The sequence below is a fragment of the Polyodon spathula genome, chromosome 3 (genome assembly GCF_017654505.1).
Source record: "Polyodon spathula isolate WHYD16114869_AA chromosome 3, ASM1765450v1, whole genome shotgun sequence".
In the NCBI taxonomy this organism is placed as follows: Eukaryota; Metazoa; Chordata; class Actinopteri; order Acipenseriformes; family Polyodontidae; genus Polyodon; species Polyodon spathula.
The window spans coordinates 78,002,408-78,146,586 of NC_054536.1; the positions used below are offsets into that span (position 1 = coordinate 78,002,408).

General features: G+C 37.9%; 3 protein-coding genes across 4 annotated transcripts in view; 2 read left to right on the forward strand and 1 right to left on the reverse strand.

Annotated features, from left to right (window-relative positions):
• The first annotated feature begins 23,621 nt into the window (after positions 1–23,621).
• Positions 23,622–65,606, forward strand: LOC121313436 (regulator of G-protein signaling 20-like). 2 transcript variants are annotated; one of them, XM_041245964.1, is made up of 5 exons: positions 23,622–23,880; positions 49,211–49,449; positions 57,906–57,995; positions 64,375–64,609; positions 65,170–65,606. In XM_041245964.1, exons 2-5 carry the CDS (start codon positions 49,214–49,216, stop codon positions 65,356–65,358), a joined length of 750 nt encoding a protein of 249 aa, XP_041101898.1. In that variant the 5' UTR covers positions 23,622–23,880; positions 49,211–49,213; the 3' UTR covers positions 65,359–65,606. The 2 variants fall into 2 exon arrangements, with proteins under 2 accessions (XP_041101898.1, XP_041101899.1); XM_041245965.1 differs by lacking the exon at positions 23,622–23,880 and adding an exon at positions 25,598–25,676.
• Positions 65,607–75,473: 9,867 nt separating this feature from the next.
• On the reverse strand, positions 75,474–100,536 carry LOC121309424 (transcription elongation factor A protein 1-like). The gene is made up of 11 exons (XM_041242344.1): positions 99,768–100,536; positions 97,582–97,644; positions 96,235–96,340; positions 95,407–95,521; positions 90,150–90,466; positions 83,263–83,283; positions 81,609–81,665; positions 80,461–80,615; positions 79,235–79,381; positions 78,775–78,846; positions 75,474–75,901 (listed from the first exon to the last, which is right to left on the reverse strand). Exons 1-11 carry the CDS (start codon positions 99,840–99,842, stop codon positions 75,893–75,895), a joined length of 1,137 nt encoding a protein of 378 aa, XP_041098278.1. The 5' UTR covers positions 99,843–100,536; the 3' UTR covers positions 75,474–75,892.
• A 43,635-nt stretch (positions 100,537–144,171) lies between these two features.
• The window catches only part of sox32 (SRY-box transcription factor 32), a 1,808-nt gene continuing 1,800 nt past the window's right edge, over positions 144,172–144,179 (forward strand). The window contains exon 1 of the mRNA XM_041241218.1: positions 144,172–144,179. This exon is cut by the window's right edge and continues 586 nt beyond it. The gene's annotated coding sequence lies outside the window, so the exon portion shown is untranslated.

Consider the following 144,179-nt stretch of genomic DNA (forward strand, 5'->3'; position numbering starts at 1 on the left):
GTCACTCCACCCATGACAACATTACAGCCCATGCCTTAAGATTGTGTATGTATATGATAGCCCACACCAAATGGGTACACATCCTCTTTTTCAATTAGCAGCTCATACCGGACAATTTGCAGCTCTTTCTAAGGCAAGGGCAAACCATTATCTGTAGCTATGAACACCTCAGTAAATAGTGTGACGTGCTTTCCTTTTTTATTGTATTCTAATGTTAGGGTTTTTTTATTTATTCATTACTATTAAAGGGTGTGGGAGTCTGCTGCAAAAGAGACAGGTATTTCAGTTGACAACGCCGCCATAAACATCCAGGTTTTATTTGTTTTACAGAACAAAGGAAAAAACGGTGCAGTACCAGAAGCCACCACCAATGGCATCATTCAGGTGATTATTATTTATTTATTTAGCAGACACCTTTATCCAAGGCGTCTTATAGAGAATAGGGTGTGTGAACTATTCATCAGCTGCAGAGTCACTTACAAGAACATCTCACCCAAAAGATAGAGCACAAGGAGGTTAAATGACTTGCTCAGGGTCACACAGTGAGTCAGTGGCTGAGCTTGGGTTTGAACCGGGGACCTTGTGGTTATAAGCCCCTTTTCTTTAACCACAGGACCACACTGCCTTCAGTGAGACTGTGGCTTACACAAAATATTTTACCAAATATACAAAAAAAAAAACTCAAAACGAAGCAAAGCTAATTTAAAAAAGTGGCCTAATCTGGCTTTGTGCCACTCCCTGTGCAACACCTGTTCAGACAGCATCGGTAAACCTCACATCTCTCAACTATAATGGACTATGGGCCTCATTTATGAAAGGGCAGTAAACTTTATGGTGCGCTATATTTGCAATTATTGTGGACAATAATGATTTTTGTATTAACTGTTGCAATTTTATTCATTATCACGTGCGATACTTGACATATTATGGCACGCACCAAATTTATTCAAAATCAGGCTTCAACCACTGATAGACGCACTATTTAAACCTATTTTTCTGGCCTGAAAACTAGCCATGCGCAGTCTGATTTTTTTATTTTTTTTTACTGACTCGATTAATTTGGTTCATTCAGTTTAGTGAATCAATTCAACAGATTTGTTCGTTTGATTTACTGATTCACTAATGTGAAATAAATACAGCTTGCTGAATTACTTGGTTATGAAAATTTGTTTGAATGGAAAATTCTGTCAGCAAGGGCCATTTAAGTTAAGATTTGGTGGGCTGTCTATATACCCCCCTCCCTCGTTTTTATTTTTTTTTCACACATTGAAAGTATTGAGTAGGTTGTGTAAATCAAAGGAAAAAAGTCCCATTTAAATGCATCAAGATTTCAGGTTGTAACACAACAAACTGTAAAAACATTGAAGGGGGGTGAATACTTTCTATAGGCACTGTAGATATAGAGATATAGATAACATTTTCTAATTCCTAAAAACTGATTTCTTGTAGGAAATCAGTGTGCTGACTGACCCTTACTCACTAGTGCTTTTTACTGAATACAGTATAATTCATTATATTTTAATATGTTGCTAGAAGACAAGCATTTTTTGTTGTTTGTTATGTTTCAAAGAACCAATGTAAAAATGTTTTAAAGTTATAAAATTGAAAGGTAGAAGGCTAAAGAAAGCAGACAAATGTATATATTTATAGATTTTTATGTAAAAAACCAAAGAAATATGTCTTTGCTAAAATTCACAAAACAAAATTTAATGTACAGTCATCTTTTTCATACAAAAAAAATAGTTGAGAACAAATATGTAAATAGATACTGGTCTTGTTAAAATGCATTACCCTGAAATTTGACCTTTTAACTTTTTCTGGTCTCAAAATGCATATAAAAATGATCCAGTCTTAATTAATTGTTAGTAATTTAATTTACAACTTAAATATTAAACAGTGAGAAAACAAAAAAAATATGTTAATTATTTTGGCCAGATGTTGCTTATCAGGATACTCCCTTAACTTCAGCTAAAATAACTGTGAACATGATATGGAGAAGGGGCACTAAAGTAAAAGCACAGCGAGCACAGAGCTGTTCAAGTGACAGCAACAGCAGACCGTCAAACTACAGCAATGGCAGAGGACAATTTGAGAGTGCAAGAAAGGGAAGTTGGATTGTTCCTTTTTTTTTCTTTACAGAAGCAATGTATTTTTCTTGAACTGTTTTTACTGGAGTCCAGTGCAATTGTGAATGCAGTTCACAAAGAGAAATTAAAAGGTTTTCTTTATTTTGGGACTGGTCTAAGGTTTATCTTTTCACAAGTTTTAAACAGTAAAAAGTAAAAGTTTTTTTTTTTATTTATTTAAACTGTCTGTGTTTTTAACAGGATATTTTGTAGGTGACTTTTTAGAAGAAAGAGGATTCCAAGTATTTTTTGTTTGTTGTGGATTTTCACCTTGTGGTAATTTTGAGTCAAACTTTTTTTAATTCTATTTTTGTACGGTCTAAATTTTGCAAGTTGTTTTTTATTAGTTTTATTTTTTTGATTATTTGTGGATTATTATTATTATTGTTGTTATTATTATTATTATTATTATTATTATTATTATTATTATTATTATTATTATTATTATTATTATTGCACACTACTTGTAAAACCCCCTTTCTTCTTTAGCATTTTTTTTCTCACTGCTTAATTGCGATAGTAGTGCCCCCTGTAGGATCTTTTTGTAAGCATTTTAGTTAAATTGCCTTCCACTGCTCACATTGAGATCCCTTAGTATTCTACCTTAGATGACTAACTTCTTTAGCAATAAAGATAATTGTTTGGTAACCCTGTGTTGTCTGTCCTCTGTGTACAGTATGCCACTACTATCTGGGATTTCCAAATAACCTTGGGTATTTAGTTCATTTGAGTTCTCCAACCTCATTATAAATTGGAATGGTGTAAACAGCTACATCTTACCCTCATTTAATATTTATTGGGGGTGTTCCATAATTTGGCGCAATCAGCAGGACCCAGAATTTTTTGCAGTGGTGTAAGGTGTATTGTACGCAATGGAAGAGGCACAGGGTGCCTCATCCCCAATGATGATGTTCCACTATTTTATGGGTCCCAAAATTTAAAGGGAGGGGGGCATAGAAAGTGGATCAGGATTAACTGAATGGAGAGAGAAATTAAAATGTATGTTTACAATTCATAAGATCCCAGAAGTTAATCAAATAGATATGGTTTTGGGTAGTTTAGAGGGTGAAGCTAACAGGGAACAAAATAAGTATTTGACTAATTGAAAGGGTTGTATGGTGATAGAACCCCTGCTTCGACACTGCGCTCCCTGTTCTTTGGTTGCAGATAAGACCAAATAAACCGTTCATCAGTTTGTTCTCCGCCTATAAGAGCTAATGAAGAGGATGAAGTCCAAAGGTCCTAGGACCACTGGAGAAGATTATCTGTTGAGGAACCAGGTTGTGGATGGCTTGAAGGATGCAACATTACGCCAATTCCGGATGAAGTTGCTGAGATGGAGTTGACTGGAGGACAGAGACAACAGTGGGGAGAATTGCTTTCTAAGTATAGGGCTGTTTTCTCTCTGCATGAGGAGGACTATGGTTGTACTAACACGGTGAGACATCACATCCACACAGGTACTGCTCCACCAGTTTGAGAAATGTATCGTCAGATCCACCCCAACCTTTCTTCTGAAGTAAAGTCCTTGTTACAGGGAATGTTAAACTGATATTGTGAAGGAGAGCTGTAGCCCATGGGCTACTCCCATCGTAATTGTTAAAAAAGAAAAGATGGCACTCCTAGATTCTGTGTAGACTACAGGAAATAAAATGTAGTGACTTACAAGGATGCTTATCCATTGCCTAGGGTAGCAGAATCTTTGACCATTGACATTGGATCTTGCAAGTGGGTACTGGCAGATCGAAATGGTTCCACAAGATCGTGAAAAAATGGCTTTTATTACTCCTATGGGTTTGTTTGAATTTGAAAGGATGACATTCGGCCTATGTAATGCAACAGCCACTTTTCAACATTTAATGGAGCATTGCCTAGGGGAACAAAACACTGAATCTTTACTGATTTACCTGGACGATGTGGTGGTTTACTCACTCGATTTTGACTTGCACTTAAAGCATCTTCAGTTTGTTTTTCATAAATTTCAACAACATGGACTGAAATTGAAGGCATCGAAGTTCCATTTTCTACAAAGGCAAGTGCATTACTTGGGACATCTCAGAACAGGGAGTAGCCCCCTACATGAGCTAAAGTCAAAGCTGTGCAAGAATGGAAGTCACCAATATCTGTGACTGAACTTCGAGCCTTCCTGGGGTTTGTGGGCTATTACCGCAGGTTTATTAAAGATTTTGCTAAGATTGCAGCACCATTTCATCAGCTGCTCTATAGTGCCCCAAAGAAGAAGAAGATCCCATTTAACCCTGCAGTATAGACTAGGGAAGCCAATGCGTCCTTTCAGGTGCTAAAAGGAGCCTTGGTGAGTGATCCCATTTTGACTTTTGCTGACTGTCCATTTGTTTTATCTACAGATGCAAATAATCTAGGGTTAGGATATGTTTTTTTAATCACAGAAATGAGAAGGAAAGAGAGGGCAATCACCTATGCCAGTAGAAGCTTACAATCTACAGAGCGTAAGGATTCAAATTATAGATCTTTTAAATTGGAATTTTAGCCCTTAAATGGGCTGTAGAGAAGTTTCATGATTACTTGACTGGCACCCCATTTATGGTTTATACGGATAATAACCCTTTAGCTCATTTGCAGACTGCCAAACTGGATGGTGTGACTCAAAGGTGGGCTGCCCGTTTAGCAAACTACAACTTTGAGATCAAGTATTGTCCAGAGAGGCAGAACAACCATGCTGATACTCTGCCTAGAGTACCATTGCCAAAGATTGATTCAGTAGAGGACACTAATGATAGTGTGGAAGTGCCTTCCTTTACCTAAATCAGAAGTGAAGTAGTTTGAGCCTGTTGTGAAGCCTATCCCATTGTGAGCACCACACTCCTAACCATAGAGCCAAGCCACAGAGCCAAGGTTTTGGATAGGACAGGGAGTCAGGTCCTTCTTGCAAAGACTGTCGAACAGTGGGGTAAGGCACAGATGGAAGATCCTGTACTTAGTCATGATTTATTTTTTAGCACCTGCTGCCTTGGAATACTGTGAGGAGAAGACCTTAGAGGCTGTACACCAACAGACCTTTAGAATTGGTTGAAATAGACTATCTGTCCTTAGAATTAGATTTTGGTTATGACTGACCATTTTACCAAGTTTGTCTGGGCAGCTTCAACATATGATCAGACTGCTACTACTATAGCTCGTATACTATGGGAGCAAGTAATTCAGCCTTTTGGTTGTCCAGCTAGGCCCCATTCTGATCAAGGGGCCAATTTTGAAAGTACTGTTATTAAACAGCTGTGTAGGTTATATGTGGCAGAGAAAAGTTATATCACTCATAAGAACCAAAAGTCATCCCAGAATCTCATCAAGCAGCTTCTTGAAGGATCCCAGGGTGTCAGCTTCATTACTGGGGAGTTGATTACAGATTCTCTGTGTAAAAAAGTGCCTCCTATTTCTGTTCTGAATGCCCGTTTATCTAATCTCCACTTGTGACCCCTGGTCCTTGTGTCACGGGTAGTATGACAGCGATAACCAGTCTATTAAAGAACTTAAATATAAGTAGCCAAATATGCCACATTGGGTTTCAGAAGGGCAAGGACCTTTGTGGTTGAGAAATCTTTTAGTTATCCCTACACAGGTTCTTTGATCCCTGGGGTTCTGCACACACAACAACGGCAACAAGGTTAAAATTAAAACAAACTTTATTAATTCTCCACCGGGTTAGGTTCACTTTAAAAATACACACAAGGAAGTTCCCACTAAAACAAACAAAATACAAAGTCTAGAAATACTGCTTGGTGCTACACTCCCGTGGGTAAAAACACTTGATTAATGATCACAGCAAATCCAACAAAGGAGACAAAGTGCAATAATAATGCAGTTTGTAGTTAGTAGTCCAGAATCCTGGAAAGGAATGGAAAATATTGAAGAGTCAAGGGGGGGGGGGGGGGGGGGTGCTCGGAAGTTACGTCCTCCTAGAAAGAACGTTCTCTCCGAGTGGAGTCTAAACATGGTATTGGAGGTTCTCACTAAGGTCCCATTTGAGCCGATACATTCCATAGAATTGAAATATATCTATGAAAACAGCCTTTTTGTTAGCCAAAACCTCCACTTATAGGCGTACCAATGACCTTGTGGAGGGGGCCCTAGCATTCTGCACTGTACTGACGACTGTGTTTGAGAGCCCTAAGGTGTACAGACGGTCCCGTTTAGGGGCCAGACCCACAGTTGGAGTCTTCCCTGTTCTGGGTGCCAGAGAGTGCTTCTCGTCTGACTGAGGAGATCCATGCGCAGCGGGATCTCCCAGGGCTGACGTTGCAGCAGCTGGCAAAGGTTTGCAAACCAGATTCTCCTGGGTCATCTGGGGGCCACCAGGAGAACGTCGCCCCTTCTCTCTAACCTTTCTCTAGGAAGGCCAGGAGCAATGGTATTGGTGGGAATGCGTACAAGAGCATCCTGGGCAACTTGTGGGCTAGGGCATCGACGCCTAATGCATCATCGCAATGTGTGGAGGGAGAACCATAGGGGGCAGTGAGTCATCCCTCAGGCGCCATCTCTCAGAGATCGACTCAGGCCCTCCCGAACCATTCCCAAATGCGCTCTACCACCTGAGGATGAAGTCGCCATTCTGATGGGCTCGGACCCTCCCTCGAGAAGAGGTCCGCCGCCCAATTCACTACTGCAGAGAGATGAACATCCCAGAGGGATAACAGATTTCTCTTTGCCCAGGTCAATAGCCAGAAGGCTATGCAGTGCAACTTTGGGGACCTAAGCCCTCCCTGGTGGTTGACATATGCCACTACAGACATGTTGTCCGTGCGGACAAGGACATGTATCCTCTGGAGCACTGGAAGGAAGTGCTGGAGAGCGAGGTGAATTGCTTGCAGTTCCAGCACATATGTGCATGGATGCCCAGTGACACGACCAAGACCCGCAGACTCCTTTGCCTGCCCAGACCGTACCCCAACCTGAGTTGGATGCATCTGTCATCACCACCTCACAGCTGTGGATCACTCACATTCTTACGCCTTCTCGCAGGTGAGAGGCTTACCTCCACCAGTGCAGGGCTTCCCAGTATACACGAGATGAAGCCAAACGACGGTGTCTGTCGCGTTTGGGATGTAGCTGGAAGGCACTGAGCCACACTTAATCGGACACATGTGGAGTAACCCTAGCTGGATGGCTGATTAAGCTGCGGCCATCAGACCCAATAGTTTTTGGCACGACACCAGTGGTGCTGTGGATCCCTGTTGAAACAGGGTTAGACAGTTGTGAATGGCAACTGCTCTGTCATCTGACAGGTAGGCTTGCATTGTAAAGGAATGCAATCAGAGACCCAGATAAACCATACTTTGCACCAGTATTAATTGGCTTTTGGCCTCGTTGAGGGCGAGACCCAATCTTGCCAGATGCTCCATCACAATCACAGTTGTGCCACTGCTCCTTCCTGCGACTGGGCCTCTGTTATCCTGCATTGCCCATTAGGGCATGCAGGGTCCTTAGACAAACCTCCTACCGGAGGAGCTTGCACCTGGGCTGGTTTGGTGGAGTCCACCGGCAGGAATTGCGCTAGGCCCAGCAACCCAGCACCTTCCAAGGAGGCCAGCAGGGCTGCGTGTTTGGAGACTGACAAGCTGGGGCCCATCTCCTGGGTTATCTTGTAGACCTCTATCTCCTGCTGTGCAAAGGAGTCTCCGTCCCTGGAATTGTTCTTATCCATTTATCGTACTTACTACATGCTCTTAATGGAATTTACTCATAGCAAACATTTTTACATTACAAGTTTACTGCGCTTAGTCAAATTTGCTCTTAAATGTAATTATTTAATGTACTCTTTATTTTGCTCTTATTTATATTAGATCTTATTATACACTGATGTTACTGTACTTTATAACTACGCTTATCTGTAATGTGATATTGTGTAATGTGACATTTTGTAAGACGATATTGTGTAATGTGATATTTTGCAATGTAATACTTTGTATTGTGATATTTTGTAGCAACTGTAAGTCGCCCTGGATAAGAGTGTCTGCTAAGAAATAAGTAATAATAATAATAACTGGAGGTCTTGCACCAGAAACATTATTCTCAACAAACCATATATACTTAAATTTGATTCATAATTAAAATATCTTTACCTCTTTTCTTTTTCCTGTATTACAGTCACAACTGCTGCTTTTCAAGTTAGCAAAGCTTTCTACATCCTAGCTGGAGAACAAAGGACCTGGCTTCCAGCTCCTCTGTTAGCCATGTGGCCAGGCCTAATTGATAATCATTCATTCAATTAGTGCCTGGCCACATTCTGCAAATGATTTTGCAGGGATAGGTTTGGGCAGCTTAGTTTAGAGGCTCTCTGGGCAGATGTGGCATAGCTGAACTAAATTCTGTTGACATGGTCCAGTTGCATTTTAGCTAGATATTAGTCTGTTCAAAGGAGGTTGTCTATCTTTAGGTAAACCTATTAGTATATATATATATATAATATATATATATATATATATATATATATATATATATATATATATATATATATATATATATATATATATATATAATACTTATATTATCGGATTTTAAAATTACATGTACAGATTTTTGCGTTTAAGTGTCACTTCAGATCCCAGTCAATGGTCTGTTAAGAGTTCTTACTGATTGCTAAAACTATCACTACACATAATTGCGAAGCAGGTGAGACTCAAATCCTTATCTCTGAAACCATATATTAATATTATTTAGCATAATGTATTGAGAGTATAAGACTCTGGAGATATATGGGGACGTCTATCTGTCTGTACATGTATCTGTTCATACTACTCTGTTAATGCTGTTGTCATGTTCATCAACTTTTTTAACATACTGATGGATCTAATTTTGAATTTATAGACTTGACAGGGGATGAGTGTAATAATAATAATAATAATAATAATAATAATAATAATAATAATAATAATAATAAATAATCATGACACAAGGATCTATTTGAACACTTACTGAGTGCATGCCCATTGCATAATATGTATTTTTTGTACAAGGTTGTGCATTAAAAAATTACCTTGTTCATACATGGCTTTCTGTTTGAAGGCAGCAGCTTTCACTGGATAAAAATCACACTATTTCAATAAAAATATTTACAAAAATGACAGTGAAATTACTGTATTACTTGATTTCTCTGAAGTGTTTGCAACAACTGGGCCTTTTATTATCCAGATTTGTTAACTGTGTTATTTCACAGATATCTGGACATGTTCTTATCTTCCTCCTTGCCCATATCACTTGGCTGTTGACATTCTTTCCACTCAAGCTATACTTAACCTCACACCTGCTTCAAGCTGGATCCTTTAGTAGCAATGCTGTGATCTCCAGTATTCGATGTGGAGTTCCTCCTAGATCATATGGGTTGGAGCCAGTCCCTATAAGAACAGCTGAGCTTCTCAGTTGAGCAATTTGGAAATAAGCCCAAATCTGTCATTCTCTGCTTGTCAGTTTGGCAGGCAGATCTTCATTTGGCCTTCTGCAAGTCTGTCACTAGTTGTCATTGACTTCTGCTTAATCCAGTAAGCAGCATAGACAGTGACATAGGAAATATCAAATTCAATAACATTTTATGATGCAAGCCCAACACAACATATTCATTTTATTTCAAAAAAGAGTTAGTGACTGAAATCTTTCATACAGTCATTTTGCAATAAGTTAATTGTGACATGTAGAAATCTAATTGAACATCAATCCTATAAATCAAAATAAATAACCTATTGTTGTTTTCCTCTTGCAGATAATTGGTTATTTCTGGACACCACTTAAATAATTACAAATAACCTAGCAAAGAACACTCAGAATTTAACAAAATAATAATTTATCCTTTGTGGTTTTTGTCTGAAAATCTGTTATTTTATTGATATTAGTTACACTCCTAAATTTTACTAATAGAAAATGAATTTATACCTCTTCCAGTTAAGAAAACTTAAGGGCAAACATGGTGTGGCAGAGCAAAGCTCTGCCCTTTAAATTGGCAGGGATGGGGTTAACTTCCCCTACCTGCCTGGGTTTATTATGTTCAGGTGGCTGGGGTTGATTAGTTGATTAGGTTGATTAACGATCAATCAGCGCCCAGCCACCTGATATAAAAGGAGGCCTCTGCTTCTCATTTGGGGAGAGGGAGCTGAGGAAGCAGGTTGGGTTTTTTTGGTTGCTTGGAAAGTTTGAATCCAGTGAAGGCATTGCCCAGCCTGGAAATTGTTATTTTTGTAAGTTTTGCTTTTTGTCTTTCTTTGTGTTGAAATTGCTTTGTTTTGGCCCTTGTGCCCTTTCATTTTTGTGTTTATTTATAATAAAATAGTTATTTTTTTTGAACTGCAGTCTGTCTCTGGGCCTCTATCCACTCGCCAGCCTGCCACACATGGACACAAAACTGATCTTAACTGCTAAAAGATCTGGAATGAAAAAGTTAAGAAAAAAAAGATAAAAGAACAAAAATCTGTATTCCTGTAAAAAACTGAACGATAAATAAAATTCAACAATGCTATCATCTATGATAATTTTCACTTGTTCCTCCTGGAATAATTTAAAAGAACAGTTATATGATTTCAACTTCAATTAGACTCCAAGAACCCGGAGCTTGCAACTGCATGGCATACTTTTTAACTATGTAAAAATCTATTTTTAAGTTGTCTAGAAATAACACACAATATCCAATACTGGGTACACTTGATGCTGTCAATTTAGCTATGAAATATTAAATGCTGGAATATCCCTCAAAACATTAAGTCTTGTATCTTTATCAAGACTAAAAGGATTAACTTGTAGACCAAGCCATCTGTTGTGGAGAGCAGCACATAATGAATCCTTGATTTTAAAGTAAGATATAACTGAGTGTCAATGGCTAAACTAAACAATCTGTGTCATCCCATCTGTATTTCAAGCCTTCACGCAAAGACAACAGATGGAAACTTTTCTCAGATACAACTTTACTTAGAATCTTTCTGTTGGAATTAACTGGATGCTATTATAGAAAAGCATTCTTATCTATATAGTACATAATTAAACAAACAAAATTAAAAAAGTGCACAAAATAGATGATAAAGTGTGTACTAAGCTGTCGTGATGTGTTAAGACACAATGGATCAGTCACAGTTTCCCTAGAGTAGATAATCGTTTCGGCCAGCTGAGCCTGCTCAGGTGTAAGCTGTTTGATTTTATTTTATTATTGGTTGAAGTTTTCCAATATAGTGGACAAAATGTAAGAAAGTAAAGTGTTTTGTGCTCTATGGTCTATGATTTATAGATTTACAGAAGGCCAGTGTTGTTTTTGTGGGTTATTCTCTTAGTAAACGCTCCCATGTTCCCTCAGCTTCGAGCCTCGTGATACAATGAAGGTTACCAGGCAACAGAAAGCTTTGACAATGAAAATGAACCAAACAACAGAGAAGAGCTGCTTCTTTTCAAGGTAAGAGCAAGAAGACAGATGAATTCACATCTATCCATGTAAAATGCTAGTGTTTTGATGAATGGTTGCCCACTTCAGTGGTGTTATTAAGATTACTTTGGTTTATCGATGGAAATATCTAGAACATCTGGAACTTCTTACTCCTGACAGAAACTGCAAACTATAAATATGTCATCTTTTTGTACCATCTGTTTTCTCTACATTTATTATCCCATTATTGTAATTGCATTCCATAGAATTTTTTTTTCACCACAATTTGTATATATGACTGTGATAAGGTAGCAGTGTTTAAAACTTCCATACCTGTAATTGGCACAATGACTTTCTCATAACTCACTTCTTCTACTGTTGATATTTCTGTTTTCAGTTATATTCTCTTTACCCCCTTTTTTTTGCCCACCACACTTACTGTAGTTTCTTATGCACAGCATACAATGTAAGTATAATGGTCATTTGGTTGGGAGCTATTATGGCAAAAAGCAAAAAGCCTAAGTGAATTTAGGGAATTTATATGCTGAAAAACTATGGTAACCATTGTGGATCATTGTATTTTCCTATAAATCTCTTTTAGTTTACTCTTATAGTTTTAATGCTGCTGTGTCTTTTTTGTGGTTAATACTACAAACTTTCTACAAAATAAAGCTGTATTTAAAGATAGCAGCAGAAAGAGGGAGTAAGAGTGGAGTAAGAGGAAGTGCTGGAGAGAGTGGAGTAAGAGGGAGTGCTGAGAGAGTGGAGTAAGAGGGAGTACTGGAGAGAGTGGAGTAAGAGGGAATGTTGGAGAGAGTGGAGTAAGAGGAAGTGCTGGAGATACTGTGAGTAACAACAACTGGTGTGCTAAGAGACAAATACATAGCTTAGCTGTCCTGTGGCAGATTGGGAAGCAACTTTAAATTGTGTTGTTAGTATCTTTAAGTGAAGACAGGCTTTTTGTTTGTTTGTTTGTTTTGTGTTGTATATTTTGTGAAATAGTGTTGGAACTGCAAAAACAAAGTTTCCAGAGTGTTGTCTACATGCACCTACACTGTTGCACCCAGCCATGTTACCACATATAGTACTTTAAACCACCCCTTATTGTATGAGGAAATACAATAGTTCATAATTTTCAGCATTGGACATTTTGGAGTCCCAAAACTGAACAAGTAAGGAACAGTAAGCTATTTGGTTCCAGTCATTTCCTAAGCTATGTATCAAAGATCACAGTTTTTTTTTTTTTTTTTTTTTTTTTTTTAATGAAAAAGGAAAAGAGCAAAACTAGTCAGCTACATTAGTACATCTGTTAAACTGGTTTTGGAATATCTCATTATCGTAAACATAATTTGTGTTTTATTACAACATTTTTATAAATGGCAAGCAAACTTAATTGAATGTTGGCACGATGTATATGTCTCGCATATGGGCCGAGTTTTGGTTTAATTTCAAAACCAGCAATATGCATTGCTCTTTACCTAAATTAAAAGTTTAGTGACAGTCCCTTAGACCCAAGTTTGGCCTTTTGTGACTGCTGAATAAATGGTTTTTGAAGTGTTGGTAACATCCAGCTAATCAGGAGCATCCATCAATATTGTTGCTTTCACAGGTACACAATCAATTAACAAGGTAGCTGACCCCTATAAGAAATTAAATAATCTGTAAAAAGCTGTGCAAAGAAAGATAATGTTTAATGTTTTATAAAAGATGAACTGGTAGTTCTTGTGGACGATAGTGTATAAAAACACCAATCAGAACTGCAGTCAGAACTAGATTTAACCCCTTCACAGCCCTTGCCATAATGTTCTGTGTATGTGGTGTAGGTAAAGAACAAAACAGGAGCAGACATGGACAAATATTTAAATGTTAGTTAGTGTAGTTCGGGGGGCATGCAGCAGGGGGCTTCCAATTTTTGTCAGTTAGTACCTAGTCTATATTTAAGCCCTGATCACTTGTACATTCGCTGTCTAGTGTTTCATTTTCATAGCAAATGCTCAGACGCCGTCATTTCGTGCTTCACCACTAATCTACACTTCGTTGCCTTTCACTGGAGGTTAATTCTCTGTGCAGCGCCCCCAAGATATTATCAATTACTTTCATACCTGCTCCGATGATTCTTCTCATCATTCAACTTCTCTATTCCGATCGGCTACAGGAGCTCCAGCGTTAGTCTTTCCTGCTCCGTCCAGCTTCCAGCCCAGCAACAGCACCATCCAAACCGCAGCTTCATTACTCAACTTGTCCGCATCTTTATTAGACAGGCTGGCCCTCCACTAAAACTTTCAAAGCTCCTTCAACAAGGCATTGACATTCCCGTCAGCATTTGCCTTGCCATAGCTCCTCTATTTAAATCCACCACAAAGCTCTGTCAGCTGAATCTTCCTTTACTCCTCGCTTGTAATCAAGTGCCCCTCCCCTGCTCCCAGAGCCAGCACAATTTACCGTTCCTTCAGAAGATCCTGCCCTGGATTTCTATTAGCTACGTTCAACGTTTTAAAGACCTATCCAACCCATTTCATGCTCTATTTGAACCTGTGGCGGCTTGTGCTTTCGACTGGTCACAACATGCTCCAACGACACTGAAACTTTTCCACCAGCACCTCTCAGTCCATGGCTACCATGGCAACACCCTCATTGAGTGACTGTGGGGAGTGGTAAGTTGCCGTGGTGACCAGGCAGCTTCATCTGACACTGCAAGCTCTGTGCCTCAGTACTGCAATCTTCTGGCTTTCTGTTGCTGCGCTTTCAGAAACTGTAAGGGCTTGTTCAACTCGCCGAATTGTGACATCTAAATACTATGTTAACGTATTCATATACATGACTAACTGTCCTAAAACAATTAACGAATATATTCAAATCTAAAAGAATATGCAATTGTTCTACATTGACAAGGATTTCAATAATAGCCAAATATATTTTACCCCGGGTTCACGCTAGCCAATGGTTAATTCCAATCATAACCTCTAGATGGCAGTATAACAACACAAATTATATACAGTCTATAAGCTGGTTTGCTATCACTGTGAAGCTTGCACAGTTCAGTTTTCCTATACATTCATGTGAGGGATTCTCAGGCATTTCCCCTCCTCCTCAACCTTTTGCCTACCTATATCAACTGACATTCTTCAATTTCAACTCTTCCCTTCTTCAAGGACCTGGTCATGAAGCAACCTTACTCAGCTGCTTTTTGAGATGCTCAGAATCTACCATCACAGTAACGTCCAGCTTCCCTGCATCGGGCATCCATTCCTGCGACTTTTTCCTGTTCCCAGATTCATGTTTCCTCATTTCCACTCCTCCAATGTGACCAGATTCATCAAGGCACCTTATTCAACTTTCAAAGTCATTATTTCATCAACATGAGCCTCCAGTCAGTCACGGAACCATGTCCTACGATTATCAACGTTTCAGTCAATGTCCTCCTACCCCCAATAGACAATACTCTCAAACTGCTCCTGACCAATCAATAGGTTTTGCAGACGCCTCGGAGCAACACATTCTTCATCCTCTCGGGTTCTTCAGTGGTCTCAGATCTCTGCATTCTTCATCTCTTCCAAAAGCAGCCCCATCTCTGGCTCCATCTAAACCTGCCTTAACACTGAAAGAGCAATATATACCGCATTCAGTAGATCCCTACTCTCTGCAGCAGACCACCGCACTCTACCGATGGTAGTCCTCCGTTCACTATTACAGACCCTCTGCTGTTAATCGCTCCTTACTACAGCAGATCTCCGCTCCCTCTTCAGATCTGATCACTACTGCAACATGCAAAAGTTGCTCTAGTTTAGTGTTTAAATCCACAACTGCACTTCTCCAGAGCCTCCAATGCTCCAGCTTTTCTCCAATACACAGATCTTGGCAGTATTCCCACAATCAACGCTAACGCTAATCCCCATCTAATCAAAATACAGGGCACTTCCTCAGCAATCCTAGTCATATCTCCGCTCATCCTCTCAAATGTTACGTCATTAGCACTTGGTGAGAGACGTGGTATGAGACTGGAAATCTGTCTTGATTATGAGTTAAAGTTCCGCTATTAAGAGCAGAACTGGAGTTGCGAAACCCAAATCTCTGAATGTGAGTTCACCTTTTCCATTTCAAGCAGACATGATGGTAGCAAACCGCTAATCGATCCCGTATTAACTAACACATAGAATGGCGGCATCTCATCTGTCTGCCCTCGTTTCTAGAATATGGGGGGTAGGCACCAAGCATCCCCAGTAGACGGTTCATATGTTCGTTCAGTCCAGCTGCGACCTCAGCCCTCAGTTCCAGCTTTCCTTCTGCCTCTACTTTCGGTATCCAAGTTCAGTCAGCTGGTCCCATCTGCTTCCACAACCCTCATCCAGAATCCCTAGCTTCTCCAGATGCTATTTGACTGAATCCTACTCTCAGTAACCTCCTTCAATCTGCTCAGCATTACATGTCTGAAGCCCTCACCCTTTGTTCAAGAGCTCCTATTCTACAGCCTGCTCGGTGTCTTCAACCTTCTGCGCCCAGAATCGAATAATCATATTCCTTCAATCAAAACCTGATCTTGTCTCTCATCATCCATGCTAGGGATTCTCTCCATCTCCCTCCAGTCTCTCCATACCAGCAGTTCACCTGACCCTCCGTGGGATTCTTAAGAGCTTTCCCCCTGCCTCACCTTCATGTCTGTCTATATCAACGTACATTCTACGTACATTCCACTCTTTGGAAAAGCCATACTCCTCCTACAAGGATCTACCTATGGAGATCAGCTGCCTCTCGGCCGCCTTCGATGCTTACTCAATCACTTGGCTGCATACCTCCAAGACGGATCAATTTCAGTCCCCTATCCCCCTATTCAAGGTATCTCCCCAACAAGAACCTCCCCTCCCCCCTCAGACCCCCTGTTCATTGATTCCTCTAACTCCTATGATCACTCAACTCCACCCTTGCCTCTGAGCAGGCCTCCCTCCTCTCCACCCTCACCTCCGAACAGGCCTCCCTCCTCTCCACCCTCGACTCTGAGCAGGCCTCCCTCCTTTCCACCCTCACCTCCAGAGCAGGCCTCCCTCCTCGACTCCACCCTCACCTCTGAACAGGCCTCCCTCCTCGACTCAACCCTCGCCTCCGAGCAGACTTCCCTCTTCTCCACCCTTGCCTCCAGAGCAGGCCTCCCTCCTCAAGCCTGATCACGAATATGGAGGAGATGGTACTCCTCTGCAGTGGATTCCTACATTCCTTCTCCGATTTAGTTGCTGCTCCCTCTAAAATTGCTAGCATGCCCGGAGTGGGGGCTTCCTGTCTACCGGGTCCACTAGAGGTTTTTCCCTAATTAGCCTCAAGGGGTTTTTTCCCTCTCCACTGAGCAGCAGGTATACACAGTCACATCCTACTAAATTACTAACCATCTTCCTGTTTGTCCTGTTTGTCCTTCTGGTTTTTTGTTTGTTATGCGCTGGCATGTGCTGTCTTTTGTTCGTCTCACAGCGTGGGAGATTTCACGAGGAGCAGGGGGTCCATCCTTTGGGGGGCAAGTGAGTCTCACTTCCCTGACCTCAGGACTAGGCATTAGCCTCCCTTTACCTTCAGGGGGGTTCTCACCATGTGAGTCAGAGCGGAGCCCTGGCAACACTCTGTCCTTTTGCAGCTCCTGCGCTTATCTTACCTCACTCGAGGCTCTGTTCTATACTCTGCCTCAATTCGGGACGTGGCTACTCTGTGCTCCAGTCCCATACTAACCTCTATGCCTTGTCCTTATTTCAGGTCCCAGGCAGCATGAAGTCTCGACCAATTTGGGGTCTAACGAACGCCCCTTCACAGAAATCTCAGATGCTGGGTAACTCTCTCTCTCTATCTCCTTTCGTGTCCTGGTCACAAGTTTTATTGGTTACAAAATCAAAACAGGTTGGATAATATTATTTTGACATCTGTTTTCATTGTATGAGAGTTAAGTCAACATAAAAGCAGTGTAATATCCTATAAAGTCAAACAAGCAGCATAATCTAATGAAGCTGGAAATATTTTAATAGTATCCTTGTGATTAGGAGCAGAACAAGCACAATATCTACCACAGGCTATATTTACAAATTGAATTGGGCTCGTTGGAAGGGGGTTGCCTGTTAGTGAGGATCGAGGTAGGTAAGCATACTTTACCATTACTGCTCACTGAAGGAGGAGAACACACTGATATATCTACCCAGAACTATATTTTACAATTGAGTGTTTTATATGTGGATGATACAATACAAATACAGAGGGGAACTACAATGCAATTCTCTATGATGTGGATGATATGATGACATCAGTGTAACTCTTTTAAACGTTTTAAATCAAAGTTATAGAAATCGTTTAAATCAAAGTTATATGTAATATATATATTATATTACTATATATATATATATATATATATATATATATATATATATATATGTACTTATTTATCTGCAAGCGATTTAAATTTTACTGTATAGTTTCTGATGTATTACATACAAATTCTGAGTGTTGTTGTTAACTAACCTACAATGGCACCTTCCAAATGGTTGCTGTGTTTAATGAGGCACGGTGCTGGAACAGATTTGGCATTAAGCCCCCTTAAGAGCTGAATGTAACACAAGCTGGTTTCACTAGCAAATTGTTCAAGGTTGGCATCAATTCAGCATTAAGATACTGTATAAAAGGTCTTTGAACAATGTTGTGGTGACAAAATTAGATGGTTGTGGAACCAAAGAGAAAGTAAGAGATCTGAAGTGCAGTTTTTAAAATGAAAAGGAATGAAATACACAAAACACAGGACGGATGAAATGAAATGATGATGGCGCTGGCTGGCGCCGGTTTATTGTAAAATAAAAGGGTTTAACAAACAAAAGACAGGACACGGCACTTCGCGCCAAAATAAACAGACAAACAAAACGTACTACGGACAAAACACAGAGTGGACGAACGCTACACAAACAATTGAAATCTATATTTACACTTATCTAGCTCTCCTCTCTCTCCTGTTCTCCAGTCCCGAACACCCAACCGCGAGTATGTGACAACGTGCATCTATATATACTGTTGTGCTGGGATTCAACTTAATTATTCACTTGAATCCCAGCACGTGAATTAATAAAGTGCATTCCCCGTGCTCACATATTACTACATTTTAATTGCACGTGAAGTGCTGTGCAGTCCTCGTGCCTAAATACACATATACATTTTAAACACAACACAGACCCGTTTATATCCCGTGTACCAATGTCTATACACCAACTTAAACACACCACACGCAATACATAACAGATAATATACACAGGGGCGGGCACTTTGTCACAGTGCCCCATAAAGAATTTCCTTGAAAAAGAAGCACCTTATCACACTTCATTGTCAGCTTTGGTTCAACTTGCTTAAGGACAAAACTCAGTTTGTTGAATGTCAACATATGTCAGCATAATGTATGAAGAAGATTCACTATTTAATAGGCGCAAGTCGATATTGTACTGTTAGTTTGCCTCAGCCTCAAGCAATGTCTACTGTAATAGACACGGTCCAGGTTTCCACACAGCTTAGTAAATTGTTACTCTCAATTTCTGTGATGTAGCATGCACATACCATGCAAATTCCATGACTTTAAAGGGTGGGTACATTGGCTTCTCACGCTAAATCATCTTCTGACCAAAAACTTTTTACTTTTTATTTTTTTTTGGAAACATGTCCAGAAGCCGTAACTATGAGACTTAAAAATTCTACTTGTCATGTAACCTTCTGCATCTTTCTACAAAGGCAGTACCAATCTTTTATTGATCTGCTGGAAGTAGCCGTGTAGTTTGAAAAAGCTGTACAGTATCAGTAATCCCTCAAGTTGTAGACATAAGCATGACAAAATTAGATGCTCGGAAGTACTACCAAAATAAAGTGAGAAAAAGATGAGACCTCATTGAAAACTAAAGAATGGGCATGACCTTGCACTCTTGACTTCATTTATAGGAATACAAAATATTGCAAAATCTATTTTAATAAACAACAGGATCAGTTGACAGACATAGCGTCTGTGTTTCTATACATAACCAAAACCTTAACTGTTACATCAAATATCTTTGCTACAGGTAATTAGGTGGATTAACTACAGCTGGTTTAGGTCACAACAGTTTTTAACCTTCTTGAGTTTTAAAAAGTCACCAGGGTGTGCTAAAAAAGAAAATGATAAAAGCAAATCTCGAGAAGAGGAAAAAGAAGGTGTTAGTAAAGATAACTCTGATATTTCATACCCGTACAAAGTTGCGGCTTACAATCAACTTCAGAATAAAACAACTGTTACCATTTTCTTTATATCTTACTGACAAAACTAAAACAGCAATCTTTTTTATTTTAATGTGGAGCATAATGACCTTTACAAATGTAGACCGACAAAGTTAATTAATGGTAAAGTATATGACCATGCTATTAAATAAGAACTGCAAAATGTTCAAATAAAAAATAATCAAATATAGTGTGCGGTGTAGTAAGCAACATTTTAAAATGTTATCCAAGAATGAGATTGGAATGATGGAATTAATCTTATGGTCTCATGAATGAACTGAGACCAAGGCTTCCTCTTCCATGCTGTACTTGGCCCATGATATCATTGATATGAAGAGCAGCCTTTGCATCTTCCACAGCTTCCTTTATTGCCCACTTTCTTGCAGTTTTCAACACAGGTGCTGCCTCCCTCACACATTCATTGTGTGACTCTACCAATGTCATTTCAAGTCGAACCTTGGTGCACTTAAAACTCCTCGGTTAGAGCTGAGACTGGCAGCTGCAGTATTCCTTTACCATACAGTCCCATTCTGCTGAGGCAGCGTGGAACTCCTGACCATTTCTTGATGTATGAACTGATTAACGTTTCCAGCTTGTCTACTGTCGTCAAGGAAACCTCATACACAGTGAATGGCCACAGAAGTCTTGGCAGTAGACCAAATTGCCGGGTAAAGGACTGTTATCTAAGCTCTTCAACCCTGGCACTGCTTATTGTCTCACTTCTCCCACACAAACTGTGTCCTTAGGTCTCCATTGTATCATCTCTCCAGACTTTTCACAGGCTTCTCCGACACTGTTGGTATTTCCTCACTGTTAATGTAGAACCTCTTATCCACTACTTTACCTTTACGTATAGAGATGGTCCTTACTTAGTTGGCTTGAATTGCATTCATGTCCATTCAATGTTATTGATTAGTTTGCCCAATAATCGATTCATGCAGGCTACTGTTGTAGTCATGATTGTCATGTCATCCATGTATGTTCTAATTGGTGGCAGTTGCATTCCAGAAGCCAAACGTTCTCATCCCACTACTCCTGTGTTTTTAATTCACCAAACTAAACACAAGGAGGTACGTCTTGTGTCTTGTGGAGCAATGAAGATGTTTTTCCATCCTCTCCCCATTGTAGGCACATTGTTCCCTCTGTGTCTACTTGATGTCCCACACACACACCTCCTTGTGCTTAGTCCAGAGAGTTAAAAATTCAGGAGAAAAATAACACACAGCACATTCTCTTTCGTACCCAGAGCCCTGCCCTTGTAGTCAGCTGAACACCAATCCCTGAGAAGACAGGTCTTCCTAATAATGACTGACTAGAGTAGCAGGAACCTGTGCCCTCATGCTGTCTTCCTTCACCAAGATGGCTGCCTCCAAGTGTGATAGATATCATGGTCTAGTGGATCCTGGTAAGAGACCACCTTCAGCTGGCTCAGGAGATAGAATTACAGACCAAACCCTCATTTGCCCATCACACCTTTGCTCTCCTGGACGGATGAATGTCATTCTCTCTGTGCAGCTATTGTTGATATTGGTGGCTTGCTGTTGATTTTATTATGCCATTCTTCCAGTGCTAACACCAATCATTACAGCTCCTGGTTATGATGCCAAGTGAAGCGACCCTGTTCAGAGTCACCTTACTTCCTGTAAGAATGTGCTTGAGAGTAGCCGGTAATGAACACAAAGGGCATGCATGGTTTTCTCCGACCCCACACATTCAGGTTCTGTGGTGATGGAAGAACATCATATGTAGACCTGATTAAGACGCTGATCCTCCTCTGTTCTATTGTCTACATGTCTTGCCAGCCAATCCTATTCTGTTCCACATTCTCCCATCTCAATCATTTGCCCATGACCTTGACACATTCATCCTCTCCTCCAGACTTTGCACTTCAGCAACTACCAACTTTCTTCATTCAGCTGGAGCTGTTTTGTGCCACCTCGGGGGAGTTCAACTGAGACCAAGAGCTCATCCTCCCTGTTGTACTTGCCCCATCACTAATACCAAAGGCAGCAATTGCATCTTTCACTGTGTCCTTTGCAGCCCACTTTATCCCAGTTCTCAGTATGGGTGCTACATCCCTTACATGCTCATGTGATTGCATCAGTCATTTCCAGCTGATTCATAGCACACATGAATTCCTCAGATCTGATACTAACAGCTACAGTTTCCCTTTATCGCATCATGCTACCCTGTTAAGGCATCATGGAACTCGCAGCCATTTCTCCCAGTAGTGTGCAACAACAATAATAATAATAATAATAATAATAATAATAATAATAATAATAATAATAATAATAATAATCATCATCATCATCATCATCATCTTTATTTTTATATAGCACCCTTAATAGTGGACCACCATCATAAAGTACTTTACAAGATACGAGACTAGGGTGTGTGGCTATGCATCAGTTGCAGAGTCACAACAACGTTTCACACCAAAGACAGAGCACAGAGGTTAAGTAACTTGCTCAGGGTCACACAATGAGTCAGTGGCTGAGCTAGTCAAGTCTTCCATTCTCTCTACAGTTGACACTTAATACACTGGAAGTGGCCACAGCAGCCTTGGAAGAAGACAAGACTGAAAGCCCCAGACTCTAAGGTTGCCTGGTAGAGCACTGCTGTCAATCCTCTTCAGCCCTTCCACTGCCTACTGTCTCACCTCACCCACTCACTGACCTTTAAACCCTCCATCATTCCACCTCCCCAGACTCTTTACAGGCTTTTCTGACACTTTTGGAATGGTCTCACCATCAATATAGAACTCCTTATGTACTACTTTGCCTTTGATGATGGACGCTCTTTGAAAAAGCACACTACACTGCACGATAGCTGCAGCAACATTTAAAAAAAAAAAAAGAATTGTAGACTTACATTGCCACCTTGTGGCTTATTTATTTATTTATTTATTTATTTATATACTTATTTATTTATTACATATTTGATGCTGAATGCTACCTGCCATAAATTAATAGGCACTATGAGATTTTTATTTTTTTTTAATTTGAGGTCAGCGTGTATGTTATTTTTTTCATGTCTTATGATGATTATTCTTTTAAAAATATAAATCTTCTTAATTATACCTTCCTAAAATAACAATCCTCATCATGTTCAGAGGATGTAATATTTTTTAATTACAATTAAAAAATGTGCTGTGAAAAAAAAAGTGCTGTTTTTTTATAACTAGGATTTATTAATGTAATGTATTTATTTATTTATATATTTAGTTTTTTTTTTTTAATCAATTTTAGTTTTTCATCTGCTGTAAAATCTTTTTCTGGATATTGCTATAAAATTTTTAGCTGTTCCGATTGATATTTTTTTTTATTTGGGTAATTATCAATAGTTTGACTGTTCGTTGTTTAGTGACCGTTTTTTTCTGTTTAATAACCGTCTTGATGTTGTGACAAATAGAAAATATAATTGATATCTGATCTCTGACTTAGGTAGACATATACTGAATAATGTTATGTATGCAAAATGTTACCATATTAGTGTGTGCATTATAGTGCATCATCCCAAAATTCTTCTCCTATAAAAAAGACAAGGATTTTTTCTGTTCCAAAAAAGGTGTATTATATATATATATATATATATATATATATATATTATAATATATATATATTATAACATATATATATATATATATATAATATAATATATATATTTAAATTTGTATTTGTGACCATCGCAAAATGTAAAGACAAGTTCATCTGAACCTAAACTGTCGGTAACCTTTGGACAGGCCGCGAAACCTTGCCTCTAGGGTGATTTACATCGGTGGTGTTTTGTGAGCCACCACAAAAAACGGCATCCCGGATCTAGATCTAGCTCTGGTCTTGATGACTTCGTAAGCAACACACGGTCGAGCCCGAAGAACAACACGAGTACTGTGATTTATTTTGTATTTATGTTATTATCAGATTTAGTAATATTACTGTTTGGAGAGTGCATTGCTTTCAAGACAACAAGCCAGTGTTATACATCTTCGTATGAGCAAATTACGATGTTAGCAACAGTATAATCAAACAATAAAGCGACTGAAGCCTGACAAATCTACATATCACGGAAAACAGCAGTACCTGTGGAACACTATAGGATGTGAGGTCATAAAATTAACCCAAACATCTGAAGGGGGTAAGTATTATTATTATTATTATTATTATTATTATTATTATTATTATTATATGATGATGATGATCATCATCACACTGTTATTGTTGTTACAGGCTTTTAAGAAGTCTGATTATTTGATTTATTATAAAGCAAATAGCTGGACGATGATATAAATTTTAAAGGAACACTAAGTGGTAATCTATATGTTTAATGTAAATCAACACCATAAATATGCCGATCTCAGAGAATGCTCGATTCTACACATTTGCTTTATACATTAATTATGTTTCTGGATGTCTGGACTCGCGGTTTCTAGATGAAAAGAACAGAGAATCAAGAATCTGATTTTAGGGATTTCCATTAATTTCACAGGAATGAAGGAAGTTGAACCTGTAACCGTCATTGGCTTGCAAACGAAATTGGCATTATAAATAGCATTTATGGTTTTAGGTGAAAGGTTGTCAATACGATTTATCAATGATGCCTGTACAGTGCAGTCTTATATCTGTTGATTTAGATGAGACATTAGTATTGCTATAACACTTATCAAAATATTATAATCTAGCATTGAAATGTTCAAATTGCTATAAATAAAAGAGAGGTATAAGGGTATATTGCACTATACTTTTTGTTTGTTTGCATTACAAACAGTTGTAACATGTAACTATCGGAGTGTCAAAGTGTAAGATAAATTCTGGTTAGACTACAACAAAAGCCCTACAATTAGATACGGTCTATAGAATAATGCAAGTACTGTGATGTCTTTATTATTATTATTATTATTATTATTATTTATTATTATTATTATTATTATTACATTCCTATTCCCATTACACCGTTTCCAATTCGGAATTTAGAGTATATGACGTGAATGTTATTTATTTATCCGCTCAATTTTTGACAACGTAAATATATTATGTGCAATACCAACAGGTTTGAACTAAGCTCGCTGTTGACTGCACTGTAACTAAAGCCGGTCACTGCAATTCAGAGAGGAATTCATTCGGCATATGCCATTTATTTCCTTTTATTGTAAACAGTGTATGTCACAGTATGTCTTATTGTTTGTAAAGGAACTCTAGTGGGCATGCATTTCCTTTAACTTATGATAAAGTCTGCTAGTGTGTGTGTGTGTGTGTGTGTGTGTGTGTGTGTGTGTGTGTGTGTGAGTCTGGGTGGCTAGGTGGGGGGTGTGAAGTTGGTGAATAAACAGTAACATCAATTATATTACACCGGTTGGGTTTTGTTGAGTTTTAAGATTTGGCTAAACTATTCTGTATTTGTTCCTTTCTCAGTTATGTATGCACGAAATACCAGGTTGGAATAGAGAATTATTTATTAATGATCACTTCATTCGAGTGATTTGCAAATAAAACGTGATTTGTATGGGGTTTAATTAAGAAAGTTGAATATATCTTGAGAATTACTAAATGTGCTGTATTATGCGAATGTTCTCTACAGTGGCTATGGAATTCTGGTTCACCTGTCATTCCACTCAAGCTGTATTTAATGTAGAAGATATGCCTATACCCACATCAGCCCCTCGCTCCCATACTTCCTGAGTTCCTCATGTATTAACGTTCCCCCTGAAGAAAACACATCTGGAATAATAACTTGTTGCAATAAACACTCGAAAGAATGTGTATTACAAATATACAGACACAAATAAATGGAAGGAGGGATATTCTAGCAAAAATAAAAAAGGCAGACGCATGCGCATGGATGACAATCTGTCGGCCCTGGATGAAGAGACAAATGCAAACGGATGTGAGCAAGGAAAATAATTACCTTAATCTCCTAATATACATGGCGAAACTGTGAGTACCAGTGACCAGTAATGCATTTCTATAGAGATGCAATGGCAAGATATTAATGATGTGAGATGTCATCGTGTGATGTGGTAACTCGCAGAACAGGCTACAACTGAAATGCCTTTTGCCGTGCTCAGGACGATGGAGCTCTTCTCCATGGTTGCACTTTAATGGCATGATACTGATTGTTGATTGTATCGCATGCCTTCTATCAGTAGCTCAAATTTGCAATCGATGACTGTTTATGATTATCGTATAGTGTATTACATTGAGGAAATAAAATACGATAGTTGCACTGTCAATCTGCTAATTTGAGCTGCAGTTGGAGTATTTAAATATGTTCTGGTATTTCAGCGGTGCTTGCATACAAATATAGCATTGTATCTGTTTTTACTTTGTGTCAGTATGTATTGTTTATTATGTCTATTCAAAATTGAGTGAACGTGTTACATGTGCACCTGTTTTGGTTAATGAGAAATGCCTGTGCGTTTCCATGAACCCCGTCCCGTCCCGTCCCGTACGTTTGAAATCTGTATGTCTCTCTCTCTCTCTCTCTCTCTCTCTCTCTCTCTCTCTCTCTCTCTCTATATATATATATATATATATATATATATATATATATATATATATATATATATATATACACACACACACACACACACACACACACACACACACTTAAACACAACACATATGGACATATTGGAGCTGCAGTAGGAACAGATTTCCTTGACCATCGCGACTGGTAGCGACGACTATCAGTCATCAGTACCAATTGTATATCTATGAATAATATGCAGAGTTTCTCAAAGAACTGATCAAAAACTAGTTTTTGTGTGTGTTTTTTTTTTTTTTAAGAAAAAAATTCTTACTGCACTTATGACGTGTTTATGGTATATATATATATACAGCGAAATAAACTTTGTACAATACTTACCCTTTATTTTTTATGTAAGCTCATAAAATTTATTAAAACGATAACGTAATATTATTTTGCTGGACAAATAATAAGTGTACGTGTTTTAACTTAATCCAGCACACAATTAGGTCGTGTGTGTAATAAGCTGTGCATTATTATTATTATTATTATTATTATTATATTATTATTATTATTATTATTGATGTTCATTAGTGTCTAAAAAAAGCATATTATGTAGACATAAAATTTATATTAATGTAAAAGCTCAATGTTTTTGCTACTTATAGTTGAATGAAACCTGCTGCATAATGTCAAGTTAACATATTGAATTGCATATTGGTTTGTATTTAATTACATATCGCTTTGTAGTTTTCCGTCCACAAAAAAAAGGAAATCTTTGAAATGTCCAAATATGATTATGGCTTCTGATAGAATTCTGCGACATCATTTTGTAGTTTGATTACATGATGTCAAACAAAATATCTAAACTATGTTCACATATGTTTTTTTGTATTTGTTTGTATTATTATTATTATTATTATTATTATTATATTATTATTATTATTATTATTATTATTATTATTATTGTCTCAATCTTAAATTCTAGGGTGATCCAAAACTTTTGGCCATAGCTGCATGATTTTCTTGCTCATTCCCTCCCCCATAGAATGTTAAGTTGTAAGCACTGAGTTGTTTTAAAATCTCTAGATTTCCTGTGTTCATTATCCCAACTATACCGCCTATTCTCAGGAACGAATGGTTTTTATTTTGAATAAATGTGCAGTATTAAATTCGGCACTCCACGGAAATCAGTGACGCCTGGTCATTTTGCACATGTGCAGAGAGTCTCGGGCTCGGCTAGTTTTGTTAAAGCGGGTTCAAGACGACTCAGCTGCTGAGATGAGTGCGTAGCGGCTGCTGTGGTCAGCAGCTTCTGAAATGAACGCGTAGCGACTGTCAAAAGTTTTAATAATGCACCAGAAATACACAACGTAACTCAGAAAAACTAAGTTTAAAAAAATGCATATGGAAAGTTATCGAATTAAATAGATAAGACACCGAGGCAAAAGTGTGTGTGTGTGTGTGTGTGTGCTTGTAAATTTGCCATCACTCTTACAATGTTTGGAATTACTTATTTGTAAATCAGTGTTTTCCACTATAAAGCAGTTTCTACAAAGTTTTTATTAAATTGTATGGACCCCTTCCGTTTTGATGTTGAACCCCTGGTGTAAGGAACACTGGTCTCCATGGATGGGTGTTTATTATAGCTAGTAAAATATAGTGAAATGTTATTGTCTTTAGTGTTTCAGATTTTATATGGTTATTTTGTTATTGTTTCAAATACATAATTTCAGTATATACTATTACCATTTGCATATCATATCTCTGCCATGTTCCCCCTTCTTATTTGGTGTAAAATGAAAGTGCATTGGCTAGACATGCACCAAACAAAGACTTCTATAAAGATTTTCAGGAGTGCAGTTCAGGTGTTAGATAACACATTGGGCTACTATGGGCAGCTGGATGGTAGTGATTCAGTGGAGGAATACATGCCTATCCTTCAATGATTACTGCCTCCAATTCATTCAAGAAAGCTGAGGCAGTTTTCCACAATGTCCCACAGAGGTTCAGAAACAGGTTCTGATCAAGTGACTGGGTAGGCGAGGTTAGATTATGAAAGGTAGTCTCATTCTCTTTAAACCAGTCAGCAAATACTGCAGGAGCCTGTGTGTAATTATGCTTGCATAATGGAATGGACCTGGTCAGCCACTAATTCCATGTAATGTGCTATCACCCTGTCCTTCATAGCAAAATATTTCCCACACCATTGGAGAACCTTTAACAGTAAGAATGAAGCACTTGGGTGTATGCTTTATCTGCCATATGATAAATAAAGGGGAAAACTAGACTCACCTTCCCATACCACAGTCTACTCTTACTCCATGCTTTATTCTTATTGCACCATGAACATGCATGTTTTGTTTTAAAGAGGACTGCTGCCATGGTTTCTATCTGAACAATTGTAACAAGGTCCCATGTCTGTTGTTGCTCTCCCAATTTGTTTGTGACAAACAGTCATAATTCTGAACGCAGATGCATGTTTTGTAACTGAGAATGTAGATTCCCTTTTCTTGACTCGACTCCTTAGTGTCATTTATGCCACAGCATAAATAAGCTGCAGTTGATGGAACTGTGCATGTGTTCATTTTTCTGGGACTTGTTTGATGTGTAGATGGTGTTAAGGTCCCAGCGTCAAATGAATCGCATTAATGTCACATTTGGATCACTTCATGAAAAGGGAGCAATATGGCTTATTTTTTAAAAGTAGAATAGAAGTTAATTACAAAACTGTACCACTAAGCGGAGTTATGGTATATGCTGCAAGATAATCTACTTCCTAGGGACTGAGGAAAATAGACGCAGTGTTTCTGGAGTTTCACATGTAGCAGGGACACAAGAATCCATTTAAATCCTTATCCTTCTAAAATGATTTGAAGACCTTGCGTGAAATAGCATGACTGATTGGTGTTCAGGGTGAATCATTAGAGACAGAGGAGTGCAGGTTCACTTCCTGCCTGTGCAAAGACGCCGGTCAGAGGAAGCATTGCTTTGGCCTTGACGCTCCAGTGGGATAGGGAGGCAAATCCGAAAGGGACCCTACTGGCCAGGCACCCATGAGCTCAGATGGACACCTGCACGGCTGGCAATTGTCCTCCAGGAGCCAGTAGCTTGCCAACATCCGCTCTTGAGTTCCTAGGTGTAAAAGAAGCTGGCTCGGTCGTGGGATTGGAGGACACCCACTGAACCTCCAGTTCTCCTGAACTGTGTGGGGAATTGCTGCGGTGAGGGGAAAAAAATGATTGGACATTAAAAATAATTGGGCATACAATTAAATGCTGTCAGCCAATCAGCAGGATGAAGAGGGGACTTTTATAATAGCACAAAAGAGTAGCTTAGGCCAACCATTGATACTAGCCTAATAAAAGCTGACGTTTTTAATTCAAACACTCAGGTATTCACATTCATATTCACATTTAACACAGCAATGCTTTCTGTGTTCATAGAAGATTTGGATACTTTCTGCAGGAGGAAAAATAAAACATAAATACTGTGGTTCCTAATGTTGCCAGGGGGTAGACATCTGTAAATGAGTTACTGTAAAGTTGTTTCCATGTATGTTTAATTGGGTTCATATCTGTGCCCTGTAGAGGCCTTGCTTATTGATTCTGTTTCTTTTGTTATGTGCCCCTTCTACTTGTGTTAAAACACATCCAGGTGTAACAAAGGCATTATGTTGGTCTCTAGGAGGGAGATGTGTTCGGCTGCATTTAGCTTTCTGTTGATGCCGTACCTTAACTCAGGTAGGGCATTTAATGCAACAAGAACTGAGTGTCTCGGCTAATTTCTACCACACCCATGGACAAGATGTGTGTAAGTGCACACCAAGCTATTGTATGCTCAATGCACAAGATCAATGTCCCTTATAATTAGTGGCAATACACCTCATTAACTACTCACACTGCCAGCACCCAATTCTCTGCTGCAGGTACATTTAGAAACATTACATCTTTAAAGTGTCTCAATATTCCAGTGGTTTTATTGTCCTCTTAGATCCAGAAATCTTACACTAATTTATATCCTTCATTCCTACTGTAGCTTCATCTGTCAGTCTTTCTTCTAATTAATATACTGTGTTGAGTGGAGATACTTTGTATGACCTCATTAAAGGTCTGCAGTGTTGAAACATTTTCTAAGAAAGCTGACCTCAATGGTTTTCTGCTTTTCAGTTGCTTAAAAAAAAAAGAGTTATTTCCTTTTTTGTTTCTATAACTTGTAAAGCTGCTGTTGAGGCAAAGGGAACCAAGAGGATTACTTTGTCAGTCTTTTAAATGCTGTCCTAAATTCAACAAACCTTTTGTCATGTCTTTATTAACCTCTTCTTAAGCAGTGTGATTAGCAGACCCCTCCTATTAGGTGTGTTTGGTAGCTTTCTCCTTGATATGATCCTAAGAACTCTCTTACTCACATGTTTTGAGATCAAAAACGTAATAAGTGAATTCGTATCGAGGAGCAAGTGCAGCTCTGTATACATTCATTTACAGCTGGGTTGCTAAGCATTCTGTCTAAGTGCTGGAAATATTTTCCCTATTACAAAAATGTCCTGATGATAAAAAATGATGAATATAGCATTTCAATATGTGAAACAGGATTTATTCCTCAGCAGGACCGATGGTAGTGGTTTTTATGTTCCAATTACTGTGGATTCCACAAAAATGAAAAACCTGTGCTGGTTTTTGGGGTAAAATCAAGAGCATGTGTCATTCCTAAAAACAAGCACACCAGAGCAATTTTCCATATTTGCTGTAGCATAAGCTGTGATAGTGATGACTCTATTTACCTGCCCAGTTGACAGGATGTTAGGCAAATAATTCACTACCAATGTTGTACTTTGTTGTTGTATTATGAGCAGGTGACACACGGCATAGGTGTGGTCAAATTGGAGGCAGTTTATTGTCCACACATATACAGTTATGTTATTTACAAAAAAACGAAATACCATTCATATTAGGGATGCAAGATATAAAGAACCTGCATAAAAAGCAAACCAAAATTGAATTGTTTTGTACAATGAAAAGGCTTCTGCAGCCTCAGCAATTTTGGGAGCTCATCGCATATTTTGCTGCATGTAGATGATTCATATTAACATCCCTTAATAATTTTAATATGGTAACATACATTGGAAATGATAAGTGATTGCCTTCAAGGGCAATCACTCAAATAAGTGGAAAGCTGATGCTGGAAGTTTTTCAGTCTACCTAATATACAATTAAATAATGACTAAAAGAGCCAAATGCTAAATGTTACTTGAGGTCCCAAACCATTGAGAAACTGGAATAAGCAGCTATCTTTGTAAAGCTGCTTTAAATTTTAATTTACTGTGTATGTATTGAAATTAGTTTAGCTTGTCTGAAAATGCTGTTGCAGCATTTTATCGGCATGCTGGTTAAATGCAAACGCATGTAGCACATACGAAAACTTTGGTAGGATCTTCAATAGCTTAACTAATCTTCTCTGTTCAATAACGTTGCTGAAGAGGTTGATCATGGCGGATGAACGGCTAGGGTGGATATGTGATGGATTACTGTATTTTAAAATACTGCCAAACGTCTCAGACACTTCAAGCCATCCTCTTGATCACAGAATTATAATTTTGAAAATCACGAGCTGCAGTTCCACTCAGACATGATTTGCCTCTTACAAACGGCCACGGCGATAACAGAGCTACCAGGAAAATAATAAATGAAGCTGTTTAATGTCCCTCAATACAGTATTTTTTTCCCTGCATTCTGTGTAATAATGAAAAGTCTCGTTCCCTTAGCTGCACAAATGCAGTTTGGTTTTTCAGTTTTAAAGTTTCATTTCGGTTTTACTAAAAAAAAAAACATTGGACGACTACAAAAACAACTGGAAAAGTCGATTAAAAAAAACGAACAGATCGTAAGCGACTCGCATCCCTGTAACAGGGGTATTCTGTTAAAAGCGTGGGTATTTGCTGAGAAATGAGAGGCAAAAACAAAACAGTGGAAAAACAACTAATAAAGAAGAGGTGGCCAAGCTAGGGAGGTCCCACGCCAGGAATCTTTTCCCTCACACAAACTAAATACAGGTGGTGGGATTAAAATCCCCTAAATTAATCCCTGTGCTTGAAGGTAGTACTTACGATCCCGGTTCCACATACGGGGAATGTGTACTTGGTTCTCTACCACTGGTTAAGACACACAGCTGGAAGCCTTCAGCCAAACCATCTCAGGCTTGAAAAAGAACCAAGAAACTTTCTTTTCAGACGCTGGCCAGGATTAATTTATAATAAATTAGTCAATAAACACCTGGCCACATGATATGCATAAAGGTTAAATTAGGAAAGGAGGGAATTCTAACTTCCCAACCCTGCCATATTTAGCACATATTTCTAAAAAAAACAATTTTATTTGTAATCAAACAAAAACATTATTTACAGGGGCAAACCTCAGCCCTGCCACAATCCCTAATTCAAATTTGTATTGACGTCTTCTCTTTGTTAAACATAAATCAGAATTTTAAAGAATAGCTTGCAGCTTTATTTGTTATAAAGGTTTTTGAGGTAGAAGTACGGTGGTCCTGAAGAGCAAAACACAAATGCAAACCGAAAAACACAAATACAAATAATAATAAAAAAAAAACATCAATGCAAATAAAAAACACAAGTGCGAATTAAAAAACAGAACATGCAAAACCCACAAAAAAACAATAGCAGAAAACACAGAAGCAAAAGCTGGAAACACAAATACAAGAACAGAGAACACAAATACAAAGAGACCACAACACAGCGGAAGTCATTTCACAATGTAAATACATCACGATGGAGGCAACTCCCCCAGATACACCAGCTCAGTCTCCACCTGCAGCTGTTTATAAAGTACTAGCTGAGTCTTTAGTAAACTAGCTGGCCGTGGTATATTTCTGTCAGTTTTATAACTGATAATGTTTCGTACCATTGATACCACTGATGTTTTATCTACAAAAAAACAAGTAAAACTTAACATTTTAGTCTAACTAAAATAGTATTCTTTAACCACTATTACTATACACAAACTCAGTTATGGTAAACTGTTACGATACCAGTTGTAACAAGGACAGACATACACCACGGTTATAAGTTGGTTAACATTAGTAGTACACTACTCTTTCAAATAAACTTGTTATGACTTTGAATGTGAGGTTCTTAAGAACGGTATTGTCACTGTTTGCGCCCGGCACATCTCGCTGTGCAAATTAAGCACTGCTAAATTTCAGACATTTAAATGAAATGATTGCTTTGCAGGACAAATTAAATTTAAAGCACACCTATTGTAAAAAAAAAAAAAAGATATTTGGGTTTAAAACGTAAAAAAAGGCCTATAACAAAGATGGTTTAACAGGTGTTGTTATGACAATATAAGATGTAATACTAATAGTCTACTTGATGTATTTTGTAATACAGAATTATCACAAAATGCAAGAGACCAGGCTTGTACTTGCATAAAGTTGAGTTAATGAAAAAATAGCCATATATTTGTCTCGCTGCCAAACCTTTTTTTCCCCCTATAATACAGTATAGATAACATTACTACATGGAAAAACTACCAATTTCGTTAAAAACTAAAAAGTAATTTTAAGCAGTATTTCTAAGATCAATTAATGGATAACAACACTGTTAATATATAGTCTCTCTGTAAATTATATAATATATAATTTATAGTCTACTTGTTATTTAAAGTTTGCAACAACAATAACAACACTACTACGACTGTTACTACTAACAATAATAAAAATAACAAGCTTGTTTTTTTCCAGCACTCATGGTGTTAGTTCTGTCTTTTGGTATGATTATCAAAGCCACTGAGTTTAAAGTTGTCAGTGTTTTTGCTTTGCTGTAGAGAATGGCTCCTGCACGAATAATTTAATATGTTGCCTTGTTTTATTTTATTTTTTGGTGGCGGTGAAATTAAGATTTTCGCTGCCTCATCCACAATATTATCACCTTCTAAAGCGTTGATTTTTCCATTATTTAATTATCCAGGTTCTCGCTATACTTCCCATTTTAAAAGTAATCTATTCCTTGTGCTGAAAAAAAAACATTATCTCACAGCAAAATTAAAGGCTCTGCGCACTGAAAGTGTCTGTCTTGTCTATCTGCCACTGAACTGTGTGACGTATCCCTCTCCTACAGTTATGTTGCATTCATGATCTGACACATTCTCAAAACCAAACAAACATTATTTTGGAGTCTGTAGATGTTGTAGCACCTGTAACATTGGCAATACGTGATTTCACACTGCTTTTAATAAAGCAGGGTTGACCTGGGTTGCAAGAACACAATGCATATATCAATCCCCCGGAAGCAGCTTATTACGGACGCTTCCGTCCAAGCTTCTCTGGATTGAATCATCGGCCCAAATGTTGAGTAGAGCAAATGTTTCTTCATCCCTGCTGCAATCTGGCTCATGGTGTGTCTCAAGCAACAAAAAATACGGCTAAACAGAATAAACAGAAATGTTGCTTGCGGAAGTAAAACCTTCACGCAGACATGGCTGTTTGTCATGTCGCCAGCTTCCAAGCGGCCGTCATGCATTTTATCTCGCTCAGTCCGGGTCAGAGTGTATCGACCCACATCCTGAGCCAGAAACCGGGTCAGGACCCGGGTAGGAGTGCGAGTGTGAAGGGTCTTAAGTTACTAAAGACTCAACTTATGCTTTCAAAAGCTTCAACTTGTCCAAACTGTGCTGGGGTATTTTGTGGCCTCCATCATGATGTATTTCCGTTGTGAAATTACATCCATTATTTGTGAGCTTTTTGTATTTATGTTTTCTGTCTTTGTATTTGTAAAAGTAAATAATAAACTAACTCCCATCTGGAGCACTAAACTTAACGTTTCTTACTCAATGTGAAACTTGTTGCTGGTGCTGAGCAACAATCCTCTCAAGATGTGGCAGTATCTTCGTCAGGCACACACGCATGTCATGGTCAATGTTCATCTTGGCTCGGTATTTTGTTTTCATCAATGTCATGGCTGAAAATCCAGTTTCGCAGAAGTAGGTTGTACTGAATGGGACCAACACTTTCAGTGCTCCAGAAGAACCAGTGCTGTATTCATCGGAGCACTCACACTAAAATGTCTCCAGCGGCATTTCACTGAACTTGGTTCTGAGGGAGCTGTCTGATGAAATGCCAATGAGCTCTTCTAACAGCTTTGATGGTACTGAGGGTGGCAGTTTATCTTCAGTATTCTCACTGATGGGATTTGTAGCCCACAGGTGTGTAGTTGCTTGTTTTGTCGTGAGTTCAGGAAAGTATTACATTTGTTGAGTAGATCAGACAGATGCGCTGCCAGCTGCGGTTTGATTATGTCAACGTCAATGTTGCATTCCTGAGTGAAAGTATGTAAGACCTCAAACATATCACTAGTCCTCCCACAGACACAAGCTTTCCAAAGTTGTAGTTTCCTTTTGAATGCGTAAATTCTTTCACTCTGAACAATAAAATGAGTGCTCCCACCTTGCATAATTTTATTCAGCTTATTCATTTCACTGAATATGTCTGCGATATAACTCAGTTTTGCCAGCCACATGTCATCTTTCAGCACTTCGGCAAGTTCAGGTTTCTTATCAGCTAGTGTGTAACTCTTCCTTGAGATTAAATGTACGGGTAAGCATTCTGCCTCGAGATAGCCAATCACATCTGTATGCATGAGCAAGGAATGGTGCTCTGCGCCCACTTCCTCACAAAGTGCAGCAAAACACCTGGAGTTTGTTGCTTTTGATTTAATCAGATTAAAGTGTTATCGCTGTGTTCAGAACATCGTGAAGACCTGGTTCAATATCTTTCTCAGTAAGCGCCTCTCATGTAAAAAACAGTGTGTCCAAATAGCGCGACTTTTATTTTTTGCACAACACCAGAATGCTTTCCAGTCATTGCTGTGGCTCCAGCAGTGCAGACCCCACTGCAATTAGTCCAGCTGATTTCTGCTGAAGTCATAAAAGTTTGAAAATATCCTCTGATTTTGTTGTTGTGTTAAGCACCTTGCAAATCAAAAAGTCTTCCTCTATTCCCTTATTCCATGCATACCGAACATAGGCGAGTAAATGGGACATTTTAGAAATGTCTGTGGATTCATCGAGTTGTAAAGCAAAAATTATTGTCATGTAGCTGCTCAATGCACTGCAAAACTATGTCTTCTGACATAAAAGCGGTCCTTTGTTTCACAGCGTCATTTGGCATTGGTATTTTTGCCAGTTCCTTACCCTTCTGCTCTCCAAACATTTCCATTACAATTTCAATGGCACAATGCAATTTTTTTGCTTTAGAAATTTTCTGCACCACTATGTACGATGACACTGCAAGCTTTTTATCCGTGGTATCTGTGGATTTCATTATGGCTTCAGTATCAAGCAGTTCCTTAGCCTTTCACTCAAAATGAATGTTGCTTGTTTTTATGTATTTCATGCTTGGTAATAAAATGTCTCTGTAGTTTGGAGGGTTTCAAACATTCATTGCACAAATTACACACTGCGGTTGAGGTATATCTCCACTTCCAGTACAAATAAATCTGAAATTCAAGTATCTGTCTTCATATTTCCTTAATTTTGTAAGGTTAATAATGGCTTTACGTTTTTTACTCACACCACCACCTCCTCGCTGTTCTTCAGCCCCTGCGGTTGAACTTGTTGAAGTTCTGTATCATTATTCTGTGGGTTTTGATGCTGATTGTCAAATAAAAAATGTATCCATTATTTATTGTGTGTGTTTCCATCGATTTTTCCTCTGCTTTGTAATCTGTCATGCTCCCGCTGAAATAGCTTGATTTCACATTACATAACCCGAGAATGTGTTAATTTCTGCGTAGTGCATATGACACGCTGAATCTGATAGATTTCAGCGTGTCATAAGCATGCAGGGAAAATAACACATTCTCTGGTTTATTTTTTTGGAAGACCTCTTGAAACCTCCTCAAGGCCCCCTAGGGGGCTGTATACCCCCGGTTCAGAACCCCTGTTACACAGTACTAGTATTGTGTGTTTTTTTTTTAATTTTTTTATGTACCTTTCAATAAGTAACCTACAGTAAATAAATGAAAACGGGAACTGTGGCTGCTTTGAATAATGGCACATCAAGTCTTTCTGGAAGCCTACCCAGTAGAAATAAAACTGACCTTTTAAAACGTGCAAAGCTCCAAGCTGTAGTTTAGCACAATGGTATTCCACTACTGACACCTCCTTGCATATCAGTGTTTTTAGATGGCACCGTGCATTTAATTTAAGCTTGCATATTGCTGGATGAATCTTACTACGTGGTGTGCACATTAGTAAGCTTTGGTCACAATCGGTAAACTGTTATTTGCAGTGTTACGTTTGCTCTTGTTATGATGGATCAGTGGCTGGTTCGTGCAAAAGAAAAAAAAAAACAATAGCAGTGACATATATATGTACCTGTGTGTGAAGGGGAGGGGGCATAAGGTTCCAAAACCAAGAGGAAGGGGGTCGGGGACCACAAAGTTTGAGAACCACTGGTTTAGCATACCAGTTTGTCCTCCTGCACTTAGGCTCTACTCAATAAATGGAAAGTCTATTCTGTAGTTGGCAGCAGATCCTGATTACAAAGCCCAGAAACTGTGAGTGCTTGTGTTATTATAATTGGAACTGTTCCCTTGAGCCTCTCCCAGTGCAAGAATGGAGGATGCAGAGGAAACCCCGAACGCGTGAGCTGTGTGCATACAAGTCACACTATATTCAATATCTCTTCCCTTCATCATTGTGTCTTTCTTCGTGTAGCTGGTGTGCAGAGTTATATTTTGGTTTAAATATTTCTTTTTTTGGTTGAGTGTTAGATGCTTGAACAATTGAATTGATTGAAAGAAAGACAGTGATTTATGAATGCCTGGTACTTTGCTTGTATGACATTTTTAATACAATTTTTTAGGGAATAAAAACTTAGGTAATTACAGTTGATGTGCCCAGGCATGTACAGAGGGTCCTCTTAATTCCATAACAAGAGCAAGGTTAGAGCGAAATGTATTCTGAAATAGGATAGGGGTGTAAAATAAAATAAGAACGTTTGGTGTAGATTCGTGCAAGATTAAAACGTGTTCACAATTTAGAGTGTAACAAGCAACCTGGGTAATTCTGAGATGCATAAACACAGAATACAAACTATTAACCCCTTCAACTCCAGATGTAAAAATGAATTTGCATGCCAGGTACCAGATTTTGAAACAATTTTTAACTCTAAAATTGCTCTAAAATACTATTAGATAAAAAATTAAACAAATCAACAATTTATATATATCGCAAGAGACTCTCTCCACCTGGCCTTAGGCACAATTAAATCATACATTAGTGGGATGCAGTATCACTATCGTTTATTGGCAGTCTTTCCCCTATCTTGCTTTCTAGCCCAACAGTCCGTTTCATGCTGCCAGGAATCATCAAGCATAGCCCAAGTACAATTTAGCATCAGCAATTGCATTCGGTTCTCATCAGCCTCTACAGTTAGGCACCACATTCTCTTAAAACATTAGAAAGCAAATAAGATATCCGTTTTGTCCAACTGCATAGTTTAAACAATAATATTGAGGTGTTTTACCAAATGAATAATCGACGGTAAACATATCAATGTTAAAGTTCACGATCCAAACAGGTTTTATTATTGTAATCCTGGTCTGGCGACCACAAAGAATAATCCCAGGCGATACATAGCAATGTGTACTGCACTGTTTCAAAACAACGGGTTGCAGTCCTGAAATAATAAGTCACAGTTCGTAATTAATGAAACACAGTATAACACAGACAAAGACACGCATTCACAACTCCAGAGTGATTGTTACTGTGCTTGTGGTGAAAATTTATTTATGTACAATGGTGCAGAACCGACAAAACAAACAAACACTAGACACTCAGGGTAATATTTCGCTCGTCCTTTAGCGTTCTCTTAACCATAAACAAAGGAACAGATCACTTAGCCACGTTCCCTTTTGTACCTTCAGTCAAGCCCCCTTGGTTAGCGAGTGCAACTGTTTCTCCTCCAATCTGCGCTTGCCACATTGCTTTCCCTCTGGAGCGATGACTTAATATAACACAGTTGTGTCCCATTTCTAGACAGCTGACTCCAACTAGCCCTAGAAATGAATTGTCGGGCCATCCAGTCCAGGGCACTCTGTTCCCTTTACACTGCATCCTCACAGGTCGGGAGGGAGATTTATCACCAATAATCGTCATGTCTCTGTCACAGTACTATAAAACATTCTCAGCTAAAGCCACTGCCATCTCAGCAGCAAACAAACATCCTGTTGATCGTTCTTCCCCTGATTCAGTCCTCTTTAACCACATTTTCAGCAGTTTGCAAGCCAACATCTATGGACTCTGTGCATTCACAGCCCATTCTACTTCCCTCTGTTAAAAAAACTTGTGGCAGTATAACACCACAAGCTCTATATATTTTAGCGGGTCCTCTTTCACTGCAAAAGTCATGTATTTTCAAATCAGGATCAGTTTTACTTTGGAAGTTAATATTTCATTTGAAGCAAGCCATCTGTCAGATATGGAAACCATGTCCTACGATTATCAACATTTCAGTCAAGGTGCCCTCCTACCCCGCAATGAACAATACACTCATAGACTGCTCCTGATCAAATCAATAAGTTTTGCAGCAGCCTCAGAGGAACGCATTCTTCATCCTCTCAGGTTTTGCAGCGGCCTCAGATCTATGCATTCTTCATCTCTGCCTGAAGGCAGCCCCATCTTCGGCTCCATCTAAACCGCCATAACACTCAAATACCAAAATCCACCACATTCAGCAGATCTCTGTGCTCTACATCAGGCCACTGCACACTACCAATGGCAGTCCATAATTCACTAGTACAAATAACTGCTTCAGCCGATCTCTGCTTTCTACAGCTGGGCTACTGCCCACTGCTGACAGCACTCCATCGTTTTCTTCCTCAGATCTCTGCACTGTTCAACAGATCCCGTCCTCTACTCTTAATAGCTCCTCACTACAGCAGATCTCGGCTCCCTCAAAGTTGTTTTACTTTACAAACTGCCCTCCTCCAGAGCTTCCAATGCTCCAGCTTTCCTCCAATACTCGGATCGTGGCAGCCATTCCCGTTTGACTTCCTCAGCAATCTAGTCATATGTCCGCTCATCCTTTCAAATACTACAAACATTAATACACGGTGAGAGACGTGGTACGAGACTAGAAATCTGCCTTGATTATGAGTTAAGGAGTACCACTATTAGAAGAATGACTGGAGTTATGAAACCCAAATCTATGAATGTGAGTTCACCTTTTCCATTTCAAGCAGACATGATAGTAGCAAACCGCTGATCGATCCTGTATTAACTAGCACATAGGATGATCTCATCACTCTCGTCTCCGGAACTGGCCTTTCTTCCCAATTTTATACCCCCCATTAATTTAGGATCGGCGCAGCCACTTCCGCAGCCAAAGCCAACATCAACCTCCATTTAATCAAAAACGTGGGGCGCTGGTCCTCTGCTGCAGTCAATCATACATCCGTTCATCCCCTACCAACATACTAATAGTCCTTAAAAGACTAGCTAGCATGCCCGGAGTGGGGCTACCTGGCCACCACAGGTATTCCCCTTCTAGGAAGGGTTTTTTCCTCTCTACTGAGTGGTAGGCAATCACATAACCATACCACAATATTTTAACATCTCCAGTTTGTTTCGTATGTTGCTTCCTTTCCAGTCTTTTCCAGCTATTTATTTTATGGTATGCATTGGCGTGACTCTATTGTTTGTCTCACATTGAGGGTCTCTGCAGGGAGACCTCAGATCAGTCGTGCTACCTCGTCCCTTGTGCCCCGCTTTATGCTCTCAGTTCCTAAGTTCCAGACTAACCCATCTCTCTCTGTTGCAGGTTCCTTGCGGGATGCCTTCCTGCTCCCAGCTTCAGAGGCCTGTGTCTCACATCATGTGAGGGCAGCACCAGACCAGTCAGGGAACCTTTTCAGTCCTAACCTGTTGAACTATTCCTATCGCCCCGAGAGGCGCTCTGCTGAGCAGAGCCCTTTTATATGTTTTCAGCTCCTAAGGAACGTGACCTTCAAACATGCTCTGTCCTCGCGCAAAGGAGAGCTCATCAGTCGGAATCTCTATTCTATCATAATTTCAGGCCCGGGCCTCTCTAAGCCCGCACCTAATTCCGAGCTACGGACTCGTCACTCTATAGCATCACCGAGCCTCCCCCACTTAATACTGTCTTACTAACAGCTTATTTCTGCTTCCTCTGCTCTATCCTTACAGCCCCAGCGGACACCCTGTGAATTACATGTTACTACTGGTAGGGCTGTTCTTTGCAAAATGTGGCATTTAGTTGAGTTGGACTTAAGGTTGCTACCACCAGATGCAATGGTGCGGCACTAGAGCGATGCGAAATAAATGGACAGAATCCTAATTTTTGAGATTTGACTTGCTTCAACTAGGGCATTGAGTGGTCAGAGAACAGCTTCAATGCCATTGGTCCAGCAGGGTGAAGCAGTATCCAAAATTGAGACAATAATACTTGCCGTTGAAAAAATAACCAGACTTTTATAACAAAGGGCATCACAATTAGAAAGATACAGATTTAAAAAAACAATATGAGCGACCAGAATTAAAAAAACAATAAGAGCGACCACAATTATTCCGGGTTTAAAAGGCAAGTCATATGCAGACAGGCTAAAAGAATTGAATCTGTTCAGTCTTGAACAAAGAAGACTACGCGTCGACCTAATTCAAGCATTCCAAATTCTAAAAGGTATTGACAATGTCGACCCAAGGGACTTTTTCGACCTGAAAAAAGAAACACAAATGGAGATTAGACAAAGGGGCATTCAGAGCAGAAAATAGGAGGCACTTTTTTACACAGAGAATCGTGAGGGTCTGGAACCAACTCCCCAGTAATGTTGTTGCCACTAACAACCTTCAAGAAGCTGCTTGATGAGATTCTGGGATGAATAAGCTACTAACAACCAAATGAGCAAGATGGGCCGAATGGCCTCCTCTCGTTTGTAAACTTTCTTATGTTCTTATGTTCTGATATATGGGAGCCCATTTCGAAGGAAGTCGATAAGCCTGGTATTTATGATTTATTGCCATATATGTTGTAATACCGTCAGAGAAGACACTCATAATTTCTACTTCATGTTGACGACTATGTACCAGTCTTGATCATAGTTTTTTCAATAGCAATTTTGAACAGTTATTGTATAGATCTGGCAGTTCTCAAGCCTGGTGCATTGCCTCTGTGTCACTCCTGGTGTGTATGGTCATGTCGCTGCAAAAGTGTCTCATCGCCAGTTAAAAAAATTGATGTGTGGAGACCTTTATAGGGTGAAATTGTAAAATAAAGTCAGCTTAAAAATCGCAGCTGCTACTGATCACCTAAAACCTTTGTTATGACATGAATTTCATTTTCTGCAAGGCTATTTTACAGTATTAGGCTAATAGTTCATTATCACCTGGAAACATTTTCAAAATAAAACGTGTTTGGACATGTTTGTTCCAGAGATTCAAATTGTATTAATTTATTTTAATATGCAGACTTGATTACTTTTGGACTCTATGGTATATTGACTGAAAATGCTGCCTTTTCTCTAATGCTGCAGTTTCGCTTGTAAGTTTGCAGTGGTGTGGTACACTCAGAATATAATTCTGTTGCTCCTCTCTCAAGCAGGGCCTGCCAGTTGTTCTAAATGAAATGTGCATGGTTAGTTCATAGTGCCAGTATATATCGGCTTACTGTATCTGTCTTCAATGAACATGTAGCATACAGCCAAGTTAAGCGTGCAAATGTTCCTTCTATTAACATCAAGTGGCTTAAATTCATACAATCAGCCGTTTCTGGGTAGCAAAGCTTTAGAACTAATCTAGACATTTCTCTGCTTTCTAGAGTGAAAAACAATAGCCTTCAACACACTACCCACTGTGTGAAAGTGAATCTTTCTGGGTAATTAATATGAACTGGGTAGCCTCTGATCAAAGGTTGTAGCTGATTGCCACAAAACATTTAATGTAAACACAATCTTATTAGCATTTGCAGTATTATCACTGGTCTTGAAGCTGAATAATTTGTGTTTTAATAAAAAATGTGCATAATTTTGAAACACCACAATAGATGTTTAACCTGTTGCTTGTTTGTACCTCATCATTCCCTATAAGTGCCTCCTTCCCGTGGTCTACTAGAGTGGATTGGGACCATGACTGATGAAACAGACCAAGGAGCTGATTCTGCACAGCTTGCTAAAATGATAAATAGTTGGGTAAAAAAAAGATTTATACACTGTGGACTTGTGTTAGGGTTGTTAATGTTTACCCTCACAAAAACTATGAGAGCTAACACTGCCATTTCATCGTAGTCTGCATGGTACTGCAATGTTTAAAAAAGGACTGAACGGTGGTTGAAATGATTGAAAAGGACACCACTGTTCTATACTTGTATTTTTTAACATTTAATTGCACATTAAACAAGATGTAACGTACTATAACCAAAAGTATAGAAAACAGTATATTTACCGGTTGGAGGAGAAATTAGAGCTGTTGCTGGGAGACCTATGGAAAGAAAGAAAAAACAGAGTAATCTCGGTGAACATTGCAAAATGTCAATGTTCTTTTAATGAAAGGGTGTCCACTTTTATTAGAAGAATATTGCAGGACGGGTTGTGTTTAAAATACAAATTACAAAGCAAGTAAAAAAGGTACCTTTAAAATTTGGCCTTGATTTACTTATTTAAAGGCTTGTTTGAGCCGTGCCATACAGCTATGGCCAAAAGTTTTTCTTTTCCCTATTGAATTAACACATTTAGCTTTATGATGAAGTTGAATGAAACCTACTGAATAATGTTACGTTAAATTGAATTACATACCGCTTTGTAGTTTTCTATATACAAAAATGGAAACTGTGACATTTCGAAATCTAACATGAACTACTGTACTACTATTACAGGATGATAACTATTACATCATGATATATATCCTATATATATATATATAGATATATATATATATATATATATATATATATATATATATATATATATATATATATATATATATATATATATATATTATGTTCATATAGGTTTTTTTTTTGTTATTAATATTTATTTTTTAATTATGTTTCAGTCCTAACATTCTAGGTGATGCAACACCTGTGGCCATAGCTGTAAGTATGACATCCCAGTGGCATGGCATCACAATACACAGAAGTGTCCAGCAGTACTGGGGCTGGACTAGGTTCAAACCTTTGCTGAATGTCATTACACACTTTTTGTTTGCAATAAAATAAAATTACATGCTTCTGCTTTTACATTTCATACAGAGTTCAGAAAGAATCACATTTCAGTACAATCTCCTTTATAACCTTAATACAAAAACCCATCAAAATACTAAACTAAATACAATAATGTCTTTTAATAGTAGCAGTAGCAGAAGTAAATAATTACAGCTTTAATAGTTACAGGAGTCTCCAACCTTATTATTTCTATTTGTTTCAAAACAGTGCTGTTCTTTTTGTAGCTTAAACACATTTGTTATTGGGAGCATGCAAATGCAGGTTTTCTTGTATATGTTATTGTGGTTTTTTTGTGAAGCCATTTTGATTTACAGGTGCATTAAAATAATGAGGCGATGCCTTATACCTGATCTAAACAAAACAAACAAAATCTAAACAAAATAGCTACTGAGAACATCAGAGTTCTATGAATACATCGGGAATGGGAGGAAAAAAATAGATTATAATATACTTTTTTTTCCTATCTCATTTACATTGCCAGTTTATGGATGTCATTAACATATATCTAAGGGGATACAATTTAATCTGTTTTTATTCAGACATCTTGGGCTATATGTACTAATATTACTTACGTGTTTGTAAATATTGCAAATTCATAGCCTCCTTCCTTCGTAGAATTGTTGCATGCAATGTACTAAACAGCTCTTTTTCGTGAACAACTCGAGTAATATCACTGTACGTTTATGAACAGCATAAATTACTGCTCGTTATACAGGAGAGATCGGAATTTGGACCACATTATAAATAGATTCTCAACAGCAAAAATCAAGATTTAGAACAGGAAGAAGTAGTAGACAAATATAATGGGAGCGAGCTGTGGCTTCTGCCGACTCTGACCTTAATGCAACCATGTCACCGGCCAAAAAGAAAAGGAAAAACAAAGACGATATCTACCTGTTAGTTAGTGAAATACGCAAGTAAATACTATATATAGACACACACCTCGTTATATCACCCCTCACTATACTGCGGATTCGGATATATGGTGGTCAAGGTCCTGGAGTTGGCTCTCCATTTTTACTGTTAACTGCATATGCTTTAGCTGCATTATACATAGGTACTAGAATTACTCTTCGTTTTATATCGTACTGCACATCACAAACAAAAATATACAAATCAATTAAAAACAAATAATTAATATTGTACTATTATCATATACACACGTATTACACAATAACACAAAGCAAATTAAATATCTACATGAGGAAGCGTTTTTTATTTTAGCCAATGAGGTGTTCACTTCTGGCAACAATGCACTAGCAAAAGTCACAAGGCAGTGACGTCAGCACCTTAGCAACAAGCCTCCTATGTAGGGAATTGATTCTTTCAATGCGGCGAGTTTGTGCATTTAAGAATTAATTGGAGACTGAAGTTGATGAGAAGCAATATGCCTCCACTGTACGGAATAAAACGGTGGGCTGCTTTTTATATGAAAAAAGAGAAAAAACAGGTTGTGTAGAGGATTTATACTGGACCTTGACGTCCCCGATAAAACGAATACACATCAACACTTTGATTCTACTTGAAAATGTTCTTTATTTTCTAATGATTACATTCTAAAGTTGTTAAGGCAACAATAAATCCAGCAAGCTTCGTACTATGTTTAAACAGTTTCTTTTTTCTTTTATCACGTGATCTCTCGGATCCGAGCATCTTGGGTAGTGTAGTCCCTTTTTATATGCGCTAAAGTCCCCTTTTGTAACAGCCCTTTCATGAAGAACGTAAAAAAAACCACAGGGTAGTCTCAATATAATTTTTGAAGGCAAATGCAAAGAACAGGAATGAATGTGTTTGTCTAAAAAAGACATTGCTGCTCTAGAAAGAGTGCAAAGAAGAGCGACCAGAATTATTCTGGGTTTAAAAGGCATGTCCTATGCAGACAGGCTAAAAGAGTTCAATCTGTTCAGTCTTGAACAAAGAAGACTACGCAGCGATGTAATTCAAGCATTCAAAATTCTAAAAGATATTGACAATGTCGACCCAAGGGACTTTTTCGACCTGAAAAAAGAAACAAGGACCAGGGGTCACAAATGTAGATTAGACAAAGGGGCGTTCAGAACAGAAAATAGGAGGCACTTTTTTACACAGAGAATCGTGAGGGTCTGGAATCAACTCCCCGGTAATGTTGTTGAAGCTGACACCCTGGGATCCTTCAAGAAGCTGCTTGATGAGATTCTGGGATCAATAAGCTACTAACAACCAAACAAGCAAGATGGGCCGAATGGCCTCCTCTTGTTTGTAATCTTTCTTATGTTCTTATCTTCTTATGTCCGCAGAACAATTCTTCTGAGTTTCCACATCTGTTTTGGCATTTTGTCTTCACTGATCAGCAATAAATCCTCCACCTTCATTTGTGTTGTTTGCTCTGTCCGGGTGCTGTGGTGAGCTGACCTCAGTTCCAATAAGTATTCCTTTCACCATCTGTTCCAGAAGCTATTCATCAGTCTCCGTCGAAATTTCCACTTTTTAGTCATTTGTTCTTGTTTGACAGTGGTGTTGTCTGACTGTGAGGATGTCTGTGGTAGCAGTGATGTAATGCCTTGTCCTATGAGAAAGTATGCTGGCGTCAGTGGTTGTGGCTCTCCGCTATCGTTATGAACAAAGGTTAGCGTTCTGGAGTTTAGAACTGCTTCTATTTCAGTTAGTATTGTACTGAGTTCTTCAAACCCGAGCAATGTCTTTCCCAACATTTTCTTAAGGCTGTTTTTACGGATCTCACCAATCCCTCCCAAAATCCTCCCACCAAGCTGCCTTTTCCACAATGAACTTCCATGTAATTCTCTTTTCGGCAAATAATTTTCATTGTTTTCCACAGCTGTTTCAAATCCCGATTGGCTTTTTTAAAGGTTTTCGTATTGTCTGAATATATTATTTGACTTAACCCACTTCTAGCAATAAATCGCCTGAAGGTTAATAAGGTTTTAGTGGTCAAATTTGAAATTATTTCCAGATGTACAGCTCTGGTCACAGTGCATGTAAATAAAGCGATGTATGTATTCTTATTTTGTGGTTTCGCTACTACATACAATTGTCCTGTGAAATCTATTCCTGTCACTTCAAACGACAGTGCTTCAATTATTCAGTCTGGGTAAAGGTGCAGTTATCTGTTTTCCTGGTTTAGCTCTAAATCTTTGACATGTCAAACAGTTTTGTACAACACTCTTGGTTAACTTTCTCCCCCTTATAATACACTTTCTCTCACATGTGTCAGAGTGTCTTGGAGACCAGAGTGCATCACCTGTTCGTGCTGGAGTTGTATCTGCAATTCAGAAAATGTGTGTTTCGCTGGCAATATCCTGAGGTCAGACTTGCCCTTTATAGTCACCCCCCCCCCCCCCCCCCACAACTGTCCAAATTCATCCAGAAATGGGTTGAGGTCTTTAATTTTCAAGTGTTTTTTTTTTCTTTTTCTTTCCCAAAGCTTTGTTCTTGTGTTATTTTTAGCCAGTATCTTTCTGCTGTGAAAATCTCCTCCTTGGATAATTCTCCTTTTTTATTTTTGTTACGTGCCTTGTGTATAAATCACCTCACCCAGGCTGTTAGATATAGAACTGTGTTTAATTTGCTTTTGTTCCTCAATACCGAGTGATTTAGTGCTTGTTAGTTATCCACTTGTATAGAAACAAGCCCGCTGTCAACAACCTTTCCTTTGCTTTCGTGGTTATGTTGTAAGCAGCTTCTATACTGTCTGCTTCTGTTATGAAGTCATCTACATAAAAGGTTTCTCTAACGTTTGAACGACTTTAGAGTGAGTCTCTTCATACTGTTTCAAGTGGTGTCTGATCCTTACTGCTAACAGGAATGGACTTGATGCTCCAAATATAACTCATTCTCATTATGTGCAGATCTGCTTCTTTGTTTGGTTTGGGAACCTCATTCATTCAAAGAAATCTCACTGCATCTCTGTCTCTCTCTACAAGTGAAATTTGCAGAAATGTCTTCGTTATGTCCGCCATTAATGCAACTTTATGCCGTCAGAATTTAATTAGGATACTTAGCATATCCGGGTTTAAGTTGGGACTTGTCAGTAAGCAGTCATTTAGCGAAGGGCTTCTTTCTTCATGTGATGATGCGTCGAAGATTACCCTCAATGTATTGGTAGTTTTGTCTTTTCTGATAACTGCATGGTGTGGTAAATAGAACATTATGTTATGTGCGTTCTTGTTTGCATGGATTGTTGTTGCTATTTGTACTATGCCTTGTTCGACATATTCCTGGAAGACGTCATTATGTCAGTGGTGTAGCATTATGTATGTTCTGAATCTTTTCATCAGCTGATTGAATCACTTCTTTGCTGTTCTGTAATTAGATGGTAGCGCCGGCTGCCACTTGTGTATTTTACTGATTGTTCAAATGCTTGCAAGGCGTCATCATCTGCTTTTGATTCCGTGTCTCAGTCCATAGTGATTCCTAGGGATTCTAGTTCCCAGAATGAAGGTAATTGTTCTGAAATCAGTGTCTCTTGTTGTACGCTGATATGCATTATTCCAAAATTTGTAGCACTGGGCACAATGTTTAAAACGGACACTGGATAACACATTGCATAGTCCACAATGACAAATAGTGTCTATATACTGCTGCACTTTTCAATGACTACCCCAATATACTCGAACGGAGCTTCAACCAGTGGTAAGGGCACTGATGGAAATTCTTTGTCTATAGTAATGTTTCCACCTAATCTCCAATTCAGAATGAAAGATGAATACTATATGGCTCCTTCACATGGACTAACACTAGTTTTTTCTTTCCACAGCCCATGGGATCAGAACGGATGGAGATGCGTAAGCGGCAGATATCGGTGCAGCAGGAGACAGGGAGCACTGCACAAGCGCAGCAGGAGACAGGGAGCACTGCACAAGCGCAGCAGGAGACAGAGAGCACTGCACAAGCGCAGCAAGAGACACAGAGCACTACACAAGCGCAGCAAGAGACAGGGAGCCGAGGATCCAATGCCTGCTGCTTCTGCTGGTGCTGCTGCTGCAGCTGCTCGTGGTAAGTCTTTCAGACAGCACTCATCCCCTCATGATGGTCTGTCTGGATACACTAAAATTAATTACACCAAACATTTATTCCTAATCAAAGGCTGGTGAGGTTGGAATGGAATGTAGCACATTTCATTTTAATTAGCTTTCTTTGTGAGGTTGACAGCTAATAACTGTTTTATTCACACACAGCGAGGATGTGCTCTAACATCATATGTTTTGAGACAGGAGTGATAGTTAGACAAATGTAGCATGTGTTTTCTCTTTAAAAATGACATGCAACAAGTTAATTTTATGAAACCTAACTTGTATTTTTATGCAATTTTTCAGTAATGTTTTTTTTTTTTTTGGACAAGAATTAACCCTGTCCCTGCCAACAACCAACCAAAACACAACCAAAACACCACAATATTTACACTGTTTTTTTATTTTTATTTTGTGTGCAATTGTGTACTTTTATATTTTACACTGTATCAGGAATCAACTAAGCTTACACTGTTGTTGACAATATTGATGATTCCATAAACAATTTTCCATGTCTCTGAAAATAGCAGTAGACTAAATAAGGGTGCCGGTAGTTCTTCCCCAGATCACCCACTATTTTAGTAGTATTTGTTTATAATATATGACTCACTGAAGTTTGCAACACTTCCTTTCAATGGTGCGTGCAACACACCTGACAGTAAAACTGTCTCTATGTGGCATAAAACACAGCTGAAATGTTGGACTTCAGAAAGATCAGTACATCGTTTGAATAATTCCCCACTTACATGTTTTTATTGCATGATCAACACTTTGCAGGGCTTTAAAGTCTTTCTAACAACAGTTAGCTATCTGGAGTAGTCATACAGAACTTGCATGTGTCAAAGCTTAGTTTGTGGATGTAGATGTGGCTGCCTATTTAAGGTTTTGTGGTGCCATGAATGTGTTGTTTTTTTTTTTTTTTTTTTTTTGTGATATGCCTACCTATTCACAAGAGACAAGGATTCAATTGATTCAGGGTTTTTTTCAAATTCCCATCATGCATTTAAGAGCTCTGTAACAGTGGGTGAATGTGCACACTTTTTGCATAGTGTTGACACAACAAAGGTATCATCAGTAGAGAGTGTGTGGGTGTAGATGTATCCAACATAATGTAAATATGACATTTGCAAAGCTATCAAAAGGAAATGTCTTGCATTGACCTGAGCAGATAATAAACCTTGAGATACTGTAAATAGTATTATTTTGAAATAATTTAACAAAAAAAGATTGAATGATGTGCATCAACAAGAATCTCAATTTTTAAAGCCATACAAAATTGATGGACAAAGAAACAAAGGCATTCATTGACCAGCTTCTCAGCATCAAACATGAAAAGACAAGGCCTTTGGGCATGAGCCTCAAAAGTGAGCTAGATATCAAAGATTAGGCCCAGGTTTGTGACTTTAAAGCTAGCATGTTTTAGATTCCTAGAGCTTTTACCTATGGACTCAAAATAATGTTCCTTTTTTTTTTCAATGTTTTTTTTTACCCCGGGTTTCTCCCCAATTTGGAATGCCCAATTGTTATTTGTATCCCGGTTCACCGCTGCAACCCCCTGGCAACTCAGGAAACGGAGGCTGGAACACGCATCCTCCGAAAAGTGCTCCTCGCCAATCCATCATTTTTCGCACTGCGGATCGACAGCGAGGCCACCAGACCTATAGTGCCGGAGGACAACACAGATCTGATGGCTCCGCTGCAGAAGTGTCCTGTCCTTGGCTTTTCGAAAGATGCTTTGCTGGGACACTCCAGCCAACCAATCATCGATTCCCTGCAAACAAACTCAGCTGGCAGTGTGTCTCATGCAGAGTCTCATTCTTATTTCACGCGTAGCTCTGCCACAGATCCCTTATGCACTACTTATGTCTGTCTGTTTGTCTGTCCATCACAATCAATTTGCACAATCTTCACCTTACAGTTAGTCAGTCCTATACACCTCTTAGGTTGCATTTGGGTAAATCATGATAAACTGCTGATTTTAAGTTAAGTTTATGTGAAGAAGTCTGCCATTATGGGTATGCACTGGTTTGACCTGCTTTTTTTAAAGCTGTCTAATAGCTAACTGTTCAACGACGCAAATACTACACAGTTGATCAAGTGACTCTTCACATGGTTCAATCTTTTAATAATGTGTTTCCTTCTTCCAATATAAGTTTTGTATGCTATGCTTTAAACATTTTGTAAAATGAAATTGTTTATGCATAAGGCATTTAAAAAAACAAATCTATACAACATTTCGAGAGGACAAATCATAAGACAAATCTTCTCAGAAAAGTTCAAGAAGGGCATGTAGAGTTCCATCTTTACTAGACCGTTATAATCCTGTCTCAGACTACTTGTAATGTATTTAAACTTGGTTGCTTTATTGAGTGGCAGTAGCCCTCAACATCAGCAGTTTGCCTTTTTCCTAAAAGCTGTCTCTCCATTTTAAATCTGAAGAGTACATCGATATTTTAAGTGTAAGGTCATGTATCATTGTATCACGGAGCATTTCTAGCATTTGGAAAATAATAATGTATGACTTGTTTATGTATTCCATCTATTGTTGTATCATGTACATTGTGTTTAATCTAGTGACACACCATATAACATTGTGGCAAAATGGTTTGCAATGCGCAGTTGTAGAGGTGAAGCAGTGTTCATGACAATGGTAAACAACAAAGTGCTAGTGTAATGGTGGTTCATTTGTAATCCAAAGTCTGATGACAACAGTAAAGAAATGGAGGGCTGGCAATACACAACTATGTTTACTCGTGCACAGTGGTAAAGTGTTGTCCAGTTTTGTGCTGGCCTGTATCTACAGCTCCGGATCGCGTTAGCCATCTAATAAATAACAAACAGTACAATTAGATGATACAAACAAACAAAACACTCATGGTTATTTTACACTTGTCCTTCAGCAGTTCTCTCTTAACCATTACAAAGGAACAGATCACCTAGCCACTTCCCCTTTTGTATCGTTAGTCACACCCCTTGGTTAGCGAGTGCATCCGTTTCTCCTGCAATCTGCAGTTGCTATATTGCTTTCCCTCTGGAGCGATGACTTGGTGTACTGTAGTTCCGCCCCCTTTCTAGATGGCCAATTTCCACCTAACCCTTGGAATGAATTGTCTGACCATCCAATCCGGGGCAGTCTGTTTCGTTTACGCAGCAACCTCACAGGTCGGAAGGGAGATTTATAATCAAGATTCATTCTTTCTCTGTCACAAACATCACAAACTTTAATATGATAGGCCAAACTTCAAAACAGCGCAAGGCGCAACACAAATGCTAATACCATATACAACACTCTCAACAGGACACTGTAAAACAGCTGTGTTTGCTTTTGTCTGGTAAAAATGGCATCTTGGTGACCTTTATTTAAAAAGGCCAAGACTTGAAGTAACTGCTTTACCACATTTCAGCTTAACAAGGTTTTATTTTTTGGAACCGTAAGTGGCATACTGAGTCTTATTTTGAAAGAAAACCATGTTTTAAAAACCCATATTTCCATTTAATATACATTATATTCAGTTTTAAGTTCCCAAAAATATAGATTACAAGTTTAGATTTATCTTTGGTGTGCAGGAAAATATGTGTTGGACAAAAAAATAAAAATAAATCCACAGAGATTATAAAATACAAATTGACCAACAAAAACAATGAAAAGTTCAGAACTTATTTCCTTTCTTTTTCCATTATTATATTAATAGACTTGTTTGACATGCAGACTTGTGTAATCTTTAAGTGTAGGTGTTTGTCTCTTAAATGAATGGCCCATTTCAATTCCCATTTAAACTGGGGTAAAACTAACATTAATCAAAATCCTGCTGACTTTTTCAAATTACTGATTCAATAAACAAAGTGAATGTGAAACAGTATCTATGTAATTCTGATTAAGTGTTATCAGTCTGAATAAAACTCTGTTAATACTGTATGTATATTTGATTCCCCAAACACCCTTTCTCATAGTGATTTAAGTCAGTAGTCAGTAGTATAAAGGTATGTAGGTATTCACTGTAATACAAGAAAATCTCTTCCTGGCATGTTTTGTACTAGAATATTTCTTTCACATTGTTTAATAAGAAAAGGGATTGGAGTTCTGAAGTCTCAGAGCTCTCTAGACTCAGGCATGCCCTAGAAATGTTGGTAAGCACAACTGAACCGCACCAATGTCCTGACAACGACTCAGCGTCACCATGTCATAAAGTGTTTCAGCCAATCAGAGTGCTGAATTTTTGTTCTTTCCTGAATTTCTAAAAATGAATAAATACAGAGTGCTGTCATTGAGACAGTACAGCAAATACAGTGACAGCCAAATAGTCCATAACAACAATAAAAACTACAAATAAATGTAAGAAGTACAGACTTACACTAGGGGAAAAACTAGCTCACAAATCTTTTATGCTGGTTAAATTTCTATTCATTTTCCAATCACAGTCACTGCAACTAATCATCACTCAACCCCTAAGCATGGCGTATAAACACAAACTTTTTTTTTTTTTTGTTATATGTGACAAAACAGGCAGTTCAAAAAATAAAACATCAATAATAATAATAATAATAATAATAATAATAATAATAATAATAATAATAATAATAATAATAAAAGGAATAAACTCTTGTGGCAAGATAAATGCTGAGACCGAGGGTGGGGTATCCATGTTACCAGAAGCACGTGTTTGCACACTTTGGACTACTTTATTAATTAGTTTTTAGTTGCAGTCGTTTACAATAGCTTAACAAAGTAGCACCTATGGCCATTTCCCTTCCCTTGTTTTTTGTAATGCTTTTGTTTTGCCACTAAACTTTCTTTTGTTTTTGTGAAGTACGTTTGGTTACCATAGTAAACTTTCATATTTGTTTTGCGTTAAATACCTGTCTTTGCTTCCCAGTATACCATAATGTTGTTGAATTGCTGTTCTGGTATTTGATGCATTGTCCTCTCCATTTTCTTCCAGTTACGTTTTTACTGAAGGTTTTAGTAAATTTATATCACTCAACGTCTTTTCTTGTGGCAGCATTTCCTGATTTTCAACTAACATATCTCGGTTTCCTTCAATAACATTCTGAAATCTGGTCATCATTTTATATCACTAACAAAAGCAACACGGGAGGGAGGGCTGTATCTTGTAGAGCTCCAAAATTATGGAACGCTCTGCCTTCATTTGTCAGGGAAGCTGGGCCCATTACATTTTTTAAGTCACGACTAAAAACGTACATTTTTAAAAATGGCTTTCTGATCTTATTGGTTTGTATTGTAACTTTTAAATTGCTGCTTTTGTATTATTATCTGTATACTGTTATTTAAATGGTCTGACTGTAGCAGTTGTATGTGTGACATGCTATACAAATGTATTGTGGTTTGTATAGCATGTGATATTGTGGCAAAGTGCCCATCCCTGTGTATTTTTTGTGTTATATGTTGTGTGTTAATGTTGGTGTATAGTCATTGGTACACGGGATATAAACGGGTCTGTGTAACACGAGTGTTTAAAATGTATATTTATATTTAGGTACGAGGATTTCACAGCACTTCACGTGCAAGTAAAAAGTAATAATATGTGAGCACGGGGAATTGCACTTTATTAATTCACGTGCAGTTGTACCGCAACTCCAATTGAATGATTGAATAGCAGTCAAGTCTCGGTACAGCTGCATAAAAGCAGCATGTTTTCACATACTCGGGGTTGTGTGTTCAGGAGTGGAGAATGGGGGGGAGAGAGAGAAGCGTAATTATAAATATCAATTGTTTTGTGTAGCGTTCGTCCACCCTGTTTTGTCAGTGTCTAATCGTTTTGTTTGTCTATTTATTTTGGCCTCACGTGCCGTGTGCTGTTTTGTTACAAACCTTTTATTTTCTGTCTGTTTAATTATTAAACTGCGCATCAGTGCCTTCACCATTCCAAAACCTGTGTTCTGAGTCAGTTCCTGTTTCTGGTCTGTCAACGCCCACTGCGGCCGTCTTTGTGACACATATATATAATTGTTAAACTCAGTGAACATGTTAAAACTTCAATATAAAGCCATACAGAAAAATAAAATAAGGGATGCATTAATATGTTATAAAACAGTTTGTTTAATATCACAGGCACCTTTTTTTTATTGGTTGCCTCTGCCAATGGTTCTAATTGGATTTGTAGCTGGACTGGGGTGTTTATACTTTAACCTGTGTATAGATTAGAATTTTTCTTATTCTTACTGTGATTGTATGCAACTTATCTGGACCACTGCATGTGAGTCCACATCTATGAAGACGTAATTTAGCAAATCAATGGTACACACAGTACATAACGTGTGTATGGCTGCGAGAGCTAATGTCTAAAATGAAAGCAGTTTACAGCATCTAAAATGAATGGAATGAAGATTTCAGACTTGTGTTCTTTTGTTGCTCCAGCAAATGCCCAAACAAATAATAACATTTGTGACTTTACAAAGCATGGTTGTTGTAGGATTTCCAATAAAACCAGTGTCTTTTAAGTAGAAAAGCTTGCTCAACTCACCCCTCTCAAGTTCCTCATGACACATCCATGAATAAAGTTGCCAACTCCTGAAAAACAAAACAAAGCTGTTCAGAAATAAACATAATGCTGGTATTGAAGGAACATATTTCAAAACCACTGAAAACGATTTATTCCATAAACAATTTCAAAACTCACTAATCCATGGTACATTTTACCATGGCAACCAAGTGTTGGGGTTACGTAATCCCTAAATGATCTGTCCAGTGCTGAAATCTGTCGCCAAAAAAAAAAAAAAAAAACTGTGTTGCAGACAGTACACAAATAAAAAGGTTTTAAAGACAACTGTATATTCCATTTCTTTTTTACAGAGCCGTGTCCTCTATATTGCTTGATCAGTTGAACATCCACACTGATTGAATACCAAGGGCCTTATTGTGATTTGTTTTTCAGAGTTTCAGAGAAAGTGAAAGAACACAACATTCTAAGCAGTAATGTACATCTACCTTTTGGTTTTAATTCAGTTTTCTTAAAATTATTTAGTTCTGTAAACATCTTGATGAGGCTTTAAAATGAACTAGGAGATTAAAAGCCATGTACTCATGTGACAGAAATGTAATGAGTCCTGGTTGGAAATCTCCCTCCCGACCTGTGAGGGCGCTAAGTAGCGAAAGGGGAAGTCTTTGGACGGGTTGGCCTGACAGTTCATTTCCTGGGCGGGAAGTCAGTCAGCCTGGAAGAAGGCGAGACTCCGTTGCAGGAACGTATTGACCCAGAAGGTAAACGAGGTAGCAGCTGCATGCAATAGAGACAGCTGCTATCGCTTACCAAGGGGTCATGCGTGTTAGCATAAAGGGGCCAGGGAATCATAAATCTTTTCCTTCGTTTGATTTATCGAGAGACTGGAAGGACAGTGAGAGATACAGAGAGTTGTGTGTTAAGAGATATTCATGAGTGTTTTTTTGAACCACTAGACAGCTAACACAGATCTGGAGCTGTCGCCTTGGGCCAGCACAAAACGGTCACAAACTATAATAAAATTGTTATCGCCCACTGCGAGCACTACTGCACGCATCGGCACGGGTGATCATGGCAAGTATTATTGCGGGGCAGATAACTTGTCTTTATTATTTAGGGCTGCAATCCCTGTTTTCTGTACTCCGTGATTTACATATTGCTGTGTATTACCAGAGCTTATTATTTGGTCGCCAGACCAGGAATACAAAATAAAGCACCCTTTTTCCAAAACGGATTTCCTTCTGTGTGATTATTCCTGTGCTGCATCACCTAAGCACCTGTTCAGCAGCCACTTTGCCACAACTTGCAATAGGGGTGTTCACTAAAATCAACAAATAAACTAAATTAGCTGCCACTTATCATTTATGTTTCATTTGTGTTATCCGGCATTATCCTCACATTACGTTACCTGCATTGTATTGAATATTTGGTTGAGTTATGCTTTAAGAAGTGTGGAGCTCTGGTTGTTGTCTCTTTATAACAGCAGACCTAAATTTGGAACTAAGTTCAAGTTGCTCCTTCACTGTGGAACACATTCCTTCCTGATCTTCAATTGATTTCCACCCTGTAACGATCAAATAGCTTGACCAGTGAACTATTGGATACTGCATTATAGATTCTTGAATCTAACTCTATATGATTGCATTTGCATGTCTGCAGTTGTCATTTTGTGTAGCTACTTAACATGGGAAGTCACTGAAAATTAAGACTTTCTGTCTGCTTAACTATTCCTAATAAAATAAATAAATAGAAATACAAAGTAAATACATAAACTAACAGACCCTGAGCTCAGTCAATTTCCTGACATGAATAACTGTAAGATAAATCTGATTTACCAGCTTTCACCTAGACATTTTTTAAATCTTCAGCCTCCAGAGGCCTCAAGTAGTTATGGATTTCATATTTTAGCTCACTCACAAACACTGCACAGTTCTGTCTCCTGTTGTCTATACCTGGGTAAAATGATTTGTTTACTACCTTGCAGTCTTACTGTTAGGAATGAAGATGAAGGTGATAGGTCTGCACGAGCCTCCCATGACGTCAGGGCGGAAGGCACCCCAAGCTGCGAAGAAAGGTGTGTAACCATTTTGTTGTTTGGTTTGTTGGAGAGTGGGTTGCATTTCTACCTTTTGTATCATTATGCATATGTATTGAGAGGGCTTTTTCTAGTCCATTTCACTTGATTGTTATAGCAATTAGATGAAAAATGGTAAACTATGAGAAAACTGAAACAGTAAAACTGAAAAAATTCTGAAAAAATATATTTTGCCTTGCTTTGGGAAAGAATGTAGCCATGCAAAATGCAATGACCTTTTTCACAGGTTGTTGGTTCGACTGCTGGTCCTGTAAAAGACAAACTTTTTGGTGAACTAATGAAATGCAGCAGTACCTTGTATGTGTGTGTCAAGTAAAGTAGTCATGAAACAGCAACACCCATCTAGTTATTCATATTTAATGAGCAACTAAGCCCTCAGCTTCTGGGAATTTTTTTTATTCTGCCTGGAATAAGACAACAAGCAATGTGGTTTCCTTTCATGTACCAAATGTAATGTAAATGTAATAATTACCATAATGATGTTTACCTTCAACAGACCCAAAACCTGAATAGATATATCAAAGCTGCACGACAAGCCTGTGACGCAGTTATGGCCCGCCCCCGTTGACATAAAAGCACTCGGTCACAGACCTCAATGCCATTTTTCCTTTCAAGAACTGACCTGACAGCAGAGCTGTTTCGGATAAAAACTTGATATTTTTTGTGCTATATATTTCACATTTATTGTGTTTTACACAATTTATATGTGATATTAAAATAATCACTGTATTCGCATCACTAATTACGCGTATTTGTGCACCACAGCTCAGCAGCACTGTGCAGGACCAAGTTGTGGTTGCTTGCAATCTCTCCCACGGTATATTGATGCCGCTTTGGTGACAGCTTTAGCATCACCATTACAAAAGTTGTTAGTTCATTCTAACAAGCAGGCTTCCATCAGTCTCGTGTGAGTACTGACTGTGTTGTTTTGCCAGTGGCATCAACAGATGGGCATCCCTGAATGTTGCTACCCATTGTAACTGCAAACTGCTGGACCCATGCCGTACAGTACTAAGGTCACTGACCCGCTCCATCCCAACCCGGTACCGAACCGGTGTCGACCCGGTACCATGCCCCTAAGATCCCGATACCATACCGTACTGACCTGGTGCTAAAATCACCGTACTGATACTGAACCAATCTGGTACTGTACAGACCTGTTGCTAAAGTCATTGTCCCGGAACCGACCCGGTTTCTACCTGGTCCTACACTGCCTGCTACCAAACAATGGTCCTGCTCCCGGTCCGGTACCAAACCGGTCTTGTTCGGGTCTTGACCCACCCTATTGCTGTCTATAAGCAGATTGAGGCAGCACCTGTACATCTGTTACTGTACACTACATTGCTTACTTGCATCAAGCCTGGGTTTTATCACTGCGACACATACAAGGCCAGTGTGCCTGCTGAGGATAAGCATGGCAGATGTTCTTCCGGCCAGGGCCAGAGCATGCCAAGAAGGCAATGGCGAACCACAGATTTTGCAAGTTTTGGGCATCTTTCTTTAAATACACGCTTGAGAAACGTCTCTTCCACATCTCTAGAGCGCTTTGCGTCCCTTACTCCTGCAACAGTGCTCTTCCCCATCACTCTATTAGAGAGGTGGCTGCATCCTCACCTTATGGCTCTGTGCCAAGGGAGACCAGACGACACACCCGGGAAAGTACCCCACACAGGAAACTGTCTTCACGGTCTTTCTCATATTCCTCTGCTTCTCCTTCTCTTGAAATGTTTGTATGGTTTCTGAAGTACTTTAAAATGTTCCCCAGAGTGTTCTGAAAAAAAGACTCCATTTCCATGTTACTACTGTATAATGTATTTTTTTTTAGAATTTTTATAGGAAGAGAGTCAACTACAGACAAAAAATGCCTGGTCCTGGGGGAGCATTCCACTGAAAAGAGAGAAAAGCGAGATGCAAGCATTCTCTATTGCAAAAGCCTGCTTAATTTTTATAGAGGCCAGGACAAAAAACAATCTTGTCTTTTTGCCGAAGACAATCTTGGCATTTCATGTCAACCTGTCTGTGGAATTGGAGGCATTCCATCCACCTCCTTTCCAGTCTTTGTCCTGTGCGGCACCTGGCGTATTATGTTGGCAGGACAAAAAGTTGGAGGCAGTCTGAACAATTTTTTGTCTGCTAGGGCTTAAATCCCATGGTCAAGCCCTGTATAAAGCAGATGCTGTTGAAGTGGATAGCAGACACAGTCAGGACCGCCTATGAGCGAGCCAACTTGCCCCCTCCAGAAAAGCACACTGCCCATTCTACCAGGAGCGTGGCAACTTTGTATGAACGTTTGCAATGTAGCGGTGTGGGCTACTCCCCATATCTTCACTAGGTTCTACAGACTAAACATTGTTGATCCTCAAAACCCTACTTTGATACTAGCATGTTATGGGTGGCTTCCGAGTCAAACCTTACAACACAGACATATAGGTGAGTTTCTCCCTCAGTTTTTTAGCCCTAGCTACTTGTTACTGGGATTCCAAAAGGTAACGCACAAGACAGCCTTGGCTTGGCCTTGTAGCATTCCGGTCGTTCTGCAATATTGCCAATATGACGACTTCGGTACACTCACCCATACAATAATGGTTTCATGAAAGGGAATGTTAGTTTATTATCATAACCATGGTTCCCTGAAATAGAAATGTAACCATTACCTTTCAAGGTTGCTGTGTCCATGATTGCAGTAGGCTTGAAGGCAAAAATGATATTGAGGTATTTCAAAGGTAAACACCCATAAAATTGTAACTAGTAACAGTTACAGTGACAAATAATTACTTCTCTGGAAGAGCTTACATTTTACAGAGGTTTTTTTCTTCAGTTTAGTCAGGCTGTAGCTTGAAATATTCTTGAAGGTCCAACTATCAAAGACACTCCTCCTGTTGCCATTTTCTGGCAAGAAAATATGAAAAGTACACTCATGCAACATGTATTGTTTGATTAGTACTGCTGCACTTATATTCCACCTATCAGTCCACCCAAATACCAAATGGAGGACTGTGCACCTAAGTGGAAAGAAGTAGAGTAAGCTGTGAAAAAAAAGCAAGTGCATCATCATCTCCAGGGCCCAATGGAGTTCCATACAGAGTATACAAGAGTGCTTCTGGAGTTCTACAAATCCTGTGGAAATTGATGAAAGTGGCATGGGAAAAACAGGTTGTACCAAGAGCATGGTGCCAAGCAGCTGGAGTCTTTATACCAAAAGAAAAGGATTCTACAAGCATTGGTCAGTTTCGTCCTATTTCCCTATTAAACGTAGAAGGCAAGATTTTCTTCAGCATTATTGCTCAGAGATTATCAACCTACCTATTAAAAAACTGCTTCATTGACACTTCAGTACAAAAAGCAGGCATTCCAGGTTTGCCAGGATGCTTAGAACACATCAGCGTAATCTGGCAACAAATTCAATCAGCAAAAAAGGAGAGGAAGGAGCGCTATGTGACATTCCTGGATTTGGCTAATGCATATGGTTCAGTGCCACATGAACTTCTTTGGGCAGCATTTGATTTTTTCAGCGTACTGATGACAATAACAAATTTAATGAAAGCCTACTTTGGAGATTTGCAATTTAGTTTTTCAACTTCAGAATTTAGCACTACATGGCAATGCCTAGAAGTTGGAATTATGCCATTTCTCCACGGGCTTTTACCATGGCAATGGAAGTAATTATAAGGGCATCAAAATGGATAGTGGGAGGAGAGTGCTTGGCTTCTGGAATGCGACTACCACCAATTCGAGCAGACATGGATGACATGACTACAATGACTACAAAAGTAGTCTGCACTAATCTGTTATTGGGCAGATTAACCAATAACATTGAATGAGCACAAATGCAATTCAAGCCCACTAAATCAAGGAGCATCTCTATAATTAAAGGTAAAGTAGTATATAAAAGGTTCTACATTAATGGTGAGGCAATACCAACAGTGTCCAAGAAGCCAGTGAAGGTCTAGGGAGATGGTACGACGGGGATCTAAAGGACACAGTTCATGTGGGAGAAGTTAGACAACAAGCAATGGAAGGGTTGAAGAGTATAGATAGCAGTGCTTTACCAGGCAAACTGAAACTCTGGTGCTTTCAGTTTGGTCTACTTCCAAGACTGCTGTGGCCACTGACTGTACGAGGTTTCCTTGACAACAGTTGAGAAGCTGGAAGCTTTAATCAGTTCATATGTCAGGAAATGGTTGGGAGTTCCACGCTGCCTCAGCAGAGTGGGACTTTATGGTAAAGGAATACTGCAGCTACCAATCTCTGCTCTAACCGAGGAGTTTAAGTGCACCAAAGTCTGACTAGAAATGACATTAGTAGATTCACATGACAAATGCATAAGGAAGGCAGCACCTGTGTTGAGAACTGGAAGAAAATGGGCGGCAAAGAAAGCTGTGGAAGCTGAGGAAGATGCTAAGGCTGCCCTTAGAGATATTATAGGGCAAGTTCAGCATGGAAAAAGAGGTTTTGGTCTCAGTTCAGCTCATCCTACATGGCACAAGGCAACCCCGGCTCAACGGAGGAAGCTGGTAGTCAATGAGGTGCAAAAGGAGGAGGAGAGGATCAGGTGTGTAAAGACCATTTCCCAGGCCAAGCAGGGAGAATAGATGAGATGGGAGAGTGTGAAACAACCCAAGATCGGCTGGCAAGACCTATGGACAATGGAACAGTGCAGGATCAGTTTCCTCATCAGATCGGCATATGATGTTCTCCCATCACCACAGAACCTAAACCTCTGGGTGGGTGAGGATCCCTTGTGTCCTTTGTGTTCATCACCTGCAACATTAAGACACATTTTGACAGGATGTAAGGTGGGTCTTAGCCAAGGACGGTTTACTTGGCATCATGACTAGGTGCTGCGATGTTTGGCCTTAGCATTGGAAGACAAGCGTAACCTGCCCAATAAGTTGCCACCTGTTCCATCAAAGCATTACACACAAAAGACAATATTCCTCCATCCAAGAGAGCAACCAACAAGAAAAGGTGTTAAAACTAAGCCTCGCTCAGGACAACCACTAGCCTTCAACCAGACATTGTCTTGTGGTCTGGACCAGCATGCCTTGTTCATCTGGTAGAGTTAACAGTGCCATGGGAAGAAGCTGTGGATGAGGCGTATGAGGGGAAGAAACTTTGGTATGCTCAACTAGCTGCTGAAGTGGAACAGCGAGGATGGAGAGTCTGCGTTTACCCAGTGGAGGTGGGTTGTCGAGGATTTGTGGCACACTCTACAACCCGTTTCTCAGAGACGTCGGGTTCATTAGCCAAGCGTTGTGTTGGAACTTATCTGAAGCAGCAGAAAGGAGCAGCAACTGGCTGTGGTTGAGATGAAAAGATTCTGGATGGGGATCTCAAGCACAATAGAAAGAAAGCAACACTGAGTAAGTAAGCTGGGCTGAACTGAGTGGGGGATGGAGGGGGGTGGTGCTGGGACGCCAGAATCACTGTTGAGCCCTCTTGAGGTGTTGTGGGCTAGTCAACGAACACCAAGGATGGAAGGTGCCCACTTGAAGACCCCAGAGATGTACCCTACTTAGCTCAATCCAGACGACTGTCATGCTGATGCGCTGGAGAGACTACACTGGGTTGATCCCCGAAGTCAGCATTGCAGCTGTTGTGTGTGCTGATGCACTGGGGAGGCAAAATGAGCTGATCCCTACAGCTAGCATTACACTTCAGCAATCAACACCAGACAGAAGGATATCTACATCATCAGATGGAAAATAACGCAAATGGATGGAGATGCAGATGGATCACATTAGTTTACTGCAAAACTACGTCTTATCTTGGCGAGAGCCGAGTTCAAATCACCATGAAGTTCAACATCTACTCTCATGTAATGGAAATTATTATTATTATTATGCATGAACTATGAACTATGCATCACAACTGCTGCTACAGAGTCTCTTACAATAGGACTTCCATTTTATGTCTCATCTGAAGGATGGAGCACAAGGAGGTTAAGTGACTTGCTCACACACACTGAGTCAGTGGCTGAGCTGGGATTGAACCCAGAACCTCCTGGTAACAAGCCCCTTTCTTTAAGCAGTAGTCCTGTTTTTTTTTTTTTTTTTATGTAACTAAAAGTAATTATGGTATGTTATTTTTTCACATAAAATGTAATGTGATACCATATTTAGTTATCTGCCTGAAAAAGGATTCATTATAGTTACAAGTTACTGACAAGTTTAACCAGATTACAGTAATATTGTATGATACTGTACATCTAATGCACTACTCCCCAACACTGACAGTTTCTAAAACAGTGGCATTACCTTTAGATAGTGACCACAATTAGATAGTTTTCAAGCTTGCATAACAGATAAGCTATATCTTACTAAAGGAAATCATTCTTTTCCCCCTTGTCCTCTCAAAGCCCAAAGCCGACACTGGAGGAGGTGGGCTCCTGGGGGCAGTCCTTCGACAAGCTAATGAAAAGCCCAGCTGGACGAGATGCTTTCCGCGATTTTTTACGAACAGAGTTCAGCGAAGAGAACATGCTGTTTTGGCTAGCCTGTGAGGAACTTAAAAAGGAAACCAACAAAAGTGTCATAGAAGAAAAAGCACGGCTTATATATGAAGACTACATTTCAATCCTTTCACCTAAAGAGGTGAGTGTGTTGTAGTGAGCTATTCCACTTGTGATGATACAAATATAATGAAAAAATATTAGTCATCTACAAAAACAATGTATAAGAGCATATTTAATGCCAATAAATTCCAAAGTGCTTTACAAAAAATATGAATACATACATTTTTAGCCTAGTTTTAAAAAGAGAGAGAGATGTAGTACTTAGTAAACAAACAAGATGTAAGGAATTGCACACAGTAAGTGCCATATTGCCCTGTTTTCCATTGTGCTTTTAGACATGACTTATTTAATTTAGTAAGGTCAAAAAATGATTCTGTAATGACACTTTCTGGAATTACTGCTGTTTTAATATTTTCTTTATTTTCATTTTACTCCAGAATTACATCTTGTTTCATATGTCATGTTCCTTAAACTGGTATATTTAATTTAACTGAAGGGGCATTTCCAACACAACCTAATGAGGTATAAAATACAGCCTGTTACACATACTGTTATCAAACTCTGAAAGGTCACTTTTTATTCTTAAACAGGTACTGCCTTTATGTAATTCTTTTCTTACTGTTTCCTATATATTACCAGGTCAGCCTGGACTCCAGAGTTCGGGAAGTGATCAACAGGAATATGCTTGAGACAACATCCCACACATTTGACGATGCACAGCTGCAGATATACACCTTAATGCACAGAGACTCATATCCTCGATTCATGAACTCTTCAGTCTACAAGAACCTGCTCCGGACCTTATCGGAACCGTCCTCAGAATCTTAGGAACTGTCTTTCCTTTTCTTAAATTAGTTACAATAGAAAATGGCAGTGGGCCAAGTGGCCACTCACAGGGACCTTAGACCTATAGGATCTGCCCCTGAAATGTATACTCAGGCCTATTTTACTACGGATTTTAAAGTCTCAAATCTGCAGAGGGCTCACCACACCACTACCAAGCTAATGCAGCTTCAGACCAACTTGGCAAGACACTCCAAAGGATAACTCAAGAAAAAACTAAACAATAAAAAAGCCTGTTGTGTTGTTTTGTTTTTTTAACTGTGTGTGTGTGTATATATATATATATATATATATATATATATATATATATATATATATATATATATATATATATTACACACAGTGGCTCTCAAAAGTATTCACCACCCCTTGGACTTTTTCACATTTTATTGTGTTACAACATTGAATCAAAATGGATTTAATTAGGAATTTTTGCCACTGATCAACACAAAAAAAGTCCATAATGTCAAAGTGAAAAATAAAATCTACAAATTGTTCTAAATTAATTACAAATACAAAACAGAAAATAATTGATTGCACGAGTATTCACCCCCTTGAGTCAATATTTGATAGAGGCACCTTTGGCAACAATTACAGCCATGAGTCTGTTCGGATAAGTCTCTACCAGCTTTGCACATCTGGACACTGCAATTTTTGCCCATTCTTCCATGCAAAATTGCTCAAGCTCTGTAAAGTTGAATGGGAACTTTTTTGAACAGCAATTTTCAACTCTTTCCACATATTCTCAATTGGATTGAGGTCTGGGCTTTGACTAGGCCACTCCAGGACATTGACCTTTTTGTTTTTAAGCCACTCCAGTGTGGCTTTGGCTGTATGTTTGGGGTCATTGTCCTGCTGGAAGATGAATCTTCTCCCGTCCCAGGTCTCTTGCAGACTTCAGGTTTTCCTCCAGGATTTCTCTGTACTTTGCTGCATCCATTTTGCCCTCTATCTTCACAAGCTTTCCAAACCCTGACGCAGAGAAGCAGCCCCATAGTATGATGCTGCCACCACGCTTCACGGTAGGGATGGTGTTCTCAGCATGATGTGCGGTGTTAGGCTTGCGCCAAACATAGCACTTAACATTGAGGCCAAAAAGCTCTATTTTGGTCTCATCAGACCATAGAATCTTCTTCTACTTGGTCTCAGAGTCTCCCATATGCCTTATGGCAAACTCTAGCCGAGATTTGATGTGAGTTTTTTTCAACAATGGCTTTCTTTTTGCCACTGTCTCATAAAGGCCAGTTTTGTGAAGCACCCAGGCTATTGTTGCCGTATGCACAGTGTCTCCCAGCTCAGCCGTGGAAGACTGTAACTCCTTTAGAGTTGTCACAGGCCTCTTGGTGGCCTCCCTGACTAGTGCCCTTCTCACCCGGATACTCCCGGTTTTTGAGGATGCCCTGTTCTAGACATATTCACAATTGTGCCATATTCTCTCCATTTCTTAATAATGGACTTTACTGTGCTCCGGGGGATGTTCAATGCCTTGGAAATGTTCTTATATCCTACCCCTGATTAGTGCTTTTGAAGAACCTTATTCCTGATTTGCTTTGAATGTTCCTTCGTCTTCATGATGTAGTTTTTGTTAGGAAATGTACTAAAACACCTTAATTGCACACAGGTGGACTCCATTCAACTAATTATGTGACTTCTAAAGACAATTGGTTGCACCAGAGCTTATTTAGGTGTGTCATAGAAAAGGGGGTGAATACTTATACAATCAATTATTTTTTTGTTTTATATTTGTAGTTAATGTAGAACAATTTGTAGATTTTATTTTTCACTTTGACATTATGGACTTTTTTGTGTTGATCAGTGGCAAAAACTCATAATTAAATCCATTTTGATTCCATGTTGTAACACAATCAAATGTGGAAAATTCCAAGGGGGGTGAATACTTTTGAGAGCCACTGTATATACACACACAGTTGTAGTCAAAAGTTTACATGCCCCAATGGAAATTTATCATTTCTAGAAATTCTAGACAAAGAATTTTAGTTAATTTTAATTTGTGGATGAGGAAAAAAAGTTACAATTATTTAGTTCTGATTTTTTTTTTCTTCATAACTCCATAAATGCTAATTCAAAAGTATTCATACCCTGACAAGGAAAATTAAATTAATAGCTAGTTGAGGCACCTTTAGCAATAATAACCTCTTTTAAACGATTAGGATTTTTGTTATTGAGCTTTTGGCATGATTCTTTAGTGATTTTTGACCATTCCAGTTCATTCAAATTCCAAGGTGTGGTGGTATTCTTTTTTTTGTACCCCTCACCAGACTTTCTCCAAACGTAACAACTGTCAGCGTGAACAAATAGCTTGATTTTTGTTTCATCACTCCACAAAACCTTTGACCAAAACTCATATCCATCATTCAAATGCCGTTTTGCAAACTTTAAGCAATTGTCCTTGTGATGTTTTCCTAAGAGTGGCTTTTTTCCTTTTCCTGTGACCATTGATTCCTTCACCATGCAATACTCACCCTGTGATTGAAATGGAAACCCCAGGCCACTTGCAGTCAATTCACTTTGAATATCTTTGGCAGTCAATCTCAGATTGTTATTAACCTTCCTCACAATTCTTCTACTTGTTCTTGGTGATAGAACCTTCTTTCTTTCAGACCGAGGGATCGTTGTGACAGTACCTTGAGTCTTGTAATTGAATGACTACTTTTGAATTTGCATTTTTGAAAAAAAAATTGCTGAAATAATTGTAGAAATCTATTTCTTGTAACTTTTTTTTTAATCATTCACAAAAGCAAAACTTTAAATACAAAAATTTTTTCTTAAAATTCTTTGTTTTTGAGAAACTTCTAGAAATTGTACATTTCCATTGGAGTATGTAAACTTTTGACTACAACTATATATATATATATATATATATATATATATATATATATATATATATATATATATATATAGATATATATAATATATACAACGACGGTTGTCGTAACCCCGTCTCTATGGTTCGTAGAGATGTATATGGATGGCTCATCATATGGTTCAGACCTGACGATATCTACCAAACTGGGACTACTACCGGTTTGTTGTGGGGTTCACCGTTTACAACCACTTTATATATATTTTGAAGATTTTATGAGTTTCTGTACTCAAAGATACAGGTAGTGGCCAAAAATTGGAAACACCAATGTAAAGTCACTTAATAGTGTATTGGGCCACCACGTGCGGCCAATATGGCCTGTATGCACCATGACATAGAGTCTACCAGCCTCTGGAATTCTGCAGGAAGGATGCGGCACCATTCTTCCACGAGAAAGTCAATCAACTCACGCCTGGTTGATAGAGGTGGAAAACACTGTCTCAGGCATTATTCCAGAATATCCCATAAATACTTGATTGGGTTCAGAGCTGGTGACTGAGAAGACCATGACATATGGATAACATCAGTGTCATGCTCATCAAACCATTGGGCGACAACAAGTGCTCTATGGATGGGGCATTGTCATCCTGGAAGACACAGAGCAGGAAAGAAATGCTGCAACATGGGGTGAAGATGATCACTCAGTACCATTAAGTAGCGATTAGCATTGACCTTGCCTACTAAGGGAATGAGTGCACCCAAACCATGCCAGGAAAATTCACCCCACAACATTAAGAACCACCAGAACCAAGGACTCAGGACGGTAGGGTTCTTTAGGTTGGTGCCACACGTTCACTCATCCATTTGTTGAGAACATGGTGAAGGACGATTCATCTGACCATATCACATTTCTCCATTGCTCAGTATTCCATTGCCTGTGCTCTTTGCACCACCGGACTCGCAAGCGTGCATTGCCAGGTGTGATGAGCGGTTTATGCACTGCAACCCGACTATGGTATACTGGTCTGTGGCGCTCTCAGCAGACTGGTTTTGATGAAACTGGCTGCTTACACACCAGGTTGAAATTTGCAGTCAATTGATCTGCAGTTGCTCGCCTGTTTTGCCTTGCACTTTGAATTAATGCACGGATATCACAACCCTGGAGTATGTGCTTCCGTCCACTGTTGCCCTATGCTGATGATGTCTTTCCCTTGGAGTTCCATTGCGACATCACCTTAGACTCTGTTGCTCGTGAAAGATCGGCAAATTGAGCTGTCTTGGTCTCGGAAGCTCCTGCCAAACGTGCCCCAACAATCACCCCTCTTTCAAAGTCACTGAGGTCTCCTCTTGCAGCCATGCTAGTCATAATTATAGGCTACCAGGCCTGTCCAGCATTTTTGTACATGACCCTAAGCATGCTGGGATGTTATTTGCTTTATTAACGCATGAGCCACACCAGTGTGGAAGTCCTTGCTTTCAGTATACTTGATGTCCCTCATTTACCCAGGTGTTTCCATTTTTTGTCTACTACCTGTAAGTGCTACAATGGGGAAGTGCCTTGACATTTACGGTAGTTTCTGACATTTATGAAATGGGCTATAACCTAGATTAAACGTCTTACCACATTTATGAAGAACAACGATGTAGGGGTGGTACTTTCACTTGTATGAGAATACACTTACTTGATGTACTGGTTTGTTAATATAGTGCTAATGGGAAAACAATATGGATCAACCTCAAGTTATCTAAGCCACTGGTTTGGAACAATACTGCCTATAAAATGTTTGTTTGTTTGTTTGTTGTAAAAATCTATTATTTTAATATCAGAGTTTGCTTAAAATGCATTTTTGTTAATACTCTGTGAATGTTTATAGTTCATTTTTAAAGAATTTATCTTGGGTTTTATTTTGCAGACGAAAACAACGGACTGAATGTGGGAATTTCAATTACAATAAAGCACAAGAATTTTATCCAACCTGCCTTTTAGTCACATATTTCAATACTTTCAAAAAGCAATATGAGGATTTAATTAACATAATTTGTGAATTGGCTGTTATATATATATATATATATATATATATATATATATATATTATATATAGACACACACACACATTTGCTCCATAAAAACTACATACTGTCTGTTTTACGCATATGATTCACGTATGATATTTAAATTTAATGCATAATATGCATAGCAATGATGTTGCACAGCTTGAGTTTGCATGTTATCAAGCTTTTGGTGCTTCGTTGTTTCCCGGCATCTCAATGGACAATTGTGAATATATTGCAACTTGTAGCTAGAGTTGATTATAGAAACGCCAGGACAGCTAATTGTAGCCTGCCTGGGAATTGTGGATTTTCAATAAAATAAAAATAAAATTTTATTTTATTTTATTTTCAATAAAACACACGGTTGAATCCACTCACTTGCAATGCGTATTTGTGACTGGTGAAGACTACTGGATTCCTTCGTCTTAGTCCCCCTGAACCTATCCTACCAATTTAACTGTCAACCGAATATGTGGAAGGTAAATCTAAATAATATGCTTTATATTGCTATAGCAAGGTGATCAATAAGGAAAACAATATTGTTGTTTCTTTATTGGCATGAGTGTAGTATCAGCTTTTTAATAATTATATATATAAAAATAGAAAAACTTTTTTTTTTTTTTTACATTTTTAGGGAGTCGAGTTGGAAAGGGAGAGACTGAGAAAGAAAGATTTATAGAAAACAACTAAAAACTGTAACAGACTAATACTAGTGGAGAGAGACTGAAAACAATAGCTAACTACTTTGAGAGTAACAACTATTATTAGGTATTAGAGTAGTAACTATATATTATTAAGACAGGACTAAATGACTGCTAAAAAGGCATTGTTGAATTTTTTTTTATTAATTTCAGGATTTATTGAAAGTATTTATAACTTAAAGATAATGTTGCATTAAGTTATTATTTCCATTTGATGCTAACATAGTTATATTCTGCGTTGCCTAAATACATAAAGAAACACTTGAGTACATCAGCGATGGCTTACAATACCATACATGTAAGGCCTACATCAGAGCTGTAACTAGTGCAGGGCGAGCAGGGCAGCCATCCCGTTGGCAAAGCTGTGAGGCCCGAAAAATGACTGAAATGCAATGCCTCAAGTAATAACTTCTCAATGTTTTCTCTTGTCGGCTGGCAGCACTCTCCCCTCCGGCATAGTCTGAAGATTGCATGCGCCTCTGCACTAGAAACGGGAATGCATCACTTCCTTAGCAACGGTCTTAATGACCACTAACCTGGTTCTACAAAAACCATGTAATGTGAGAAACTTTTAATACAAAGTGGAAACTAAATAAATACATTACCAAAATGCCTCCAAAGAAGCCACCTGGAGCCTAATTCAGAAAACAGAAGGGCGAGAAGAAGAATCAAGCAAGCTTTCTCAACAGTGGTAGAATTGACTGTCAGGTTGCTGACTCTGGTGGAAGCTTGACAAGAACATCTCTCCAAAGCCCCTTTCACACTGGCGTGCTCTACCTGGGTTGGAACCTACCCAGGTCAGGACTCGGTGTCGTGCAAGTCGGCTACACAATTTCACACAGCTTTTGATAAAGCAGGGTTGACCTGGGTGACAGATGCAAGTAAACAATACACATATCAATGCCCCGGAAGTAGCTTGTTACGGACACTTATCCAAGCGTCTCTGGATTGAACCATCAGCCCAAATGTTTCTTCGTCCCTGGCCCATGCTGTGTCTCAATCAACAAAAACATGGTTAAACAGACTAAAACAGAAATGTTCCTTGCGGAAATGAAACCTTCATGCAGACGTTGCTGTTTGTTACTTCGTAGGCTTACGAACAGCTGTCATGCATTTTGTCTCGCTCAACCCGGGTCAAAGTGTTGCTGGGCTGGGACCCAGGTACGTGGTTTCACACTACGTAGGATTGTGACCCGTGTAACCAGGACCCGGGTAGGAGTGGCAGTGTGAAAGGGGCTTAACTTCCCGATTTTCTCCATCGAGCACAGCAATAAACTTTGATGCTGCAATAGACGAGTTTGCGAGTGTTAAGGCTAGAAGAGTTCCTCTGTAAATGGGTAACCCTATCGGTATTTCAAGCTGTGTTTTAATCAGGTCATTTTTTTTTTTTTTAAATAGTATGATTTACTTACAGAGTGACTCATTACTCAAAAGTGACACATTTTCTTTTTGCTAACTGTAGATGAAAATGCAATTTTATGTCTTTCTGAATGCTTCATGCCATTAAGTCATTGCAGTATGGGGGGAGGGAAAAAAACGGGAAGGGGTGAGGGCGGTGCTGGTGGGGGGACACTAAAATGCCCAGTTACGGCTCTGACCTACATGGCAATGTCTTAATGGTGTTTACAAAACTGCTTTACCCAACTGTGTGAATTACTGTCAGGAAAGTATGCCGAAATACTTTGTTTTTCTAAAAGTGAGAAACATCTGAATTTTCTGCACGTTTCCTTTTTGTAGGGTTCAATTGACATGCAGTGAAGCTGCAAGCATACAGGAATTTGCATGCCATTTCCTACCCCCTCAGTTTTTATTGCTGCTCAAGTGACTTCATCTTGCTAATGGCTGCTGCTCTGATGCACAAGAAATCCTTTTGGAATCAAGTACACATATCTCTCTTTCTCTCTCACACACAGTGGTAGTTAGTAAACACAAAACAAAGCATACATCTTTTCTACACGGTAAGTCTCCAAGTACTTTCCTTCCTTAAATATGTCAGAGTATCTTTGTTTGCAGAAGATACCATTCTCTTATTTGACACATACAACTTCCATACTGGGAGCATGCCATGAGACTGTAAGCAGAAAGCAATGTGGCCAGTGGGCCCTCTTGTGGTTGTGAATGATGCAATAGTGGAATAATGTACAATAGTATCTACAGAAAAACAAGAAAATGAGCACTGTGCATGTATAGAACATAGAAGATTCACTGCATTTTGTTAGAACACTGTATATGAGTGAATAAGTTGGGGAAAAGCTTAGATTCAACAAAACATTAAAATGAAATCTCCACATACCCAAATATTAAATTATTCATTCCAATATAAGAGGAATACTTCTTATCAATAAGGTCTTGTTCCTGCCACTCAATTTTGTTATTTGTATTTACAGGATAATGAATAGGTTGTGTCCATGCACTATTGAACACTAAGTGGCTGCACCTGTGAAGATCACAAAGGGGAGAGATTGCATTTGCACCTTAATTATTCTTGTTAAAACTGGGCAAGATTAATAATGCATGATTTCAATTCCCTCATTTCCATTGGCGATTACATTAGAACACCACTATTTATGGTCAGTCTGTTAAACCACAAAGACTGAAACAGCGCTGATTGCTTGAGCACATGGGGTTTTTTCCCCATTGTTTCAGAGCAGAGGATCATTACAATTTGACAAAAGGGTCTTGGACCATGAATGTTAATGCGAGGAGGCAAATCTAGAAAAAAAAAAAAAAAAAAAAAAAAAAAAAAAACCCTGCAATGCCACTAAAAACGCCGTATTGTACTTGCAAGAACTTCTGAACAACTGTAGTTATCACCATCTCTGTAGTTTCCCCAGATGTTCGTACCACACCAAATGCTATAAAATGTCAGTGTCACAAAGTATGAGCCCCCAAAGTGGACGTTCGGGCAAAAATGACATCCATTCAGTACCCCAGAAGTCAAGAGGCAGCAGATAGACACATGCTTCTGAGGTCATAAAGATGTGTTTTTTGGAAAAAGAAAAAAAAAAATCATGTGCCAGCAATTTGAGCAATCATTTTATGGTTGGCTAGGTCTCTTTCAACAGGTAAAACAGTTACAGACCTACAGACTCAGGGGAGATTGATTTCTGGTTGCATAAGCCTGGTTAACTCAAAGCAGATTTAGCAGGAGCCTGATTTCTCAAATTGCAGATACATTATTGGATATATATATATATATATATATATAATATATATATATATATATATATATATAAACTAACATGGCTGACTCAAACTGTCCTAGAAAGACCTTTCTCTATTGACATAGGGACCAGTGTCCCCAAGAGATGGATACACTTTTGCCAAACTGTATACAATACTGTACTTGATTTAGCTGAAAGACAAAACCAGTTTGCTGTTCCATCAATTATTTGCGGTTTAGAGGCATGTAAACGTAAATTGATTAATTCTAACAAAATACATTAGTGGGTGTACAAAAAGCCGTATTTAAGCAGGAAACATTTTACAATTCTTTATTGATTTGGAGAAAACAGCTTTATGACATCCTAAAAGCACAGTCCCTTTTGAGTTCCGAAGTACTGATGGGATGCTTATTTCTAGCATGACATCCACTTTGAGGGCTGATAACTCAATAACCATTTACATGTGACAGACATTACATATACTGGTGGCTTGATAACTTGGAGAAGCTACAAATAAGGCAATAACTACATCTGTTCAGGACTTCTTGCAAGTACAATATGATATTTATATAGATATAATATAAACTCGACATTTAATTTATATTTGCCTCTATCACATTAACATCCATGGTTACAATTAGGTAGTATGCTGACACATTACTAAACTAGAAAGCAGTTATGTGTGTGCAGCAAGTATCAATAAATATCTTTAACAGTTTGAAAGACGTGGCCTCTCAAACATGGCCACTTATCAATGCTCGTTTTCCTGTAACTTCAAAAATAAGTTGCAAGCTAATATTTTGGGATTCGTCCTAAAACATTTCCAGGTACTTCCATATGCGATATCAGCAGAATCTGAGAAGCTGAGGGGGTGCAAGATCACAACATTTTGTCCATTTGGTGTGCAAAAACCCAATTCTTCCATCTGTGCGAAGTCAAAAGTACATTAGCAGAAAAAATAGCGGCAACCACAGCCAGAACTACACAATTTGACGTAACACATCACGGAAAAGCTGACCACCTGTACACATAAACATTTTATAAAAATATAAGCGTGACATATCTATGGATGCATACTTACACGGAAGGCACCTCCTTAGGAGCATGATGTTTATAAGGCAAATCCTTATTCCGAGGTTCAGCGCTCCCAAGTGGAGAAATATTTTCTCATTCCCAAGCTGATTCATGACCCATGTGTGAATGAAAATATCACAATCACGAAACTAAAAAAATCTGCAGTAGGGGTACAGCGAAGGAAATGTAATGGGTTTCTTAACTCTTTAAAAAGCCAAATAAGATAGAATAAGATTCAAATAAGAAGTGGAAATTGTTGAACTCTTTAGGAAACTTAATCCAACATGTTTGTCAGCTTCACTTTATTTCTCATTACATAGATTTACCTCATTGTATGATTGAACATTTCAAGTTGTGATCATTCACCAGATCAGTGCTCACAACTCTGAATTCTTTCAAAGGAAAACAGACAAAGCATAAAGCACCAGCTATTGATCAAATTTTAATGTTAAACTACATATAAAAAATGCTTTAACATCAATCAACATGGAATTCTAACTAATTAAAATACAATAAATGGTTCAGATGAAGCAATAACTGAATTAAAATGTGTTTTTCTCTGTGGCCATCTGTATACACCAGGTTCCTCTAGATATAAAATGTCTATGTCTGCTCTAGTTTACAAACACAGGTACAAAATGAGTATTCGTGAAGTCCTGGTCCAGCTGTATTCGTCTTTGCCCATAGGAACAATGCTCTACTCTTCAACAGAACTAGGGAGAAGGGAAACAATGACAACAATTTCAAATCAAATGTGATTTTAAATTTTTTTTTAGTGGCACACATGTTTCTAAATTAAAACGTACTTTTGCACAAATGTTTAGTCGCATATGCGACAATTAGTCGCACTGTAGAGCCCTGTTATGTTGTTTTGTTTCCGATTTAGTTGCTGCTAAGAACAGTCGTCACAGTTATTATTATTATTGAGGTGTACTTGTCGCTCACTCTGTGTTCTTGTTTTCTGTAAAACACAGATATCCTGTCAGTTAAGAAAGGGCTTTATTTTGCAAAAAAAATAAAATAAATAAATAAATAACTGTAGACATCTAATTCTTCTATCTTTTTTCCTCATCCACAAAGCAAAACTTGCTATATATATATATATATATATATATATATATATATATATATATATATATATATATATATATATATACAGCTCTGGAAAAAATTAAGAGACCACTGCAAAATTATCAGTTTCTCTGGTTTTACTATTTATAGGTATGTGTTTGGGTAAAATGAACATTTTTGTTTTATTCTATAAACTACTGACAACATTTCTCCCAAATTCCAAATAAAAATATTGTCATTTAGAGCATTTATTTGCAGAAAATGACAACTGGTCAAAATAACAAAAAAGATGCAGTGTTGTCAGACCTCGAATAATGCAAAGAAAATAAGTTCATATTCATTTTTAAACAACACAATACTAATGTTTTAACTTAGGAAGAGTTCAGAAATCAATATTTGGTGGAATAACCCTGATTTTCAATCACAGCTTTCATGCGTCTTGGCATGCTCTCCACCAGTCTTTCACATTGATGTTGGGTGACTTTATGCCACTCCTGGCGCAAAAATTCAAGCAGCTCAGCTTTGTTTGATGGCTTGTGACCATCCATCTTCCTCTTGATCACATTCCAGAGGTTTTCAATGGGGTTCAGGTCTGGAGATTGGGCTGGCCATGACAGGGTCTTGATCTGGTGGTCCTCCATCCACACCTTGATTGACCTGGCTGTGTGGCATGGAGCATTGTCCTGCTGGAAAAACCAATCCTCAGAGTTGGGGAACATTGTCAGAGCAGAAGGAAGCAAGTTTTCTTCCAGGACAACCTTGTACTTGGCTTGATTCATGCGTCCTTCACAAAGACAAATCTGCCCGATTCCAGCCTTGCTGAAGCACCCCCAGATCATCACCGATCCTCCACCACATTTCACAATGGGTGCGAGACACTGTGGCTTGTAGGCCTCTCCAGGTCTCCGTCTAACCATTAGACGACCAGGTGTTGGGCAAAGCTGAAAATTGGACTCATCAGAGAAGATGACCTTACTCCAGTCCTCTACGGTCCAATCCTTATGGTCTTTTGCAAACCTCAGCCTGGCTCTTCTTTGCTTCTCATTGATGAAGGGCTTTTTTCTAGCTTTGCACGACTTCAGCCCTGCCCCTAGGAGCCTGTTTCGAACTGTCCTCGCCGTGCACTTCACCCCAGCTGCCGTTTGCCATTCTTTTTGTAGGTCACTTGATGTCATCCTATGGTTGCTGAGTGACATTCTAATGAGTTGGCGGTCATCCTAGTTAGTGAAGAGTCGTTTTTGCCCTCTGCCGGTCTGTAGCTTTGTTGTCCCCAATGTGTGCTGCTTGACCTTGTTCTTATGAACCGCCGTCTTTGAAATTTTAAGGATGGAAGCAACCCGACGCTCACTGTATCCCCCTGCTAGTAAAGCCAGAATTGAACCCTTCTTTTCCTCACTCAAAACTTTCCTTTTCAACTCTTTGGGCATGGTCAGTAGTTATTTTTTTATTCCAATTACTTTTGAGGTACTACTAGCACTGTTTTGCCATCCAGCTGGTCCTATTGCAAGAGGATAGTGATGACCACAGGAGTGGTTTTTATACTTTTCCTCGTTAAATAAGATTTGGTTCAGGTGATCCCCTAATCAGTACCTCATTCAGTAGAATGAGGTGTGCCTGTGTTGGAATTCAACACACTGGAATGGAATGGCTGCCATACATGTAGAGATGCTGATTTAAGAAAAATTTGCAGTGGTCTCTTAATTTTTTCCAGAGCTGTATATGTGTATGTATATATATATATATATACACACACACACACACACACACACACACACACACACACACACACACACACACACACACACACACACACACACACACACACACACACACACACACACACACACACACACACACACACACACACACACACACACACACACACACACACACACACACACACACACACACACAGGCAAATACTAGAGGAAAACCTGTTTCAGTCTGCTAAAGACTTAAAACTGGGGTGAAAGTTCACCTTTCAGCAGGACAATGATCCAAAGCACAAGGCCAAAGAATAAGAAAGTGAATACCCTTGAGTGGCCTAGTCAAAGTCCTGACCTGAATCCTACTGTGGAAAGACTTGAAAACTGCTGTCCATAAGCGATCCCCAAGCAACTTGACAGAGTTTGAGCAAGTCTGCCAATGGGCACAAATTGCACCAAGCCGACGTGCCAAGTTGGTAGAGACTTACCCAACAAGACTTGCGGCTGTAATTGCTGCCAAAGGTGCTTCCACCAAATATTGAGTTGACAGGTCTGAATACTTATGCAAATAAAATAAAGCATTACAAGAGCCAATCAAATCATGTGACAGTTACATATTATACACGTTGCTAATGCAAACAAATCATGACAACAATGTGTTAGGATGATATGAAAGTGTGCCTTGCCATTTTATATAAACCACAATCATCTATAATAGAAAACAAATTACTGACTGCCCTTTATAACAGAAGTTCTTTTTCTCTCCTGCGTAACGTGTACATACACACACAAATAACTTTAACTCTTACCTTCCACCTGTTTCCACATTCAATACAGAAAACAAATGTGGTCATAGGTTCATCAGCGCTACGGGTCTGAACCTGCAAAACACGAACCAGGGAATCAGTTAATCAATCACAAAAAACACAGTACTGTATGTAAACACCTTCATATATCTAATTGGCACCCAACGTAACGTATATAACTAATGCTAAATTCTGTTAACATCAAGCTTAATCACAATTGCAAAAGCAGTTTTCCAGATACATGGAAAAATGTAAAGTGCGACAGATAGAAGTATGACCACCTCCACGATTCCACCTTTTTTTGTTTTTTAAATACAATATAAAAAACAAAAATATTTTCTTACTGCATCATCTCATACTCTACTGAACAACAAAATTAGGAACTTGTACAAAAGACTGATATAAATCAATACCTCCCCCCGCATCACCTACCCTATTCTCATCTGTTTATAAAAGCAGATACCTGTGTATATGTACAATTCCTCTTCTTGCATTTCCCACAACAGAACATGTCAGACGGGGTGCCTCCTGTCTTTGCCATTTGATGGTCTCTGATTGCTTCTTTGGTGAGGTTCTTTCTCATCTCCTTAAGTTCATCGCTGGCCATATCCTGCAGGTAATATTTGTTCAGATTTATATTCTTCTTGATGAGGCAAGTGCAAACTCTTTTCCACAAAGGGTTGGTACGATACTGTCAATTCATCTAACTATACTAAACAGACCCAAGCACCAAGGCAAACCCATATGGTAGCCCTGTACTGAGGCCATATGGCAATTGAAAAAAACACAACCCTGGGGCAAATGATGTATACTGTGGTAAATATAAATATCACATTTAAAATCACAAAAATAGGACCCTCTGGTATTTTACATGTTTGTACAGACTGAAATGCACCTAAGAGAATTACATACTTTGTTAGTTTTTCATAACCTTGGTTCTCAAATTACAATGAAGTGCCAGTATTTAGATCTTTCATTGCTTAGAGCGATTGAACAGACCCCACTGGCTGTATTTTAAGTGCTCACCCTTCAGGCAAAAAAAATGTAAGCCTTCTGTAGTTCAGACAGAGTGGGACAAACCCCCTACCTACTATAAATGGCTTAGTCTGAGAGTACTTACCTGCTTTCTTCGTCCAATGTCATTCAAGAAAACCCTCTGTCACACCCACCCATAAACTTTATATTGCTGTTTTGTTTTGCTGGGTTCTGGTGTGGTGGGGATTGAGAGAAGAAGGGGGGGGGGGGGGGGGGGGGGGGGGGGGGGGGGCTTTTCTCCCTAGGATACAGTTCGGATGAGGGATCAAGTCGAAATTAATATCTGGATCAACATTAGGCTGGTCGCAGGTAGTCCAGGAGCCAGAGAACAATTTTAATGTAATTCTAATGTCGGATTTAATGTCATAATGTTATATATGTCATACTACTGTTGCTTCTAATATGTCAATTACTCTCCATGACTCTCACTAATCTTGCTAACTGGCTGGTCGATACTGGTGCCCATCCGGTGGCTGGTAGCTGATGCACCTTCCTGCCAATGAGGGTGTCCTAATGTATTCAATGTTATAAAACTAATCAATAAATCTGCCTACTTCAACACTGTTGTCCTGTTCTGTTTAAACTTGTTTTTTCACAGAGAACACCCATGAACACGACCAAACACGGCTTTTGAATAGCACGTTTTCGCCTCACCTCTGCCGTCATCCTGGCCATTCTATCTGGAGCAACACTTCCACAAAGGACATTCCTTCTAAGATTGGGGTTTTTAATATCCTTCAGATTCGCGATCCTACTCCGAACCCTGTTTTTGTACTTCATGTCAATGTTTTTGAATTCTTGAAAGATACGTGCAGACTGGTCAAGGAATTTATCGGTTCACATTGAATTAAATTCCTAGCATTTTCTCAGCTATCATCTTTCTGTTGTTTAAAAGTAAAGCATAGAAATGTCATATAAACAGTATACATCAAAAAAGCTATAGGGGACCAATTTGGTAGCTCAAGAAACATTCCAGTTTAATTTACTGGGCTGACATACAAACTCTGCAAACAATTTAAGTAGCACACCAACTTTTTTTTTCTTGAGTTCTCTCCTTTTTTGCTATCAATATTGCAGCTTACTAGGTCACAAAGATGGTTATTATAGAAATGTAACCAACAGAATTGTTACCAATGGTGAGAAACATCTTAGTGTTATGAAAGACTCATACTACCATAATGATGATTTGCACAGTGTTAAAAGTAAGAGTAGGTTAAAGTAGTATGTTATTCATCACAAAACGGGTTTGTTAGTGGTTGCAGCTAGCAAAATAATTTATATAGCCTGTCATGGACTTGTATTCACTATATAAGTTTCCTATGTTCAGTTTTAGCAAACGTGTTTTCATTTTAGAACAGGACATCTAGTACTTCACTAGGTTAAAGAAAAATGTCAGTCCACTGACAGGAAGTATGTTACTGGTTTCTTGCTCAATCTCATTCAAATGGTCATTGGGGGAAGAAGCTGGTTGGCTACTGGCAGGGAAGAAGGTCCTAAAGTGAAAGGATCCAGGAAGTGCAAGTCAATCTTAAAGCATGTCCTACAAACAGATTTATTTAACCTAGTGTGTACAGATGTCATGTTTTAAAATGAAAATACATGTTTGCTGAAACATGTGTTTCTTACAAAACTGCACATTTCAGAATGGATATGCGTGGCAAAAAGTTCGATGGAACTATTTGTTTAGCTACAATCACTTTAAGATACTGTGTAAGGTATAGGCAAAGGAGGTGTGAAACGGGTAAAGTTGACAATCTCTGCTTTGAGGATTTTAATCAAAGTATTTCAGACAGAAAGGATATAGTCCTCAATTTGGGCTCCAAGTTCTTCGCAATCGGCACCAATAGCAATATAGTCATCTGGAAAGAATCAAGAGATATTAATTAGAACATGGGTAACAAAACAGTACCGCTGAATAAACACGTATAATGAATACTTAAATTCTATGCAGTGTCAGTGTTTAAACCATATCTACATACACACACACACACTCTTTATATTATACTCTTACGTATACTGACAGCCCTGGTTAGTATTTTGTAGGCAAAGAAACCCTAAATAAGCAAATAACGTTTTAACATCTCAAAGACTCAACTACAAAGTAAAAAAAAAAAAACTAAAAAAAAAAAAAAAAAACACGTACACACCAAAGTATACATTGAAATCTTTATATTTAAAATGTCCTCTTCAATCAATGGTTGTAATTCAAGTTGTCAGTCAAGATAAAACTACAATGTATACATATTCAACACATTTTCAGATAATATAATGTTTTTAGAATAGTCATAGTCCATAGTTGTTATTAAATTAATAATAATAATTATTATTATTATTAATTATTATGTAATAATAATAATAATAATAATAATAATAATAATAATAATAATAATAATAAGTAACTTAAATACTATCACTTCTGGAAAAGGGAGTTACCAGGGTTAAAACAACACAAGATTTTGGAATTGGAAAGACCACTGTGACTGATATTAATAGGTCTGCCTTAGAAATTCAAAGTTTGCAGTCTTTGATAGCAAGCGTGGGATTTTTGTGAAACATATTGCTAGTGCTCGAGCATTACAATTTCTGAGTACTCGAATCTGTCGCCACTCTCCTCTACATACTAGTGTACATAAACCTCCCAAACATTGCCACAAGCCCTATTTTAAAATGCCAATCTAACACACAATCAACTGTATTAAGTGATGAATATACAGTTTCCTTTCTTGTGCAGTTAATTGTATATGGTCAAGTATTACTAAATAACATAACGCATTCAAACTAACGTATTCACACAAGCTTTGCATTAAGTTGTTAAATAAGGATGCCTAGCCTACTTGTTTGAAGTGTGCCTCGGAGGTCTTTTGTTTTAGTGCAGCAGTTCGAATATATAAACAAGACTGGAGAATGTGGTCCACGAGTCTGTGGTAATCGCAACTTTTTCTCGCTTTGAAAGTTTTGTATGAACAGTTGCAGCACACAGCCTCACTACTACTGTTTTACTCATCAGCACAGCATGACTCAACAGCTTTCATCACATCTCGAAATCCAACACCTTATACGACGCCAAGTCTGGAAATTCAATGACACTTGTCTTAAAAACAAAGTGTTATACAATAAAATCCACTTTGATTTTTTTTTGGGGGGGGGGGATCTGAATGTAACCTATGTGAATTGTGAGATTTATACAATATGTTGAGATTTTACCATTACGATTAATATGACAGGTTTGATTGTCTTTTGCTATATGGAGTGAGCGCTGTAAACATAAAACTACTCAAGTATACTCAACCCTTTGAGTAGTACAAAACTCCCCAGGGAGTACGAATGTACCGGTACGTTCTGCAACTTTAAACTTGAATTACTGAGCCTACAAAACTCCTGATCACATAAATGTAGGTGAAGCATTGAACTTGTATTTTTGTGGAACGCCAATTTCGTTTTGCATAATTTACATACCACGGTTTTCTCGTCCGGTTCCTCAAACTACTTCCAAATGTTGCTTCGCCTCATTCCTTTGTTTAGAGATGCCATTTTATTAAAAAATATAAAAAAAAACACGTCATTAACTCTCTTCCCACATGGACTACACCATGCCACACCTATTACAGCATGGACACAGAGTGCGCCACTGAAGAGCCAGATCGACCAAGGATAACACCTGCCCCAGTGTCAATCTTTCGGTTGCACCAATTAGAAATACTAGTTGGAAGCAATTGCCAACCCCCTTCCTTTTTACAATATCCGCCTTCCTCTGGCGCCACCACAGTCGGACACGCGACGGACTACCAATGTATACAGCCTGTGACAGTGAGGCCACCCTCCCACTAAACTGTATTCTGTTTCTCATCCAGTATGACACTGAACAACTTTTGCTTGATCCGTGATGTTGGTGCTGCCCTCTCCAACCGACATGACAATGCACATTTCACTTGCCCATGTAAACAGTTCTGTAACAGTGTACCTCATACACTTCCATGTTTGCAGGTGACAGTATAACTGTGTCATACATCTACTGCATGGGTGTCCTGTTCTTAAAGTGCTCCCATTCCCCCAATCCATGTTACTATGAATACTAATGTAGGCCAATCACCCCTTCCTTGCAAAAGACTGTATTATGCCATTGAATATATGCAATTCCATACAACTAAGTTATGCTAGGAACCAGATTCATATTACAGCACTATTGGTAGTCCTGTCATGCATCTGTGTGTCACAATTTATAATACATATAGACTTCCCCTCATGTTGCCCTGCATGGAGTTCCCCATTCCCTCAAACTGATGCACATCAAACATATGGACACTGATCACGGCAGTGTAATTCCTAGAGGTATAGTGTGATGTTGGTGCCACTACTGTACATCTGTCTCCTACCAGACCTGCAAAAGCACTGCCCAGATATACATGACCCCCCAACACACTGGCATGACAGTAGACCTCACACACCTAGTGGACCATGATGATGGATGTCTCTTGAGTTATCTGCAGAGACTTGTATGTTGTTTGTCTTAACTGATGATGGTTGTTTGTGGTTGCTTGTGTTGCCTTGCCCCTTCCACTGCTTGTAAGGGGGTGGCAGTAAATGCAGAGTTAGGGCTAAAAACCCTAATATCGCATTTTCCTACTTTTGTCGTTTTAATATCAACCCTAACTGATGCATTAACAAAGTGTTTTGTAAATAATTTCTTTCCTTTTTGAAAATATATTTACAGCTAGATAACCTGTATATTCTATTATAGAGCACTGAAAGTACAACTGTCTATATTTGTAAACCCTTTTTTTTTTTTTTTATTGTACTGCAAGCCTACCTTAATACACACTTGTGTTCTGATATTTACAGGGCTGTCTTTAGGGGATTTTACTGTTATTATTATAATAATAATAATACAAACATATTACCCAATAACACAACCTTTAATGACGTTGCTGGAATGCTGAATTACTTATGCCGTTTCTATAAGGTACATACACACACACTGATGCACAGAGAAAACGCAACAGTCCAAGTTTTACATCAATAGCTCATTGGGCACATACATGTTATTTACATTTTAAAAGAAGGAGCATATAGGTTTGTTGATTGTTTGTGTGTTTGAGTAGTACTGTTCCTTGGGATAACACAATACTGAGCTCAAGTCATGTGATTTCATAAAAACACCAGGTGCTCAGTGTTTGGTATTTGTGTTAAAATTGTCAAAATTAGTTGATTAAAAACCTGTACAAATAACCATTCGAAAATACATGACTTTAAGGAACCTCCTTTAACACAAGAACGCCTTTGGTGCAGACAGAGGACAACCTTATTGCTCAGTGATACATTGACAAAGTCCCTGAGGCAACAGTTTTTCCATTCCTGTAAGCCAATCCGGAAGTATCAATTTTCCAGCAGGACAATGCAAGACCACAAAGTGCTAGTATTATAATTGCATGACTTCAAGGTCTTGCCATGGCCAGTCCAATAGAACATCTGTGGGACCAAATCGCCAGTGCCATCCACAGAAGAGAACTGCGACCAACCAACCTTCGCCAGCGGGCTATAGCTGCACAGGAAGAGTGGAACAGAACGGAATCTAGTAAAGTTACAACCACAAAAAAAAAAAAAAAAAAAAAACAAAAAAAAAAAGGTATTAATGGATTAGAAAAAATAGTGTTGTGTAATTTATAAAATTATTTCTGAGTCAACTTTATGGTTAAGTGTGTACAGTACTTGTTGGGATGTTTTAAAAATAAAAACAAAAAACACCTGAAGTTTACTGTTTAAAAGCACTGAGACAAACTTTCACACACAAAAAAAATCTAAAAAAAAAAATATTTAAAAATTTTTAAATTTTGATTTTAGTGTTGCTAACCTAGTTTGCTATTTATGTACTGTATCCTTATACCTTAAAATTGTCAAAGAAAAATTTTTTATAATTAGGGAGCTGGAGACAGAAAAAAAAAAAAAAAAAAAAAAAACAGCATTTTTTACTGTTTTTATTTCACTGTGAATCTGCAATCCGATTCTAGTAAAGTTACAACCACAAAAAAAAAAAAAAAAAAAAAAAAAAAACACATTAGTAAAATTATTTCTGAGTCAACTTTATGGTTAAGTGTGTACAGTACTTGTTGGGATGTTTTAAAAATAAAAACAAAAAACACCTGAAGTTTACTGTTTAAAAGCACTGAGACAAACTTTCCCTGGAAAAAATTTTAATGATTTTTAAATTTTGATTTTAGTGTTGCTAACCTAGTTTGCTATTTATGTACTGTTTTTATTTAAAACAAAGATTGTCAAATATTTTTATGATTTGTGAAACTAAAACAAAGATTGTCAAATATATTTATGATAGAAATAAAATGCCTACTGTACAATATTTGTATTATTTTAAAATAAAATACAGATTGTAAACCTCATGAATTTATGTATTCATTCATTTATGTATTTATTTTTCAGTGAGAGTAGTGCAGGGAAACAGCAGTGTTCCAGTCAGCCATCATGGGACAAGATGTTAGATGAGGAGAAACAGCTGCAAAATGTTGTACATTAAAAAAAAAAAAAAAAAAAAAAAAAAAAAAAAAACTAAGAATATAATAGAAATAAACAAAAGAAAAATCATTGTCTTTGCTGAATTTGATGAAGTCTACTGTAAATACTGCTTGCATTATGGTAGAAACACAGTACAAAATGCAGAGAAACAAGACAGGTTATACACCAGTCCTTTAAAAATCTGGGGTTCAGCAGGTACAAAGCAGAAAAAAAACATCAAGAAAAATCAGATTTCCACAAAGCAGCAGTAATAGTTGGCAATGATGTTGTATCTGTGAGACACCTGTACATCAGGAGTTGGATTCAGCTTATAGAGAAAGAGTGGAAAAAAAACAGGTAGTTATTTATTTGAATAACTCCTAAGTACTGCTTATTGTAGTTGTTATCTTAGTATGTTACTAAAATTTACAAGCAAATGTGTTGCAAACTGCACTGAAAGGAACATTACTTTAAAGTATGTTATGCATTTGTTGAGGTGAGGTGGGGTCACAGGGAACCTTTTGTGTATCTTGAAGAACTTAGTGAACCAGTCAAGCTACAAGGCTAGATCCACCAGTTAAATCACTAATTGATTGATTGTGTTTATTGTTAATTAAAACCCAAATCCTACAAGTTATATTCTACTTTTTTTAGTGTTTTGTGCGACGGTGAGGGGGCAAGTAGATTGTTCTAGCATTTTGTCCCGTCCCCTCCCCCAAATTGCACACCCCTGGATAGTGAAGTAAACTGCAGCTATGTTTCAACATGAATGTGACAGTGCACACATTCAACAGCTGTGTTTAAATATATAGGGCCTCATTTACTAAGCAGCGGCAATTTGGCCAGAATTGCAGGAGGAAAATTGAGATGAATGCACAGGGCATTTCCTAAAGTGTCACGCCCTACTTAAAATTTTAATTAGCATGCAAATTGTGGGATGGCAACAGGTCTGAAGTTGCGCACGGTATTTATTCTATTGACAAGTGAAGGAACTTACATACTGGTGGTGGCAGGGATACAAATATGAGAGCGCGATAAAAGAAAATATGCTGAAATAATTGTTTCAATTTAAACTAATATTTTATTATGTATGTGTTCTACAACACCTCTGCATGGTTTGTTTTACACTATTACATGTAGAAATTGACAAAAAAAACAAAAAAAAGCCTGCAAGGTATTCATATGATTTTACAAATGTACCGTTTAAACCTATTGTACATATCTATATTTTTACAGAATGTAGTGTATACAAACACATTGTTATTTTAATATGCCCTCATTTATATTATAAAAAATACATATTTTAAGTATATTCAAAAATGAAGTTAATTGTAACATTACATAAAAAATAACACACACACACACACACACACACACACACACATACATACATACATACATATATACACACACACAGCTCTGGAAAAAATTAAGAGACCACTGCAAAATGATCAGTTTCTACTATTTATAGGTATGTGTTTGGGTAAAATGAAAATTTTTATTTTATTCTATAAACTACTGACAACATTTCTCCCAAATACCAAATAAAAATATTGTCATTTAGAGCATTTATTTGCAGAAAATGACAACTGGTAAAAATAACAAACAAGATGCAGTGTTGTCAGACCTCGAATAATGTAAAGAACATAAGTTCATATTCATTTTTAAACAACACAATACTAATGTTTGAACTTAGGAAGAGTCCAGAAATCAATATTTGGTGGAATAACCCTGATTTTCAAGCACAGCTTTCATGCGTCTTGGCATGCTCTCCACCAGTCTTTCACATTGATGTTAGGTGACTTTATGCCAATCCTGGCGCAAAAATTCAAGCAGCTCGGCTTTGTTTGATGGCTTGTGACCATCCGTCTTCCTCTTGATCACATTCCAGAGGTTTTCAATGGGGTTCAGGTCTGGAGATTGGGCTGGCCATGACACGGTCTTGATCTGGTGGTCCTCCATCCACACCTTGATTGACCTGGCTGTGTGGCATGGAGCACTGTCCTGCTGGAAAAACCAATCCTCAGAGTTGGGGAACATTGTCAGAGCAGAAGGAAGCAAGTTTTCTTCCAGGACAACCTTATACTTGGCTTGATTCATGCGTCCTTCACAAAGACAAATCTGCCCGATTCCAGCCTTGCTGAAGCACCCCCAGATCACCACCGATCCTCCACCACATTTCACAGTGGGTGCGAGACACTGTGGCTTGTAGGCCTCTCCAGGTCTCCGTCTAACCAAGACGACCAGGTGTTGGGCAAAGATGAAAACTGGACTCATCAGAGAAGATGACCTTACCCCAGTCCTCTACGGTCCAATCCTTATGGTCTTTTGTAAACCTCAGCCTGGCTCTTCTTTGCTTCTCATTGATGAAGGGCTTTTTTCTAGCTTTGCACGACTTCAGCCCTGCCCCTAGGAGCCTGTTTCGAACCGTCCTCGCCGTGCACTTCACCCCAGCTGCCATTTGCCATTCTTTTTGTAGGTCACTTGGTGTCATCCTACGGTTGCTGAGCGATATTCGAATGAGTTGGCGGTCATCCCGGTCAGTGGAGAGTGGTTTTCGCCCTCTGCCGGTCTGTAGCTTTGTTGTCCCCAATGTGTGCTGCTTGACCTTGTTCTTATGAACCGCCGTCTTTGAAATTTTAAGGATGGAAGCAACCCGACGCTCATTGTATCCCTCTGCCAGTAAAGCCAGAAGTGAACCCTTCTTTTCCTCACTCAAAACTTTCCTTTTCAACTCTTTGGGTATGGTCAATAGTTATTTTTGGTTTCCAATTACTTTTGAGGTACTACTAGCACTGTTTTGCCATCCAGCTGGTCCTATTGCAAGAGGATAGTGATGACCACAGGAGTGGTTTTTATACTTTTCCTCGTTAAATAAGATTTGGTTCAGGTGATCCCCTAATCAGTACCTCATTCAGTAGAATGAGGTGTGCCTGTGTTGGAATTCAACACACTGGAATGGAATGGCTGCCATACATGTAGAGATGCTGATTTAAGAAAAATTTGCAGTGGTCTCAATTTTTTCCAGAGCTGTGTGTATGTGTGTATATGTATGTACATATGTGTATATAAGAATAATGATCCAACTGAAATACAGATAAATGCGCTTGGGGTCAGCAAACGTAACGTAGAAACAATTAAAAAGCACTGTTGGGCGGACCACTGAACAACCCAACTGTATACAAAGGCACCAGAATTTGAATTCAATTCAACTGCTTGACACAATGTTACAAGATTTATCAAGATTAATTGTTACAACGTAACCTCCCAACTTTGTTAAAGCTACAAAGAACCTACAGAAAACTGCACATTATAACTATGTTTAGTTGAAATTTTATTAAGTGTTTAATTACAACTGTGATGACTCCTGTAACATTGTGTCAAACAGTTGAAATTTGCTTCTAACACTGTTTGACCAATAAAGGTATTTAAAGGTCTGGTGGGTAGTTCTTTCAGTAGTAGTATGTTATTCTCAGTTTAAAAGGTAGGTATTTATTGTAAGGTATGTGAAATAAAAGTCAGTTGGGGCAGGTTTTGCATCTGCACAATGGCTATTTATAATAATAATAATATTAGTTATTTTACATAAAAATTCTAGAAAATGTTGGTACATAGCAGCAGTGCCCTGATATTGAACCCATGACCCTCAGCTCAACAGTCTAAAGCCCTAACCACTACTCCACACTGGTACGTGTAATGCGTAGCTCTCAGGACTACAACGCCAGACCCAAGTTCAGGGGAAGGGGAAACCTGCAAGTCCACCTCCCAAGAAAGGGAAGCCCAAGTCTCCAGAGACCGAGGGAGAGTCACACCAGTCTCCAGAGACAAAAGGAGATTACCTGTTGTTCCCGCCTCCACCACTTGGGGATGCCAATACGCCATCGCCCGGGGATGCCTGCACATCACCGCCCTGGGCAGCCTATGAAAAGGGAGCCGCAGGCTACAGAGAAGGAGGGTGGGTGGTGAAGAGACCACCTCCACCTGTAGCAGCTGCCGGAACATGCCACTGCCGGTGTCCTGCGCTGAGGGCAGCATTACTGCTGCCAATGCCACCATCACTGCCGGAGTTCGCAGTACTGCTGCCACTACCGGAGTATTCCAAGCTGAGCGCAGCATGGCCGTGAAGTCCTGATCTGACAGCTTGTAACACAGACAGCTGTTACGATAACACGTTACTGTTAATTTTTCAGTAAAAACAAGTTTCAGTTGCATCGAGTTCATTCTATTACTTATGATATTAAATATACCACAGTAAGCACGTCAACACATTTTAGATATTTTCATTAGCACAATCTGAGCGCTATTTTTTTTTTTTTTTTTTTTTACTGCAATCAAGTAAGCTGCAGTGTATTTAATTTTTAGTTCACTAAATGTTTAATTTTTTTCTCAGCAGTACAAAACAGTCCCAGTTATTTCTATGTGTTCTGCTGTTACCTTAAGATAGTCAGTTTGAGAAATAAACTTAAGTTTTCTCTGCAACAGCTGATTGAATGATCTTTAAATGCCTGATTGTAAACAATGTAAACCTAATCTATTTTACCTGAGATAGCTGTGGCTGCTAAGAGGCAACAGACTAAATAAATATGTACGTGTTGACTCAACACTTTATTCTGGCACTCTACGACTTAACTGGCGAAAGATAACGTTGGTTTATTCAAGTTCAAAGAATTGAATTTCAGCTTGATACGGTTACCTTTTCACTTCCTTTTTTGTTTAATTATTGAGCTTTCTGCTACATTACAGCTCTTCATTAAAATTTTCTTTGTGTCCAACACACAAACATTTTGTGTACATATTTTTATTTTTCGCTTTGGTCTTGTTCTAAATTTTTTAAATGCAACCATTCATTTTAAGCTACATTTTTACACAACAGTACTACTCACACACGTTTGGTCACCAAGAAACTGGGGTTACCGTGCTACTCTACAACTAAAAAAAAAAACCCACTATGGATAAACACAAAACTACAACGGAGCTGGTATTATTTTGTATATTTCTACCTCTGCTAATGAAGTCTTCATTCCACTCAAGCCATGCTTTTGGTGCTGTTTTTATACATTTAACATAGACTTACAGACCTAAGTATAGTTATAATGTTAATGGTATGATCTACATTGCAATTTTATATTGCAATATTTTTATTTAATACTGCAAAAAAAAAAAAAAAAAAATTAAAAATCACCCGCAACAAAGCTGGAATTGCGTTGCTTCGGTTAGTTGATGGAGATACACCGGTAGGTCAAATATTTGTTAGGGTTTCAATTGACTGTCAGTTAAAAAGGTATTGGCCTCCCAATTCAGTCTAAGGGTAGAATTGCTTAGGGCAATTCTCATCTGGATGATCATCAAATAAATCATATACTTTCACCTGTTGAGCCATGGAAGAAACAAAAAAGTTGTTTCAATGGCAGATCTGGACTTAAGTCTCCTCCAGGTTAGTCTTGAAGTTAAGACCTTACTTAAGACCAAAATTCCATTAAGACTTGTTCCTGAATAAGACTTAAGTCCAAATTGATGATTTCTAACCAGCCTTAGACTTAACTTAAGCTTTGTGAATACAACCCCTGGTTTGTTTACTTTTCGCTGCCTAAAACTTTTAAATAAAGGCTCAAGAACTGCTGTGCTTATCCTCTTACATACACACACACACACATATATATATATATATATATATATATATATATATATATATATATATATATATATATATATATATATATATATAGTACCAAATCAAAAGTTTGAGTACACCTGCTTGAAACCAGGTTTTTCATGATTATCTATGCTTTTAACTGTATAAACTTATATATAAACACTTCATATTTCATTATATGATACATGTACTTATAATTTAATTTTTAAATGAAAATGTAAATCTTGTCAATTTCTATGAAATGCAAAGGGATTTCAGTCTGAAGCCCAAGTCAGTTAAAAGTCTGAAATGTGTATAACACGGTGTTAGAACACTGGCCTAAGTATAAAAGTGTCTTTGTCAGATGTTCTCTGAGTTAACTAGCATGTTACCTAATTAACCTTTTATCACCAATTATTGTTAACAAGTGAGGGTCTGTTGGAAAACATGGATTGAGAATTGATTAGCAGTATGCTATGCATGTGGACTGGCAGAGCTATACTGGTGTTCTTTTCTGAAAAGAGACTAATATTAAGGATAGCAGACTGTTTGGTTCAAATTGCAGGTACTGCTAACCATTGATAGAGACGTTGTGTCTACAAGCTCTTGTCCAATATTGACTGCAAGCTAACGAGATAACAATGCTGTGGACTACAATTAGCACAGGCTCTAAAGACTTCAGAGATCGAAAGAGATAATGCCACTGGGATCAAAGGGGTTGCAAGAAGATAACAAAAGGCAGATGTATGGACCTTTTGTCTCCAGGAGTGTGAAGAATGCACTGAGTTCTGAGGTTGTCACACTACACTACAAGTGTCAGAGAAAGGGGAGGTGGACCATCTATACAGAAGGGTATTTAGTGTCATGCAAACGTTGTAATGATGAGTATTCTGTTTGTCCTGTACCTGGGACCAGACTCCCTGCATATTTCAATAAACCTAACAACTGACTGAAGAAAAGGACTCTGTGCATTTTCTTGAATCTACTTACTCACCATCTATTTTGTTAAGTTACTTCAAGGTCTATGATTACTATAAATATAGGTAGCATAAGCACAAGTTTGTCATTCCTGAATGTAAGAGAGCAGAAAATGGCAAAATACACTCAGTTAAGCAAAGAAAAGACTGTAATTACATTAAGACGAAGGTCAATCTTTAAGACAAATCGCAAGAACTTTGCAAGTGTCTGTAACTGCTGTGGCCAAGACCATCAAACGATTTGAAGAAACTGGCACTCATGAGAACCAAACAAGGTCAGGAAGGTCAAGGGTGACCTTAGAATCAGAGAATAAGTTCATTCGAGTCACAAGTCTGCGAAATGGGGATTAACTGCCCCCGAAATACAAGCTCAGCTAAATGCTACTAGAAGTACAGATATTTCAAAATCAACTGTTCAAAGAAGATTGCATGAAGCTGGCCTAACTGGAAGAATTGCTGCAAATAAACCACTGTTAAGAGTGCAGAATAAGAGGAAGAGACTTGCCTGGGCCAAAAAAAACTGGACGTTTGAGGACTGGAAGTCTGTCTTATGGACCAATGAGTCAAAATTTGAAATATTTTGGTCCAACCGCCGAGTATTTGTAAGACGCAGAGAGGGTGACCGCATGAGTTCTGCATGTGTGGTTCCCACTGTCAAGCATGGAGGAGGCAGAAGCATGGTCTGGGATTGCTTTGCTGGTGACAGAGTCAGTGATCTTTACCAAGTCCTTGGCAATCTCAACCAGCATGGCTATCATAGCATACTTCAGAGGCATGCCATTCCATCAGGATTATGGCTAGTTGGGCAGTCCTTCATTCTTCAGCAAGATAATGACCGGAAACACACCTCAAAGTTGTGCAAGAACTATCTGCCGAAGAAGGAAAGTGAAGGACAACTCAATCTAATGACCTGGCCTGCCCAGTCTATCTCCAGACCTCAATCCCATAGAACTTGTATAGGACGAACTGGACAGAAGAGTCAAAACAAAGCTACCCACAAGTGCCCTACATCTCTGGGAATTGCTGCAGAAGAGCTGGGAAGACATGTCGGGTGATTTCATGCTGAAACTTGTTAACCGAATACCTCATGTTTGTGGGGCTGTTAAGGCAAAGGATGGCTATTTTGAGGAATCTAAGATTTAGAGACAATTCCCAATTTTCTTGAATATTGCTTTGATACTCCTTATGTTTCGTTTAGTATATTGTAACGTGTTTTCATTTTCAAGTATTTACAGAAACTTACACAACGTAAAACATTGTCAGTTATGAAAAAAACCTATTTTCCAGCAAGTGCACTCAAACTTTTGACTGGTACTGTGCGTGTGTGTGTGTGTGTGTGTGTGTGTGTGTGTGGTGTATATATATATATATATATATATATATATATATATATATTAATCTCACATATCACACAGAGCTCTTTTTCATTTGCCATGTTTGAAACTGTTGTCCAACCTCCGAATGAGGCAGTAAATAAGTGCAAGGTATTTTTGTAATTTCTAGCGAATACCAACATCTGAATTCGTTCCAATATTAAGATATTTGTCCCACCACAAAATTTGGATTCATCTGACCATAAAATTTGGCTGAAGAAATCATCAGACTTCTTCAAGTATTCAGTGTAAAACTCCCAATTGCATTCTTTGCGAAATGTTTTTAACAAAGGTTTGCATCTTGGATTTTGCTTATGGACATTCATCTTGTTTAGGTGTAGAGAGTTTCTTGACCCTCTCTCAATTCTTATAAATAGAACAATTAGAAATTATAGAAATCACTTTCTTTGTGGTTTTTCTCTTTTTTTTTTTAACTGCCCAAATACTTTATATCTGCCATATATATATATATATAAAAATATATATATATATATAAAAAATATATATATATATATATATATATATATATATATATATATATATAATATATATATATATATATATATATATTTATATATTATATATACTATATATATATATATATATATTATATATATATATATATATATATATATATATATATATATATATATATATATATATATATATATATATATATATATATATGATATTGTTTTGTTTGATATCTAAGTTAAAATATATTGAGATTAAATCCATATACCTGAGTGTTGCGTTTCTTTGTGATCTATCTAGTGTGGTGGATATATATATGAAAATCTATCGGAGTCACACTAGGAATACATGGTGACTACACTATAAGCGCAGGATTAATTCTCGCTCCTCCACAAAAGTGATGCAATCACCTCACACACACAGAACTGACGGCCAGGCAGGAAGAATGGAGCTGGTGTAGTGAGAGACAAAGTGAGCAGTAACGCACAAGCACAACCACACACAATTCTGTCCAAAAAAAAAAAAAAAAATCTAACAAGTGGCGAAAAAAAAAAAAAAAAAAAAATTTATATATATATATATATATATATCCTCTAAAGGATAGTTTACTGATATACACATGCCATGGTTTAAACAGTACCTTTTTTCTCTTGGTTCAGGACTGTTCTGTGAACATGAAGCAGGTGCAGGGACTGGTAATGAGGCAGGCTCCTTTTTCTTCTCTTCTGGTGCTTTCTCTGCTCCTCCTGGTTCATCTTCGCCAAAAAAGTCAGAACAAAACCAATAAAGCACTTGTCAAACTAGGGCTTTATTTTGAAGCGCAGAGGCTGCATTTTTGTTTACAAATAAAACACTAATGTGGTAAAAATCTAGCAAGAAACTAATTAATCAGAAGGATATTGTTTTTAATTTGTCACTGAAAATGTTCCTTTACTCATTTTAATATAAGGGGCCACAGTATAGACCTAACACAAATCATACATTCCTCCTGCCTAACAAACTTTTAAATTGCCATAAAATATTACAAGTAATTTAAAAACCAAGTTAAACCAACAGTTAGAACTTTAAGCACATCACAGACAGTAATTTTTTTGTTTATTTACTCATTTATTTTTCCACTAGCGTTCATTTTTTCTCTCTCTAGGTAGATACAGTACATATGGAGGGGTCATCCTGCTTATGTGACTTTATAACAATTCACTGTGGTGTTGGCACTTAAAACCATAAAAGGTAATGCACTATACATTAATTTCTCTTGGCAGATCTAAATGTCTTTCTCTTGTAAAAATGCAGCTATATTTATTTAGTATACACTAATGACAAGTACCAAAACAAGAGTATTACTTCACAATGTTGGGTAGTTCCAGCAATGAATGTGTTTTTAATTCAAACTCAGTTGTGTATTTTGTTTGTAACTCCTTACAGATAAACGCTTACCCCACCACAATACTGTTTATTTCCCTGTTACCTAATAGCTTCTTCCAGGATTTGATGAGCGACTTTGCTAACGATGTAACCTCGTCATCAGTGCTTTGCTTGCGGATGGCATTCACCGACATCCCTATCCTTGTAGACTAGATAAAAAAACAAAACACAAGTGAATGCGTTAATAAACCTATGGCCGGGGTCTCTGACGAGACACAACAAGCTGTTACCGTTACCAGTTTCTGACTTTGAACACCCCAATAAGCAAGGCAGAATATATTTAAGATACTTTCCCCGCAAGGAAAAACAAAACGTAAGTTTTAAAAGCTACAAAAATTGCTACAATATGCGTTTTTATCCTTTTAACCAGATTTAAAATTACATTTGTTTAAAATGTAAATCCTGCATGGCAGAGGCCTGGTTAATTGTTTCCCTGCCACATGTTGCCATGGAGATCCATTTGGGTTATTTTGTTCCAGTGAACATTGGAAACATTATGCATCTGTCATAAATCTTGCTAAAATGTGGTTTGTTTAATGCAAAGACATTGCATTCCTGGACAGGGTTGGGATCAATTCCAATTCCATTTCCAATTATTTTGAAAAATCAATTCCAATTCCCATTCCCTTTTAATCAACTTAGAATTGGAATTGATTAAAAGGGAAGTGATTAAAAGGGCTGGGAACTGGAATTGGTTACAAAGGGCTGGCAATTGGAATTGGGAATTTATTTTAAAAAGAAATTTTAAATGGAATTGGAATTGAAAAAAGGAATTGACCCCAACCTTGTTCCTGTATGACTTGCCCGCTCACCACGCTGCTGCGCCTTTACCAGGCGAGTCACATGTGGACCCACAAGACAATTTATTTTTAAAAAACCCTTTTCTACAGATGCTGTTTAGTGGTATTGGCACCAGATACTTTACATGAGAAACAGTTTGCATGGCATGGAGTAGTAATCTTCTCTTCACCGACCCTAAACCACTGACAAAATCCTGCTTTTATTTTATTTTTTAAACCCCTGCTAGACAAAGTAAATTTTGCAGCACAGAAAGTCTATAACACAGTACTTTAATACAATCCGAAACAAAAATGCTCCATACATTCATCTACAATACAAATAAGTCTGCTGAACAACCAATACAAGGGCTAGTCAAAGGCCAAGTTTTTTCTCCTTTAAGAACCAGACGTTTATTAAGAGTATTCAATCATAACACATTCTACACTCCTGTGTTTCTTTCCTGCTGGGCATAAGCAGGATATTCAGCTTACCATGTAAAACTACAGAAGGCGTGGAAGGAGTATACCTTTGTTAGATTAGCCACCACTCCCTCAGTTCTGTATAAAACGTTGTGTAGCAATATTATAAGAAATAACCAACTTTAATTTACCTGTAACAATTCCAGAGTCATGGGTATATTCTTTAATTCCTTCAGAAGATCCAATGCTTCAGACTGTAACACAGGTAAAGAAAAACAGTCTTCAAATTCAAAATCTTGACTGAAGGGGTTATTTTTAAAGCTTGGCAGTTTACATTAAGAAAATCTGTGCTAACAAAGCTATGGAACTAAACAAGCAAAACACATTCTGGGCATAATTACTAAATCACTTAGCTAAATAGAAATTTAAGTAAGTTTGTTTGTTTGTTTAAATTGCAGCAGTGAGTAAATTTAGTTAAATGTCACATCACTTTTGAACCCTCTTTTACGGTAGTTTAATAAAATGTGTTTCATTGAAACATGCTTTACAAGAACCATAACTGTTTTATGGTAAAATAACATTTTCTTGCAACCATGTTTTATAAATATTTCAAATTCCACCACTTATACTGTGCAACTACTGCATATATGAAATATACAAGTTTGATTTGTATGTTTCCTCTTTAGACAAGTTTTACACTCTACACGAATAAGGAGTCATGTGATCTCTATAGGTCACACTACAATAAATTACATTTTAGACATACTAAGATTGACCATAATTACAATAGTAGACATTTCTTTGGAAAAGTAAGGTGTGTGTGACTGAAATTCTTAATGGTACACTCTACAGTTATTTGTATTATTTACTCAAATCCACTTTACAGCAGCTGACAGCGAGATGTTTCAGAAAGCAAGATTCAGCACGAGAATCCGCTTTGAATGAATGACAATGAACAAATGATGATGATAGCGATTGCAACTGCAGATGATTTATGAACTGTGAAGGGCGCTCTGCCCGAGTGAAAGATAAATTTGGCTGGAGGTCTCGTCCGTGGGTTCTCGACGCCAGCTAGAAATACATGAACAGATACATGCATCCCAGTGCTGCAGACAGGACGTGGCTATGGGCCACCTCCCCCAAAAAGACGAGGCCGTCAAACCATGAATAAATAATAATAAATAATTAACGCGCTCCATATCGGCACTCTGCCACCTATCCCCCAGATATTGCATTTAATGAAAATCAGCAGCTGAGACACGGCCAGTCCCTCGCTGCATGGCTGTGCTGGGGGGGAGAGAGCCCAGCTTCTCCAACCCGACCACTCACCTCGCAGACATTGTTGACATCCCAGTTTGTTTATAACACCAGGTGGGAGTTCCAGCTGTGAGGCACAAGCTTCCTTTCCTGCTACTACTTACAGCAAGGTCAGGTCATATTTTTGAAGAGTTTGTCTTCCATATATAATGTACACTTGATAAGTATGTCACTCATAATATTTATGCAAGAGCTATTAACATTCCGTTGTGCGCCCCTATTGAAGGTTTTAACAGTTTAAGATTAAAAAAATAACCTCCCATTACTAGTTTTATAAATCATGCTTTAGTAAATGCAGGCACAAGAGGTCGCCGTTGTAAATAACAAACAGTAGTATTATGTGCATCATTTTTTGTCAAATACACGTGTGACAAAGAATACACGTGTGACTTTAAATTGGTATGTTGATTATACCAATATAGTACAAAAGTTATCTTGAGTTTTAACAAATCTGCTTTAAGTGGAGTATACATTACAGTCCGTGTATATAGTTGATTGTATTGTAACACTGTACACGAACACGGTTACTTATGTGATCTGAAAGTAACAACACGTCCAACACAAAAGCCACCACCACAAATGTCGCTTTCACCAAACAGTATAGCTGCTAACTCGGCTGCCTTCACAATCGAGGGTCGGGGATCTCCACTGGGCAACACAGCTGTGTGGTGTAACAACACAAAACATTACACGAGAACGTATATACTATCAAGCGAATAACTCTCGAAATATTACACCGCAAAATTATATTTTCTGAAATAATAAGTGCGCGTGTATGCTGTGCTTTGGATTTTGCATATCAGACAAAATCTGCATTAGTCGTGTCCAAACAAAACATGGGTTCATGTTACCGGTCCCAGTGAGTGGATATGACTCTACTTGAAAAGGTACATTATTTTAAGAAAATATGTGCTTCTATATGTTTATATGTAGGTGTAGTTTACTTATTCACCTGTGTTTACCAAATTTACTTCCCCGATTACGAGTAGTATAACAGCGGCGCAAGAACGGGAAAAAAACTGTCTATATCCTCCATTCAAATTACAGCAGTAAATCTTACCCCATTTTTTTTCTGCGCCATTTTGTCCATCTTTTTAGCGATCCTTATTATCTCGTCTTCCTCAGTTTTCCCCATGGTCGTGGATATTTAATTAGTGTAAAAATATAAACAAATTGAAAAAAAAATACAATGAAAGCAGCTCAATGATCAAACACTGTCAATGGCGGGCTCCAACACAAACGATACAGACAAGACTAATCACTAAGGAGAAAGGGGGCGGGAGATACAATCGATGTATGCACTGTGTTTGTTGTTATGTCTAACATTACCGAGGAAACTAATAAAGCGCGTGTACCAGTGTTGTATTGAGACTGCAGCTAAAATGCATTTCGTTCTGTCTTGCAGTGTATACACACAAGAAGGGAACACAGCTGTCCCCAAATTCTAGCCAGATTAATGAACTTTTTTTGCATTAAAATCAACTTGTATTTCTTTGTTCTTTTAACACAATCAAAATTGGGAGTTTTTGTGAACAAAATCATCAAGGGGGTATAATGTCATAGCAGATCGAAAGGATTATAAACGTGAAGGATATGTGCTAAATATCTGTTATCACTCAATTCCTCCAGTGTATAATTAGTTAGTTTGTACCAGATACTTCCTGATTATACTAGATAACTTTGTCGAATGAATCCTAGCAACCGGTTGTAGCGCCCAAATCAGTGGGTGCATTGACAGAGACCGTTCTGCGCAGAATCTGACCAATGTAGCCAATGGGTGCGTTCACGCAGATCGTTCTTAGAAGATCATTGGCTAAGTTGGTCAGATGCTGCACAGAATCTGCGCAGAATGATCTCAGTGAACACATCCAATATCCCCAGAAATCTGTATCCTTGGTGCATTGCGCAAGCGCAAAATGAGACCAGCTTACTGACGCGGCTGATTATTTTGCTTGTGTGATACGTGTGATGTGCATGCGTACCTGGTGTCGGCTGCATTTTGCAATCGTTTACTAACGTGGTGGTGGGGCTAAGTTTAATAACAGTTCTTACAAACTTAGTGTGTTAACTATGCTGGCGGCCTGTTATATAAACGATTGTGCTGATTTGAAAGTAGCCTTTTGTATATAATATATATATATATATATATATATATATATATATATATATATATATATATATATATATATATATATATATGGATTTCAAAAGTTTAAAGTAAATGATCACGAAAGGCTTCTAATGAGTAACGTGAGAATTAATTTAATGTTGTGGCTTTGCCTCGTCCTGTTATGTCTACAATAAACAGGAGTCGTGTAAATTATATTAAAATGCATCATGTATTAGACATAATGTTATTGTTTACAGTATTTGTTTATATATTTATTTTATATACAGTACACACAACACGGGATACCGGATTAGCAGAAATTAGCAGGTGATAATTAACAATAATTAACAAAACAATCAACACGTTTTTAGGCAGGGAGGAATTTAGCACAGTATATATACAGGCTACTTTCAAATCAGAACAATCACTGATATAACAGGTTGATTGCATAGTTAACACACTAAGAATTAATTTGTTAGACTAATTACCAACTTAGAACACAATTGTCTATATGTGAAATGTAATTGTGACATGTGTATCTAATAGTGTAACAATAACTAGAAATACTAAAACAAAAACTTAATACAGTTAATGAAAAGCATTTCAACTAGAAGTGATGTCCAAAATTATCACAACAGGATAAGTGGTTTTCTTGTGAAACTCTGCAGTGTAACATACATAATGGGGATAGTAAGAAATTGTCTGCACAGATTAGCCAATAGTTATTTTTTCAATGACCACCTTTCATTCGTAAACCATTGTAACTGAATGGTACCTGCTGTGCAATTTAGCAGTTTTGATAATGCAGTCATGACAGATAACTTTCAAGCATATCCTTCGATATACATTTTTATGTTCAGTAACCTGTTCACTGAAAGTTGGCCAATACCAATCCTTGTGCATACCAAGTCAATAGCATTGCCCAAAAAGCAGAGGACTTCACAATGTCACAGGTTGTTGCCTACTCTCCACCCACGGAAGCACAATCACATTGTGATGGTGGAAAGTTTATGGGGCACACAATTGGTCAATTGGCAGTTTCTGTCTATCTAAAACCTTTAATTCAAATGCAATTGTTATGCATTAAACCTCTACTATTGACCACTGTAAAATAGCATATCTCAAATGATAATTATAACCTGTATTTCAATAGAGTAGAATCTATTTTATATATTCATGTTACATTTATAACTTTTTCATTAAAACCCTGAGAGGACTGGAAAGCATAACTGTGGTCTAAAAATGTAATGCATTGCATTATATCCACTATAATATGTTGTAAATAATGACCTTATTGTATTTTTGTTTTACCACGTGGGAATTAAACATTGGATCAGAGAAAAAAATATATAGGTCCTCCTTTTAGCAATATTTTGCACTTTTTTGTGAAAGTAAAACTAGTGAGAAACAAATCTATGAATTCACTTTCATTGTGCTGTCCAAAATGCATACAGAGCAAATTGCTTTGATAAACGAGACCAAGCTGTATAAAATGGCTACATGCATCAGCAAGAAGTAATGGGGCATCACTTTAAACTTTAAAATGAAAATCGGGGAAATAAAATAGCAAAAACTATGGGCACTATTTTAAAATTAGTGCAAAGGCAATGGCCAGTTTTGTGAGAGGACTAACCATGGCTATGTTTACGACAGAAAAAAAATGGTACACCGCCATCCTTCCTTTATAATACGATAACATTTTCCATTAAAAAAAAAAAAAAAAAAATTATTGAAGATTTACAACAAACTTGTCTGTGGCCTGAGATGGATGTCAATGTGCTTTAATTGTGGTGGGGCTAAGTTTAATAACAGTTCTTACAATTACATTTGGGTCAAAAAGGTATAATAAAACCTTGACACGTCAAGGCTGTGTACAGAAAAAAAACAAAATGAAAAACAATCACTCTCATACTTGTTCTGGAAGAAAACTTCTATTTGTAATAAATTGCACACAATCATTAATGAAAATTAGGTACCTCTTATGAGACGCTCCACGTTTTACATGAGAAATGAAATTTGAGCCACGTTATTTCTTGCCTTCAGAACAGTTCTTTTTATAGAATACTAAGAAAACATATTTCAAGTAACTTAAACCAATCCACACCCAGCCTTCCAGGTTCTATTAAATGCAGGCCCTTTATCAGTTACATTTAGACTTATGTTTTACCTGTGAAAATCCATCCAAAACTATTCTGTGAGAAGGAATTCCATTCTTTACTTCTTGGTCTATGAGTGCCTTTTCTGGGAGAAAAAAAAAAAAAAAAAAAAAAAATGGTTGTGAAAGAACCACACGCATTTTTTTAAAATCAATTTTACTCCCATTTTCTTACCCAAATTGGTATTATTTTTATTTTATTTATTTATTTATTTTTTATTTAGTTGTTGCCAATGTTTTTTTACCCCAGGTTTCTCCCCAGTTTGGAATGCCCAATTATTATTTGTATCCTGGTTCAACGCTGCAACCCCCCGGCGACTTGGGAAACGGAGGCTGGAACATGCGTTTTCTGAAACGCGCTCCTGCCAATCCATCATTTTTCGCACTGTGGATCCACAGCGAGGCCACCAGACCTATAGTGCCGGAGGACAACACAGATCTGATGGCTTCACTGCAGACGCCCTATCAGCGAAACAGGTCACTGGTGCACGGTGAACCGTGGATTCCCCTGCCGACCTAAGCCCTCCCTACCCGGGCAGAGCTTGGCCAGTTGTTAACTGCCCCCTACTAGGAACCTCCGGTCATGGTTGGCAGTGACATAGCCTGGATTCGAACCTGCGAAATTGGTATTTAAACTTCTTTGCTGAGCGGCAGTGCTTTTTACTGGTTAAGATATCGGGGATCCTATCGTTACTAAATTAATTTGTTATCTTAGATTAAGGAATTGTATGGAAGAGTTACTTAGGCAGGGCCAGATTGAGAATCCCTAGGGACCTTGGCACAACAGATTATTATAGCATGTGGAAAACAATTATTGAATAAAACTTACTGTTCTTTACTATGTTTTTTCTGCTCTTATTTGAGTACAGTACATTAATCAGAACAAACATAGCAGGCTGAGGGAGCATGCATGCAAGTAAAAGACCTTGGCAGTGGAAAAGTGGCCACACGTCAAAATGATGGGTCTTCCTTGAACCTCCATCTCTTTGCAGCATGAGAGCTCTGTGCAAGCTGTGGTGTATCACTGGTAAGGTCACAAATGAACAACTGGTGGTCCATGGTTGACTTGTTTCTAACTTATCACTCCTGCAAAGGCCTGAAACAAATCTGTGCTATAATGTATCTGATTATTATTTTAGTCATGTAGAAAAGGTGCTCTCCACTTTGTGAGCTACTTATTATTTTCTGCTGCCTGTTTGATTCCAGAATCATCTTCTTCTGCATCTGGACTAAGACCTTAGACCTACATGTAGATAATACTGCTTCAGCCTAACACAGTATGCATAACCCCATTCTTGCTTACAGTGCAGGAGACTTGTGTCTAAAAATACAGCCAAATCAGTAAATCAAATTAAAGAATATACAGTGTTCCTTTTACAGAAGTACCACCACACAAACCATGTGTACACATTTGTACTACAAGAGAGAAAATGCGTCAAATCCCAATTTTTAGATCTACTTTTTTTTTTTTTAAAGACAACACAGATTTTAATGGTGGAATTTATTAAAATACAGCACATGCCAACTCAAGAAAGCAGAAACCTGATCTGCCTGAACCCATTTTATAATTGTGTAAATTACTGCAGTGTACAGAACTCTTTTCTTGCAGCATTGTGTCTAAATTTTAATATTTTAACATTACACTACACACAAGTCCGTCCGTCCATCCGTCCCCCCGTCCCCCCACCCACTTCAGCTGTCAAAACACACACTTAAGTTCCATCTTGAAGAGAGTGCAATTAGGCAGTCTGTTGTTACCTCCAAAACTGTTAAATATTCTCCTTAATTATATTCATACACAACTGACAATACACTCTACTTTTAACCAATTGTATTATTATTTATTTTTTTAGTAACATGCAGTTAGATAATAAAACTGATTTCAAAAGCCTTACCAAGAAGGCATTACCATGTTCATATTTAACGTAACAGGCATTATTGGCCTAAAATGAAAATCAAAACAAGTTTCGAAGAGCAGAATAATCCCTCAATACAACAGGCAATTCTGTAAAGTGCTTCTTTAAAATCTGTACATGTTATTTATGTTCAATTTATAACATTGTGAACTTGAAGCAAACCCTATCTAGAATGTATTCTAATTATTTTAAATACATGTTTTAATTCAATATAAATCTGAGATCCACTTCACTAGTAAAAAACTGCTTACATTGCATAAGATAAAAATCTAGTAAGTGCTACTACAGCATTTTACCTACAGGCAAGTGAGAGATTCTTACATAACTGGGGCAGTTTTGCTTAAGTGCAAAGTTTTGTTCCATTCTTAATTAAAAATAACAATTAGATGACAACTGGTTTGCAGATTTGGTGAATCAATTAGAAACATTTTAAGTTAGACCTAAAGGGTACTTGTACCCAAAAATAACAAAAGCTCTCCAAGTGTTCCGCATATCCAATGAATGTTTTTCAATGCACCAATTTGGTCAACAAGTCTTGTGTTTAGCAATGTTTTCAATTTCTTTTCCACTTTCTGGGTCAAGTAACTTGAGGGAGCTGACATACTGGAGCCTTTCAGGCAGTGACGTGACGTCAAGTCGTTGATTTCTCCGATAGGCCAAAAGTTGTGCGCATCGGTTTATGGGATACAGCGGTGAAAATCCATATCGTGCGACATGGGGAGTGCAAAGCTTTCGGGTGCTTGAATAATAAGTGTAAAAACAAGACAAAAAAGTTATTTTGTGTGCCAAAGCCTATTAATTCAGAACGGCCGATCATAGCATAACATAATAGCACTACATAATTTGAGAACAGGGCATACACTGAAATTCTTTCGTGCATGAGGACCAGGTTGAACCTGAATGCTACAAAAGAAACATGCAGGCAGAGCTTCTGGGGTATGAATGCAAAATTAAGCTAAAACCTGATGTGCTGCCAACAATATTTGCCCACAGGAAGAAAACGTCACACATCAAAGGCCATCGGTTAGCATGACAAAATCATCAAAAGATAGGTCATTGTATATAACTTGATTGTATTCATTAACAATAAGGAATAAAATACATCAAAGTGGGCAAGATAAATGACGAAACCGAAGGTCAATGTTACCAGACGTCAGAGATACTAGTATTACATGCATTTTATTGCTCACTTTGCCGTTCTTTTTATCAGCTGTAGCCGTTTACAAAAGTGTAACAGTTGTATGAATTATAGAAAAAGCGATAAGGATTCTGCTTTCTCTTTATTATCGTTTTCCAGTTTGGAAATTGTTACTCTTCAGTTTTTCACTGTTTCACGTACTTCTGTTATTATTATTTTCTATGGATGTAATCCACACAACAAGAAGGTAGGCATCGTCTTACATGCCTTCCCAGGAGCTGCCATGGTGGATGTATCTAGTAAAGATATGATAGGCCATTAGCCTATACTGCCTGAAGGAGGTAAAAAAAAACTGTATTGCAACATTTGTCAAACATTTATTACGCAATTAATTAAGCCTATATTTTTATGACACCTGACATTAGCACATTTATAGAGGATCCTTTACTTGGCGCGTGCAAGCAGTTCATGTTCCTGACAACGCAGACATTCCTTGTCAGTTTTCTGCAAAACACACTTACTACAAGTGCACCACGTATTTGGCCCCTTCTTGGTTTGGTTTTCTCAGATTAGGCTCGCCCTCGTTATCCTCGTCTAAATATTCACTATCGCTGCCTCACAAACTTAAACTGCGGCAGTACGACCTCAACGGTTCATAGAAGTACCCTTCTATTTGACTTTCTTCATCCATAATAACCAGATAAATGCTGTTGCAAATTACTGTGTTAGCTGCAGCTAAGGACTAGCAGTATTCGGAAATAGGGAAATCAACGACCCGACGTCATATCCTGTGCACCATGACATATAAACTGTGAGGTACAAGAATGAAAAAATGCTGCACCAGCTGTTTTGTTAAATTAAAAAGGACATACTTACGCGTGAGTGCAGATATATTTCACATGATGTGTTCGGATCCTGCAAACATCTCTGCCCAGCTATTTCTGTGCACAGAAAAACATTAAATAAAAAGAAAACTCAGTGCCAATAAGTTTGTATTCCTCAAGAAAATAATAAAGTATATCTAGTAAGTTTTCCACCAGTAACTACAAAGAGGGTATATGGGTCTGTCTTCTGCTTTATGAAAGTGTGTTTAGGAATTAAAATGTTAGGGTTGTTTTAAAGTATACGAGTTGAACAGTATAAGAGTTAAACAGTATAAGAGTATACGAGTTAAACAGCATAAGAGTATACGAGTTAAACAGCATAAGAGTATACGAGTTAAAGTATAAAGTGTGGACCTACAACAGAGCCAGACCATGTTTTCAGGATAGAATACCTCCATATTAAACTATTTAAAGTGGTTAATTTATCATCAGTGCTGCTTATCATGAAACAAACTGTTCCACACCCTGAAGCAAATTTAACTATCTTTTACCTGTGTGTCATTTTCGTGTACTGAAAAACTGATGAAAATGTTGGTCGCTACAGTCACTGCGTTGAGGGTGGAGCACTCTCAAGCCTCACTATCATAACAAGGGCAATTTCTAATTCTGCTTCTCTACTTTTACAAGGGTTATGTAAATGTTAATTTGACCAATACGATTTACAAATATATATATTATATATTATATAATATTAGACTGTTTATGTATGCCATATATATATATATATATATATATAGATACATACCCAGTTATGTACCCAGTATATATATAAGTTCATACAGGAATATAACCTTTAATGTAAAAGGATGAAAAAATAATACTAATGATGAAATATCCGTGCTTTAACAATTATAAAATCATGATAAAGTATCCAAATATATGTAAATGAGATAAGTCTTCTTCAAATGGTTTCAACACAAGTGGTTATAAAATGTTTGAAATAACCCTTCAACAATAAACTTATTGATTTGCTCTAATTTTGCAAGGATACACCATCATATTTTGAAACTACATTAGTCCAGTCTGTGTCTGCTATTTATGTTAGTAAAGCTATTACTACCTGGATACGATACTTTCCTATTTTATGTTAACTTAAATAGCCACGTTGTATTGTAACAAGAGGTGATGGGAAAATTTGGTAACTATCTCATATACTTTGTCTAGTTTATTTATTAAAAAACAATACAGAACGTTTAATGTAAAACGACATAATCAAGGCATCCGATTACAGTGATATTTACTCTAGGAATTGTATAATAATGTATTTATCTGTAATGTTATTATAATTAAACGCCACAAATCAAGACAACTGATCTTAGTACACACGTTAAAATACGACAGACAGCAGTCTCTGTATTCACGCGACGCCCCTCAATACAAAATACTAAAACAAGAACAAATTGTAATGATCTGCTTTTTAAATGTACCACCTAGCATAACTTAACGCAACAGTGGCTTTCCGAGCAGCGGGGACTATGGTAGGAAGCGTCGCTGACATTTTGTTACGACACATTCTACGAACTGACAACTGATCTAATTCCTACTGGACAATTTGCTATTTCACAACTTTTTTTAAAAAAAACCCCGTCAGTATCAAATTCCAGACACATTACCTTCGATGAAGATTTTAATAGATACGCTATACAATCTACAAATGTAATTCATACGTCAAAAAGATCTGTCTGTACAGTAACAATACAGTCAAATGCTGGTGTCGTAATCCTCATCTTTGAGTTGGATGACAGTACGCATTTATCCGTGTTAATTTATACCACGTGGGAGTGAGAGTTACAGTCTGTTTCTGAAAACACCGTTGGTAAGGGGCTGGACCTTCTCCGAAATTTACCCAGGATATCACTTGCAACCCTCCGACCCAGCCCAGGAGCGAAGAACTACGGCCTTGAGTGCTGTTATTTTAAAGTGATTGCGTTTGTATTCCTTTAGGAAAAGTTTGTGTTTAAATTTGTATGCAATACATCCCCATACATCCAAGTTATATAGAGCAGGTGCATTCAATTTAACGGACTCGAAGGGACAATGGAATCAGTACTTTATAATATAAAGTAAGTACACGTAAAACATTTCGAAATGCTGTATTGTAGCGAATGTAAGCACCTTAAATATAAACAACAATACAAGAAAGCTAAACTGCCAAAGAACGGGCGTTTATAAATTATTTGTACAAAACACGATGTAGTTGTACAATGTAAGTAATACAGTATAATTTTATGAATTTATATTTTCGGTAAATGTAATTAAAATTGCATACGTCATACATTTAAACTGTACAACGGCTGTGTCAACAAAAACATAAGAATACAAGTAAACGGCAACTGTTTTTCCCGTTTGACGTTACAAATTGCGCCGTGAATGAATTTACTATCCCGGATGTACCTTACTGGCGCAAAATACATACCCGTGCAACAATAAAACTACGTACTAAACAGTATGTATTAAACGCAAAAGACCTGTCAGTGGAACAGGGGAATTGCATGTATTAAACGGTGTATACGTTATAAATGTGTCCGTTTCAAGCAATCCCCATTGAATCCCACGTTGTTTGGCAGGGATACGTTGTTATAAACGGAACTCCGTTCTAACAGGATCCGTTTTGGAGTACACCTGTAATGGTGGCTAAATTGGGAGCAAACGTACATTTCAGAGATGAGTTAAATAAACTGAATTAATATAAAAGCTAGAAATAGTAACCGAGCTATGAATACATGATATCGTGCTAGGCTATTAATTATTCTCAAAAATGGGGCCAGATTATGCTTAAACTAGAAACCGAATATAGACTTTCAGAAACAAATAAATCATTCATGGTTACCTACTTTTGCATTATATTTATATTACGCCTAAAATGAACAGCAGCTGCAGGATGTACTTCTTTATGGTGGGGGTTGCTCTGTGGACAGGCGTGCCATATCATTAACAGGCTGCAAGAAAAAATAAAAACAGCCTGTGAATAAAATATGTTATGAGATCACTTTCACCCAGCAACCCAACTAATGGTGCTCACCAATGACAAGTTGAGATGTTATGACTTTTAGACACTTCTGACCTTGATTGAAAGATGAGACATCTGCAGGTCAAATGGATTTCAACCCCAGCTCAGTAATTATCCTGATAATGTTATGACATTTTTTTTTTTTTTCAGGAGAAAAGACGAAGCATCAATGACAGAGACAGAGAGGGAATCGCCCTTGACTTGGATTTGAAGGCGGTCATACCCTGTTTTACCTTGTATATGGATATAATGAGGACCACAGGTGAGATTAAAACAAGTACACACCAAAGTATCTATTGAAATGTTTATATTTAAATGTCCTCTTCAGTCAAACAATGGATGTAATTAAACTTGTCAGTGGAGATAGAACTATATATATATATATATATATATATATATATATATATATATATATATATATATATATTCAGTTCAATAAAAAAACATCCACAATCCAGACTACCATGAACTTGAGAAATGCAAAATTACTTCAGAACGCCTCTCTGATATTTTCAGGTAGTGTAATGTTTTTAGAATAGTTTGTTTCTTAAAGGTTAATTTAACAAAAAAACAAAACAAAACCCCTAAATGATATGGTTGTTCTTAAAAAAAAATATGTTTTAAATAAATAAAAGATGAACACGATCAAGTTCTTCACCAATGTAACCCACGTACACAGTGCTATGCAAAATGGCTACAGGAAAGTGAGTTGTGCTTTACAATTGAAAAAAAGTTGGAAATACTAAACCTTCTGGAAAAGGTTTCTTACAGGGATAAAATAGCACAAGATTTTAGAATTACAGGGATAAAATAGCACAAGATTTTAGAATTGGAAAGAGCACTGTGACTGATATTAAAGTCTGCCCCAGATATTAAAAAAGTTAGCGGTCTTTGATCGTAGGGGTGGGATTTGAGAAATATATTGCTCGAGTACTTGAGCATTACAACTTATGAGTACTCAAATCCGTCTCCACCCTCCTCTACATAATAGTTTACATAAACCTCCCAAACATTGCCACAAGCCCTATTTTTAAATGCCAATCTAACACACAATCAACTGTATTAAGTAATGAATATACAGTTTTCCTTCTTGTGCAGTTAATTGTATATGGTCAAGTATTACTAAATAACATAACGCATTCAAATTAACATATTCACACAAGCTTTACATTGAGTTGTTAAATAGGGATGCCTGGCCTACTTGTCTGAAGTGTGTCTCGGAGGTCTTTTGTTTTCGTGCAGTAGTTCCAATATACAAACAAGATTGTACTAAACATAAACGGCTGTTCGGTCCAAAATCATACAGAACAATATCAAATTAAAAAAGTCTTCCGCCTACGGAAAGATTGGAAAATGGGGTCCACGAGTCTGTGGTAATTGCAACTTTTTTCCTCCCTTTTGAAAGTTTTGTATGAACAGCTGCAGCACAATTTTCTTTAAGTTTTTCCAGGCTCACAGTTACTATTTTACGGGTCGGCAAAGTATGGCTCAACAAATGTCATCACATTTTGAAATCCATCAGGTTCTACTAAGCTAAGTCTGGAAATTCAATGGCCTCTTATCTTAAAAACTGATATACAATAAACTCCATATTATGTTTTTGTGCCGAATGTAATCTAAGTGAATTGTACAATCCAAAGAAGTATATTTTATAATGCTCAGACAAACACAGGAATTTCATGTTCGGATGTTCGCTCATAATTTAAATATTCGTTTGGACATTTGTTAGTTTTCAAAAAGTTCAGAATGTACCAGCTTTGCAGACATTGTCGGAGTGATTTTGGCCCATTGTTCTTGGCAGATTTGATCCAGGTTGTTCAGGTTGGTTGGACGACGCTTGTGGACTGCAATTTTCTTCTGAAATATCTTGCTTGCATAAGTATTCAACCCCTGTGCTGTGGAAGCTCCCAGTTTGCACTGATGAAAGAAATTGCCCAAACGAGGACACAATTACCTTACCATTGAACCATTAAAGTTGCTGTCACATTTTCTGGATAAAAACCCCACTGTTGAAGGATTGTTGGTAAGGCTGTGAATCTGAAGGAAAATAAAGACCAAAGAGCATTCTACAGAAGTTAGAGATAAAGTAATACAAATGCATAGATTAGGGAAAGGGTACAAAATAATATCCAAGTGTTTGGATATCCCAGTGAGCACAGTTGGATCAATAATTAGGAAGTGGAAGCTGCATCACACCACCCAGGCAGTGCCAAGAAAAGGTCGTCCCTCAAAACCCAGGGCTCAAACAAGAGGGAGACTTGTGAGAGAAGCCACAGAGAGGCCAACAATCACTTTGAAGGAGCTACAGAGTTCAGTGGCTGGGAGTGGAGTAATGGTGCACCAGTCAACCATATCAAGAGCTCTGCATAACACTGGCCTGTATGGGAGGGTGGCAAGAAAGAAGCCATTACTCAAAAAGTACATTCTGAAAGCCTATCTGGAGTTTGCCAGAAAGCATTAGAGTGACCCAGCTGTGATGTGGGAAAAGGTTTTGTGGTCAGATGAAACTAAGATAGAGTTTTTTGGCCAAAACTCAAAGCGCTATGTGTGGCGCAAACCTAACACTGCACATGCCTCAAGACACACCATCCCTACAGTGAAGTATGGTGGTGGCAGCATCATGCTGTGGGGATGCTTCTCATCAGCAGGGACTGGGCATCTTGTTACAATTGAAGGAAGAATGGATGGAGCAAAATACAGGAAAATACTGCAAGAGAATCTGCTTCAGTCCACTAAAAAACTGAAGCTTGGGAGGAAATTCACCTTTCAGCAGGACAATGATCCCAAGCACAAGGCCAAAGCAACATTGGAGTGGCTCAAGAACAAAAAGGTGAATGTCCTACAGTGGCCCATTCAAAGTCCTGATCTCAATCCCATTGAGAATCTGTGGCACTATTTGAAAATTGCGGTCCACAAGCGTCGTCCAACCAACCTGAACAACCTGGAGCAAATCTGTCAAGAAGAATGGGCCAAAATCACATGCCCCAAAAGACTTAAAGCTGTATTGCAGCGAAAGGTGGCTCTACCAAATATTAATGTGTGGGGGTTGAATACTTATGCAAGCAAGACATTTCAGTTTTTTATTTTTCTTAAAAATATTTCCCAACATAAAACCAATGTCACCTTACAATAATTGATTTTGAGTTTAAGTGTTTTAAAATAAACTATCGAACAGAACGAAATTTCAATGTACCATTTGTAATTCAGTAATATGAGAGAATTGGTCAGGGGTCTGAATACTTTTGCAAGCCACTGTATATATCTATTTATCTATCTATCTATCTATCTATCTATCTATATATATATATATATATATATATATATATATATATATATATATATATATATATACACACACACATTAATCTCACATCTCACATCACACAAAGCTCTTTTTCATTTGCCATTTTTAAAACTGTCTTGTAATTTTGGTGAGGTGGTAAATAAGTGCAAGGTATTCTAGGGAATACCAACATCTGATTCTTGTATCTCAATACATGTTAAAAATAGTCATTTGAATATTCAGGTATTTGCCTCAGTACTACTTTTTATGAGATTTGTATAATATTTTGAGAAATTATTATTAAATTATACAGGTTTTATTGTATTTTGCGATGTAGTGACTTTCAATTCTGTAAACATAAAACTACTCAAACATCCTCAAATATTTTCAGATAGAAGTTGTATGAAATAATATATGTATTTTGCAATTGATGATTACTGGGATAATCTTACATAGATTTAAAAACGGCTGCATTCACGATTCGCACACAGTCCTCCTAGACCAGTGTTCTTCTTTAATTTTCAGAGGAGGGCCACTTTCGCCGATAAGACATCAGTGTGAGGGCCGCCACACCGCCTTTTTCACATTTGTGTATTGTCAGAGGCCGCACTAAAGTCCACCAGGGGCCACCAGCGGCCCACGGAGCTTGCAATGAAGAACACTTTCCTAGGGGATAACGTAATCACGCCCCGTTTGACTCACTCTATAGCTAATGTTGTTATGGATGTTTTCTTTTTACCTCCATCAGTACCTCCATCCACAGTAATTATTGAATATTTTAATTTCAACTGGTGAAGCATTGAACTTGTGTTTTTGTGGTACGCCAATTTTGTTTGGCATAATTATGTACACAGCACGGTTTTCTCGCCCAGTTCCTCAAAATAATTCCAACCGTGTCTTTGCCTCGTTCCTTTGTTTAGGTTACTGTTTATAACAAACATACCATGTCTGCTACAGCATGAACACAATGAGCCACTGAAGCACTATATATATATATAAATACAATAAAAAAATACAGTGGGAATATTTAGTTCAGTTGCATTGTATATTAATATTGTTTTTTTGTTTTGTTTTTTTTGTCACAGACCTGTAAAGCGCTTTATTATGAAAGGCGCTATATAATAATAATGATACAGTACCTAATAATAGACCTGGGCAGAGCAGATCCCACTGATCCTATTGACCTCAAACTAGTCAATGGCAGAGGGATCACAGTGCAGCCAGTGAAGAGTGACTATTGTGTGTAGCTAGTGGAGGAGGTAGGAACCTTTGGGAATAGTTAAGTCAACTTTTAATTTGGATGGAAAACATGGATTTAATTGTTCAATGCCTCATATTTGAAACCTGATTTTTAAAACATGGTAAACGGAGTTTGAGTAATATTATATTTATGAATTTCAAAGGTATAAATAGCACTTAAACCACAGAACATTTTAGACTGAAAACCTGCAGAAATCTGAAAAATCTTCAGGTCATTTTACAACGTTGCAATTGAGTCCTAGTTTTCACAAAGTATTTTGCCTGCACATTGCAATGTAAAACTAATTGTGACCACTAGGTGGCAATATTTCATCATGTCTGTGACTTGAGTAGAGCTAAAGATTTGAACAGTCTGTTCTCTCTTGAGGCATCTGTTTTTAGTTGTTTATCAACTCCAGGCAACTTCTGCTTACAGTATTTTCTTAATATAACATGCATACTCATATTAACTATATTTTGTTAGTAATTGTACATTGTTAATTCAAATCATCATTAGTAATAAAGGTAATGAAAGATATAAACCACGATGGGCCGTGCAGTTCCCATGATATGTACCACGTCTGGGGTGGTGATAAGGCCCAAGGCGTCAGCAGAGGAAAAACATTACCAAGGAGGAACAGTTCATAACTAACAATTATTTGTTTCTTTCAGATTCTTTTCTTCCTTACGTCAAGGCATCATGTGAGATGTTATATCCTCTGAGGGTCGACTCCGGTCGTTAACTGGGACCCAGTCGTGAGGCCGAGCCTATAACGACTACGCGGGAAGTCAGAGGACTGTTATCTTTTCTGGGGCCTGGAGGCCATTAGGGCTAGCCTCGACTCCATAGGGAAGGTTTTTTTTGGTAGGGAGTCTGGCCCGTCCTTTCTCTCTCTCGCTCTCTCCTCTGCTCTAGAGGCCAAGCCTTGAATCCCAAGTTGCAAAACACTCCCTCTCGCAGCCCTGGTTCCCACCTCATGAAATTACAATTATTTAGGACACTTATAAGTGATTTAAGTAGTTTGTGCTTTTAAATTATACAACTAAACAGGACATTACGCACTGCCTTCTCGTTTGCCATATACTGATGTACACTGAAATTCTTTGATACATAAAGGAAGTAATGGGATAAACCGAAGCAAAAGAACATGTTCCTAAATAATTTACTGGTTAAGGAACTCAAAAGACAAGGACATTATTAATCCAGCTATTTGAACAATTACTCATTTCCACAGTGTGCCATTCTGCTGTTGATGAAAGTAGTAATAAATTAGCGGAAAACCGTGGCTATTCACTTTCAAAGAGAAATGTGCATTTTTATTGTTGTTTACAGGTGAAAGGGAAATGAGGAAAACAAAATAACTGTATGAATGAAAACAGGAAACAGATGCTTGGTGATGTGTATGACATTAAATGGTATGACGTGGCTGATGTAGGGAATGTGGAATTAGTCGGCAGCAGCTGTATCCTGACTTGGATGTTTAAACACTGCACATCCATACACACACTCAAAACGAGTGCCCAGCATAACATTAAAGCCCAATCGGAAGATAGATCAGGTGTTTTCCTTGATTTGAAAAATGTAGTGATGCAGCTTGCGGTGTGTGGAAATGACATCCCAGTGCATCCAACAAGGAAGAACTGATATCTGCCAACATTCCACCGGCGTCCTCCAGCACATTCCATACATTCCTGTCTAAAAGCAGTGATGACAAACAGTGGGAATGCAGAACTTACTAATTACCAGTGTCAGGAAAAATGTCCAAAATCCACAATTGCAGACAGGCACACTGTGTAAAAGGTTCTATACTATAGCCTTTTCTCTGTAAATACATATTTTTTATATTAAGATAGTACCGTTGAATGTATTGCTATGAACACTATTTTATTAAATCCTAAACCTACGTATGTTTTTAAACTATAACTTTAAAAGTTCAATTAAAATTTTGGAGCAGCTTTTGAAAGGTAACAAATTACCAAAACTATGAGTACTGTGAAAGCAATAACACCACAGATGTTAAAATATGGTCCAATATCTGCACACCTAGGGGTGTTGCCTGCTTTACTTGAACACCATGGAGTGTCTTATTGTGCTTATAAAATGACCACCATTCCACCCTTAGCAAAGGGAATCAAAGTTCCACGCCGTGCTGGTGTGGTGACTTGTTTGCAAAGGTTGGAAAATGTGTTAGCCAATGAGATTGCTCCGTCTTTTCTTATTTAATACTAACAGTGCATAAAATTTGACCACTGCCAGTTACTTTAATTGTTTGTTTTATTGTATGGTGCCTTTTAAAAGACACTAAAGATAGCAGTGGAATTTAATCATCATGGATAGACCCTGAGTTGGGAAAGCAAGTGAAGCCAGTCCAAAACAAATGCGTAATAGAAAAATAAGACACAATTTAATCTGGAACAAAATACACTTTCTTAGTGTATTACATAACACAGTCAGCCCCATCTTGAGTACTTAATTTAAAATTGCATTTAGGCCACGTTAACTTTACTAAGCTCTGGCTTGTCTATACAAACCAAACAAGATTGTTAAAAAAAAAAAAAAAATCATGACATTGTACATATGTGGTAGAAATTTGAGCTGTCTGTCTCCAGTTATCCTGCACTTTGTTAGGACCCCTCAGGGACGATTTGTTTTCCATCTGATAAAAACTTGCCTGTCATATATGTGAATTTCTTGTGTAAATATTTTTAAGTACCAGAATTAAATACTGCGGGGACCAGCTTCTATTTGCTATGTTTAATCGAAGGGGTCCTTGTTTTATTAATGAAGGCACACACATTGTACACATTCTGTTTGCAAGAGGATTCTGCAATAACAGGAAAGGCATTTATCAGGCAACATTGCAGGAAGTTACCAATTTCAGACATACAGTATTGTCAACATACAAAAATATTTGTGAATATGTGTTACAAATGCAGAACAAATTTCCTATGAAAAACAAATGGATGGGGTGACAGATTTACTATTGAATGAATTCATGAACATTTGAAAAAAAAGAAAGATTGGCCAATTTAGTTTGCTTTGGAAGAAAGTTTAAATAAATCAGTCATCAGATTTAAAATAATGCCCATTGATTACATTTTAAATCTATGTTCATTCCTCCTATCTAAAATGCAAGAAGGTAAAATTATATAAACACCTTCACTGAAAATGTGAAAGCAGTGTAGTAAATCATAGTGCAAAGATGTTAAATTAATAATTTTTAAAAAGTGAACAATTCTTGCAAAGTGCTTGGATCATTAGTTTTTTGGGGTTTTTTTGTTTACTATAGTGTGCATGATCACACATTTTCCTGTGGTCATTCTTACAGGCTCTTATATTCAGTTCTCAAGATATTAATATTAGAAGTGGTAGCTAAAATAATCTATATTTTTCTGTATTATTCCTACCTCGCCGTTTAAGATTATTTTGTTTTTTCTTTTTATTATGATTTTTATTATCCAATGTGTCGTCCAGTGCCAATGAGAATTTTAAGTTAATAACTTGAAAACAACCTGAAATGTGGTAGAAAATTCAGATGCAACCATCTATTTAACAGCAGTTGGATCACAAGTTTCTAAATTGGTCAGTTGTGCCATCAAAAAAACACTAGGATTTCCCATCTACTGCCAGCTGATCACTAGTGGCGCTGTATGAAATCCAAAATGCTAGCGTTCGACTACAATTTTAGCTTTGTGCTATGGGCTGTATTATGAAAGGTGCCCGTGAGCACTAAATCTTGAACACAGGAGGTGTTAGAGAAATATTCAAAATAAGAACATAAGAAAGTTTACAAACGAGAGGAGGCTGTTCGGCCTACCTTGCTCGTTTGGTTGTCAGTATTATTATTATTATTGATCCCAGAATCTCATCAAGCAGCGTCTTGAAGGATCCCAGGGTGTCAGCTTCAACAACATTACTGGGGAATTGGTTCCAGACCCTCACAATTCTCTGTGTAAAAAAAGTGCCTCCTATTTTCTTTTTTGAATGCCCCTTTGTCTAATCTCCATTTGTGACCCCTGGTCCTTGTTTCTTTGTTCAGGTCAAAAAAGTCCCTTGGGTCGACATTGTCAATACCTTTTAGAATTTTGAATGCTTAAATCAGGTCACTGCGTAGTCTTCTTTGTTCAAGACTAAATAGATTCAATTATTTTAGCCTGTCTTCATATGAAACCCGGAACAATTCTGATCGCTCTTCTTTGCATTCTTTCTAGAGCAGCAATATCCTTTTTGTAGCGAAGTACAAAATGACTCAAATCCATGGAATTAGTTTGTTAGCTACAATTATTTTAAAGTGTTGAGGCCAGACCAAGAACAGGTTTATAATAAAAATATTATATTACAAATTATAATCTTGTAATTCACAGACAGAAACAAGAGCAGGTATCATTCTTTTGTGACAGTTTAGAAGGATCTGCACCATATTGAAAAATATAGTGCCACAAAATGAAAAACATTGCATATGTAACAAGGACACTACTGCAGACACTTGCCATTGCTGTGTTCTCATAGACAACAAATCCAATAAAGAAAGGTGCCTGCATGACTGCATTTTGCACAGAACAGTGGGACCTAATGGAATAGAAATGGAAGGTGGCATTTCTCAATCAATGATGAAGACAGATTTACATCTAGCTGGCTTTAAATTACTGGCTAGAATATTAGTAAACACATCATTATTTTCCTTAAAATAATATTAACAAGCTAGGAGTATTCAAAACCCTGCCAAATTAATTTCCTATAAATAGAGTGGGCTTTTCTACTTTGATATTGTCAAGAGACGTGGCTATAGAATTTCAGCTGGTATAAAAGCCTTTATCAAAGGAAGCATATGTTTGTGTGAATGCTTGAGCTCAAGCATTATGTAAACTCAACCGCGTGCAGAGTTCCCGCTAGCACGTATTTTTCCTGGATTTGGTGCAAGCGTTTCTTGCACACATGGAGGTTTGGTACAACAATGCCAGGCAGCTGATAATGAAGTTCTGTCAAGGTCAAGTACATCAAACGGGAATGACGATATAGTTCTATTCCCTTGCCTTCACTCTCCAGCCCTGACCTCCATACAGTGCTACCACTTGCATCTGTATTATATATAATAGAATGGACAGCTGTTTGTCAAATATAGCACAGCTATTTAAAAGAGTAATTACATATTTAAGAAGTCTGTTACTAGACCCATTATAGCGTCAGTCCTGTAGATATACTTCCTTATTGTAAAATGGCAAGAATATAGGGAACAATTGTTTGGGCTAACGTGTTCCAACCTGTGCAAATATGTCATCATACCAGCACAGCTTAGAACTTCGACTGTATAATTTATAACCCATTTGGGGGGGGGGGGGGGGGGGGGGGTCCAGGGGTGCAGTTTTTATAAGCGCAATAACACACTCGGGTGCTCAAATATAGGCTGCTGAATGACACACTCGACTTCACCTTGTTCCAAACAGCATCCCTCGGCGTTCAGATATTGAACCACATTTGAACACCCTGTTGTGTGTTATTGTTTTCATATTTGTATAAGAAAAAAATAAAATGTGGAACAGGAAATGCTCTTTTTGCATTGTTGTTTTGCCTCATGAAGAGGGCTTAAATGTGTCAGAATGCTCATAAACCAGTGCATGTGAGTTGGTTTGATTAGGAGCTGGTGCCTCTACAGCTAAAACTGACATACAAAAAATATTTTTGCTATGGTAGTTAGCACCTAGTGCCCCTAAGAACTTGATAAGCTGAGCTTTGATGCCCTCCTTGTTTTAATGTCTACCCATTTTTACAAATTGCAGTTAACACATTGTATAGTACCAGTATTGCCCTTACAAATGTTTACTATAGTAAAAGCATAGCAAAATGCAATAAAGCACAGATAAGGAGTATAAAGAGTAACAGAGTATGGTAAAGCATATTAAAAAAAACTTGGCAAACTAGGGTAGGGTAAACTATGGTAAAATGGTCAATGCATAGTATAATCATTGGAAAAGCATGGAAATACTGCAAGGATACCATTCAAAAATACAGGCTGGAAAGAAACATAACAAAATTGTTATTAATTTCACTTCTCAAAAATGATATACTAAACAGTGGCTGAACCTAGTTGATAAAACTGGAAATCACTTTTTTCTTTCTTTCTCGTAACGATTGCAGGATTTCACATTTCCTGCATATTATATAATTACTGAAATGCCACAGTTTGTTTTGGATGCCAGAAATTCTATTAGTTTTGAATATTGCATATAATATGTTAAGGAAAATATTATTTTGCAAAAATGTGTCAAGTGCTATCAGTTCATCTACTGGACTTATTCTAGCACTGTTCTTGAGCAGTTTTACATATAGTTTTACAGAAACTATCAGTGGTTCAGGTGTTGTATTATATTATAGCCACTAGAGGGCAGTGCTTATTTGAGCAAATTTTACAACATAGTTTTGTTAGGTTTAATCCGGGAATTTTTTGGAGTTTATTTTTATGTATTAAAATAGGGATATAGTCGGTAATAAATAGTTTTTAATTGAAACGTCGGTAAAAATCAGTGGCGAAAAATCTCAGTATACACACTTTACATGTGGACTATGATGAGTAGCAGATCTGGTTTCTTATTAAATTTAATCTCCCTGGCCACATCCATTTTCCCACGTTAGCTGGTATTTCGCAAACATTTGGGCATTTGTTGTGCTGACGGAAAATAGTATCTACAGAAGGTGTGAACATAACATCAGCACAAAACAGGTTTATTCACCTTGAAAATAAAATTGGCAGAACTGGGTGGTGCGTGCCATCAAGAGATGCATCGAAAATGACACTGGGTAATTACATCAATGCGTTTACCAACTAAAGCATCACCATTTTCTGTCCAATATTTACGATTAAGACAAGTAATGTTATGCAGTGTTTTAGCTGATGGACAGTACCGTCGCGCGAAGTCACCAGTACATACCTCGCTGTATGCAGTCTGCACTAAAAAGTGGCTGTCCAGCAAAACACAGCGCTCTGACAAACTCACACTGGAACGATCTGACGAATGCTAGTAAATGCATATGACTGCAGAGGTTTTGGGCGTGTCTGTGGGATTGCTCTCCCAAAAGTGTTCTGAAAAAGAGTGTTGACAGATGACATTGTTTACACCTCTAGTGTGCTTATTCAGCAATACAACAAGGAGAGCAAATCGTTTTCTATAAACAGGTGTTTTCTGTTTTTTACAGCATGGTTTGTAGATTCATAATTGGGATGGCCTACATAATGCTGGCTCATCCCAAACTACAAGTGGGGTCGGGGGCCAGCGGGTTGCATTCCCGTCAATGTAAATATACATAGAGACATTAGTACGTTTCCTCCAGGGAACTTTACCATGGAAGTATGGGATATGTTCAGTTGCTAAAGCAATGGTGGATTGTTTACATGAATCCTTAGTTTATCAAATATAATACATGCTGTTTGTCTTGATATAGCAACCTAATAATAGCTTAGCAAAACAATGCACTCAAACATTATTAAAAGATTCCATTACAAATGATGTTCCTAGCATTATTTTTGGTACCAACTGTTGGCTGAGTATTTGATCATGCTGTCAGTACACAATTAATTAATGGTTGTTACCATTATTATTTTTTAGACCTTTTTTTCTATAAACACATATTCAGTGGGGTTTATGGGACAGCAGTAAGACTAATCTGGTGGTCTTCCCTGCCTTTCTCTTCTAGAGGCTTGGATTTGAATCTGGAAAGTTTAAATTAGTTTGGGGGTTTTCACCTAAACGCACAGTGAATCAGGGAAACAGTATTTCTTTAGCTATGTCATACCTACCACTAGTCATCGGTAACGGTGGTGCTAATGGAGAATCAATGCAGTTTGCATTAATGCTGGCCTGATACAAACCTTTCAATCAGTGCACATGGAGGCAAGAACCTTAGCAAAGCCCAGAAGATTATGATTTTACATTTTTTATATTTCATTTTTATTACTTACAACCGAACCAATCTTTAATATTTCAATTAACAAGCTCAATTATAACTTTAAACAGAAGAAATTGATTAAAGTAACATAGGCAAAGAAGTCTATTAATGGTACAGTGCATTAGACATGTGTAACAAGGTGGTGGTACATATGAATAACACTGAGGCACACACGGAGCATAGCGTGTTGACACGACGCACAAACGTGCAGATTTAATACACAACACAGGTGCTGCCACTAGGGTACCAGCAATGGAAGCCCTCATGTCAGATTTAATAAAGAAAACAAAACAAAGCTAAAAATAAAAGTTTACCACACAAGGCGAGCACTAGTCCCACTAAAAGGCATGTCTCGCTCCAGGAACCTATTACACTATGCTAACCCTCTCTATACTGTTTGGGATGAACATTACCTAAACTTCTTGGCTCCCAGAGTCCTGTTCAACTCCTCTTCAATGTCAGAACAGCAAGATTCTGTATGGCTAAGGCCGTGCAGTAGCCTCGAGCTGTGGCGCAGACACTTTTTGAGCTGCACGCAGGCTTCCTGATCAACTCAGCACCGGGCGAGCCTACCTGCTCAATTAGTTGCCTAGCAATGTGTCTCCTGTTGCACGTCCCAGCTCGTTACATAAAGGCACACATGCACTCAAGAACCAGTAACAGGGTCCTCACTGTCACAACATCTTTGTGGGCGGGGAGTAAGTTGTATGTAATTATGTGCCATTTCCCCATTTGTAAAAATCATTTGAAGGCATGTACTTTGTTTTAGACACTCAGAGTTTTCTGCTTGTCCATTAATATCCTTTCTGAAGCTGTATTGTAAGATATATTTATAAACCATTTGTGAATAACAAGGACAATACATTGTGTACTGCCTGCTGAAGTAGGCTACTAGGTGGGGTGTGTAGATAGTTCTTGTGATTAAGTGCTTTCCTGTGTCAAATGTAGTCAATAATATACTACACCCCGGCAGTAGATATTTATATGGCTGGCTGCTAAACTACTATGAAATCTCACAGTATAATACCTTACATTAATCAAAAAACAGGAAAGAGACTACAGAATTATTGTTTGTGAGGGAGCAAGAACCCTTATCTTCAAAGCAGCAGAAATCCTTTTGTATTTGTACAAGGTCTTGAACTACTGACATTTGAAATTGAAGAAAGAAAAACATACTGGTTTATAAATATGTGTGTGTGTGTATATATTGGTTGCATTGGATTGGAGGGCTATCTTCAAGGATGGCCTACGGTGGTCCTCCAGCCAGCGCCACACTGGCTGCAGATCCACGTCACTCTCCTGCTGCTGTTGCCACTCCCAGCTAGAACCACGGATAGTTTGCTGCACCTCTGGGGAGTCACCTGGCACCCCTGCACTAAGCACAGGTTCTGGAACCCCCTCAGCTCCTGCTCCCGGGCCTCCCGCTGCCTACAGTGGCTGCAGTCAACAGTGCAAGGACGTAGAAACAGGGCACCTTGGTGGTGCTCCCTGTATATGGAAGTTGTAGGACTGAAGTTGCTTGATCCAACAGGCCACATGACCCTCTGGTTCTTGGAAGCTCAGCAGTCACTGGAGTGTGCTGTGGTTGGTGTGGAGGGTGGCACGCATAGAGGTAGGGGTGGAAATGGCACACCGCCACCAATACTGCGATCTCTGTCAGGCCACAGCTGTGACAAGACTGCCCCTATCGTGGGTGCTCTGGCAGGCCGCTGGGCTCTACCTTCCACAGCAGAAGGTGGAGTGGGTTGGAGATGTCGGCAAACCAGGTCACAATGAGACTAGTAGGAAACAGGGCCCAGGAAGCTCCAGCACCTTTTCCATGAGGCGCTCAAAGGTGGCAGGCGTGTTACACAAGCTGAAGGTCATGAGCTTGAAATACCACAGCCCCTGACCAGTGGAGAAGGCTGTCTTGGACTGGGCCTTTGGGGCAAGCTCCTCCTGCAAATAGGTTCTTGTGGCAAAGAGCCCCGCCCATGTGTGTATTTTATGTTGTATGTTGTGTGTTAATGTTGGTGTATAGTCATTGGTACATGGGATATAAACGGGTCTGTGTAACACAAGTGTTTAAAATGTATATTTGTATTTAGGCATGAGGATTGCACAGCACTTCATGTGCAAGTAGAATGTAATAATATGTGAGCACGGGGAATTGCACTTTTATTAATTCACGTGCAGTTGTTAACTCCATTCGCTCCAATTGAATGATTGATTAGCAATCGAGTCTCGGTACAGCTGCATAAAAGCTGCATGTTTTCACTCAGTCATGTTAGGGTTTTGTGTTCGGTGAGTGGAGAACGGGTGTGGAGAGGAGAGAATTAAAAATTAGAAAACTAAACAAAGTAAAATATAAAACTGTTTTGACTCACCATGTTTGTCTCTTAGTCCACTGTTTGTTTTAATGTTAGTCAATTTTGTTTGTCTGTTTGTTTTGGCCTCATGTGCTGTGTGCTGTTTTTGTCACAACCTTTTTATTTACTGTCTTCATTTAATAAATGCTGAGCGCAAGGAAGTGCTCAGCTTCCTCAAAACTCCACCTCTTTGTTTATTTCTTGGTTCCTATTTCTGGTCTGACGTCCCCGACTCCAGCCTTCTTTGTGACAGTTCTTCACAGGTCTGCAGTTTGATTGGTGGTGTGTAACCGGTATCAGTGGCGTGCTGCTTCAGGTGGGTCTGGCCCACTTCTTTCAACTTTTAGCAAAGAGATTTTCGATCTCTAGCAGCAGCAGCTGGAGCTGATGTTCTGGGCTAAGCTGTGACAGCGCAGGGATCCCCAAATGTCTAGTCTCTGGCTCTTGCGGATTTGTTGCTGCAGGATGTCGATGAATGGTGCTGGGCCGGTGGTGAGGCCTCCAACTGCAAGGCCGTCCCAGGCTAGTTCTCATGGGAGGCCCATCGCAAGGGTTGAACCCCCTTGGAAAAGTATAACCCCAAGTTGAAGGGGTCCTGGATGGCTGACACATACACTTCGTGTTGAAATGTGAGGCCCTCTATCTGTATGGACACCAGGCCTCTTCCCTCTATCGGGGTGAGCTCCCCCATCATCCAGGAACCAGGCTGATTTTTGGGGCCTTCTCCCGCCTGCTGGAGGACGTTCAGCCTTACAAGGTTGACGCTGGAGCCGGTGTCCTCCAGAGCCATGCAGGGGACCCAATTCAGATAGGGATGTGCAGGACATGACCCACTCTGGTTTTCCCAACAACTGTGGTTGGAACATACTGGCTGTAGTGAGGTGCGGAAGTGTTATCAGCTTCAGGGGATGGCTGGCCCCAATCCCCCTGTCAGTGATGGCGGTGTTGCTGACGGGCATCGTATTGTACAGCACTCTGTAAGTCGCCTTAGATAAGAAGATAAGAACATAAGAAAGTTTACAAACGAGAGGAGGCCATTCGGCCCATCTTGCTCGTTTGGTTGTTAGTAGCTTATTGATCCCAGAATCTCATCAAGCAGCTTCTTGAAGGATCCCATGGTGTCAGCTTCAACAACATTACTGGGGAGTTGATTCCAGACCCTCACAATTCTCTGTGTAAAAAAGTGCCTCCTATTTTCTGTTCTGAATGCCCCTTTGTCTAATCTCCATTTGTGACCCCTGGTTCTTGTTTCTTTTTTCAGGCTGAAAAAGTCCCTTGGGTCAACACTGTCAATACCTCTTAGAATTTTGAATGCTTGAATTAGGTCGCCACGTAGTCTTCTTTGTTCAAGACTGAACAGATTCAATGCTTTTAGCCTGTCTGCATATGACATGCCTTTTAAGCCTGGAATAATTCTGGTCGCTCTTCTTTGCACTCTTTCTAGAGCAGCAATATCTTTTTTATAGCGAGGTGACCAGAACTGCACACAATATTCAAGATGAGGTCTTACTAATGCATTGTACAGTTTTAACATTACTTCCCTTGATTTAAATTCAGTACTTTTCACAATGTATCTGAGGATCTTGTTAGCCTTTTTTATAGCTTCCCCACATTGTCTAGATGAAGACATTTCTGAGTCAACAAAAACTCCTAGGTCTTTTTCATAGATTCCTTCTCCAATTTCAGTATCTCCCATATGATATTTGTAATGTACATTTTTATTTCCTGCGTGTAGTACCTTACACTTTTCTCTATTAAATGTCATTTGCCATGTGTCTGCCCAGTTCTGAATCTTGTCTAGATCATTTTGAATGACCTTTGCTGCTGCAACAGTGTTTGCCACTCCTCCTACTTTTGTGTCGTCTGCAAATTTAACAAGTTTGCTTACTATACCAGAATCTAAATCATTAATGTAGATTAGGAATAGCAGAGGACCTAATACTGATCCCTGCGGTACACCGCTGGTTACCACACTCCATTCTGAGGTTTTTCCTCTAATCAGTACTTTCTGTTTTGTACATGTTAACCGCTCCCTAATCCATGTACATGTGTTTCCTTGAATCCCCACTGCGTTCAGTTTGAGAATTAATCTTTTGTGCGGGACTTTGTCAAAAGCTTTCTGGAAATCTAAATAAACCATGTCATATGCTTTGCAATTATCCATTATCGATGTTGCATCCACAACAAAATCAAGCAAGTTAGTTAGACACGATCTCCCTTTCCTAAAACTGTGTTGACTGTCTCCCAGGACCCTGTTACCATATAGGTAATTTTCCATTTTGGATCTTATTATAGTTTCCATAAGTTTGCATATAATAGAAGTCAGGCTTACTGGTGTGTAGTTACCTGGTTCAGTTTTGTTTCCCTTTTTGTGGATCGGTATTACGTTTGCAATTTTCCAGTCTGTCGGTACCACCCCTGTGTCAAGAGACTGCTGCATGATTTTGGTTAGCGGTTTGTAAATTACTTCTTTCATTTCTTTGAGTACTACTGGGAGGATCTCATCTGGCCCAGGGGATTTGTTTATTTTAAGAGCTCCTAGTCCCTTTAACACTTCTGCCTCAGTTATGCTAAAGTTATTTAAAACTGGATAGGACCTGGATGACATGTGGGGCATGTTGTCAGTATCTTGCTTTGTAAAAACTTGTGAAAAGTAATCATTTAATATATTTGCTATTTTTTTTCTTCATCTACGATTTTGCCATTTGTATCTCTTAAACATTTAACCTCCTCTTTGAATGTTCTCTTGCTGTTGTAATATTGGAAAAACATTTTGGAATTGGTTTTAGCTCCCTTAGCAATGTTCATTTCTATTTCTCTCTTGGCCTTTCTAACTTCCTTTTTGACTTGCGTTTGCAGTTCCGTGTACTATTTTTTTGGTCCTTTTTTAATGCTCTGCAAAGTGCCTTTTTTCACTGAATATTTTTTTTAATTGATCTATTAAACCATTTTGACAATTTAGTTTTACATTTAGATTTGTCTACTTTAGGGATGTAATTGTTTTGCGCCTCTAGTACTACATTTTTGAAGAACAACCATCCTTCTTCTGTGGGTGTTTTCTCTATTTTACTCCAATCTACTTCTCTGTTTCATACCTTCATAGTCATTACTTTTGGGGTTTTAAAAAACACTTCAAATGAGACCATGTTGTGGTCTCAGTTTGCCAGTGGTTCTCTGACCTCTGTTTTAGTTATTCTGTCTTCGTTATTTGAAAAGACTAAATCAAGGCATGCCTCCCCTCTAGTCGATGCCTTGACAAATTGTGTTAGGAAGCAGTCATTTGTCATTTCCACCATTTCTATTTCATCCTTTGTGCTACCCACCGGGTTTTCCCATTTTATATGGGGGAAGTTGAAATACCCCATTAGTATGGCTTCTCCTTTGCTACACGCATTTCTAATGTCATTGTATAACATATTATTTTGCTCACCTTCTGAATCTGGCAGTCTATAGCATGCTCCTATTATTATGCCCTTTGAATTTTTGTCCGTTATTCTGACCCATATTGATTCGGTTTTATTTTCTTTGTCCAGGTTTAACACCTGGGCTTCAAGACTGTTTCTTATGTATAGCGCTACCCCTTCTCCTCTTCTGTCCTGCCTGTCTTTCCTATACAGTGTATACCCACAAATATTATATTCGTCCCCATCACTCTCAGACAACCAAGTTTCTGTAACACCTATCACATCATAGTTACTTGTTAGTGCAGTAGCTTCAAGTTCTAGAATTTTGTTTCTGATACTTCTAGCATTTAGATAAATACATTTAATGGTTGTCTTACCTGAGTTGTTGTTCCTGTTTTGATGCGGTCTCCCTTCTGTTTTTTTTTATTTCTCCCCCCTTCCTTTCTAGTTTAAATGCTTCTGAACCTGCTCGAGGATCTTATCTCCAAGTAGACTGGTTCCCTTGTTATTTAAGTGCAGTCCGTCCCGTCTATACAGATCGTCCTCGTTGTAGAATGTGGTCCAATGATCAAGACAGGTGAAGCCTTCCCGTGTGCATCACATCTTCAGCCATGCGTTTTGATTAATTATTTCCAGCTGTCCATATGGTCCTTTGCAAGGTGCCGGTAATATACCAGAAAATACCACAGTTTTGGTTTTCTCTTTTAATTTCCTTCCTAGCTCTCTGAATTTGTTTTGCAGGGATTTTGGTCTGTCTCTTCCAATGGTGTTTGTACTGATGTGGACGACTACTACTGGGTCGTCTCCTGTTCGTTCTAGGAGCCTGTCCACGTTCTCAGTGATGTGCTTGACCGAGGCTCCCGGAAGGCAGCACACTGTTGTAGTAAGGGGGTCCAAACTGCGAATTGAACTTGCTGTGTTTCTCAACAATCATGACCTCCCTTCTTTTTGCTGTCTGGTCACCACTGTCAATAGGGTCCTGGATGTTGTTCCTTTCATTCTCTTGTTGTTGGTTCTGCTCATCAAAATTCTGAAGTGACTCAAATTTGTTGGTTGTTTTGATTTCTGGTGGTTATGTTTGACGAAGTTTCTTTTTTTCCCTGCTTCTGCCTACCTGAACCCAGCTGTTCTGACCTTCTATCACCCTGGTGGCTTTCAGTCTGTTCGGGGTGATGCAGACTTCCATGAATTGTGGGTGTGTCAGTTCCTCAAGATCCTGTTGCTGTCTCACTTCTTCCAGCTCCATTTCTAGCATACTTACTAGTTTATGCAAGTCCTGGATCGCGCGGCACTTTACGTACGCTTGGTTTAGCTCCGCTGGGTTTTCTCGGATTTCCCACATCAAGCAGGTGTCACAGATTACTGGCTTGAAGACCATGTTGAGGTTTTTTTTTTAAGTTTAGCTTCTTCTGCAGCTGTCAACCTGCTTTCAAACTGCTTCTAAACTGCTCTGTACTTTTCCACACCTGTACTTCTCCCATTCGCTGTCGCTTCCACACGCTGTCGCTGGGAAGACTGCCTTGTTTAACTGTGTTGTTCTGCTGTGCTGTTGGCTCCTCCCCTTGCCCCTGTCTCAGAACGGCGCTGAATTTGAATCAGCTGCTCTGAGTTTCAGCTTGTTTGTTATCAGAAAAACACACGTGGCTGTTTGACTTTGAGCTGCTGCTGTGTTTCCCCAATGTCCTGTGTTTTCTGATTAAAGCAATTAAAGATGCAATTTCTCCTTACTGTTTCTAAACTGCTCTGTACTTTTCCATGCCGGTACTTCTCCCACTCGTTGTCGCTTCCCCAGCTGTCATTGGGAAGACTGCCTCGTTTAAAGGTGTCTGCTAAATAAACAAATAATAATAAAAAAGAATAATCTCCTGCAGCAAACGTAGCCCTGGGACGCTGCTCTGCAGTTCCCCATTGTGTTGCTGAGCTTGGCAGACTGCTACCCTATCCCACAGTAGTGTTTCTTCTCTCTTCGCCTCCTGCTATTTCTGGGCTACTTTAGCCGTAGGTATTTCCTGAACTCCCCTACCTACCATTCCTCAATAAACTATAGCCTCAACCTGGTATTGGTCAAAGGGCAGGATCCTGCGTAAACCATGTGGGCCTCCTGTTTCAGTTCTGAGATGAAGCTAGCCAGGTTCTCCCTTAGTTGGCATACCCACCAAAATTAACTGTATATCAATACAGTCAATTCTCGTGAAAACCTGCACTATCCTTGCATACTGGAGGTGTTGAAAGTGGCAGATAATGCACCACCATACAAGAAAAAGAAAGATGATGATGCAGATTTCAACATTCCTGCAAACACTTTGTTCTGAAAAACTGGTGTACAATAATACAGACCTCTGAACAGCAATCTGTGGATGCAAGTCGTCAGCGTGTCCAATTTGCTGAATATCTGTTGTTGAGGATAGCTTGCTTTTATGGTTTAAAACTGCAATAATCACAATAGGACATGCAGGTTTCAGTGAGAGTATACATTTGGCTTATACACTGTTTCCTCCAACTTTCTTTTGCCGCCACTGAAAATATATTTATCAGACCAACTTAACTTTTTCACACCAACAAAGTTATTGTTAAAATTGTACTCCTTGTGTCAGTTATTATTATAAGATATTATAATTAATATATAATTTAAGGAGGCTGTGTGGTCCAGTGGTTAAAGAACAGGGCTCGTAAGGAGGATGGTCCCTGGTTTAAAGCCCAGCTCACTCACTGACTCTGTGTATCTTGTGTGCTCTGTCTTTCAGGTGAGATGGTGTAAGTGGATAAGTTGATGCATAGTTCACACACCCAAGTCTCTGCAAGTAACCTTGGATAAAGGTGTCTGCTAAATAAACAAATAATAATATTTATTTGTCAAAACTTATCAGAATTCAGTTTACCTTAACTGTAGGGGTATTAAAAAAAAAGAAAAAAAAAATGAGTGATGTCTCTATACTGTTGTTTCCATAAAATCCCATCCCCAGGTTATTGTAACATTGTGTTCCACTGATATCTTTATTAACAAGTGTGAAGGCAGCAAGCTTGTCTACAGTGACTTGCAGCCTTTGTAAAATTAGACTTTATACCAGAATGTGCTACAAGTCAGAATGTACAGCTTAATGTGCACAAAATAAAACCAATTCTACAAAACAATATAACATATCTGTAAACGTCAAAAGACTGTATAAAAACTTTAACTTCTGTCTGTAGAAGAAAAAAATGTAATATGTCCCAGTTTTAACAGTTTTTAAAAAATGGTACAGAATCTCGCATGCTGTCTGCAGTGAACACAAACAGCGTATCTATGTTAGTACAGCTCATCCCAGTTAGCTACCAAACAGGGTCCTTTACAATGTAACTCTAAATAAAAGTCACAGACAAGGCATTGGCACCCTATGCTTATAATTTTGTTTCACTTCAACCAATATACAATTTTTAGTAATTTAACAAATAATGTTCATCAAAAAAAAAAAAAAACGTTCATTTAATCGTTCATGATTAAAGCATTGGCACCCCTGCTTTAGCATTTTATGTGTCCTCCTTTTGCTTTTATTGCAGCTTTCAGACTTTTTTTTAACCAATACGTGATATCTTGTTGGTGAAATCTGGACCCATTCTGTCTCTCAGCTCAGACAGATTGGATACACAATGCTTGGCTACAGCTTTTTTCAGATCAGTGCAAACCATTTCTGTTGGATTGAGATCTGGTGATTGCAAAGGCCATTGCAGAACTTTTATCTCTGTATCTTTGTTGACTTAGCCGTATGCTTGGATCTTTGTTGCGTCTGAAGCTAAACTGTCTGCCGATAAGCATACATGGCTGCATTCATTCAATCTTCAATCACATGAATGTCTCCAGTCCCGAAACTACTAAAACACACCCATATCATGATCAAACCACCTCCATGTTTAACTGTAAGTACAAGGTTTTCTTCATTGAAGGCTTTCCCTTTTTTTCTCCAAACATACTGTGGTCCATTTTTTGGGAGAAAGTTCTAGTTTAGTCTCATTGGAACAAAGAATTTTGTTGAAGAATGCTTTAGATTCCTGTTCATATTTCTTGACAAATTTTAGATGATTTGTTTTATGAAATTTCTTTAAAAGTGGTTTACAGCGAGGTCTTCATGCATACAACTCTTCTGTGTTCAGGTGTCTTTGAGCAGTTCTTTCATGCACTATTATGTCTGATGCTTCTAAATCTCTCTTTATGTCTTTGGCTGTTAATATTTGATTTTGTTGTAGCTGCTCAACGATTCTCCTACATGCTGTACACATAATTCTTTGGACGTCTACTTCTTTCAAGCATTCCAGTTGATTTTGTTCTGTCTACTTCTGGTTATTGCTCTGATAGTGAATTTTGGTATTCCATATTTCTTTGATACCATTCTGTAGCCATTGACTTTATAATGCAGCTGAATGTAAAGGTGCCAATATTAGAACATATAATAAAATTTAACACATATTTGAAATTGCTTAAGTCTTTTTCTGTTTTGCTAAACTACCAGAAATCGTTTATTTTTTGTCTTTATCATATTAATTAATGGCTAATGTTCACTACTTTATTGTATTTAATATGGTTTCTTGAATTATCTTATATTAAGTGTAGGGTGCCAATGTTTTTGTCTACGACTGTACATATGTTTGTGTGGGTGTGTTAAATAGATAATTTATATGGTATGTTTCAGAATAGATAACTCTGTTACAGATTTATAAAACTTTGAATGGTTTTGCTCCATAATATTTAATTATCTATTATTGTATCGACAAAAATGCAGTGCCTGATGTCTGTGTCAACTATAATTAGATCACAGGGGGGCAGTAAAGTGTTGGCTAGCCAGCTTGAAATGAAATCAAGAAGAACATTACTTTGATTAATTTGTCAGAAACTTAAGCAAGTAGATAGAGGAGGTAACCTGATTATCTCTCTTTCATCCTATGATTCTACCAGGCATGGCTCTCCAACTAGAAAAAATGTGGCTCCATGACCAGAGAAACATCACAACCTGCCAATATGAGACTTTTTCTGTATTAGCTTCTTGCAACATAGGTGTGTATAGCTGTAGAGTAAGGGTAGACATTGCCTTGACATTTCCAGACCACACATTTGTAAATATGAACCAGTAATGCATCTCACCAGACATATATGCTTTTGCAACCATAGAGTTATGAACAACTTGGGAATGGAGGTTGTTTGTAAATCTGAAATGTCAGTAAATCTAAAAATGAGTTTTCAATGATTTTAATAAATATTTACACCTGTTGTCTACACCTTCAATCTGGTGAATAACACAAGGTTACAGGACAGTACTGTAATACTCATATTGATACAGGACAGTATTGTAATACTCATATTGATACAGGACAGTACTGAATACTCATATTGATACAGGACAGTATTGTAATACTCATATTGATACAGGACAGTATTGTAATACTCATATTGATACAGGACAGTACTGAATACTCACATTGATACAGGACAGTATTGTAATACTCATATTGATACAGGACAGTACTGAATACTCACATTGATACAGGACAGTCAGTACAATATTGTCATGGTTCTGAAGTCTTTAAAATTGTATTAGAAATGCAAAAAAGGCTACATTTAAGTTACCATTGAAATTGTAACTGTAACAAAAACACAGATTTAAACATCCAGCAAAACATGGGTTTACTATGTGCTTGTTTTATTTATTTTATTTTAAACTAAATGTATTCACGCAGCTTAATCAATCATTCACCCTCCTTTAGGCTTGAAAAAAAAAGCTTGGTTTCAAACTAAAATCTTCCTAGTAAAATTGCCCATACTTGCATCTAAATCTGCCTCACCTTTGACTGGATACATGTGTTGCTACAATAATTTTGCCTTATTTATGATCATCATGCCACTTATAGGAGTGTCTATCTGTTTCATTATACGCATGGTTGAGTAATTGCATACCTCCGGCTGAAAGTTGGGTGTTCGGTAGACCGGTCAGTTTGTAAGTTTGGTGTTCATAACTCTGAGATTCTACTGTCTGTTTAGTACTTTATATCTTATGATTGAGACTGAGTTTAGAGTTATAGTGTATGATTTATTAAAATTGTATCAGCTCCAATGGTTGGACTTAATATGGCTGCTACATGTTGGTCATGTATCATTTTGTTTGATGGATAATGGAAGCTAAATTTTAGATAATGGCTTCCCATGTTGTAAACAGCATATTGAATGATTATCTTGGTAACATGTGACTTTTCGTAAATTGTGTGTATGTAAGCATGCTGTTATGTTCTTTGTAAAAGAAATGCATCATATTTTGACACTGGCAAAAGGCTACCCACCTCCCCTAATAAGAATTACACATTATTCAGAGCAGTAGCCTGCCATGAAAAATCACAGGGCCACTTGCCCATGCACTGTGGCTAAGCAACGTGTAAGAGAGCGTAAATAAATCAATATTTGTATGAGGTCTGTGCCTCATAGCTGGCTACAGCCTTGCCATTATTGGAACACAGGCCCTGGATATACCCGGCATCATTATTTGCTAATTTTGAAGGTGTGTGCATATATATATGCACACACACACACACACACACACACACACACACACACACACACACACACACACACACACACACACACACACCATGAGTAGTCATAGAGCAATTCTGAGGATGTATAATGAGTGAAATAACCACTGCACTCTATCAACATTCATGGAGTATTCTGTTTATGCAATATAACGTGGGGAAAAATGTAGTCAGTATTTAGCACTGCCTTAGATGGAATTTGCAACATTATTACTGTGGAGCTAGCAAATCTTAAGGGGGTGGAGACCACCTTGTGTCTAACTAATGTGTTTTCATTAACATGTGTGAATCCAGGAAGCTTGTAATCTCCTCAGCTCTCAGTCAGAATAGGAAGACTCCACTACAGGTGCATGGATAGGACAAAATGTAATCACGCAGCTCCATTTAGAGCAGGCCCCATGGGGACAGGTAAGGAACAGGCCAGGGTTAGGCCCTGTGTTTGTTCAAGCAGGTGTTAGTAATCACTGAATTAAGCAGAGGCCTAACAGTAGCAATGGAATATAATGGTGTCTGTAAGGATTCCTGTGGTGCCGCTGCCTGTAGCGCAGAAACAATACAATGTCAGGGTGCAGGTCACAGGATTAGACTAGGTACACAGAGCACCTGAGTAGATATATAACTTGATTCACACTTTACCTGAGACAATGCTTCGCTAAAACTCTAGATTAGAACAGACAATTAAATTGATAGGCTTGCCATTGTTCTATAAAACTTGTATTACACTTTATCTCAACTGGAAAGGTGTTAACAGCCAAGACAAACCAAATTTACACAAAATGAAAATGAATTCTACATTGCAAGATTACAGCTTTGTAAACATCACAAAGCCTAACTGAAAGAAAAATGATAAACAAAGAATATATTTTTCAACATATAACACAAGCAGTACACATTTTGTTTTCCATTCAAACAGTTACAGTTCAAATTACAATGACAGCTTTTAAATAACCATCAATCCCTATATTAGGATTCAATGAAAGTAGGACACAATTTGAAAAAAAATATATATGTGCAGCATCTCAGTGAGCTATACTGTTTAATATATATATATATATATATATATATATATATATATATATATATATATATATACACACACACACACAAAACATCTCATCACCTTAGTTTGAATCCATTTTATGTCATAAAATATTTAGACCCTGCATAGATGTATTTGTCTTCAGACAGTCCCGTTTGTTTAATATGTTATTCATGTATATTATGTATATTAATGGTTTCCAGTAAAACAGAATAGTCCCAGTCCTCAGAATAATGTCACGGTGTAGCAGCTGTATATAAATCCCAAAGCATTGATGGAAAAAAAAAAAAAAAAATGGAATGTGATGAAAGTATATGAGGAAAGTTTTCATTCTTCTAAATGTTGCAGAAATCTTTCCTGCAGCAATTTTCTTGGGTGCCCTGTGTGTTGGATTGCAGTTTGTGAAGAACTGTAAAGCCAAGGGACCGAAGGACCATCTATTTATTGAACTGGCTTACACAATGGAGCATTGTAAGGTAAAAGATTTCCAAAACAATCAAGATCTCAGGACATAATACCCATTCAAAAAAGAGCATCACACTAGTACTTGAACAATGATATGTACTGTAGGATTCATTTAAAAAAAAAAAAAATGTATTTACCCTTTTATTTGTGTCTGACTGTATGTGTGTGTGTGTGTGTGTGTGTGTGTGTGTGTGTGTGTGTATATATATATATATATATATATATATATATATATATATATATATATACACACTGTGTAAGTAACTAGTATATTGTTATATAGCCTATAAGAACATGTCACATTCATATTTAATTAATTTTAAGCACTGGAATTTGACTGATAGGATGTTTCACCTGTAATATATGCAACATAAACGTTTGACCAAAGCAAACATGTATTTATTTACGTTTTATTTATATTGCCTAGTGGCAAGACACAAGTTTTCCAAGGTATTTTGTGAAATCAGAAATTAATTACGGTTAATACAAGAAATGACCGCATATTAGAGTTGTTTAGTTTTGTAACCATTAATCAATACGCCTATCTAACAAACATTTATTAACAGTGTGCAACAAATTAAAATAATGTGAATTATTGAAAAGTCCATTATTCTTTTTATTATTTACTTGCAAAAAACGAGCTCAATCTATCTTAATATATAAAGAAGAAAGTTTGTCTGTCTGTTCCTTTAGACCCCGCAGGAACCAGTGCAACCACACTTTGTAAGTGCAACCCCTCTTTCATCCAGGGGAAGGGCAAGGGCTATGTTTGGATCCAAAATGTTGCCGCTGTGCTTTATTTAGTAACCCCATTGCTGGATCTCTACAGTAGCCATGCATCTCAAATTAAAGAATAAATATAAATAATAAATACATAAATAAATATAAATAAATAAAAAATTTTTAAATGGCAATATATATATATATATATATATATATATATATATATATATATATATATATATATATATATAGACTTTACATGAGTAGTTGGTAGACAGTAATTTCTGACTCCGCTAATGCCGGCGCATACGAAGTATTGGGCAGCCCCACGACTATCCATACGTCTGGTTTCGAGTCCTGAGGGTTTCGTGTGAAAATCGCAAACGTTGTTTTGTCCTGCTGTTTCGCTCGTGCTTATATTAATTAAATGTATTAGCTCTCATTATATTGTTGCTTTTTATGTAGCTGCTGAATTGAAATGTTGCTTCAAAAGATGTGGATTCGATATGTTTCTCAAAGGGTATTGATCTGATCGTTCTCCTAGTGTGCATTTTTACCAATCCTTTGGAGTTGTGAATCTGCCCACAAAATGTCAAATGCCTGCGGATGTACGAACTTAGACATTGGCGTAATTAATTTATTCATCCTGAGTCTTACTTATTAAATAATTTCGCCAGTTTAATGGACTTTTCATTAAACATAAATCATAAAGGGTATTTCAACTATGTAAAACTCTGGAGAAAGAATAGCGTTTGATGTGGGCCAATATATATATATATATATGGGGAACGGGGACAGTTGTAACACCTTGAATTTCTCCAATCACATGCAAGCTGGAGTACCATCCCTCACTCGGTACATGCTCAGTCCAGTGCTGTGTGCGTAAGGGAGTTCAGTGCAATTCTAAATGCCACAACAGCAAGCCTTGCAAAAACAAATCCAGTGATTTGTATATTAAAAAATAAAACATTTAAGAAAGCTTTTTTTTTTTTTTTTTGTCAGAAAGCAGTCTCTGTCATTATTCCACAAGCGCGCCTGATCATGTCCGCGAAACCTGTTTTTTGAAGTGGTAGTTCACCCATACCATGATTTATGAGAATATTATAAACGTTTAATAAGCATAGGCCTACTTCTCATTTCTTTCTTTCTTTCTTTCTTTCTTTCTTTCTTTCTTTCTTTCGCTTATAAAACAGGGATTAGACAAACGTGGATTGACATTTGATTGTGCAGTTTAAATACTGTGTATACATACAGCAGTTTTATAATATGAATAAAACATTTTTTTTTAATAGTGTTAGTTGTTTCCCCTAAAACTATATATTTTTAAATAACAAGGCGAGAACATTACTAACGTTATTTCAAACTCGCTTGAAGTTTAATGTTTGAGGTCGTTATCTTCCTAATTTCTAACCACGACCCCCTTGCAAATTACGACCAGTCTCAATGGGTGAACTTCTTGAATAAATAATAAATCCGTAATTAATTAATCAATGACGTGTATCTTATAAAATATAATTTTATGTTCATTCAATTAAAAAAAAAAGAAACATATTCTATTAAACCATTTGTGTTTCACCTGATGCCCAATTTTACACACAGCATGTAAAGCTTATTGCTGCGAGGTCGTACATATATACGATATAGGACTGTGATATTACCGTACGCTCATATATATATAGAGGGGCCCCAAACAGTGAATGGCTGCAGTTCTATCTGGAATTATATCTGGAACAGGCTTGTGTAAATATTTTGACAGCAATTCAACCAAAATCTTACACACACACACACACGAGGTCAGAGCAAATATAGGTAACAGTTAGGCCTATATAAGAATAGTTAAATAGTATAGTATAGAATAGTTAAACGTAACGTTATTTTAGCGTTACGTTTAATGTAATCTGGAGTTGTTTTACAATTTAATTGTCGGGTAGAAAACACATCAAATGCGATTTGTATAGTCTGGTTTCTATTACCGACTCTGTATACTAGGCCAAAGTTTCGTTGGAAGGCTGCTATTGTATTCCTGCAGTTTCGCTAGTGCTCTTTCACACCAATTAGAGTTTTAACTAATTAACTGAGTGCTTTTCTGATATCTTTACTTTAAAATATGTGAATTGGGATGCTTGTTTAGGTCTTGATCACTGACCGAGAGTGTGAGTATTCACCAATTAATTGACGACTTGTGAATCATTGTAATTTGAAATAGCATACAGTATCATCGAACTATTCAATGTCCCTTTTTCTGTACGCTTCTCCAGGTACTGCAGATGAAATCAAACGTGTGTTTATAAAATTACTGGGGACTTGGTATCAATTGTAGTCTGTGTTTCTTTATTGATGAACCTTAAACAGGGAAGGTGCAAGACCTGACAGATAGCGACAGTCGTCAGAAGAGACAATTGAACCTACATTAAAGCAACAGGCCTACAGATCTGAACCACTTCGATGGAGAGCGCCACCTTGAGGCATCCAATTTCGTTTCTAGTCAATCGGATACACTTCGTATCAAAGAAAAAAAAAACTACATTATCTTAGACTCATATCAACCTTAAATGCTACATGTCTCAGGTCTACAACAGAATATAGGACCCAAAAAGTGTCTGACAGCTCAGCAATGTCTTAGAATACATGTGATTTTAGGACATGGGTGAAAAACCAATTATGTTTCATCCTATTTCATCCTACACCCCAACTTCCAGTCATTATGGCACTGTATCAACCTTTAAAAATCTGTCGCTGTCGCAGTGCATTAAAATTACATATTTTTCCTCCTACTGAATGCATAAAAAAATATTACATTGTTTTATTTATCAGCAAATTAAGTTTAAGAACCAAAAATTACACAATAAAATATGTAATATATCCTGCGGCTATTCGATCCGGGTTTGTACAGTGCAGTAAGGGAAACAGACAAGTACTAATGGAAACACGGCACACGGTGTAGGTATTAAGTATTTTGTTTTAGCCAAAACAATTTTAATTAGCTATTCTAAACATTGGGCGTAATATGGTGTCAGTGGTGTCTTTGTTTTTTTGTATAATGTTTTCTATTAAAAAAACAAAAACAAAACAAACAAACAAAAAAAAAAAAAAAAAAAAAAAAAAAAAACAAGAGGGTTCTGCAAGATTCCTAGATCTTATATATAACTACGTTTAGGAATCAGATACATGTTTATCTACAGATTATTTACTTTGTATACAAGTATACAAGAAACACACTGTATATATATATATATATATATATATATATATATATATATATATATATATATATATATATATATATATATATATATATATATATATATATATACTGGTAGCTTCCCTTTCCCACAAAATATCATATGTCCGGTATTTACCAGAAGATAAGTCATTCTTAATTGTTTTTGCCGTTTTATACAGAATTTGTCAAAGTATATTATTAGCTAGAAACAGTTAACTTCAGAGCAGTATTATTAATATAATACACATGATATTGCAACACAGATTCAATACATTTGTTATACATCATCTCATTTTGTTATACACCATCTTCCTTATTAGCGTACATTGTGCATGGATTTGACTAAAGTGCCATTGAAAATGTGACGACTAACAAGATTAAAATCTTAGCTCTTGCCAACAGTTTTGTTTTGGACACAGCCAGTAATAGATTGCAGCTAGCGCTGTTCTTTACAAATAAAGAGGCTGCTTGAAAATAATTCTATATTTAACGTATGCAAAAATATGACAATCAACACTGAAATAGCAATAGGGTATATATGTGTGTCTCGCGGGCTAACTAAATGAAATATAAAATAAGGTGATGTGCCTTCTAAGACGCTGAGACAATTGTAAAGCCTATAAAGCAACTGTAAAATATGTAACTCGCAATTACTCAACAAGGGAGTGTTTATAAAACTTGACATCCAGTAATGTAGATTAAAACCTTCTAATCTAGCGTCGCACAGATCCAGAAAAGTGCACCAAATAATGTAGTGAGCTAGTTTATAGAGGTACTGTCAAACATAATACTGTATCTGGAAAAAAAACAGTAGGAGTGCTGTCTAGGTATACTGTGGAATTCAAGGATTGTATTCATTTCAATTTTACTCTCCACGTACCAGATGTACCAATACCCATGAGAGAAATGCATATTTACGCAAAGTACTTCAATATAAAAGATACCATAATCGACATTCTATAATCGAATTGTCACACTATTATTTTCAACAGGGACCCAAAAATGACGTCTGTAGAGAATAACGGTATGTAGAGGGGCAAGATAAAGTTGTATTGTTTTGGTATTGTTTGTTCTTTTCTTTGTGTCGTTTACACTTGTGTAGTATATAGTTGTACAGCGCCTTGACATGTTGTTTTAATACCAGCAATTGTCCTGCTTAATATGACGGCGTACATCATTTAGATGTAAACTGCCCCTCGATTAAAAAGTGAAACAATGCTTGAACTGGTGCCTATGCCTATTTATTTACTTACAGAAAATCCTGAACCTGGACTAGCCTACTTTGATGTGCTGTCACATTCTAACAAGGCTCTTTACATTTTTAATACAATTTTATTAATGTCCCTCTTTGCTTAGCATTTTAATGAATTGGTTTGGAAACAATATTTCCACCCCAAGTCACCCAATCACTGGTAGTTTCAGTATGGATAGCTGTATTAACTGAAAATGGTTTTGTGTTTAAGATACATCTACAACCAAAGCTGAACCCTGACTGACAGACTATATTTATAACCCTTTACACAGCGTATGCAGAGTCAATACTGGGGTATTTCGGAAACAAAGCAAGGAGCAATTTCTAGCTATAAATTACAACTTTCTTGATTAGGGTTACTGCATAACCTCCACCAAATGTGTTTATTTTGTTACAGTAAATCTGATAAGGGTTGTATCTGTACTGAATACCCCTGACTTCTTGACCCAGGTTCACAGCCTTTATTATACCTTGGCACTGCTATGAGAACTTTGATGTAGGAATAGCCAATCAATTATAATTGTCCTTTGTTCTTACTATTTGCCTTTGGTTCCTTAGAACATTTTAAATTTCCAAATGCACTACTACCCATGACACTGAACAGAATTTTGACCATTTTCTTTTTTATCTTGATTTTTCTGTATCTTCTGTTCTGCTTTTTAATGGAAAACCTAGATGTGAAATACTAATTATACAGCACGTTTAATGAACATATTCTATACTGTATATTTACTGTATGTTAACTGTCTGTCTTTGTTACTGTATTACTAGTTTTAGTTAATACCAGTTTCTAAAGACAGTAATTATGCTGTACGGTGGTCATAACTGGATTGCTATAACCAGGGGCACCTTGATAGGTTAAAAATCGTCAAGTAGAGGTGACGTGGTCCAAACTGGTAATCAAAGGCAAATATGTTTATTTTACAGCTCTATAAAGTGTAGTCCCTCAGTCAAGATGAGAAAGGACCCCTCATCTAACTGACACATAGCATGATGCAAGGGAAACTAAAGCAAATTATGTGTACCAACCTACTAATATGCATAGATAAAGGGACTGTAATGCCTTAAGCATGATCCAAAAATTGGCACCTCTGTTTCCATAGTATGACAATCTTCAAATTTACAAAGAAGTTAAAGCATAAGCATTTTCTATAGATGGTTACATCTATCCAGAAAAGCAGATGTAGTGTTACTATGCTGTTGAATGTGAGCTATAACACTGGAAAAGCAAATTTATCTGTGTAGTACTTGGCAAACAGAACCAAAACAATCTTAACAGATAAAAATTGTGTTTATAAAGAAAGAAAGATCAAACGCCGATTGATTTGCATTTATTTGCACTCCCTGTTTCCACCGTGCGAACTCAGTCTGTCTAGTGAACTCGTAAGAATGAAGTTCAACATGACTGGATAAAATGCATCAGGTTATTGATTAAATGAATGCTGCTTCTTCTTCTTCTTCTTCTTCTTCTTCTTCTTCTTCTTCTTCTTCTTCTTCTTCTTCTTCTTCTTCTTCTTCTTCTTCTTCTTCTTCTTCTTCTTCTTCTTCTTCTTCTTCGTAGTGGCGATGGTGGTGCTAATATTATTGAAATTGTAGTAATCATTTCTATACATATCAAAGGCCAGAGAAACCTTAAATATGCCATTACAAAATACACTCGTTAAACTACTGAAAATATATCACTATACTGTTTCAAATTATTATCAAACCACACATAGAGAAACGAACACTTTATTACACAACTAAATTAACCGGTATACGGAATAAAACAATCAACCCAAATTCACCGTTCGTTCATCTTAATATCACTGTGCCTGGTGTAATCCCCAAGCCACTTTCAACTGTACAACACAACAATAAAGGAAGATAATCCCTTTACACTGCTTGCATACCTTTGATGTAAGATCGCATGTCTTGTCAACAACACAATACATTTCAGAATGTAACATTGAAACTAGTATGGGTACAGGAATGTATTCTCGATTTTAAATAAATCTTGGCGCCCTTGAATGTGTGAATGTATTTAGAATGTGTGTTTATGTTGATGTAATACTAGTTTCGGCGTGATAACATTCAACTAATAACAAAAAAAAAAAAAAAAAAAAAAAAAAAAACAAACAAAAAAACAAAAATACTTTAGTAGATGTTGATACAACTTATTATATACTTTATCACCACAGGTCATTTTGAAATAGTAAAACACGTAATACACTAAATTGTTTCTACATTAAATATAGACGGTCGGTAGTGTGCAAACTTAGTTATTTCTGCTTTCTCTTTTTCTTTTTTATTTGTTTATAAATAAGTAATACTATAACCGAAAGTTTCAATGACTGATTAGATTTTCTTCTGAGGGAATCTTGCTGGCATTGCTCGGATAAAGGTTACCAATACAGAGGGCCCCGTGGTCTGCTAACCACTGAATCAATTACGACTAGACATTACTCTTTTCAGAACTTGAGATTTACAATCATTACAAACTAATTGCAAATAAGTAAGATAGTTTATTTATTTATTTATAGAACATACTAAACTGTCTTAAATCATTGTAACTGAAGTGTCTGAAAATTAAACATAAATGTTATGCAACAGGATATAGACACATTGTTATTTTGGTTAAATGTTTTTTTGAACGCATGTATTCTCAAACAATCGAAATAAACTCTAAAATGTGTTTATGATTTTGCTTTCAGCATCATGGGTAAAGTCGGATAAAATATCATAATTGCAGCGGTGGTATTGGTACATTTTAATGCCTAAATTACTCTTCGCCAAGGCGCTTAAAAAAC

What these genes read in the sequence shown, in the direction of transcription:
- LOC121313436 (XM_041245964.1), top strand. Translation starts at nt 49,214, where the DNA reads ATGGGATCAGAACGGATGGAGATGCGTAAGCGGCAGATATCGGTGCAG. An exon ending in TGCTGCTGCAGCTGCTCGTG is followed by an intron (nt 49,450 to 57,905) that starts GTAAGTCTTTCA and finishes ACTACCTTGCAG; the next exon opens with TCTTACTGTTAGGAATGAAG. An exon ending in CAATCCTTTCACCTAAAGAG is followed by an intron (nt 64,610 to 65,169) that starts GTGAGTGTGTTG and finishes ATATATTACCAG; the next exon opens with GTCAGCCTGGACTCCAGAGT.
- LOC121309424 (XM_041242344.1), bottom strand. Translation starts at nt 99,842, where the DNA reads ATGGGGAAAACTGAGGAAGACGAGATAATAAGGATCGCTAAAAAGATG. An exon ending in TGGCGCAGAAAAAAAATGGG is followed by an intron (nt 97,645 to 99,767) that starts GTAAGATTTACT and finishes CCTGTGTTACAG; the next exon opens with TCTGAAGCATTGGATCTTCT. An exon ending in TGGAGCCCAAATTGAGGACT is followed by an intron (nt 80,616 to 81,608) that starts ATATCCTTTCTG and finishes ACCAGTCTGCAC; the next exon opens with GTATCTTTCAAGAATTCAAA.